The sequence below is a fragment of the Drosophila busckii genome, chromosome 2L (genome assembly GCF_011750605.1).
Source record: "Drosophila busckii strain San Diego stock center, stock number 13000-0081.31 chromosome 2L, ASM1175060v1, whole genome shotgun sequence".
In the NCBI taxonomy this organism is placed as follows: domain Eukaryota; kingdom Metazoa; phylum Arthropoda; class Insecta; order Diptera; family Drosophilidae; genus Drosophila; species Drosophila busckii.
Window position 1 is genome coordinate 4654351 of NC_046604.1, and position 141777 is coordinate 4796127.

General features: G+C 38.4%; 18 protein-coding genes across 26 annotated transcripts in view; 8 read left to right on the top strand and 10 right to left on the bottom strand.

The window, feature by feature from the left end:
- The first annotated feature begins 6608 nt into the window (after positions 1 to 6608).
- On the top strand, positions 6609 to 9598 carry LOC108594532 (lipase 1). Its single transcript, XM_017979735.2, has 3 exons — positions 6609 to 8822; positions 8876 to 9034; positions 9098 to 9598. Exons 1-3 carry the CDS (start codon positions 8367 to 8369, stop codon positions 9479 to 9481), a joined length of 999 nt encoding a protein of 332 aa, XP_017835224.1. The 5' UTR covers positions 6609 to 8366; the 3' UTR covers positions 9482 to 9598.
- Positions 9599 to 12222: 2624 nt separating this feature from the next.
- On the top strand, positions 12223 to 14356 carry LOC108598685. The gene is made up of 2 exons (XM_017985410.2): positions 12223 to 13312; positions 13387 to 14356. The coding sequence occupies exons 1-2, from the start codon at positions 12541 to 12543 to the stop codon at positions 14148 to 14150; spliced, it is 1536 nt and encodes a 511-aa protein (XP_017840899.1). The 5' UTR covers positions 12223 to 12540; the 3' UTR covers positions 14151 to 14356.
- Positions 14357 to 22673: 8317 nt separating this feature from the next.
- On the top strand, positions 22674 to 38207 carry LOC108596470 (mucin-5AC; the record flags this gene model as incomplete). The annotated part of the gene is made up of 8 exons (XM_033294013.1): positions 22674 to 22904; positions 27097 to 27269; positions 27305 to 27671; positions 27740 to 27898; positions 29090 to 29748; positions 31300 to 31403; positions 36513 to 37952; positions 38017 to 38207. Coding segments are annotated over exons 1-8 (3312 nt in total), but the record flags the coding sequence as incomplete, so codon positions are not given.
- A 4405-nt stretch (positions 38208 to 42612) lies between these two features.
- LOC117134899 (spore wall protein 1-like) lies at positions 42613 to 43091 on the bottom strand. Its single transcript, XM_033294286.1, has one exon. It carries the CDS (start codon positions 43064 to 43066, stop codon positions 42722 to 42724), a length of 345 nt encoding a protein of 114 aa, XP_033150177.1. The 5' UTR covers positions 43067 to 43091; the 3' UTR covers positions 42613 to 42721.
- A 1023-nt stretch (positions 43092 to 44114) lies between these two features.
- Positions 44115 to 46064, bottom strand: LOC108607897 (glycine-rich protein DOT1-like). The gene is made up of 2 exons (XM_017999007.2): positions 45632 to 46064; positions 44115 to 44656 (listed from the first exon to the last, which is right to left on the bottom strand). Exons 1-2 carry the CDS (start codon positions 46062 to 46064, stop codon positions 44193 to 44195), a joined length of 897 nt encoding a protein of 298 aa, XP_017854496.1. The 3' UTR covers positions 44115 to 44192.
- A 1474-nt stretch (positions 46065 to 47538) lies between these two features.
- Positions 47539 to 48111, bottom strand: LOC108602188 (protein spalt-accessory-like). The gene is made up of 2 exons (XM_017990236.2): positions 47791 to 48111; positions 47539 to 47547 (listed from the first exon to the last, which is right to left on the bottom strand). The coding sequence occupies exons 1-2, from the start codon at positions 48109 to 48111 to the stop codon at positions 47539 to 47541; spliced, it is 330 nt and encodes a 109-aa protein (XP_017845725.2).
- Positions 48112 to 57851: 9740 nt separating this feature from the next.
- On the bottom strand, positions 57852 to 58411 carry LOC108594609 (C-type lectin lectoxin-Lio3). Its single transcript, XM_017979756.2, has 2 exons — positions 58297 to 58411; positions 57852 to 58237 (listed from the first exon to the last, which is right to left on the bottom strand). Exon 2 carries the CDS (start codon positions 58199 to 58201, stop codon positions 57869 to 57871), a length of 333 nt encoding a protein of 110 aa, XP_017835245.2. The 5' UTR covers positions 58202 to 58237; positions 58297 to 58411; the 3' UTR covers positions 57852 to 57868.
- Positions 58412 to 59077: 666 nt separating this feature from the next.
- On the bottom strand, positions 59078 to 59655 carry LOC108605627 (C-type lectin mannose-binding isoform). Its single transcript, XM_017995414.2, has 2 exons — positions 59531 to 59655; positions 59078 to 59472 (listed from the first exon to the last, which is right to left on the bottom strand). Exons 1-2 carry the CDS (start codon positions 59648 to 59650, stop codon positions 59110 to 59112), a joined length of 483 nt encoding a protein of 160 aa, XP_017850903.1. The 5' UTR covers positions 59651 to 59655; the 3' UTR covers positions 59078 to 59109.
- Positions 59656 to 70186: 10531 nt separating this feature from the next.
- LOC108598432 (glycine-rich cell wall structural protein) lies at positions 70187 to 71792 on the bottom strand. The gene is made up of 2 exons (XM_033294017.1): positions 71126 to 71792; positions 70187 to 70714 (listed from the first exon to the last, which is right to left on the bottom strand). Exons 1-2 carry the CDS (start codon positions 71762 to 71764, stop codon positions 70292 to 70294), a joined length of 1062 nt encoding a protein of 353 aa, XP_033149908.1. The 5' UTR covers positions 71765 to 71792; the 3' UTR covers positions 70187 to 70291.
- A 2278-nt stretch (positions 71793 to 74070) lies between these two features.
- Positions 74071 to 76158, bottom strand: LOC108607905 (lipase 1). Its single transcript, XM_033294021.1, has 5 exons — positions 75967 to 76158; positions 75727 to 75904; positions 75294 to 75649; positions 75103 to 75240; positions 74071 to 74334 (listed from the first exon to the last, which is right to left on the bottom strand). The coding sequence occupies exons 1-5, from the start codon at positions 76156 to 76158 to the stop codon at positions 74071 to 74073; spliced, it is 1128 nt and encodes a 375-aa protein (XP_033149912.1).
- A 1364-nt stretch (positions 76159 to 77522) lies between these two features.
- On the bottom strand, positions 77523 to 82413 carry LOC108607914 (lipase 1). The gene is given in 7 exon segments (XM_017999030.2): positions 77523 to 77933; positions 77999 to 78127; positions 80568 to 80717; positions 81745 to 82004; positions 82063 to 82216; positions 82219 to 82242; positions 82303 to 82413. Coding segments are annotated over 7 exon segments (1239 nt in total).
- On the top strand, positions 79231 to 80562 carry LOC108600370 (aminomethyltransferase, mitochondrial). Its single transcript, XM_017987910.2, has 2 exons — positions 79231 to 79717; positions 79777 to 80562. The coding sequence occupies exons 1-2, from the start codon at positions 79238 to 79240 to the stop codon at positions 80533 to 80535; spliced, it is 1239 nt and encodes a 412-aa protein (XP_017843399.2). The 5' UTR covers positions 79231 to 79237; the 3' UTR covers positions 80536 to 80562.
- A 15842-nt stretch (positions 82414 to 98255) lies between the features above and the next one.
- Positions 98256 to 99281, bottom strand: LOC108596722 (endoplasmic reticulum resident protein 44-like). The gene has a single exon (XM_033294032.1). The coding sequence runs from the start codon at positions 99279 to 99281 to the stop codon at positions 98256 to 98258; it is 1026 nt and encodes a 341-aa protein (XP_033149923.1).
- Positions 99282 to 101463: 2182 nt separating this feature from the next.
- LOC108608336 (cullin-3-A) lies at positions 101464 to 106131 on the top strand. The gene is made up of 9 exons (XM_033294039.1): positions 101464 to 102548; positions 102644 to 103027; positions 103089 to 103439; positions 103686 to 103868; positions 104448 to 104562; positions 104621 to 104763; positions 104829 to 105052; positions 105116 to 105254; positions 105317 to 106131. Exons 1-9 carry the CDS (start codon positions 101730 to 101732, stop codon positions 105467 to 105469), a joined length of 2511 nt encoding a protein of 836 aa, XP_033149930.1. The 5' UTR covers positions 101464 to 101729; the 3' UTR covers positions 105470 to 106131.
- A 1656-nt stretch (positions 106132 to 107787) lies between these two features.
- Positions 107788 to 114864, top strand: LOC108596866 (coiled-coil domain-containing protein 186). 4 transcript variants are annotated; one of them, XM_033293339.1, is made up of 11 exons: positions 107799 to 108367; positions 108430 to 108771; positions 109016 to 109174; positions 109307 to 109582; positions 109636 to 109876; positions 109932 to 110032; positions 110085 to 110216; positions 113273 to 113635; positions 113693 to 113961; positions 114041 to 114332; positions 114410 to 114864. In XM_033293339.1, exons 1-11 carry the CDS (start codon positions 107939 to 107941, stop codon positions 114632 to 114634), a joined length of 2829 nt encoding a protein of 942 aa, XP_033149230.1. In that variant the 5' UTR covers positions 107799 to 107938; the 3' UTR covers positions 114635 to 114864. The 4 variants fall into 4 exon arrangements, with proteins under 4 accessions (XP_033149237.1, XP_033149233.1, XP_033149230.1 ...); XM_033293340.1 differs by having other exon boundaries at positions 107800 to 108367; positions 114413 to 114864; XM_033293342.1 differs by lacking the exon at positions 114410 to 114864 and having other exon boundaries at positions 107796 to 108367; positions 114022 to 114219.
- Positions 114865 to 114905: 41 nt separating this feature from the next.
- Positions 114906 to 115452, bottom strand: LOC108596807. The gene has a single exon (XM_017982920.2). It carries the CDS (start codon positions 115382 to 115384, stop codon positions 114926 to 114928), a length of 459 nt encoding a protein of 152 aa, XP_017838409.2. The 5' UTR covers positions 115385 to 115452; the 3' UTR covers positions 114906 to 114925.
- Positions 115453 to 116415: 963 nt separating this feature from the next.
- On the top strand, positions 116416 to 117032 carry LOC108604484. The gene is made up of 2 exons (XM_017993978.2): positions 116416 to 116485; positions 116539 to 117032. Exon 2 carries the CDS (start codon positions 116548 to 116550, stop codon positions 116815 to 116817), a length of 270 nt encoding a protein of 89 aa, XP_017849467.1. The 5' UTR covers positions 116416 to 116485; positions 116539 to 116547; the 3' UTR covers positions 116818 to 117032.
- Positions 117033 to 126566: 9534 nt separating this feature from the next.
- The window catches only part of LOC108596929 (protein spire), a 44314-nt gene continuing 29103 nt past the window's right edge, over positions 126567 to 141777 (top strand). For 2 of the 6 annotated variants that reach the window (XM_033294134.1, XM_033294148.1), the window contains exons 1-2: positions 126567 to 127575; positions 139281 to 139348. In XM_033294134.1, the coding sequence (XP_033150025.1) occupies positions 126831 to 127575; positions 139281 to 139348 (813 nt within the window). In that variant the 5' untranslated portion in view covers positions 126567 to 126830. The remainder of the gene's footprint in view (positions 127576 to 139280; positions 139349 to 141777) is intronic. The other 4 variants (XM_033294167.1, XM_033294174.1, XM_033294141.1 and 1 more) reach the window with 3 other exon arrangements.

The window sequence follows — 141777 nt, forward strand, 5'->3', positions numbered from 1 at the left end:
TTGAGCAACAATAATGTATCAACTAACGACAGTAGCCAAAGATTTTAAACTTTTTAAGCACAAAAAACAAATTGCAACAAATTTTCTAAAATATTAAAACAGATTTATAAAATTATTTATATTATATGAATATAATATATATTTAATATAAATTATTAAAATTAAATTTCGGCTGTGTGCAGTTATAAACTAAAAATGAAAAGTAAATTTCTAGAACTTAGACGATTAAAACAAAAAAAATATTATTGTATAATTCAAAGCCTGCTAGACCTCATTGCAAATCTAACAGAAATTCATGTAAGCAATATTCTTACTTATTCAAAAAAAAATCTAAAAAATTCTTATAAATATATATAAAAAAAAACTTACAAATCATTGATATCAAATTAACTTCGATTTGCAATTCTTATCTCTCATCTATAACATTTTGATATTCAGCTCTGACAACATTTTTATGCACTTTGACATTTTTGTATCATGAATCTGTGCAAATGTATGTAACAATGAGAAGGAGGCGTGGCAACCCCATAAAGTATATATATTCTTGATCAGCAAAGGACAAACTGGTCGATATAGCCGATGTCCGTCTGTTGATTGCGTGTTTCTCAGCGACTATAAGAGCTAGAGTAACCAAATCGTAGCGCCCAACTTTAATTTGTCCACTTGTTTATTTCTTATGTTGTAATTTGAGCTTTGCATGTTCCATACTCAACTTGCCCCATTTGTATTGCATAATTGTGGCAAAGAGTGTAACTTGAAACCGCTAAATTGGCTCATAATGTCGATTGGAGCTGGTCTTTATGCTAAGCCCAGCATATGGGGTTATGGCTTAGAGTAAATGTCAGCATGTGCCAGCGCCGGCGTCATCATTAGCATTTTCATTTTCATTTTCATGACAGACAGGCAAACGTCTTTATGACTTTCTTGCAATATGATAAGAAAACTTTTGCCACCCAGCCAACCCACATAAGAAGCTGTTCCTGTCAAAGCATATGGCATATTGCCCAGGCAAAACATTTAATGGTCTGCAAAATGGCCAGTGTCAATGGCAGCAGCACAAGAGAGTGAACAGAGAGAGAGAGAGAGAGAGAGAGAGAGAGAGCGAAAGAGGACATTAAAAGTTGCTTAACCTTCATTAGGCGCTGTATGCCAACTGGCAGTGAAATGAAATTTAATATGTGTCAGGACTTTAGCAGACAGCTTACGTTGCCAGTACTATATACAAAGTTTTCCATTGCGCAATAAGCGTGTGACTGTAACTGTGTATATCTGTATGTGTGTGTGTGTGTTTAATATGCCATTTAGAGCTGCATTAGTACTGTACTCTAATGATATGCTCGAGCGCAAAAAATTACAAATCACCGCAAAAGTTGGCAAACAAAGCGTAAAACGGCAGCGTCAGGCTTTAATCAGCAAGTATGCAGACAGGCAGCGGCAGTGGCAGCGGCTGAGGCAGCAGCAAACTCAATTTCGCAGCTTGTTTCACGCGCCACCGCAGCTCTTGGCTTGGCTAGACAAACTTGGCCCACGCCCTCAAACTGTTGCAACTACAACAACTACAACGACTGCTGGCCAATGTGCTAATGCGGCAACATGACATTATCCTGGCTGCGCTTGTTAATCGAATTTGCGCTAAACAAGCGCTTCAGGGCACAAGCCAAAAGCATAATATAGCGACAAGCAATTAATATGCACAGTCTGTCTTAAAGCTATGCGCTTGCTCTCAAGAATGTCTTTCTTTAAAATATTATTCAACTAATATTTTTACTGTAGTAAGTTAAACTCTGCACTTTTATTTCAGCGCCTACATCAATTGAATCCACCTGCAGCGCAGTCGCACTTGACGCTCATCAAGCAATTAAAAGCTCTTGGCAAAAAGAGACAAGCAAATCCAAAACTAACAGAAGCACGTGCAAAGCAAAAATTGAGAACGAACAGCCCAAAATTGAGCTTGAAACTGCCAGCAAGTAAAGAGATAAGAAAGCGCCGTTATGTCAGAGCGCGCTTAGCCTCGAGAATGGCAGAGAAACAGAAAGGAGAGCGCGCTTATCAAAGATAATATGACAACACGCAGAGTGTGGCTTGAATTTAGTTTAAGAGAAGGTGCTTAAGAGTGCACTTACCGCTCATGCACATGATTTTATTGTACTCTTCCCATATTTGATTACTTTAGCTGAGCAAAAAACTAAAAACAAAAAAAAAAAACAATAATTGAAAGAGCAGAGAGAGAGAGAAGAGTTTGAGAACGCATGCTCTTACTACCGGCTAAGCCATCACCAACCGCAGCGATCAGCATGCGTTTCGCCTTCTTGACGTCTGCCTTGCATAACTTAACACATTGCGTGTGAAATTTCCGCCGCACCATAACCATGTATGCTTCTGCCCTCACCTACACCCCCCCTTCCATTCACCCTTCACTAACACCTCTCCGCTCCCCCTCCTTCCAACCATGCATCCCTTCTCTCCTCATTCCCTGCAACCTTCTCCATCTCCACTTCACACTCCCGCTCCTCTCGCCCCGTCCTCGGCTCCAAGCTCCTCACCTCCCACTCTCGTCCTCCCACCCCCCCCCCCCCTAGAGTATTATTCCTCTTCATCTACCCAATTCACTCACTTAACCCAAAACCTTACTGCTACATATGTTTCTAATGTTTAAAACTTACCAAATGCCACATTTGGAAAATAGCACCGGCAATTAATATTATTTAATTGTTGTGTCTTTTGTTTTCGTCTCTTGTTCTTTAATTCAACGCTTAACACTTGCAATTTGTAGTGCAATCTTACATTCACTTATGAAGCATGCACACCCGCGAACTTAGGCCCGCACCCCCCAATGACAGCTGCCAAAGCCTTCACCCCCCATGCGCTTAACAGTGGTCCTCCACACCAGTTGTTGGTCCTGGCGCTGTCCTTAGGTCCTCTCATCCCGCTTTGTCCCTTGCCCTTGCCCTTCTTCACACTTTACGCGTCCCGCTCTCTTCTTCTACCCCATACTCACATGCTTTCCTGTCCTCAGTACCAATATCTCTAAATTAAACAACAACATATAAACAACTGGCGTACTCGTCGAGGGTCCAGCTTAGCTTATACATACAGCCTTTGATCGAATGAGCCCTGTTTGACCTCTTCCATTCTTTCTGCTTATCAGAGTCACGCACCCTCCGTGCCGTGCGTTCTCGCATTAATATTCCGCGTTTCTCGCTGGCAAGCCTTAATGAGATTCGTTCTGCATATTTTTTGTGCAAGCGCATCTTAGCCCACCGTTCACCTTGCAGTATCCCAGTGCTCCCAGTCAGCGTTTAGTCTTTTCGTATAATAGATTAGCGTTGGTGATATTCTGAGACAAAGTGGCATAAATAGCTAAATAAATTTATGAACATATGAGCCATCGTGCCTTGTCATGATCAACTATTTGGCGGCTACTCGTGGGTGATTGCAGGTTTACGCATCATTTTGGGATGGTGTCACCGCTCCAAGCTTTTCTAATTTCCTCGCGCGCTGAGTCACACCCAGGCTCTTCTCATCCCCTGTCCTTCCACTACACTTTGCACTTTCACTTGAACCCAGTAGCCCGTCACCGCGACTCGCGCCTCATCATACCGTCCCTCCAATGCGGCAGGCCGGAATAACGGCTTCTGTATCTCAACGCTCGCCTGCATGTCCCGCGGAGAGCCCTTTGTAATCCTTTAGCACATCCTCGAGGCGTCTGGTGATAACACGTCCTCTCGCTTCAATGGCCATGAATGTGGCTTGGGCCAGCTGCAGATTCTTGTCCAGCTCCTCGCCAATGTTGAGCAGCTGCTGCTGATCCCACAGCACAGCCATGGTCTTGTGAATGCCCGCGCCCTCATAGATCTGCTGATAGAAGTACTTGTAATAGCGCAAAGTCTCCAACAGATCCGTGCTAAACTTAACCCAGTCGAGCGCATCGTAGCTGTAATTGAGCGACAACACATCAAGGTAGACCGGATCGGGCAGTTCGCAGCGCTTGAAGAAGTCGGCCATGGACCATTTGAACAAATTATGCGGCACTTCGTTCTCGCTCATGCTGCCGTAGTCCAATGCAATGCTGTGCATGATACGCAAGCGATTTATAATACGCGAAAATACATAGTAGACCGATGAGTGCTGGATGGACTCGAGCAGATCTTGGTATTGCGCATCGCTTTGACCCAGCATAGTGTTGAGTCTAGTGTTGTCCATCTGAATGTCATGTATGCTCATTCTATCGACCACACGACTTGTCTTGACTATGCGCGATGCACGTCTAATGAAACTGCCGACAGATAATCTGCTACGCATTTTATACTCTGATAGCGAAAATCTGGACGCCTTTGCGTTTCGCTAAACCGCGAAGCCATCGGACTCTATCACGTTCCATCATCCGACCAGTTCAACTCGGCGAATACTTGACGCAGAAACGCATCGCGACACAGCGCAGGATCATAGTCTGGGTCCAGTGGCATAATGCTATCGAATCGCTCCTCCATCACCGTCAGACGACGCATGACATTATCCTCATCCGAAATGGTGTTAACTTCTTTGAATCTTGACATGACTAGGCCGCAAACAGTGAATAACAAAAGAAATCAAAACAAATAATGAAAATAAAAGTTGCTTTTATTTTTTTGTGGAAAATGTAAATTTGAAATAAACATCATAGCCTTTCACTCCAAATACGAAAAATTAAGTAGAAATTTAGCGTTATGAAATTTTGGTATTTTTTTCTTTCACTCACGAGCTTACCTACTGCTTAGCCCAAGTATCATCTATAACCATAAGGTTTTACTAGCTAAGCAGCTGACTACACTCACTTGGCTCACTATCTATAAAGCCTACTGCCTGTGCCCTGTTCGTTGCTGTCAATTCTCCCACGCGCAAACGTGCACCGTTCCTGGTGATAATGTGTCTTGCTCCATCTTATTGTCCCCCACTTTGGCGGCTATAGCACTTGGTCTGATTGCATCAGCCAACGCTCAAGTTGAAACCTAACCAAATAATAAGGATTATACTATTTTCTGAACTAGATGAATATTAATGCCAAAAAAATATATTGATACATGTACTAGCTGCATAATGAACCGATAATATGTATTGAATTAACTAGTCTTTTTTATTAGAATAACTTAAGAATAAATAGATGCGAGCAACACGCTACTGAGTATGCAAGTTTTCAAGGCATTATGGCATTTATGCAATTGCCTGAAAGGTGCAGCGTATATAATACAATTAACCCTGTGTTAAATCTTATTAGCCATAGAGCGATCACTAATTTGCTTAATAGTTGTCACCAAATGTCATACTGAACAGTTTTATGCGATTCTCAACCCGGAAGTCTTTTTTGTTATACAACTTTATTATAGATGCTTTTTTAATAATAGATGCTATTAGCTATGGTGTATTGGCTTCACACAAGCAGCCGCCATTTCTATTTGCTGTTGCTGGCTAAATGAATTGCTTAATTTACGGCATATTAAGGAATGATTGCTATATAAGGCACTGGCTTCGCTGAAGCTGTTCAGCCCATAAGCAACATTTAGATGGGCAGCTTGTACGGTGTGGCGCTCTTGGCCGCTTTGCGGGCTCGCCCGGACCGACGCCTTTTCGCTGGGCGACTCACTTTACTGCAGATCCCAAGTGAGGAGATATAATAGGGAATATAAAGAAGTATACACACTATATAACAGATATAGACAGCGATATGAGGCGATCACCAAAACTTGCCAAAACATTGAAATTCCAAGCCCGTACAATATAACTGGCCTACAACAAACCGGGACAACTGCGCAACCATCAGTGTCCTTATTACCACAGGAGCCAACAGCATCAACAAATATTGATAGTGCTGCATACCAGCCAACGCCACCAGTTCACCAGGGTGGGCAAACTCGCCCACCTTGCGAGCTAGTGTGGCGCCCCGGTCTAGGATCCCCTTGCCCAAATGGTGGGTGGGTTGTCACAGATCAAGGAGACCCAGGGCAAGCCTCACTTTCAGGCTCTTGGCAATCTACAACTCCATCAAGCTCAGTTGGTGGGTTGGGAACTAACCCACGTTGCGAGCTAGTGTGGCGCCCCGGTCTAGGATCCCCTTGCCCAAATGGTGGGTGGGCTGTCACAGATCAAGGAGACCCAGGGCAAACCTCACTTTCAGGCTCTTGGCAATCCACAACTCCATCAGGATCAGTTGGTGGGTTGGGAACTAACCCACGTTGCGAGCCAGTGTGGCGCCCCGGTCTAGGATCCCCTTGCCCAAATGGTGGGTGGGCTGTCACAGATCAAGGAGACCCAGGGCAAACCTCACTTTCAGGCTCTTGGCAATCCACAACTCCATCAGGATCAGTTGGTGGGTTGGGAACTAACCCACGTTGCGAGCCAGTGTGGCGCCCCGGTCTAGGACCCCCTTGCCCAAATGGTGGGTGGGCTGTCACAGATCAAGGAGACCCAGGGCAAGCCTCACTTTCAGGCTCTTGGCAATCTACAACTCCATCAAGCTCAGTTGGTGGGTTGGGAACTAAACCCACGTTGCGAGCTAGTGTGGCGCCCCGGTCTAGGACCCCCTTGCCCAAATGGTGGGTGGGCTGTCACTGATCAAGGAGACCCAGGGCAAGCCCTCACTTTCAGGCTCTTGGCAATCCACAACTCCATCAGGCTCAGTTGTTGGGTTGGGAACTAACCCACGTTGCGAGCCAGTGTGGCGCCCCGGTCTAGGACTCCCTTGCCCAAATGGTGGGTGGGCTGTCACAGATCAAGGAGACCCAGGGCAAGCCTCACTTTCAGGCTCTTGGCAATCTACAACTCCATCAAGCTCAGTTGGTGGGTTGGGAACTACCCCACGTTGCGAGCTAGTGTGGCGCCCCGGTCTAGGACCCCTTTGCCCAAATGGTGGGTGGGCTGTCACTGATCAAGGAGACCCAGGGCAAGCCTCACTTTCAGGCTCTTGGCAATCCACAACTCCATCAGGCTCAGTTGTTGGGTTGGGAACTAACCCACGTTGCGAGCCAGTGTGGCGCCCCGGTCTAGGACCCCCTTGCCCAAATGGTGGGTGGGCTGTCACAGATCAAGGAGACCCAGGGCAAGCCTCACTTTCAGGCTCTTGGCAATCTACAACTCCATCAAGCTCAGTTGGTGGGTTGGGAACTAACCCACGTTGCGAGCTAGTGTGGCGCCCCGGTCTAGGACCCCTTTGCCCAAATGGTGGGTGGGCTGTCACTGATCAAGGAGACCCAGGGCAAGCCTCACTTTCAGGCTCTTGGCAATCCACAACTCCATCAGGCTCAGTTGTTGGGTTGGGAACTAACCCACGTTGCGAGCCAGTGTGGCGCCCCGGTCTAGGACCCCCTTGCCCAAATGGTGGGTGGGCTGCCACAGATCAAGGAGGTCCAGGGCAAGCCTCAGCTTCAGACTTGAATAGTAATAGACCTCCAAGTTCAGGCTGGGGAGATAATACTGGATTAGCTTGGCCACCTATTAATCCAACTGTGTCAAGTATTGATGGTAATAATCCTCCAAGTCCAGGCTGGGGAGATAATACTGGATTAACTTGGCCACCTATTAATGCAACTGTGTCAAGTCTTGACGGTAATAGACCTCCAAGTTCAGGCTGGGGAGATAATACTGGATTAACTTGGCCACCTATTAATGCAACTGTGTCAAGTATTGATGGTAATAATCCTCCAAGTCCAGGCTGGGGAGATAATACTGGATTAACTTGGCCACCTATTAATCCAACTCAGTCAGGTATTGATGGTAATAGACCTCCAAGTTCCGGCTGGGGAGATAATACTGGATTAACTTGGCCACCTATTAATGCAACTGTGTCAAGTATTGATGGTAATAATCCTCCAAGTCCAGGCTGGGGAGATAATACTGGATTAAATTGGCCACCTATTAATCCAACTCAGTCAGGTATTGATGGTAATAGACCTCCAAGTCCAGGCGTGGGAACCGGAACTGATATAACTTGGCCACCTATTAATCCAACTTGGACAAATGCCCGTGATGACAGATTTGGAACTCCAAGCTGGGGTACTGGATCTTATAATCCATCTGAAGTAACTTGGCCTTCTGGGGCTTCTGACCCATCTTGGCCAACACAACCTGGTTGGGATATAGCTACCCAACCACCTTGGCCAACAACATCCGTGTATGATCCTCATATTTCAACTTTGAGACCTCGTTGCCCAGGTGGTGCCTGCAATGGTGGTGCCTGGATACGAAATGAGACGCTTATTGGTGAATGGGGCTCACTGGTCAACGTTATAGCCGACGCGAAGCTGAGAACGACAGAGTTGATAATTAAATATGGTTATCCTGTGGAGACGCATTTCGTCACCACCAAGGATGGCTACGTGCTGTGTCTACATCGCATGCCACGTCTAGGTGGATATCCCATACTGCTGGTCCATGGCTTTATGGCCAGCACGGCTACTTGGGTCCAGATGGGTCCCAACAATGGTCTGGCGTACATACTATTCGAGCAGGGTTACGATGTCTGGATGCTAAACACGCGTGGCAATTTGTATTCAAAGGCGCACAAAAATCCCAACATCAATCAGAAGGATTACTGGAAATTCTCTTTTCATGAAATAGGCATCTACGATCTGCCCGGGGCCGTTGATCTAATTCTGAGCGTCACCAAACAGCCCAAGATGCAATACATTGGACACTCACAGGGCAGCACAGCCTTCTTTGTGCTCTGCAGCGAGGTGCCTGGTTATGCCGAGAAATTTGATCTCATGCAGGCTCTATCCCCAACGGTCTACATGCAAAATAGCGAGAGTCCCGTGTTGCGTTTCCTCTCCGTCTTCAGTGGTTCATATCAAGTAAGTTAAGCTTCAACTGCAACTGCCACGTTTAATTCATTTTCATTTTGCAGGTGCTTGTTAATCTTTTGGGAGGTTTTGAAATCGCCAAGTCAAACACCTTGATAACGCAGTTCCGTGATCATATTTGCTCTGTCACTGTGGCGAACAGTGAGATTTGTGCCATGTTTGACTTTGTCACCTGCGGCTTTGGCTGGAGTCAACTGAACTCTGTAAGCAGACACACCGAAATCACGTACAAAATACCCTTCCTCAGTCATAACTTCTGCTTCTAGACACTCACGCCTCTGGTGGTGGGACATGCCTCGCAGGGCGCCTCCAGCATGCAGATCTATCATTACGCTCAGCAAATCAAAACCAGCGGTTTCCATCGCTTCGATCAAGGCAGAATGGTGAACCAAATTGTCTACCAGAACCCGCAGGCACCGCAATACAATCTGTCCCGAGTCACCTGTAAGGTCGCCCTGCAGCACAGCCAACACGATTGGATGGCAACGAGGAACGATGTGGAGAATCTACGACTACGCCTGCCACGCGTTATCGACACGCACATGATCGAACATCGCGACTTCAGCCATTATGATTTCACTATATCAAAGAATGTTCGAAAATTGGTCTACAGGCGTATCGTAAAGCTCACGACGCAAAGAATAGTATGAGGCTAAAAGGCGAATTACTAACTGGTGGTGGGTAAATTAGCATATTTTGAAATGTAAACTTGTATAACATATTTAAAGCGGTTATGGGTATATTTTAAAAAAACTAAATGCATATTTTAATAAAACTACTTACAGAAATTTCATTGTCTGAAAAACATCTGTCTTAAAAGAGAAATGAAAACAAGGAAAAATTAAAACAGAAAATTTTACAACCTAACAACTAACTTGTTGAAATGTTCAGATTACACTGCACTACAATAAAAATGTTATGGACTCAAAAGTAGCTGATATAAAATCGTATATAAAAATTAAAAGAAAATTCTGTATAGTCACAGTTTTCAGTTTGGATACAATTTATTTTTTGATGTCTGTACACTTGCCCACAGTTAAGGTATAAAAGTTATTTTAATTGCAGTTCAGTTAGATGAATTTGAATATAGGTCGGGGCTTGTGCTTAAATTTACCTGATTACCTATAGGCTCTCCTCTTTTTTTTATTAGAGTAAACTAAGATCAGACAAACTTTTGTTTCATCGCTTTGCGTTTATAATTTTATTTCTGTTTCAATGAACAATAAAACAAAAATATATCTTTAAAGCTATAGCTATTTACTTTAGGTAGGCAAATTATTTAATTTATATTTTATAAAGGTAAGGCTTGCCATACATTTTGCTTCATTTTCATATGTTATTAGTTAAGCTTGCGACTCATTTGCTTCGATGCCTTGTGGCAATCAATGTGCGAACATTTGCATATGTATGTGTGTGTGTGTGTTTTATAAATTTGAAGGTAGTTGCTGCCGCAAGACGTTGCGCTTTAATTAAGTTTACAATTGGAAATGTTGCAAGGATGTTGGATGGCTGACTTTAAATTGCTCACGTGTGTGACACAATTTGAGGCTCGAGGCGCACACATGGCGAATCAAAAGACAATGGCGGAAGCGGAAACACGGAAAATGTGAAAAATGCGCCATGCTAACAAAACTGAAAGCTGAATTTGAAGCAAGGTGGCGCTTAACAGCTGGCACGTACGCACCTGCCACGCCCACGCATACATAGCCGAGTCCGCAGGGCAAACATTTTGGCAGTCAGTGAGTGTGTGTGTGTGTGGGGCTATCAACGTCACGCGCTTCTCGTAGCATAAGCCTCAAAATGCTTGGCGTACGTGTGTTATTTAATGCTTATCTTTATCCTTTTCCCATTAGTGTTATTGATGTTGCTAGCCCCCCACACACCTCCACACCCTGTTAGAGCGCACCTGTGTGCCTCGATAAACTTGGCCGGCAGCTAAGCGCTGACAATTGATGCCAAAAGATGCCTCAAGCACAAACTGTCGCCCCCAAAATCACGCGCTAAACATTATTTTAATGCTGCAGTCAGTTCTCTTACATATACACTTACATATGTGTGTGTGTGTGTGTGTGTGTGTGTGTGTGTGTGTACACACACTCATGCTGTATAAAGCAGTTTGTTGCTGGCGCTTCAAGCTTTGCCTCATTGCTGTATTTCCGCTATGCTTAGTCCTCCAGGGGCTGCGACACATTTGCCTTGGCTTGACATTTATAAATGTTGTGTCCTTGAAGGCGCAGTGCTTTACAATTGAAATGCTGCTAAATTATGGCAGCCTGAATAATGAAAGCCGAGCTGTAAACAGCTTTGGATAAATCACAAGACAAAAGCAGCCTGAAATCCTTAAAGAGCCAAATGCTTTGCATTTTAGTTTACAATTTTAAAGCAAGTCTGAATTTTAAAATAAAACAAGCAGCCGATTATTAAGAGAGTTTAAATATATTTATAATAACATTTATATTTAAAAATATTATCTTGCTTGCTTAATATTGTTGCTTTTTAATTGGCTAAATCTAAAATTGGCTGCAGCTCATTAAAACTTTCTTAAATATATAAACATATACATATAAATGTTATAAAATTAAATATCTAGTTTAAATTTCCATGAAAAAGAAGAGTTGTATGAAGCTAACAAATCTTTATATTATATCATTATATATATTACACTTTTAGTAAATGCGGCCCTTGCCTATTCATGAAGTGCTTATTAATAAAAGAGTATACTAATATTAAATAAAATAATAATTTAATAATTCAGAACTAAAATTGCTTTCAAATCAAAGGTATCTCTATGAGTTCTGTAGCATTCTTCATTTAACTGTTTTACAATATTTATCAACATAAAATTGTTTCATTGGGCAAGCGTTTTTTATAAGAGTCTATGTTTTCTTTATAAAAGTATTAAATGCTAATATGACTGTTTAAATGTCTATTGTTATAAAAATATTCTATACAAAAGTCACACTTTTTCAATGTATAATAATTAACACAATTAAATTATAAACAAAACGTAGGTGAAGCAATGACCCACAACTAAATCGTCGAAGTTTTGAGATTATAATAATTATATATAATTAATTATTATAGCCAATTTCACAACCATCTGATTAAGCATTTGTTACTTATAAATATTGATATTGATTGATTGTTGCTCATTTCTATCATTGAAACTAGCAGAAGCTATCGCTAGTATATACTTTGGTCATCAATTGTGCGCATCAATTAATTATACCACTCCGTAGTTCTGTATGATATATTTTATTTTATTTTATTTATTATTCTACGATTGCATTTAGTGTTAGTTTGCTATCGATGCTATCGATGTTTGCTTCGTGCTGCAGCTGTCAAGTTTGCTTTTTGCGTTCGGAGTGCTGTGATTTTAGTTTAGTTTAGTGGAGACTGAGATAGCTTTGAGAAAACTATACTCAGTTGTGTTTTATTATGTATTTTTCGATTGGTGGATAAACTTTTCACACATTTTAAACACCAAGTCCAACAAATTCAAATGTATTGTTAAATGTTAAGCGGTCGAAGAATTCTCACGCGGCCCAAGAGTGTATGAAAAACTAGCCCGATAAGACGACAACAAACCAAGTGCTCTATTTTCTATGTAAGGCGTGAACAACTTGCCCTCCCCCCCCCAGATAAAAACATAACCTACGCCAAGGTAGAACCAGCCAACAAGAGAAGCAAACAAGAATCGTTAGTCAGGATGTTAGCACGCCACTTGCCAATGAATCAACGCGGCGCGCCTTCCGTGCATGAGCGAATCGCGCTGCAGTGTGCCCGGAACATAAGTCAGCTGGCCATTGCGCTGCCCAAGCCACGCACCCAGACGGGTCATCTGCCTGTGCTGGTCGAGGTGCGGCGTCCCGACGAGGACATTGTCTATCGCTATCAGGTGAATCTGTGGCCCAGCGCACAGGATCGCAACAATCAGCAGCAAATCCATGCAGACGAGGCGCGTGCGCTTAGCCAATTTTTGAACTTGCCCTGTCTGCTGCATCACGAGCCACTTGCTCCAGCTGCGGAGCTGCCACAGTTGGTTATGATGCAGGAGTCGCTGCACTTTGTGCACCATCGTCAGTCCCAGCAGGAGGCTATTACCACATTAAATTACATGCCGTCTGCCATTGCCGCCAAAAAGGCAACGCGGGATCACTTTATGGCAGTGCTGCATCAACAGCAGCCCAGTCCGCTGGCCCACCAGGTGCTCTGGGCCAACAGCAAGCCAGCCACAAGACACAAAAGACAAGCGAGCACGCAGCAGGCGGCAGTTGGGCCACCACGCATCAGCTTGAAGCAGTCAGCGGAGCAGCAGCTAATGGTGGCGGCGCACAGAGAGCGGCTAAGCAATTGGCAAGCGCATCTGCCACAAGTGGCAGACTATAGTGAATACTTGCTGCTGCAGCGTGAGCTCGCCCAGCGGCAACAGCAGCAGGCCCAACAGCTGGAGCAGCAGAAATACGAACGCATTCTTAAAGGTGAGTCGCCGTCGCTCGCTCGCTCGCTCTGTCTTTCGCTCTGTCTCTTTCGCTTTAACAGCTTTGCCTTGCAGAATCGTTGGACTCGACGCAGCTGCCACTGGAGCTGCAGGCGCTGTTTGCCTGGGAGTCTTGCTCCCTTTGCCACACCACGATGCGCACCATGCGTAATGCTTTGGATCATTATTTGTCGCGTGCGCATCTGCGGCGTGTGGACAGCTGGCTCATCCGCTGCAGCTTCGTCAAGGACCAATTGTCGGATAAGATGATGCGGCATTTGCGCAGCACTGGGCCCGCTGTGCTCCACTGTGATCTGTGCGATCTGAAGCTCACCTCGGTGGTGCATGCGCGTCAGCATTTCTGCGGACGACGCCATCGGCTGGTGGAGCGGCAAGTCATACAGCCCAATGGTGAGGGCTACTACGATCGCAGTGGCCGCTGGGTGCGCACCAATGACAAGTGGCTGATGTGCCAGCTGTGCGACGTTATTGTCACCTCGGAGTCGCAGCTGTCGCTGCATAGGGCGGGCCTGCGGCATCGCAAGCGTGAGCGCTCCGCTTTGCCGCATACGCCGTGTGGTCCCTACGATGGCAGCTATGTATATCGCGTTACGTCGCACGGCTTGCTGGAGCCGCTGAATCCGGCGGGTTACTATTTGGGCGCTGTGGCGGCCACGCAGGATGTGCGCAGGCTTAGCGATCTGAATGCCGCCTTCTATTGCGAGGTGTGCAACATAACGTTGAATCATTTGAAGTCGGTGAAACAACACGAGGCGGGGCGCGTGCACAATAAGCGACTGGGGCGTCTCACACAACAGGCGGCGGGGTATATGTCGTGAAGTCGCTCAGGTCTCCCACCAAGTCTCGCTCCAGTTCCTCCAGTCCCCAGTACGGGCCGTGTGCTGCGCCGTATTATTAGCAATTTATTTTTGAACCAGTCCAGCATGTAACGTTTTCTTTTTCATATATGTTTTATAATAGTCATAGTCTTCAGAGTATAGCTATGTGTATTCTATATTATATATAAATATACGTATTGTGTCTAATCAACAAAGATTAGATGCACAGCAAAAAAACAAAACAGCATTAAACATAAAAGTTAAAGAGACACAGTCGCTTTAAGTATTAATAATCTAGAAAAACAACATTTTTTTTTTATAATTGATAAATAATATAATAATAGTTTAAGTATTGGCTTCAAATTAAGCCGAATAAATACACAAACACAAAATGCATTGCATACGCTAAGGCTGCAGCACAAACTTGCAGCAACAAATGTTGCTAAGCACATGTTGCCAACTACAATGTTGATACACTTGGAAATACTCAAGTGATACCCAATTGGTGCAGCTTTTTTATTTAAGCTTATTCTTTTTGAATGTTTTTTGGAATTATATATATAAATTTTAATTTAATAATTATATTTAGCAACTTGCTAAGCTAATGTTGCCAGCATGTTGCTTGTAATTGAAAACCGTAAACTTGATTACACCGCTGTTTAAATTTTGATTAAAACTGCAATATAATGAGTTTGCTAACGCCAGGTGGTGGTGGTGGTGAGCCACTCAAACACTTTGGGTTTAATTAATGATGCGGCGGCGCTTGTAGCAGAGCAGACAAGGCTATGCATGTTCTCAGCTCTTTGTTTTTAATTGCCCAACTGCTTATGCAGAGACACGTTGCGCCAGAGAAACTGAAACCGACACTGGCGTCTGCCATTTGCCATTTAACATTTGCAATTTGCGCATTTGCCCGCCAGCCAGCCAGCCAGCCCAGACGGGAATCGCATAAAATCTGCGCAGGATTCGTCGCCAGGCAGACAATACAAATGCACCATAAAAAAGGAGTTATCGCTGGGCAAATATCAGTAGTCAGTAGACAACCCCCGCTCGCTCACATTAGTGTGGCCCAATGTCAGTCAGGCGGTGTCTAGACAAAACATGAGCATTAAATAAATAAATAAATCGTAGTAACAACAGCCAGCAGGACAAGCCACAAAAAGCGGAAGCAACTGCAGCAATTTATGGCGAGTGTGAAGAAAAAAAAATCGACTCTGCTGCTTGTTGTTGTTATTGAAGGTCAATAGCGTTAGCTGAGCGTGTGAAATTGTGGGCGTGACGACCAGCCTATTCCAGCTGCTGCTGCTGTAGCTGCATTGAATTGCATTGCAGCGAGTCCTGCCTGCATCTGTGTGTATGTGTGTGTTATCTTTGACCGTGTCTGGTTGTCGCTTCTGTTCGGGGCGAAAGCTCAAAACATGTTTTCGCATAAATTAAACTTCTTATCTGCTGTAAAACATTTGACGCCATTGTTGTTGCTCTGTTATGCAGCCAGGAAATGTATAAACAGGCAACAACAACAACAGCAGCAGCAATAACAATAAAGGAGCACTGTCAGTAAAAAGTAAAATGTCGCAATATAAATATAAATAGCCAGAGAAATGGCATTTTATCATTGATATAGTTAATGATATGCTCATTGTCGGATATCAACGCATGTGACCAGCATAATGTTCACTCAATGCAGGCATCAGTCAAAAGAGCTTAAGACACAGACATAAAAGTATATAAAAATATTCAATTTTATTTTATTTTTGGGCAATTTATTTGAAATGCTTTATTTTTTTATACATTTGTGCTAGTCAATATGAGCGTTTATTTAAATTCATTCATGTCTTTAATCCACAGTCATTTCATTAGCGCATTTAACTTATAGACATTTCGCCTCAAAGCTCTTTTCAATTAACTTTGTTAAATAATACAACGAATAATTGAAAAATTAAATCTAGAATTTCTTATTTGAATAATAATTTAATTGTAGAGCTTTTGAATAGTTTGATAACCATGTCTGACTCTTAGATTGCTTATAATTTTACATTACAAGCTGTTAATAAAAATATAAAAATTTTTTAAATAAAGTTAATTCTTATTAGCGATTGTTTATATTGCCTATGAAAGTCCTGACTTAATTTTCAATATATGAAACAAATTTTATTTTCTGCCATTCAGATTTTTTTATCAACATGAATTATGTGAAAGCTGCCGAATATTTTAAATATATTTATATTAAATCAACACAAAAATAAGTGTAAATTAATTATGATAAATATTTAACATTAAATGCTTTAAAAAATAAAAGAAAGAAGAGCGTTATGCAGACTTAACATTTGCTGCAGAATGGAGAAAACCCAAAGCTCTAAGCTGGATTAATGTTAGTTATTTTATGATATAGATTCAAAGCCGAGAATACAGAATAAATTCTGTTGTAACTGCCATGCTTCTAATTATATAGCTATAAATAAATAAAATAAATACTAGTGTGCAGCCTTAAACGAAAATAGTTTAACAAAAGTTTTAATAGCTTTGCCTATTTATTTAAATTAAACCAGTTTCAAATGAATATATGACTTATTCTCCTTTTAGCTGTATCCCTGCCGCAGACCGCATTTAAAGCTAATGTTACTTTGACTCTCCACCCTTGAACATCAAAATGTTCATATTAATTTATTAAATTAGCAAGTTGTCTTCCCACCACATCAAACTGCGTTGAGTTGTTTTACAATGTGTAACCAAATTAATTATCAACTTTGGTGTGTTTGGGTGTTGTGTGTGTGTGTGTGTGGCAGCCACGCCCACAGCTAAATTGCCCACGCCTTCTCGCACATAGAGCAATTCCCTTGATATGTGGCACTTGTATGGCATTTTGGCAAAATGGTCGCTTGACGCGCGCTCAGGCATAAGAAAATTTATGCGTGGCAAGCCAAAACCAAAACAGAAACCCAAACCGAAACCGAAACCATAACACATCCTCCAGTCACAAATTTGCATCGCTCGCAGCTACAGCTACAGCTATATATGGTATATATATTACTGTTTATAGTCGCAGTTACATTATACTGAGAGCGCTTTGGCAAATTGCAGCCTGCACTCGTATAATTAACATAATTTTGGCACAACATTCACTCAGCCATAATTTTCAGAGAGCAGCAGAAAAATCTGTTGCTGTTTTGTTAGAGCTACTGCCAAATATATGCGCACAAAAATAAAGTTGTTTATTGTTTTTATATGCATGCAAAGTATACAGTTTATTATTTTAACGTTGGGTTATGCGATATGCCCGCGCTGGCTGTCAAAACTTGTCTAATAAACATTTCACTTATTACGAACAACGCTTGTCAATTATAACTATATAATATATATACATATATGTAATGCATATAGTTTAGACAGTTAAGGTGTGTTTGGCACCCCAAAGGTGCCAAGCGTGTGAATTGTTTTCAAAATATAAATATAATATGTTATTATATAAAATGCTTTTAGCGCTTTTAATTGTTACGTGTTACGCTTTGTTTTTTGTTTAGTTTTTTGACAAACGTGTTTGGACTGTCAAGTGCCCCAGACATACATATAATTATTTATTTAAATTATGAGCATATGCCGCATAATTAATTATAATTTTAGGCAAGCTCGTGGCAGTCATTTCAAATTAATTTACTAATTAGAATACAGCGCACTGAATTAATAAATATATAAAAAGTAAATATATAATGCGTGTTAAACTTACAGCCTGTGGCTGCAAAGCTAATTGTTAATTTTTTTATGCACAAAGTTCACACAAACAATTGAATTTGCTTTGCCATTCAGTTGTAACAAATATAAATAAAACATAGTTAAACAAAATGCTATTTCGGTTTATATGTCAAATCGAGCGAAACTGGTTGCATACAAAATAATAACAAAACAATGTATTTTATGTTTTGCTTATACTGCCACAAATGTAAACAGGAACAGAGCAGCCGCAACAACAAAAAACATGCAACGCCTTCATGACACATTTACCAACATTTTGTTGTTGCTGCTGCTTGCTTTGAATGACAAATCTTGTGCCGCATTTTGTTGTTGCTGTTGCTGTTGCATAGAAAACCAAACACATAAACCAAGCCACTCAGCCAGCTTAGCTCAGCTCAGCTCCTGTCTCTTGTCTGCAGCAGCAACAACAGCAGCATTCAACAATTTTTGCCATTAAAAAAAAAGTTGTTAATATTAAAACAAAGCCAAGGCAAATACACTATACAAAGTATTATATATACTTATATCTTAAATTTAATGCCAAATTTTTGTTGTTTTAGCCAGCGCGTCTTTAAGCTTTTATGTGCTTGGCCCAACTGCATTTGCTAGTGATGATGCCCGGTCTATAAAATGGCAACAAAACCACTTTCGTTGTCGCCTAGTGAACCATTAGCAGATTTTTCTTTGGCTTGGCTATGAAAAACATTTGCGGTTGAATCACAAAACGAAAAATGTGATGCCGGCTAGGCTGGTAGCTTATATAATCTGAAACTAGTGAGAGAGCTGAGCTGAGCAGACTAAGAGCGCGAGCGAGAGCGCGTTTTTATGTTTGCATTGCAAGTGGCATTAAATTGGCATGCGCCTGGAATTTGTTACCAAATATTGATGCCGCTCTGTGCAGTAGTAGCCAAGTATCTAGCAAGTTTCTAAAAAAATATTTCCTTTACATAAGCAGCGATTGCTCAAAACGTCGCCTAATCAACGTAGCTCGAGCTACCGCATTACGCAGACGACGCCCATGCGCAATTGTTGCAGCCACTTTGATGATAGAGTGTAGCCAGTGTAGGCGCCGCATGTGGCAAGCACACAGTGCGGCAATTAAAAGGCGCTTTAAGAGCTTAACAAACGCCTCAACTGCCATTGCATATTATTATATTATTGTATGAAATGTTTGCCTACAACAAACACTTGCATGCAAATCGAGTTATACAACAAAATGTGTGTCAGCAAATGAACTCGCCGCATCATCCTGTCAAGGTTGCCCCAGCTGCGTGTCAAGAGATGCTTACTAAACAAAAAAGCAGAAAAAAATAAGTCAACTGACTGCTCTCGTCGCAGCTGCGCCCCTGCGCTTTCCCCCCCGCTCTCACTCTCACAACAAATTTCAGTGTCACGCTCAGCGCTCAAGCTTCAAAATAAGCAAAAAGAAAACAAGTTGCCTTACAGCTACAACAAAAATTACAAATAAATTGCGCCTTCTGACCTTGAGCTGTGGCATTAAATTGCCACAGTTTTGGCTTTACCCAAAAATACGAAAAAAAAATAAAACAAAAGCAACCACAACAAAAGTTGGATTAGCCGGCATTTTTTTTGGTTATTGTTGTTTTGGCGCTGCTGCGTAAAATGTTGCAAGAATTTTTGGCTAACATTATAAGCAACTTAAGTTAAACGCTACCCTGTAAAAATTTACTACTATTAAAATGTTTATAAACAACCTTCATTTTGCATATTAAAACAGTTGCTCCAAGCTATTTAATTGTTAACACAATGCAGGGCATTGTGGCTTTCAGTTCAGACTCGAAGTTAATTGCAGCAAGTGCAATTTGTAGCTGCAACAATTACGGCCAATTGCAAAAGGTGTTGCCAAGCCTGGCACAGTGGTTGACCCTGTCCGTGGCCAATAAATGAACGCAGCACGTGCTTCTCACTCAATCGATGGCAAATGCAAGACTTTAAACATTCTGTAATTAACTGTTTTATATTATTTTGTTTCTTTGTTGCAACTCATGCTGTTTTAACTGCAATGAAGCTTTGATAATTACCCAAGCAACTAACAGGTAATATACAAATTCTAAGAAAAAATATAAATGATCATCATTATATTTTCTTATAATCTAAAATATATTAAAATTTTAAAATAAGTTGCATTTGGGACTAATGCAATGCATGGGCGTAGAAGAGTTTGAAGATTTTACAATTCTTAGTTAAATTATTATCAAATAGAGATCATGGACATTTCTATGTCCATATATTTGTTCAACTTAGACATTTTAAAACATTAATGTCTTAATTATTAAAATATTTAAGAAATTCGCATTTCAAATATTAATAAATAGAATCTAATTTAGTCGCAATTCAAAATAGTTTAAAGCAAAAAATGCAACAAATTTATAAATCGTCAGTTTGGGATTTTGGTCGTTGATCTTTTAGCTTAAATAGATTTTGAATCTACATATAATATATATACATATTTTTGAATTGGTAATTTTTAAAATTGCAGTTATCATGGAATTGTAAAAAGAAATTATATAAAACTGTCAGAAATTTTTGATTCAACAATTTGAACGATTATTTTGAGTCTGAGCACTTGGCTGCGACTTAATTTCGCCAAGCTATGCGCAATTTTCGCAGCTTGGATGTTGTAAGAATGCATGTAAAAATGGTTATTGAATTTATGATTAATGCTTACACGGCTTGTCATTGAGCGAGACACAGACTCCGGCTACGGCCCTGACAAATTGGCCTGGCCAAGGCCAGCAGCAGCAGCAGCGGCAACAACAATAACAATGTAACCGGGAAATCGTCAGAGGCAGCCGCAGTCGCAGCCGCGTGTGTTGCAAGCTTCGCTTTGTGCAATGATAGCTGTTGCAAGTCTGTGGACGTGCCGACTGATAACTGAATCAACAAAATGAGCTGCAATCATAACAAATGTACAATTGAGTGAATCAACGAAGAGCAACAAATGGCATTTGTTTTATTTTTTTTGCTTGTATTTTGGTATTTTGCTCGCATTTTTTTATATTTTTTTCCGTAACGTAACCAGCTGTAGTCTGAAATCCCAAATGAAAATAAAAGCAGCAAAACTGTTGCTGAATCCCAATGCGCTGGGGGGGAGGCAGTCAGTCAGTCAGTCAGTCAGTGGTAGGTAACCAGGCATTTCGACAGACGGTGCCAAGGGGGTGCCATGCTTGAAGAGGTTTGTGCAAATGCAATTACCTTGGCAGCAAACGTAAGCGTAACACCAAAAACTAAAAATCGAGTCAGTAAGACAGCCAGACGGGCATAACCAACGATCAATATGAGTATCAACGACTGACGGGGCACGAGCAAACAACAAACAGCAAACGGCACACGAAGCACGCGCTGGGGAGTGAGAAAAGCAGGCGCTGTGCCAAAACGAAAGACTTAGGCAAAAAACTTGCTTGGCACGCGCTGCACAATGAAAATAAAATCTCAGCGATTATAATCGCAGTAACTTAAAAAACAACAGCAGCACTTGTGCTCAAACTTCACGTTGCGAGCAGACAAAACAAACGCGCAAGTTGATAATATAATAGATTGCTATATAGTTTGCAGACAGAGAGAGAGAGAGAGAGAGAGCGTAACATTAAGAGAGTGAGAGCGCTTATTGAGAGCAGGTTGCATGTGGGCGTCAAACAAGTTGCGAGCTGCAATCAAACTGCATTGATCGCAGTTTAGTGTTAGATGTTGCTGCAGTAGCTAATATATAAAAATTTTTATATAAATGTATAATATTAAAATATAGAAAATAATTGAAAATATAATTTATAATGCAGTATTTGTGAAAAAATGAATTATGATAGTTAAGCCAAGCGTTGAAGCAGAAAGAAACGGTCGATTCAAATTACAATCAAATAACTGAGTAAACTATAAAAATGACTTTAAGATCTGACTTAACTACTAAATAATAATTAAGTTTTTAGTTTATTTATACTATTTGATAAGCTTAGTTAATTAGGTGGGTTTATATAAAACTTTTTAAGCAATTAAAGAAATATCTTAGCCTCCGCTGTAGGTTAGTTCAGAAATGAGAGCAGGTTCACTTGATTTAATATTGCCCATAATATACGAAATAGTTGGTCGAGAGTGCTCTTGCAGCTTGTATTAATAATAACTTATTTACCTCTAGCAGTTATATAGTCTATAAATGGGTTCAAATTTGATCCCCAGGGCGTGGAATGCTTCAAGGATCTGCTGATGACTCTCCAGTTTATATTAGTTTTAATTATTAATAAAAACGGCAATATTTTTGATTCATCATTAGCATCTATTACCTGTGTGACTGCAGCAAGTTGAACTGCAGGCTGGCAAGAAGTTCGAGCCGAAGCTCGAGCCGATCAGCTGAGCAACGAAGCGGCTGCAACAAGATTGACGGCAGGTTGGCAACAAGTTCGATGCAACTCAAGCCGAACAGCCGCTTGCTTGGCTTCAGCACAGGCGAGATCAGCTGAGCAACGAAGCGGCTGCAACAGGTTTGACTGCAGTTTGGATGCAACTCAAGCCGAACGGCCGCTAGCTTAGAGCCCTGCGCTCAAGCACAGCCGAGATCAGTTGAGTGACGAAGCTTCAACAGAGTGGTTGGCAGTTGTTAAAGTGGCTACGAGCGTAGAAAACGCGTGCGCGTGTGTGCCAAGACAGCGAACGTCATAAGCGATTGAAAGCAATCGCAAATCTCAAGTCGAGCGAAGGCGCAGATGCCTGGCAAGTCAAGTTGTGGCTCAATCAGATAATTCAATATATAGTAGAAAGCTGTTCTGTGTGTGTTGTCTATTAGTGATATAAAAAATGTTTTCAAACTATCGCTTAGCGCTGCTGCTGCACTGCCTGGTGGCATTGCTGGTCTGCGGCAGCGTCGACGCCTTCACCATATTGTCGCCCTTTAGCTACAGTTCGCTGAGCTTTAAGAATCTGCTCAATAGCGTCCTATTGTCCAGCAATGCCAATTTGGCTGGCGGCGGACGCAATCTCAAGTCCGATGTGCTTGAAGATGCCTCACTGATAACGGTAAGTGTTGCCCCAAGTTGCCCATAAGTTGACCCAAAACAAACTTGTGGAATATTCATTCATGCTACGCTTGCTGCGGTTGACCAAACAATGCAAGCCAAAGTTGTTAGCATTGACATTTGTTATTATTACAGTTTTAAGCTGTTATTGTTGTTAACGTTGTTGTTGCTGTTGCTGTTGCTTACCGTTTCAGTTTTTTCTACTGTGCGCTTTGAAGTTTTTTATGATTTTAGTTCCACACAGTGCTGTGTATTTTTTTCTTTCTATGTTAAATAAATTTACACATTTTGTTGCCTGACTTTTGTTAAAAGAAAGTTTCTGTACAATCTTTTTACTTGTATTTTAAGCTATTGCAGTTCAGTGACTTTCAGCGCAGTTTCTACAAATTTATGAGAACTTATTAGACTTGAAGCAAAGCAAAAGAAAACTACAAATGCCATAAATTCTTCCAACAAAATGAATATGCTTGAGAACTAGACTAGTCAACTATTGGCCTTAGCTGCGTTTATTCATGCCTATTAAAATTTAATTTACGTTCATATAATTATTGCAAATGCATATACCAGCAGCTAATAGCAAAGGTCACAACAGCAATGCAATGAAAAATGGAAAACATTGAAAATATCACACACACAACACACAATAATTTTGGCAGTCAAATATTAAAGAGCAAACAAACATTGAGAATTACCACACTACTGGCTGAGGAGGTGCAGCTAAACACTTGTTAATAGCCAAAGCCAATAAACTCAATTGACAAATTAACAAACAGCAGAAGAAGCAGAAGTTTCATAGCAAAGGCAAAGCCATAACGTAATAACGTAATGTGAATTATGCGTATTACGTGAGGCTTAAATAAAAGCTAAGCAGTAACTGTTTGGCTTATGCAAAGTCATGGGCTAGGCTGACAAACGTGTGCGTAGAAAATATAAAAAATATATAACTCTTCAACAATTTCTGCACGTTGCCAATTGCATAAGCGTGGCCAAAAGGGAGAGATAAATGCGAGCAAGAGACAGAGACAGAGAGACACCTTTAATGACAGCAGTAACAAATTGGAATTGTCAACTAACAGACACACACACAACAGACGAAATAATCAACATGCAATTAGGCTAACCTGTCGACTGGCTGACTGACTTTGAAATATGGGTTAGCAGCCCTCGTTTTGCATGCAGCCCTCCCCCCACCCAAGCCGCTGCTGTTGGCAATTTTCGAATCCCCTCTTTGTTGAGCTCTCTTCGCGTCTTTTGTTGTTTGTCGCACAAAGAAAGCAAAACAACAACAATAAGGAAATAGCCGATTGCAATAGTTTAGTTTTTTTTATTTTTTTTTATTTTGTTTTAAAGTTTACTTTTGCTTTTGGGCATTTGATTTGAGTTTATATTTGGTCCGCTCTTTGTTTTGGCGCTCTAATTTGAATTCAAAGCGCTTCCGCATTGTTTTTTTTGTATAATTTTTGCATGCAACAAAAGATTTGTCAATTGTTGTCATCGGGCTGTGATTACATAGTCCAGAGTCAGCTTGACAAATGACTGAGCAAAAGGTCGATGAAATTAGCCTAGGAGCAGTGCGAAGTGCGCAATCATTTAATATTTAATTCTGAAAGTGTTAATAACAGTTGAAAGCTTAATTATACTTAAGTTAATGGCAGCTATATAAAAAAATAATTAATACAATTTAATTCGTCAAACTGTGCTACAGCAGAACTAAGAGTTAGTGGCATTGAAGCTTGGCTTGGATTAATAGTTATAGCTTTTGCTTTAAGCCGCTGATTCGTCTTCGATTCGTGTGCCAATTCCTCAAGCAGATCGATTTGGCTCGCTTTGGAGTTCAAATGTGATTAACCTTTGCGTTTTGATGTCATTAAATTGATGTCAGACTCAATAAAAAGTTAGCATATATATGCGCATATTTATGCGCAGCACTGTTCGAAGTACACAAGTCAATATCAAGGTCAGTTACAAAATCTCTGAGACGGCGGCAGCTGATGAAAACCAAAAGTGGTTGTTTGGCTTTCCTTGTAGCAAACCAATCGAATAACAACAAAAGTGTTTTATGCTAATGAGCGGCCCATAAAAACAATACACAGCACAATCGAAATCAAACAAGCGTTGACATTAAACAACAACAAAAGCGACGGCAGTGGCTAAATTTGCATTGAAATTACAACAAAAGTGCAAACAAAGCAAAATACACACACACAATCGATTAGCCGAGACACAAACCACGCACACACACACACACACACACACACACACACTCACATGCATTTAGTGGGTCATGATGCGAAGCTGTGTGCATGTGAATTTTGGTTGAAGGTGCTAATAAAACTTTTTGCAGTTAGCACAACGGTAACTAAAACTAAATCATAAACTAAAGCAAAGCTGAAAAATAATTTGCAGCTTGTCATGCAAAACAAATGTGTAATATTTAATTTAATTTAATTAAATTTTTGGCAATTTATGGCGCTTGCTTTTTGATTTATTTACACAGCTCTACATAGTATATTTATTTTATATTTGCCAGCATAAATATTAGTTTGAATTTTAGCATTGGCAGCTTGCAGAAAAAAGTTTTGTTTTGCAGGCGAGCTAAATAATTGCAAATATTCTACATGAAACGCGTTCTATAAATATTTCCTAGCGCAGCGCAATTTTCAGCAGCGCAAATAAATTGATTTTACTTATATAACCAAATTTTATTAAATTTTAATCTAAATCAGGCAAAGGAAATACAAAATAAAATGAGTTGGCTGCGAGTTTTTGATTGCGCAAAACGTTTGCACTTTGCTTGCAATTGCAACACCTAGTAAAATTTCACAATGCAGCAAGCAGTAAGTGGTAAGAGGGGTAGAAGAAGAAGCAGTTGGCAGCTGGCCGCCTCCTGCTGCTGCAGCTGCTGCTGCTGCTGAGGCGCTTAGGCAAATATTGTCTGTGCCATTTCGTTAAGCCAGCGCCAGCGCCGTCGCAACTGTGTGTCAAGCGGCTATTTGGGCAAGAAAAACACGAGCTGACAGCTGTTGAAATATGTACGCATAGAATATTAAGTGGGAAAACTTTGGGCAAAAGAGCACAAAGAAAATTGCATAACAAAGCGAGTAAGGAAATTGGCCAAAAATCATCAAAACAAAACAAAGCAACTGAACAACTGAACAACTGAAACTGAAATTAATAAAATATATGTCTATATAGTATCAAGTAAACATTGCAGGCGTACGTACCACTTCCTCATGTTGGCCAACCAGCCGGCAAAGTAAGTTGGCCATTGCAATTGTTTACTCCCCACACACAGTACTTGTGCTTATTAAAATAAGACTTGGCCAAGCTGCTGCTGCTGTTGGTAGCTGCTGACTGCCAAGGTTAATTAAAATGCCAAACAGCTTTATGCATGTTTGTTAACTGCTGCTCCTGGTGCTTTTTGCTTTTGAATTTGTGTAATCGCGTGTTGCTATTGTTAAATAAGCCAACAACAATTATTTCGGCACCCCCTTTTAAGGCGCTTATATAACGCTGGCAAGCTTATCAAGCGCACATCACAACGAACCTACGAACGAGGCAGCAAGTGCGGAAAAAGCAGCATAAACTAGCAACGCACACTGCGTATGCGTAATATATACGTGACTAGCCTGCCTAGAAATTCTTTACGAGCCGCCGCCGAGCCGGCGAGCTCATAATTTTGTATATCATAAAAATAATTTGAATTTCATGCAGGTGATAAAAAATAAATAAAAAAGCAGCAATTAAAAAATGTGACATAAAATTTCAATTTCATTTAATAGATGAAAGTTCAGGCCAAAGTTAATAAAGTGTTCAAGTCAATTATGAAATAAATCTGAGCACAAATTGTTATCTACGCTCACTGCTGTAGCTTAACAATTTACTTACTTAGCTTGCTGCACCGCAACGTCTGCAGCAGCTTGTTTAACTTGTTGATGCCACAAATTAAAATTCATTAGCCCCAAATTGCTGTGGTAAAGCCAGAGTCGTGTCGTTGGTTCCTCTCACCTCAACGGGTTTGCAATATTTCGCACAGGCAAAAAATATGTGTGTGTGGGTGTGTCTTGTGCAAGGGCTGGCAACTCAATTTCACACTGTCATGATTTGCACTTCTGCCATTCTAATGAAAGTTTTTTTCATTTGCAACTCTTTTACTCTCTTGATTTTTATTTGTCGGTTTTGCTGACTGGCAGCCGAAATTAATACGCAAATACGGTTATCCATCAGAGACGCATACGGTGGTAACCAAGGACGGTTATATACTCGAAATGCATCGCATACCAAAGAAGGGCGCGCAGCCAGTGCTGCTAATGCATGGGATACTGGATACCTCGGCCACGTGGGTGCTGATGGGTCCCAAGTCGGGACTGCTCATGCTATAATAAATTAATGTTATAATATATTAGGCTATATGCTGTCTGATCTGGGCTATGACGTCTGGATGGGCAACTCGCGTGGCAATCGCTATTCGAAAAATCACACGAGTCTCAACAGCGACTATCAGGAGTTCTGGGACTTCACTTTCCATGAAATGGGCAAGTACGATCTGCCTGCGAACATCGACTATATTTTAAGCAAAACCGGCTATGAGCAGCTGCACTACATTGGCCACTCCCAGGGCACGGCCATCTTCTGGGTGCTCTGCTCCGAGCAGCCCGCGTATTCGCAAAAAATCACATCGATGCATGCGCTGGCGCCCATTGCCTATATACACGACATGAAGAGTCCGCTCTTTCGCACGCTGGTGCTTTTCCTCGATTTTCTAACGGTCAGTGCTGCATTTAGCCAAAACACACAGAACATTTCATTTTCGTTTCGTTTCGTTTGTGTTCGCAGGCAGCGACGCGTATGTTGCGCATCACGGAATTTATGCCAAACACTAAATTCCTGGTGGACCACAGCCAGGTTGTCTGCCACGACAATGCCATGACGCAGGATGTCTGCTCGAATATTCTATTCCTGGTTGCTGGCTACAATTCGGAGCAGCTCAACAAGGTATGGCAACGGCATGTTTGTGGCCAATTGCTAGGCTCATTCTCATTGTGTTTGAGTGTGTGTGTGTGTGTGAAATCAATTGAGTTAAGCGTCTAAATGAAGTTGGCACTCAATTAAGTTAGCAAATTTAGTAGTGCATGTGCGCAAAGTTAATGATAGTTTGCCAATTGAAATGTTTATGCGGTGCACCAATGCGTATGCGCAATAATTAGCTAGCAAATTTATTTATTTAATTCAATTGCAAATATTTGGCTGTAAGCTGCAAGTTTTAACACAGTGCGTATACGCAATAATTAGTTAGAGAACTTTATGTATTTATTTCTTTTACTCATTTGCTAACAAATTTGCATTTATTAACTTACCCTGTCGCTCAGTTTACTGCGTATACTTAATAATTACACAGTGAGCTTTTTGATTTATTTGTATTTCTATAAGTTGACAATATTTGCAATCTTCATTGAAATTCAACTCTTAGCTTAACACAACAACGAGTCCTATGCACACTGCGTATACGCAATAATAAGATAAGTTAAATAACTTTACAATCTTTAATTAAGTTCGAGCCTCAGTTATGGGACTAATCAGCTAAGTTATCCACAGTCAGCTGCAAATACGCAGCGTATACGTAATTACAACTTACAGCTGCTCAAGAGTCTATTGATCTGCTTCAACTGAATCCCGCACTTTCTCAATTTCACACTTTGTTAATCCATAAACAGCGAGTTAATCGATTTGCATTTCCAATTATTGTCAATTAATGCAAAGAGTCAGTGCATTGTTTGCCCGTCGGCAGACAACAGACCGCACATTTGCAAGTTATGCCTGTCGTTGCAGCTTAAATTACATGCTCAACACACAGAGCAGCAGGTGTAGGGGCTATTATCTATAATGTCATTGCTTGTTATCGGCTTAGGGAGCAGGCAAATGAGCATAATTAACCGGCAGAGGCGACAGCGCCCAACAGCAAGCGACAATGCATGCAAATTAGGCTCACTGCTGACCTAATATGAACCAACAGCAGCGACAGCGACAGCGACTGTGGCAGTGGCAACAGCAGTTGACGGTTATTAGCTTAGAGGGCTGAGAGTGCAAGTCTGGGGGGCAACAGTGCGTATGGTTGATTATTAAGTTAATGCAGCGTGTGTCTTTAAATATTTAATATATTTTAATGCGTATTTTTCTGAACTGCAGACTATGCTGCCTGTAATGCTTAGCCACACCCCGTCGGGCGCTTCGATTAAGCAGCTGGAGCACTTTGGTCAGCTAATGAAGTCGGGACACTTTCGCAAATTCGATCGCGGCTATTTGAGAAATCAACTCGAATACAATCGCATGACGCCGCCGGATTACGACTTGTCGCGGGTGAAGGTGCCCGTGGCGCTTTACTACTCGGTCAACGATCTGCTGGTGTCCACCACGGGCGTCGATAGACTGGCGCGCGAGCTGCCCAATGTTATCGACAAGTATCTGGTGCCAATGGAGCGTTTCAATCATTTGGATTTCCTTTGGGCCATCGATGTCAAGCCGCTGGTCTACAATCGCCTCGTGCGCAATATCAGACGCGTTGAGAATCATCGTGCCAAGCTTACAGCCAATCTGGCCAGCTATCTGGCTATGCAGCTGCAGCGGCAGCAGCAGTTGCAGCAACAAATGCAAATGCAGGCTCTGCGCAGCTCAGCTTTGCCCCCCAATGTGCATTTACCACACGAGCAGGGCTTACTAACAACAACAACAACCACACAAGCTACGGCCACCACAACAGATGAGACGCAAACAGAGGCAGAGCTGGCTGCTGCTGCTGCTGTTGAAACCACAACCACAGCGGCAACCATTGCTGAAATAACCGCCGCGTGACTTGTCCAACCTGCAAGTTCTCATCTTGTGTAATTCCATTTTTGACTGTGATGACAATTTTTTTTAAACAACGACAACAACAACTTCGAACTCAGGCACGCCAGCAACCATTCGAAGAAAAAATTACATTTTCGCAACACTCGAGCCCAACTTTAACGCAAACTACACTCGTCGTATCTGCAACATGTTCACATGTGTTTACTATAAACTAACTGTTTTGTATGGGGCAATGCTTTCAACAATTTCCATTTATTTATGTTTATGTACAAATTTATGAATAACTTGTAATGTTTACGTATGTTTAATAAATATATATATATTTTAAGTTAACTGACAAGTTTGTTACTTTGTTGATGTTGATGTAAGCAAATTTATGTTACATATTTATTGGGTCCTTTAGCTTTTGCAGTGCTATATAGGATTGGATTATTGAAAAGTCTCAACTGCTCGAGTTAAGTGTAAGCTTGAATATATTTTTGAACTTAGTAAAATTAAGGCTAAGGAATGGATCTGTTTTTTATTCCGCTTTACATTTTAACTAAAGGTAGCTTTACCTCAGAGTATCATTTATTTTCATAAATTGCAATAACCATTGCGAAAAGTAATTCTTGTAGCTCAATATGCAAATTTCCGACAGTTACTTTTGATATAAAAGTTATTTTTTGCCACTTTCCGCATATTAGTTTTTATACTAATGTTGCAATATAAAATTTAATTGAGCGCAAGCTGAGGCCTGCTTAACTATCATTGCAATATGTATTTTATATTATCATGAGAAATAAATTAAATTAATGATAGAACACAACTTGACGACGACGAAGATGATGATGATGTGATTTACTTTCGCTCCAGCTGAGGCCTTAGCAATGTTGTTGGACTGCTGCTATATCTACCATTGCTGGTAACACTTCACTTAGTCCTAGCTGCGAATGGAATAGCTTAGAAGCACTTGCGGTTTACATTGGATGTGTCGGGCTCGTCGTATTCCTGCTTGGAGATCCACATTTACTGGAAGCTCGACATGTTAAAATGAATGAAATTAATAATTCTATGGTCAAAATTTAAAGCGTTTCAAAAACTAGTTAAAAATATATATTATAAATATTATTCAAAATTTTTTTGAATTCATTTTCATCTTTAGGAGGCTCACATCAACAAAATTAAAAACAGAGTTCATAAGCCTTTTTGTTTTTGCCAAGTGTTAATAATATATTTAACGTTGTAGTACCTACTATATATTTAGATTTATAATCTGATTGGTAAACTTATTTTTACCCGTTCATGTCGTTATATACTTTGTGGCACACAGCTTTCGAATTTATACAAGAGTAACATTTTCTTAAAGCCCAGGCAAAAGTATGCAACAGATATTGCAAGCGATTTGCGGAACAGCCGCAAGTTGGGCTTAACTCAAAATCTTGCGCTGCTTAATTGCAACTTAAATTGCAGCTCGTTTTCGTAAGAAAAACCTTCTGCTGTCGTCAGTCCTTGTATCCAGATATTTGGATGGCCCTCATCATCCTCATTCACGGCATTGTGCATTTCAGCGAGCAGCTTAAGCCGCTTGGCAAATTGATTGCCTTCATTTCGCGTTGCACTATTGACACTGGCACAGAAATGTGGCAAAAGGCAAGCGAGTCCAACGGCACAGGTAAGCAAACTTGCGGCACGCACTGTTGCTAAATAAACACTCGAGACAAATAGCAGCGCGTTTGTGGCTTGAATAAAGTTAAATTGCGGCTGCAGATTCAACTGCGGGCTGAGCAAACAAACTGCAGCAGCAGCAGCAGTCGCTACGATATGAAAAATGTTGACTTCATGTTGATGTTGACAACTAAACAGTGCAACTTGCAATGCGCCACAAATTGTTTCCGTTGAGCAAAGCTGAAGAACAAATTTCGCGAATTGTATGTTGGGTATATTAAAAACAGAGATCTAAAGCGAAGCGTTTGAGGCAAATATAAATAATGAAAGAATTTATTGTTGATAGCAAAAACTTCAATTGAAGTCGGTATGAAAATCTTTTAAAATAATGTTTAAGTTTTTATAGAAAAAATCAACATAATAAGGGAATAAAATAAAAATGAGTTTTTAACTTTTATTGTTGATTTCTGTTATGCAAAATAAATGTAAAAAACTGTGAACAAAATGTAAAGCTTTATTAATTGAACTGCGCGATTAATTTGTGAACGGATTAAGGCTATGAAAGCTATGATGAGATGCTGAGGATGAGACGACAGAGAGAGAAAACCATAAGAAACTGTCAACTGAATTGTTTCGTCTTTTAAGTTGGCTTAAATTAAAGGTAAGTAACAAAAATCGTTTTCACTTCTATAATAAATAGCAAGGCATTAAACTAAATGACATATAGCTAATCAAAAAACATTTAATGCAGCTAAATGTTTATTAAATTGTTGCAACTTAAGAGCTTAAATTTGTCAGATGGATATATGTACATGTTGGTCTGTTGTCTTGTTGTTTGTCTTTACTTTGGTTGCATGACAACTGCAAGGATAACAAACAAGCAAAGGACAGGCGCCGTTGCAGTACGCACAACTGACACAAATTCAAGTTTAATTATAGTTTGAGCTAGCCACCCACACACACACGCACACGCACACACACTCGCGTATAGTCTCTAACTAACTTTTGTAGTCAGCAAATTCTACACAAGTGACTTCGATTGGCTGCTGCCACGCCCATGACGCCATCTTGTCGCACAGCTCGCCTAACTAACGCGTTGCCAGCTCTGCCCTCTCTCTCTCTCTTTATCTCTCTCTTTGCTCTTTCGCTATCGCTGCTGTGTAAACAAGGCATTAAGTACAACAAAATAATTAAAGTCAATTAGTGTTGCTTGCTGTTGCGAGTCCTTTGCTAGTTAAAGTTCTTCTACTGGCCTAGCCTGTCCTGGCCTGTCCCGGCCTGGCTTGTTGTTGATTTAGTTAGGCATATACTTATATATAATGCCCTGCCACTGCTGTGTGGCAGCTGCGCTGAGCTCTTGTCATTAGTGGCATGCACGCTGCTCTTATGTCTGCCACATAGCGAATTGTAATTAACTACTTTAATATCAGTAGCAGCAGCAGCAGCAGCAGAATTTTTGTTGTTGTAAATTCATTTTTACTTTATGGTAAGCTGCTGTAAATACTTTGATCGCCCTGATGCGCTTAACAATTGGCTATACGTTAACTGTAAATGGCATTTTAATCAACGCCGCATATATATTTACATTAATATATATCCATGTATATCAGCAGCTCAAGCAGCCAGCGCATTGCTGCTGATTCAATTACACAACAAAGACTATAGCACAATATATATTTTAAACAATAATTCCCGCTCTCTTTCGCTCTTTTGTTGCTGTTGTTGTTGTTGTTGCTTGTATTGTTGTTGACTTTTGTTGGAGTCGAGCAGAACTTTTACAAGTGGCAAGTGAATTGCAATTTTAGAAACAGTTGCAAGTTTCAAGTTGTTTTGGGCAACATTTCGCCGTAACCCAAAAGTGCACTTCAAATAAACAATGTAGCCCTGGTCATGGTCAGGCCAATTGTTTTTCAATGAATTAAGCTGATTTGCCAAGTGCTCTTGTTACAATCAGTCAAGTGCAACTGTTTGCTTTGTTTTAATTTTAAGCAAATCGATTTCGTAGCTTTTAAATATTTATAAGCCATAAATTTTGTCCATTGACAAGCTTAAAAATAAGCTCTTATCGTTAAGCCTAAAAACAAGTTTAGCCTTTAATAAATGGTTTGGCTAAAACTTAAATCTGATAAAGAATTTTAAAGAGCTTAAGCTTGTCGATTCAAAATTCACATATTTGTAAAATAGAAATTTCGCTTGAAGCGTGAAGCGCAGAAACTTTGGCTAGTAATTAGCTGTTATCTAAACGCAAAATTGACCAAAAACACAGTTGCCACTAAAAGTTTAGCAACAACATAAATATTATTGAGCGCGGCAAACCGAAAGCCAAAAAAAAATAATTCTGTCAACTCAACAGAAATAGAAAATGCTGCGCTTATGGCCAAAGCTAATAATAACAACTAAAACAACAATAACAGACCAAAGTATGGCTATAATAATAATGTAGCAAACGCAAACTATTGCAGGCGGGAGAGAGTGAAAGAGAGGGGGGAGGGGGGAAGGGCAGTGAGCACTTTCGATTGCTGGTGCTTTTTTGTGTTGAGCTCAGCGCAAAATTTGCAACAAAAACGCAAAAGTTCAGCTGTGTGGGAAATGTTTGTGGTCAGTGGGCGTGCGTGTGTGTGGGCGTGGTCAGTGCACATTATGCGTTATGATTTACACAATGAGCCACCGAACCGTCGAACCGCCGTCGAAACAGTTGAACTTTGGCTGTTTGGCTCGTTGAGTTTTACGATTTTGCACGATAAGACTAACGAGCAAAGTTCGGGGCCAAAAGGAATAAGGATGCTAATGTAAAGTGCCGGCAACTACTTCAGCAGCAGCCGCAGCCGCATAACAATGGCAGTAGCTCAGCAAATTGGCCATCAGTCAGGTAAACAGCAAAGCCGTCAACACCTCTTAGTCAACGTACCAAGAAAACTTCAATAACATCATTAAAATGTTGAGACAGCGCCAAGGGGACGGGCACTCACTTAAATTGAGCAGCAGCAGCAGCAGCAGCAGTGCCGGCTGGCAGGATACTCACTCATAAATGGGCACTTGGCAGGCGGCCAACATAAATATGACTTCTAAAATGTCCAAAGGACTTTGGCAAGCAAATTAGTTTGTTAAACTGCAGCGCAGTCAACGTCGCCCGGCCCGGATGCTATCAAGGATACTTTTGCGCATAATTTAAAATATTCATGCCAAAAATTTTGCCAGCCATTGTTGGCAATGATGAATTGTTTACCCAGGAAAAAAATGGCTACGACGACAGGCAGGCAGGCAGCCGCCATTAAGTGTAAACAAATTATTAATCATACGCAGCGTGCGCCACTGCGCATAGCTTCAACTTCAGCTCATTAGCAGCCCAAGCACAAGGCATTTGGCAATTTCATCCAAGCCAAATGTAATTTAAATACAAATTTTGTTTTCTTTCGCTCTTGCCTGCGGCACTGAATTTTCATTCTCATTTTCGTTTTCATTTACATTTACATTTTCATGAAATGGCATTTTGAAGTGTGCAATTGTCGATTGCGGAGACTGCGGAGGATTGAGAGTTCGGTTTAAGTTTTAATGCTTTAGAAAATCATTAGACCAGGCATAGGCATTTCGTATGCAAATTTGCTTTTCGCACAAATTGTAATTTCGAAGAAGTCAATATGCCAATAGGCGTTGCTTTGAAGTGTCGCCCATGGGCGTGGCACAGTTTATTGCTTAACGATTTACGTTCGCCTCATTGGCAAATTGCTTCTGAAGCGGAAATGTAATTTGTGTTCTCTCTCTCTCTCTCTTTCTATAGTTTAGAGCTGAGAATTTGCAGCAAGCAAGCGAAAGTTTCTATAAAATATTTATATACAATTAGCTTTAAAGCTGCTGGCCTTAAGGCTAGCCTATTAAATCGACGATGCGAATATATGTAAGTGCACTTGAGCAGGCATTGAGTAACCGACAGCGACAGCGATGAGTAAGTTGAGCGAACTTACCATTTAAAAAGCCGGTTTATGTTCAGGTAATCGATGAGCAGGTGCCAAATATTTATGCTGAAAGTGAAATTGAACGGGAAACGCGGCTATTAAAAAATGCTTTTGGCTCGCTTATAAAGTGGGCCAAGTGTGCAGCCACACACTTCGTCAACTACTTACAGCTAAAAACGATTGAAATTCAATCAAGTTCAATCAGAGCGTTTAAAAAATTTACAACTCATTGCGCCAAGGCGAATTATTTGATACTCTTTGCAAAATTTGCGGGTATATAATTAAAAATGATGGATTATTATCTTGTTTATCAACTTAATCTTATCTTATTCGGAAATTGGTCTGCTCCAAGTATTTGCAATTACTTACTTTTTTAGGAAATGCTTAGCTGAATTAATTTTTAAATACTCAATTGTAATAATTTACTTTTACTCTCAACTGATTATAGTCGAAAGCTAAAATAATGCTTATGAACTTCTTCGCACTTTAAGCAAAGATTCAGATTGTTGCCAAAAATATTTCATAACTAATTGAAATTTGACTTTTAGCTTAGCTGCCACAAGAGTCAAGAGCTTCATTTAAAGACATTTTTAAATGAATGATAAACTTTCTAAGTCAACGCAATTAAATATTTCAGAATATGCCTAAAGTCTCAAGGCATTTTAAAATTGTGTAAAGATTTCCAATATTGTTTGCTTTCTTGAATGTCTCGGCTTTCAGGAAATTCAATCCGTTACAAACAAGCCAAGAAATCAGCTAAGCCCTTGAGCAAATCTGATCAAATTCACAGCTGGCAACGCAGACACACTGAGAGTTGAGTTGCCAAAACCCGTAACCGTTTCGATAAACACTGCAAATATGTTTGTTGTTGTTGTTGTTGTCTCGGTTGTTTTATAAGCGCAAGTTGAAGCTGCAAACGGTTTAGTTCCTCGCCGTAAACATAACTAGTCACAACAGAGCGCGCTACAAGAAACAGAGCGGAAGCTGTCAGTTAACCAGTTGAGAGAAACAGCGAGACAGATACAGAGAGAGAGAGAGAGAGAGAGAGCGTGAAACAGGAGCAACTTGCTGTTGATATAAACAAAAGGCCAGCCAAGCCAAAGTGAACGTGTCGCGACTTGTTTCTTGTTGTTGTTGCTTATAAACCTAATTCATTGTCACAGTTGCCCTCGCATTCCAAACCAAAATGCCGCGCATGCCAATGAACGCAGCAACGTCGCTGCCGCTGCTGCTGTTGCTGCTGCTGCTGCTAACAGCACAAGCCTTCAGCGCTGCTGTTAAGCCCACCACGACAACAGCAGCTGCAGTGCTGGATGAGGAGGCGGCGAGCAGCTCTATGGGCACTGTGGAATCGGAAACGTTTACAGTTGAAATCGATGCAGATGTGATACTAACCACTGAAGATGGCGTTGAGCCATTTACGGGGCTGCAAGAGAATCAGTTCAGCAGCACCGAGGAGCCGCTGCCCGAGTCAGTGCTGCAGCAGCTGGCCAAGGAACGCGCCGAGCGGCAGCAGCAGCAGCAGCTGAGCTTGCCACTTGCCACACTCAACGAGACAGCAGAGCAAAGCAAAAGTGTGATAACAACTACGCCAGCGAGTGTGATAACCACTCAACGCTATGCTGAGGCCAAGCTGTATAGCGTTAATAGCTTGCAAGACATGGATATGGACATGGCCGCAATGCAGCAGCAGCCAGAGTTAGAGACAACCACCTACATGTCGCCCTTGGAGGAAACTGCTTCGCCCTTGACCAATCTGGGCAACTACTACAACACCTTCGAGCCACAAGCTGCCAATGGTGAGGAGCAGTCCACACACATTTCGCAGCTGGCGTCGCAGCACGATACGAACACCTTTGAAATGCCCTACGAGGAGCAGCTTATAGCCACCACAGATATGGCCATGCCTGAAATTTCTGTAGCCAGAACTATGGCCAGCACTGCGCCTGCGCTGGCAGAGACTACAACTGAGGCTGCTGCTGCTGCTGCTGCTGCTGTGGCGGAGACAACGCCAGAGCCAACAGAGTTGAAAGATTTGATGCTAGAAATGGAACGTCAGCTGGCCAAGGCTTCAATGTACAATGACAACGAGCGGGATGAGCTTGTGGCCAGCATTGAGGGCGACACTGAGCTGCCTTTGCTAGCTGTGGACACCAACATTGAGCCACAAAGCACAGATGCAACGCCCCAACAGACGCAGCTTGATGCCACCAGCAACACGGAGATCGCAGTCAATACAACAAATGTGGCTGAAACCACCACAAGTCCGCCTGAAACCACCGAAAGTGCTCCTCAAACCACAACAAATGCGCCGGCAACCACCACAAGTGCTCCTCAAACCACAACAAATGCGCCGGCAACCACCACAAGTGCTCCTCAAACCACAACAAATGCGCCTGAAACCACCGAAAGTTCTCCTATCACAAGTAGTAGCAGCAGCACCACCGAAGTTTACTTCACAACCACAGCTGAAACCACTACAAGTGAAGCAAGCACCACTAGCATGCCTCATCTATTAGCAGATTATCAAACCACACTTAGCCCCATGACAATCGTAGAATATATAAGCACCACCAGCATGCCAGCCACAACAACCGCCGCTAGTACCACCGCACCACCGAGTATGCCAACAACTATTGAAATTATTTCTGAAACAACAACGATGAGCTACTGAAACAAGCAGCAGCACCACAGAAATGTCTACAACAAGCTCACCAACAACTACACCAACAACTACAACAACTTCACCAACAACTACAACAACAGAGCTAAGCCTGTCTGAAACAACGATAGCTACTGAAACAGCATCCACATTATGTCTTACAAACAAGCTCAACACCAACTACAACAACAACAACTGCTATACCAACAACAATTCCAATTGCAACTCGAGCAACGAGAGCGCCGCGCATTGAGCGCATCTTCAATTCGGATGGCGTGGAGGTGCTTTATGGTTATTCATCGGTGGTGCGCACGAACCGCTCTTGAGCTTCAGCCACATGCTCAAATTACCAAATATGACCTAGTCAAGGTCAGCTTGCCATAAAAATTAACAGCGACAACTTAATACTTAAACAAAACACATCGAAAAAGAAATAAATGTTAGTTTTTCATTTGAGCGTATTTCAAATTCTTAGCATTGTGATAAAATCAAAAAATATAACGAAACGCGAGGCGACAAATTATTGTGCAAAAATAGTTTGTGTGCATGGGCAAACGAAATGAATGAAAATAAAAGTGAAACGATTTTATAATTTATAAATAAAACATGAATTACCATACACCCCAAGTCTGTTTACTTTTACACAAGCGAACTTTAGCTATTGGTATTTTAATAAATGGTTTTAACTATGCAACCATAAAACAAAGATACCATACACACATGTGTGTGTGTGTGTGTGTCGTAATATGGAAGCCTAAGCTAGAGCTAGTCAGAAAAACAAATTATGTAAAATAAGTTATATATTGCCATTGGGGATTGGCAACCAGTTTACGAAATACTTAAAGTAATCCAATGAACCTACAAATTGAAAAAATACTAGTCAACTAACTAGTTTGCTGCCAATTGAAAAGAAAACGCCTTGGCAAATATGTCTTTAGTATATTCTAATGCTTTTACAATAAATTTCACAAGCATTTGAGTGCATGATTCACTTTGCAGCGCCCCAAGCCACAAATCAGTTTCGATGAGAGCGCTGTGGATGGAGCTGGAGCTGAGCCCGCATGGAGTCTGCCCACCTGCTTTTGAAACCGGCATTAGCCAAAGACTTTGTCATACAATTTTTTGGGCTTTTGGTTATGTTCCGGCATGCGCAGACATTCGGACAGCTGCTGGCATTGTCATGTATTTATTAATCATGGGTCTGGCCCATGCAAACGAAGCTACCGATCTGGTTTGGCGACAAATGCCGAATGCTCAGTTATTTTTATAGAGCACTTAGCATATGGCTGTGGCTCATTCATTGCTTAATATTGATAAGCACGTTTTAAGTTTTCAAGTGTTGTGCTATATACTAATTGCCATCGCTGTGAACTTGACGAGAGGCGCTAAAATGCATGTTAAATTCGGATTGAGTAAACGAGCTTATGAAGGTTTAGCTAGAAACGGGGAATTTTTCCATTAATAAACGTAACTTAGCCACGCGCTGTGCAATTGCATACGATATGCAAAATGTATGCATTAGTCATAAATTGTATATACTGCAAATAAAAGCTTAATCTACAATCGTACGCCAAGCTTTATTCAAAGATTAAATTGACACTTTAGACTGGGAACAGTCTAAAATAGAGGATTACACTCCAAACAGCAACAATTCGCTATTAACTAATGTCTGTTCAGACAGCGTAGATATTTTAGCTTTTAGCTTTACTATTTTGTTGTGATTGAACAGATGAATTGATTGAAAACAGAGCTTTCAAATCACTAATAATATTGTTTCCCCTAAAAGTATGTTACGCATTTATTGTATTTTATTGTAAGCTCGACTTTGACTGACAACCAGTTTTTAATTGCAATACAAATAGCTGCATATGATTGATTGATTCTCTTTAATGCGTCTTGCAGTTGTATATATTACATTAAAAAAATCACCTAAAAAACACTTGTGCATTAATTGAACCTAGAACCTGTTGTAAGATGACGAAAGTCTGAACTCAGCAATAAGTATAAAAGCAGACGACAATTTCCAATGAAAACCATTCTAATTCTCAACTATGAAGTTCATTGTGCTATTCACTTTTTTGTTGCTTGCTCTGGTGGCGGTGCAGGCAACACCAATTCGTCAACGCTATGGCGGAGGCGGACCTAGAGGTGGTGGCGCTAATGCCAATGCTAACGCCAGTGCCTCGGCTCAAGGAAATGGCAGGGCATCCGCCTCAGCAAATGCCTCGGCATCGGCGGGCTCCAATGGTAGAAGACATGGATAGACGACGGTAGTCAAGAATTGTTCAAAAATGCCTTCTGAAATGTAAAAGTTCATTAATTGTTAATTAAATATAAAATTAAAATACAAATATTACACGTTATCAGTAATCAGCGTTTATATTGATTGTTGTGTATACAAAAATAAAAGTTAATGTATCTTATCTAATGCATCTTGGAAAGTATAAATCTGGCAATATTATTGCATTAGCATCATTCTCAATATGAAGTTCTTTGTGCTGTTTCTGTTTCTTCTATTTGCCGTCCTGTCAGCTCAGCCTCAAATAGTAGAAGACTTGAATTGGAGCCACGCATATCGATGAACCAATAAAAAGTTAAAAAAGCAGCTTAGCGTTTCCAAATATAAAAAAATGTTTTTTGCCTCTACTAATATTAAACCTTTTCTTTTGCGAGTTTGCACTGTGCTTTTATATCTTTCATATATCTTTTCGATTAGATGACTCTAATCTCTAACACGCTATGCTCGAAGAAGAAACGCAATAATGAAATAATTATAATTCTGTCTAAACATCTAAAATATGCATCAATTATGTTTTGCTTATGCAAAATAAATTTTGAAAAACCATTTTTTTTTATTATACATATATATATACATATACATATATATGTACTTGGAGTAGTATAAAAGGCACGTTGATATTTGGACTAAAATCATTCCCAAAATGAAGTTCTTTGCGCTGTTTGTGTTTCTTCTATTCGCCCTGCTGTCGGTTCGGGCAGATCCTGCTATAGATGATATTCGTTCTGCTGGCCGAAGGACTGGTCCCAAGAATATTCCACCAGTCCCCAAATAATAGTCGCTGATGGAAAATTAGAAGACATGGATAAACTGGAGCCACGTACAGCAATGAAATCAATAAAATGTTGTAATAATTAAGAGCAAAGAATATATAATGCAAAAAAATTGTTTCTGAACAGTAAAATTTGTTGGTCTACCAAATATAAATATTTTTGGGTTTTTCTTTTACGAGTGCTCAATATCTACCTAAAATGCTTCAATTATGTTTTGCTTATGCAAAATAAGACTTTAGGAAACATTTTATTTTGCTTCTCATGAATATATTAATGATAATATATACTTGGAGCACTCTAAAAGTGACACGCGCCGTCTTTTCTATTCTCCCTGTTGTCAGTTCGGGCAGATCCTGCAGTAGATGAGACTCGCTCTGCTGGCCGCAGGACTGGTTCCAAGAATATCCCACCAGAAGCCAGATTATAGTCTGCATCAGCAGCTGGCACGGTAATAAACTTAAACAATAAAAACAATTAATAAAACTTAGCAACAAATGCACAGCTTACAACTAATAAATATTACTATTTATTGAAATGTCAGTCAATCTTGTTTGAGGAACTGCAACAAATATAATTGTATATTAAAATATGTAAATAAAGGAATCATTTCTCTTACGCAGTTTACTAAATTTTAAAACTTACGCAAGTCAGCATATGCAAAATTCAGATATAAAGAAAGTTAAGAGTACACTCAATTCATCAACAACGATTCCTTTTTGTATAATTAAAAAAGTTTACTGTTATGTCTAGTGATGATAAAATAAAAGTGGTGCAAACTTTCGAAACACTTTAAAAGCTTTTAGAAATGTAAAACAATATGTATTCTGCATTGAAGATACATCAGGCCAACTGACTAATGCTTAGTTAGCAGAATATTAATTTGTTTAAGCTAAAGCAAATATCGAAAACAAAACACAAAATCGAACACAAACATCATTTGCATAGCTGGGCAAACAGACGTGGTGTCCAAACCTGTTTACATAATGCCCAAATTTATTGTTTAGATTCGTTTATGAGATTTGCATTAATAGAACAACTAATTAATAGGCACGTTAAACACCATAATAAACATTTAGATTTCAAAGCAAAAAGTATAACAACTTTCACAACAAGATTCAGGCAAATTTCATGCAGACCCATGGCAATAAATATTTAAATTAACTATATAATATTTAAAAAAAATTATGTATTTTGTTGCACAGTGTAATTGTGGCTGGAAGCTGTAGACAAAACAAAACTTTCAATTTATTAAACCAAGCAAAATGATCAGGAACCTGTTTTGATAAAAATCAAAATAAACACAACATGATTTTGTGTTTGCAATTGCTAAGAACGCAAATCTTCTTTTGTCTGTTATCGTTTATTAACGGCTTAGCTTGGAATATATGTTAGGCAAATGAAATCATTGTTTGAACGCCCCTGATCTCTGGCTGTGAAGTCCCCCGAACAGAAATCTTCAGTTGCGAAAATTCACACACATTTGCTAATTCAATCAGCAACTGAAATGTTTAGTTAAGACAAAATATATGTAAACTATTCAAAAACATTTATTTCTTTTTAAATTTATAAGTTATCCAAAATTAAAACTCTAACGGGAACCATCGCAAGCGATTGACTAAAATCTCGACGAACTTGGACTTAACCGCGCAAGCGGCCTCCAGCTTGGGAATTTGCACCAGCATTAGCACTACCACTAGCCACTCCATTGCCAGTGGTTTGGGAAGAAGATTGAGCGTTGGCCTCAGCAACACCACCACGTCCTCCTGAGCTGGAGCTTGAAGATGAGCTTGCGCTAGAGCTGCTGCTGCTGCCACCACCGAAACCGCCGAGGCCGCCGCCGCCACGTCTGTTTCCAAAATTGTTTCCAGCTCCTTGAGCAGAAGATTGTGCGCCAGCCTGTGCATTTGCGTTACCGCCACCGCCACCGAATTGTGGTGCAGCTGCTGCCACAGCCAGGATGCAGAGAACGATTACGACCTTCATGATGTTGAATGTATAAAGTTGCTGAACAGACTCAATGATCAAGCGGCTTGGGGCTGAGCTTTTATAGTCGCCAAACCTAAGGCGAATCCAATTCCAACAAAAAAGACAATAAATAAATAGCCAAAACGATACTCGACGCCAGCAATTAGCATATAGATGCGTATAAATAATAATCAGGAATTAGACAAAACACTGATGAGCTAAGTTAAAGCTTGGCATTATCCAAAACCACAAAAACTGGTAGTCAAATTGATTTAATCCACACAGCTTTAAGAGGAAAGTGCGCTAACTGGCTTAAACCTTTTCTCCCACACACAAGCCCACTCTCTCTCTCTCTCTCTCTCTCTCTCTCGCACACTCTCTTTCTCTGTCTCTTATGAAGTGTTAACCAACGTGTAATTGCAAAGCTAGACAAATATTCTATCATACAATGATTGACACATTTTGGTTTAATGTTTAAGCCGTTACACGAGCCGTTTTTGTTTGTAATAAAAACATTATAATTAATGTATATTTATGCATGCAAGCCCTTCCGTCATTTTAACGCATATATGGTTATATGAGCATTGATATATTCAAATAAAAAACATTTGCCAGCTTTGCATTTATTTACATTTAAATTATTGAATATTTAATAATCCGACGTCAGATTTTTCTGAATCGACAAAACTTTTGGATATGATTAGAAAACTAAATCAGTTTAAAAAATTATAAATTTACAAAAATGTATATAATTAAAATACATAGTTTATGGACAGCATTTAAAAGCAATATACTTTATTAAATATCTTTTCTGAGATCCAGCAACTCAATTTGTTTTTCTTATTTCTTACCCTCTCATCATATTTAAGTCAATCAATATATATTTAGTTAATAATTATAACTATTTGTTCTTATTTCATTTCTGTCACGCGTTCACGCCTTGAGCTTTTATTAAGAAGAAGACGAATACATCATAGAGCTCTTTAGAAGTTAACTATCCTTCAAGTTTGTAATATAAAAGAACCACCTATAATCGCCTTAAAATGAATGAGAAAAACATCAGAAATATTTTTGCCTTTAACATAAACATTTATTTGAATTCATAATCGTTGTCCAGTTCAGTTCGGAATGTGTCGCTTTTTATTTATTTGCCGTAGGTTCCTGCATTGGCAGACGCCTGAGCTGTAGCCACCGAACCACCGAAACCGGGTCCGAAATTGCCATGACCTCCGTGAAGACCTCCATGATGACCTCCGTGTCCACCACCATGTCCGAATCCGCGTCCTCCGAGGCCACCATGTGCGAAGCCGCCATGGCCGCCATGGCCGCCATGAAGGCCACCACCGAGTCCACCACCATGTGCGAAGCCGCCATGGCCTCCAAGACCAGCACCGAGTCCTCCATGACCATATCCTGGGCCAAAGTTGACACCGCCCGATTCAGCTGATGCGGATGCCACCGCATTCGCTTGCGAATGTCCACCATATTGAGCCGAGGCAACGGCCACCAGGACGGAGAGCACAATAAACAGTTTCATTGTTGAGAGCTTGAGATGTATTTTTACACTTAATTGAACAAGTGCCAAGCGCTGCCTTTTATTCAATTCAGCTCCCAGAAATTTGGCACATAAAACAATCATCGGCTACTAATAAGGAGATCAAGCTGGAAAGAGAGGCACGTCTTTATCGTATATGTGTCTGTGTGTGTGACTTCTGGCCTTAATATGCAGCCGTGGAAACAAAAAACAAAGTAGCAAAAAATTAATAAACTCAATTAGTTTGGCCCATAAACAAACTTGAGTACTCCAGTCCGATCAGTTAATGTAACCGGTAAGCAAAAACTTAACGCGCCTCCAAGCTTGTTTATATAATTTGCGGTTTATGCATTTCAATTTTGTTTTGGTTTCTTAACAAGTTCTAAGCCATAGTATTGCCTTTTGCCTGAATTAAGTTGTTTACCTATCAGTTTTTTTTTGCCAATTTGTGTTTTGTTCGATCATATCAAACATGTTTCTAATCATAAGCTCTGTTTAAGACAGTAATAAAAGAGTTATGAATATACATGACTCTCAGAAAATTCCCCTAAAACTCTACGCAGGCATAACAATAGATCGAGCGATGCACTCTTTATTTGAAGTTTATGTTTCAGCTGATAAATGTTGCCAGATCAAGGATCAATTTAAAAATCAGCTGAGTTAGCAAAATATACAAAAATAATGTTATTCGTCTATCTGGTTGTCAAAATTTAAGGCAAGGACTTTTTTGTCGAATTTCGGTTTACCAAGTTTCAGAAGCTGACATTTCATCTTTGAGTTTGGGTAGTAGACTAAATTTCCTATTAAACTCAGAACTGATAATTACTGAGCATCCGCTATTGATCTAAGGATCAATGGGATCAATAATGTTGTTGAGGCTTTGCATATTTCATACTATTCTAAACACACACACGCCCAATTGGTTTTTATAATATTTTTTAATTTAATATATTTTTGGTAAAATTGTCAAAAGTTAAACAGATTTCAAGTTGAATTGTTGAAGGAAACGCATGCGTTTGAATAAAATATTTTGCTGATAACCTCTTAACCTCTAAAGTTATTGGTATTAGAATTAGCATTAGCGTTAGCGTTAGCGTTTGAATTGCTGCCGCCGAGGCCACCACCGAATCCACCGCTTGAAGATGAAGCGCTGGAAGATGCGCTCGCGCTTGAGCTCGAGCCGCCACCACGGTTGCCACCGAATCCGCCAGGACCACCACCGAATCCACCACCGCCAGGACGACCACCGAATCCACCACCGCCAAATCCACCGCCAGGACCACCGCCGAATCCACCGCCAGGACGACCACCGAATCCACCGCTAGGACCACCGCCGAATCCACCAGGACGACCACCAAATCCACTAGACCCACTTTGAGCGTTTGCATTAGCATTTGCATTAGCGCCACTATTACCACCAAAGCCAAATTGTGGTGAAGCTGCGGCCACAGCCAGGATGCACAGAGCGATGAAGATCTTCATGATGTTGAATGTATAAAGTTGTTTACAGACTCAATGATCAAACGTCTCAGCGCAGAGCTTTTATAGTCGAATCCAGCTCATAGTTTGGCCAAATGTCCACATTTGGCCATTCACACATTTAGTTTATGGGCCAAGCCGTATACCAGTTTTCGTTCAAAACCAAAGCATAAATATTTATGAACATTTCTGCACGCCTGTTTATGACAAACCCTTCCGTAGACTTAGACTTGGACGCCTTTATGTTTTATAGCGTAGTTATGGATTCTCATATGCAAATGGTAATAATTTTTAAAGTTGAGTAACTTGTTTGGCCGCGTATCGTAAATATAAACAAACAGTTCTGAAACTAATTTGGTCTGAAACGCTGCTGGGAACATTTCAAATCAGATGTAATATTATGCGTATAAATATGTTCATATCTTCTATATCAATAACTGAAGAAAAACAAAAAGTCAAAACCAAATGGTTATAGTTATTGAGCATCTACTGTATGGTAGATAAATCTAACAATAACGCTATATATCTTTCCTTAGCTATGGAATCTTTACTTTTTGCGATTCATTAATATTATGGAAAGTAATTTTAGATGCGCCAAAATATATGCAGTAGAAACTTGGCAAAAATAATTTGTAAGCAAATTATCTGCTTATCATAAGTAAAATACAATATTTGTGTGCGAAATTTAAATTCAAAATTAGCCACAAATATTTATTTTTGTTTAATGGAGCTAACTCTCAATAATTTGTAATGCTTATTCAATATTCAATAAGCAGCATTAACTCAATAGGTAAAATACAATATTAATGAAGAACACAAACAAGATCGCAAGTTTTCCTTTATTACGGAAATCTAGCAACTGATGTGGACTCATAATATAAGCTATTGAAAAATGTATAGTAACTTTTTGCATATATTAAACATTTTTTAAATAGGATCAAGTGTAAATTATATTTACTTTATATATTTATTAGAACATCAATGCTATCTTTTGATAGAAAAATATGTAAGTATGATATCGTATATTAGAAACATAAACATAATTTTAATAATATGTTATTTTGTCTTATCTGAGACTTAGAAATGTTTTTTTTTTTTTCAAAAATAATAAAAATATAAAGCATATATACTTAAATTATTATATTTATGTTATGTGTGTTTTCTCAAACTCTATTTTTTGAGATAGAATATTAAGTTGCAAGCCCTTTAATTTGTAATGAAAACAAGTATCTTATACAAATAATCATATAGAACTGAGATCGTAATAGACCTAAATATATTAGTAAGAGGCAAGCATAAATAACTAAGAAAGAGAAATGAAAATGATGCTGCCTTTAAGAGTTGGGCTATCAGCTATAAAAAGCTAATTAAAGTGCGGGGCTTGGTATTGGCTCAATTCAATTCCCCATCATCTCATTCATATATCTTCTCTTTTGTGTCTTTTGTGGACATTTGCTAAAGTAAAGAAATCATTCGCTCAAATCAGCTGCACACAAATAGTTTGCATTAATATTTAATGTGTTTTAGTCAAATAACATGCCATGAAATAGATTTTTTAATTTATTTATTTTTTATTTTCTGACTTATTTTATAAAACTTATACGAATTGGATAATCTCTTTAGAAAATGCACCAGGCATTCCCATTAACAGTTTAACCGCGGAAGCCGCCGCCGCCGCCGCCAGATGACGACGCTGAGGCAGATGCTGATGCTGAGGAAGCGCCACCACCGCGACCGCCACCACCAGATGAAGCAGCAGAGGATGCAGCTGCAGATGAGGAGCTGCCGCCACCGCCAAAGCCGCCGCCTCCACGGTTGAATCCAGGGCCACCGCCAAAGCCGCCGCCATAAGGACTAAAGCCACCACCTCCACGGTTGAATCCAGGCCGCCTCCAAAGCCGGGTCTGCCGCCAAAGCCGCCGCCTCCAAAGCCGGGTCTGCCGCCAAAGCCACCGCCGCCAAAGCCACCGCCGCCATATGGTGAGAAGCCAAATTGAGGCAGCGCCGACGCTGCGGCAATCACCAGAGCCAAGACAATCAAAATCTTCATATTTTATAGAATAGTGTGCTGTGTACGCTTTGCAGCTACAAGTTCAACTGATGATCCCATAACAGACCCGATGTGCTATTTATACTTGGCCAAGATGCGTAGCAAATGCCCGTGAAACGTTCGGACTGTGAAATATGGGAGACGAGTCGAGCTGAGTTCGTTAGTTTCCAAAAAAAACCGTTTACCGGTTTTCTTTGCTTTTATTTCTAATTATCGACTTCATCAGCATCAGCATCAGCATCATGAGCATCATTATTGATTTGAATAATATGTTGATCATTTACATATGCGACAGACAGTCGCTTGAGCGGGTGAATCCCCAAATGCTTTTAATGCTTTCGATTGCATTATCATAGAAGTTGAAAGATAACTCTTAATTGCAAGTGTCTTGGCATATGACGCACCTTAATGAAGATCAGTCTGTCTATTCTGATCAACTGACAAGTTCATCTTGAAGAGTTTATTCACCGTCTGTTTGTTTGTTTGTTTATTTGGGTATTTTTTTTTTTGAACTAGCAAAGCGGTTTCAATGGCGACGTTACAAAACAAACAAAGGCGAGCAAAAACTAGAAAACTAGCATAAATTTTATGCTTAAGCTTTTAGCAGGAATAACAAGATATTAATAGAAACTAATTAAAATAATATGCTTGCAGTTTATTCAAACGCTTTGAAAGTTGTTTACAAAATGAGTTTCTTCTCTATCTGCATAAAGTGGAGTCAATTGTGCTTAAGAACTTTCCAACAACAGCTGAGTTGTTGTATATAGAGTTGAGAATCAGGTGCTAATTGTAGCTATGAAAGAAAGCATTTAATTTATGTCAGTGATTTCAGTTTTTGAACATTTTCAAACACAAAGAATCATATTGAACTTTTATACTTTGTTAATCTTTTCGCGTGTGCAACACAAAGCGAACGAAACTTTTTTCAAATATAATTGCTAATTAACCAAAGTCTAGCTCCAGCTCCCATACACTTCAATTGGTTAACAGAAAGCCGGCAAAACCAGTTTCTGTGTCGTCATAACAAAACAGAAAAGAAAGAAAAATTACAAGTAAATAAGCCGAAGCCCAAGCCCAAGCCCAAGCTTGAGTTCTGTCTACAAGCAAAATACTCAAATACTTAGCTGGGGCTTTCGCACTAAGCTGCTGTGAAAATAGTGAGCTGCAAAATAATATAAAATTTGTGATTTTTATTTTTAACAAGTTTTGGCCACTTGTCGTATACTTAATTAGCACTCAAGTGACGGGGAACTACGCTGGCGCTTATAAAACATTTGTTTTGCTTGTTTTTTTATTGTAATTTTAATTTTAATATTGGATTCGTTATGTTTGTAGGCTTACGAACAAATTGTGCAATGTGGAAAGGTTTCAAATCGAAATTAAAGCAAAATTTCTCTGCTACATAAGTAGGCAAGTTTGTCTATTTATACAAAGAGACGGGCAAACACAAATAAAATTGAGAGCGCACAAACCGGTTGGCTAACCAATATTTTGCATTATTGATTTTGCCAAATTAATTTGTTGTTGACTCTTTTTTTTTTTCTCAATTTATTTTTTGTTATTTTTTGTGCTCTTTTGTTTATATAAGCTGCAGGCAAACTTAAAGCCATTTCATTATTGTTATTGACATGTTTGTTCTAGAAAATTGTTTATCGGCTCGTTGGCATAAATTAAAATAGGCTTCATTTAAATAATTAAACAAGCCACAGTTGCAATATTTAAAAACAACTTTATTAAGCAAATATTTAACAGGTTAATGACCAAAATCTAACATTATGTTCCAATGTAAAAAAGATTTGTTTGGCGTTCCATTTGCAGTTTAACCGCGGAAACGTCTATCGAAGGGGTTGCCGCCGCGACCGCCACTGCCGCCGCCGGCAGCTGATGAAGCTGCGGCAGATGCTGCAGAGCTGGCGCCACCACCACGACCGCCAGCGGCTGAAGATGCGGCGGCTGCCGCAGAAGATGAGGAGCCTCCTCGCTGAGGCAGCGCCGAAACTGCAGCGATGACGGCAATCACCAGAACCAAGAAAGCGAAGATCTTCATGTTTTTTAGAATATTGTGCTGTGTACGCTAAGCAGCTTAGAGTGCAACTGATGATTCCCTAACAGATCGCCTGGACTATTTATATTTAATCCAGGTGCGTAAAACGTCATAATCAAAAAAACATTTACCGGTTTACTTTGTTTTAATTTCTAATAATCAGGTTGATCAGCATTAACAGCATTATTATTAAAGCTCGTAAATAGCAGCCGACTAAATTCTAAATATATAAACGCCCCTTCACTCATTTCTTACGAAAAATGCAATAGGTTGAAGTGTTACTTCCACAGCAGCTTCCAGCCCCAGCTGGTGAAATGATTTATTCCCAGTCCATTGCTTGATCATGTTAATGGCCATTACAAAAACCAAGCCGTTCAAGTCGTTGACTTCTTTGCTTCTTGAGCTGTTGTTGTTCCTGTTGCTGCTGCTGTAGTCACAAAAGGAAATTTGGCTGGAACTGCTGTTGCCATTTCATAAATTTATGACTAGACGTCAAGCATAAGTTGTATTTTCTTTTGATTTCGATAACTGTAGCTGCGCTTGAGCATCATGTAGGCAGGTCCATTGAGGACAGGCATTAGATAGAGTCCCCTGTAATCTGTGAAGCGCCCATTGATCATCAAAGGTCTACACCAGCCCTTTAAGCTTGTCGCATGATTTCCTCCAGAGTGTATACAGATAGGATGTTGCTCCGCATTGTTTTGTGAGATGAGATTTGCCACATCGAGCACAATGGATATGTCGACGGCAGATCTTAGCTGCGTGGCCATATTCTTGAGCACTCTTCGATATTGACTCGTTGACAGTTTTGTGATAACATAAATAACATTAATTATAGCGCATGGCTTAATGTTATTGAAAAATGTGTTCAGTTGCTCATCTCGGTTAGTCATCGATCTTGGGCTATGTACCTGAATTTAATTTGTTAATGTGCTATGATGAAGTCTGTTTGGTCATGCAAGTCCAATAAATTTGACTCTCAGCTACAAACAGCTGATCTAGTCTAAGCTCGCACTTTGGCTCAAGCGCTCTCTTCTTTGCGCTTGTAATTACGCGCTCTCTTCTTTGTGCGTGCATTTGGCACTGCACTAATAAAAGCTCTTCTCGCTATCACTAATCTTCTATGATTTTCACTATCGCTAAGAATTATGAGGTTGAGCCTATAATTCTCTATTGACACTTACATTCGATCGTCGCAACTAACAAGTTGAAATTACTCGCTCTAGACTCTCGTAACAGACACATAAGTCTTTAGTTGTTCTCGTAAGCCGGCCGTGCCGCATAATCTCAATTACATATATTCGAAACATTGTAAATTTAACTAAACTGAACACACATAAACCTGCAGATGGCAGTAATAAATCTACATATTATAAAGAAATTCTCGTCGTTTTATAATATAAATTTCGGGCGTTAAATCGCGATTCGCAACATTACAGCTAGCGACAAGTCGTTAGGTCAACAAAGTCCTTTAACTACTATTCTGTGAAGCTTCCTATTTCCATTTTATCAAAGTGGTCAACAATAGCTCCATACGTTGTACAGCCTTTGGAATAGATTTCTGATATTTCTCCTTAACTACTACGTTATTAAATGAGAGCTGAAATAGATCGTTAAGCTTAGTAATGCTTTCAGCTATTTGTGGGGGCTTTTAAGTATAGCGTGGATGATTATTATCATTAGAAGAGCTAGTAGGGTCTTAATTTGTATAAATGTCTACGGCGATGTCCACAATGGAAAACCTGTTTGCCTTCAAAACATATGTACTCTGTTCACCTTCATAGAGCTAGTGGGTGCAGTTGCTTTGTTCCTCTTCTTCATTAGGTTGTTTTGAACATCTGTCAGTCTTTTTGCAGCAATACTGAGTGGAGAGGACGATATTGAGGCAGTTCCATGGTATATTGGAGAGCATTGCCTGAGACAGACACAAGCTGCTGATCTTCGGAGTAGTTATAATGCATGTGGGATAATATCTCTGACGACGGTGCTTTACCTAGGCATGACTTTTTTTATACTTATTCTCAATTCTCTTTGTGTCTTCATTGTTTTAGTTTTATTATTCAGATCGAGGCTAGCCAACGTCATAGCCGAAGCCGGCTAAGAGTATCATAAATGTTTATCGGCTCTTTAGCCAAAATTAAAATAGATTACATTTAAATAATTAAACAAGCCGCCATTGCAGTATTTAAAAACAACTTTATTAAGTTAATTGCAATTATTTAACAGGTTCAATGATGTCAACTGATGGCCAAAATTGTACATTATGTTCAATTGTAAAAGCACTCAACAAAAGTTTTGGAAAACTCAAGTTCCATTAGCAGTTTAACCGGCAGCGGAGAGAATCGCAGAGCGACTGATACCCCCGGAAGATGATCTAGATCCGGCCGATGCTGAAGAGCTGGAGTCACCATCGTGACCGCCAGCACTTGATGCAGCTTCGGCGGCTGCACGGGCAACGGCAGGTGAGACGCCGCCGGTACCACCATATCTGCTTTGAGCCAGCGCCGAAACGAAGGCGATCACCAGAACCAAGAAAAATAAAATCTTCATATTTTATAGAATATCGTGCTGTGTACTCTAAGCAGCTTAGAATGCAACTGATGATTCCCTAATATACCACTTTATTTATATATTTATTTTATATATTTATATTTGCTCCAGATGCGTCATATTCATAGTCAAAAAAACATTTACCGGTTTTCTTTGTTTTAATTTCTAATTATTAGTAGATTATTAAATAGTCAGGTTTATCAGCATTAACAGCGTTATTATTAAAGCACGTAAATAACTAGCAACAAAATTCTAAATATATAAACGCCCCTTCACTCACTTCTTACTTGGCACTTTCACCCAGCAGGCCTTTATTATTGGCCGTATTGCATATTGCAGTCTACAACGGCTGCCAATGTCGTTTATGGTCTAAAATTAAATTACCCGCTTATTTGGCAAACGACACAAGCTTTTCAATTATGTGGCCGTCGGCTAATGAACAGAGCGACATACAGCGATACGCTTTGAATTATTTAATATTAATTAAAATTCTGAAATATTTCATTGGTAGCTGACTAGAAACAATTGCATATTTTCAGGCGATGGCCGCATATAAATTGCGTTTGGCATGCGTTCCCGTTTACAAAATCAATGCAAAACGGTTTAGACAAGAAAACCCACATGAATGGGCATGCAAAAATCTAACTAAGTAAAGTTTTTAATACTTATCACAAGCGCTCAGCCAACTCATAAATACACTTTCCACTTACTGCAAATATTAGTTTACAAACTAATAAAATGCTCAAAATAAAATAAAAAAAAGGAAAAGCAATTAATCATTTTTTAATAAAATCAAGACAAATTTCACTGCTATCGGTTTTATTTTTTTATTACGTTCATATGTCTGAGTAAAGTGCAATTAATAAATTGTCTGAAACTGACCCAAGACCAAATATAGACCTAGAAAATAGACTTAGAATCTATTGATATTAAAAATCGACTAATGCCTCAACACTTGTTATGCGGTTTGGGCTGTTTATGAGAGAGTTTTGCAAAAAATAAACTGTTTATCTCATGCTTATCAAGAAGAGTGATATCAAAATAATGAGCATTTGTATTCCCATTATTGAAAGCCCAATGAACAAAACAATCCTATTCACTGATCAGTATAGCAATTGATAGATCTATGCAAAAGAGCCAGAACAATATACATAAGTAAATAGAGTTCAAAAGAGTGAAATGTATTGGCATAAGTTCTTTCGTATTAGCATTTATTTTATTGCCTGGCATAAATTGCTGCAAGCAAACGCGCGCAATATTGTCAAGTCGACAAGGATAGCCGAGACCAAATGGCAATGGCAATGGCAACAGGGCCAGACAAATAGCAACAGCAACAGCAGTCGACACTGTGTGGCAAACCGCCAGCAAGAGCAAGTGTTTTTAGTAGTTCGTCCGTCCGCCCATCCGTCTGTGTGTCTGTCTATTTAAGGCTGCAACCTCACCTTACTTGCTCCACATGCAACTACTGTCGCTTTATATTGCAAAAGTGCACCACAGGGGTTCATTGTCCTTGTGCAAATTGGTTTGAGTTTATTGCCAATGGCTGTAAGCAGCGGGCCAAGCAGCTGCTCCAAGTTATTCCTCTCTCGCTCTCTGCATGACCATAAAACTGCACTTTGAAGCTGCAGAAAGTTTGCTTAAGATTTCAATTTGTAGCAATAGTGCAATTGCCTTGCAACGTGGCAGCGTGGCAAGCAACTTAGCTACTAATGATAAATGCTTGCCGAATGCCACAAAACTGCAATTGAGTCGTCGCTAGCGCCATTTAAGAGATTTATAACACCAACTCTGTTATCAATGTCTTTAAACTCCCAAGCAACTGCAACTGTAATAAAACTGTTTATTGCTAAAGTCCTAGTCCTATTAAGGATAACATATGCAAGACAAGAAATCTCTACAGGTGCGGCAGCTGCTGTCTTCAAAGCCATGATTACTTTAATGCCACAATAAAATGCAAGTTAGTAGATTTTATGTGCTGCATGCAAACCGGATCTATTAACCATATGCATTAGCCATGACGGCTGCCGCTTGGCAATGCAAATTAATTGATAATTAGATAACATGAGTTGAGTATTCTGTTAATCTACCAAGCATTTGCAAGATTTATTTTAGTAGTAATATAAGTGATAGTGCTAGTAATAATAATTAACTATAGTCTGGCTGATAATAAAAATTGTGAGATTTGTTGCGCAGCCGAAGATTAAGCTTCAAATTCTAAGCTTCAAATTTTTATCTAGCTCAGACTATTGAAATACGTAATTGTGTGTACTTTAGTTATTATCAATATTCTACTTTCAGCTATATTATTTCCAATAAATTCAAAGATTATAGAGCATACAAAATATGTATTGCAAACAAAGTTAAAAGTTGTTCGTTGGTAGATTTATGATATTTATACTATACTATATATTATCTGGAATTTAGCATATATGCTTATTTTTGTGTGTTTAAAATACGCAAGTTCTGATGACACCCAAGTTCGTTTCATTAAAAATAGATTTGAAAAACGATACACATTATTAAAGCCATTTAGATATTGAAAACGCATTGATCTTTTGATTAGAGAGAAGTAAATATCTAAATTGAACAGTAAAGTAACCAACTATCAATAATTCGTAAGACACATTATGTCAAAGTACATCTAAGTGCTATATCTTTAGTACATTATGTTTTTAAATCGACAATTTTCACAATGAAGAACCACCAACTCGTTATCCTGTCAAACTGACTTGTTCTTTAAAATGAATTGTTTATATTGTCAAAATATATTAAATAAATACTTAGCAAATTTTATATACATAAACGAGCTGTCGCCCTGTAATTGTTTATAAGAAGATTATTTTTGAATATATTTAAAAAAATGTTTATTTTGGACAAACATTGTTTTAGTGGAGCGCATTACTTGAATTGCAGTTGTGTCAAAACTAAAAAGGCTTCCGGTCCATTCATTCTAGAATAGCCTGGGACAGGACTTGCCTTAGCAGCATATGCGATAGCTTCTATGAAGAGACCGAACAATGAATAAGTGCGTAGCAAGCAGAAGGCAACGCCCATCCTTTAATTACAGGTTACCCAGTCTATTAGCGCTTGATTTATACAAGTTAATTAACACGTTCAACATGCACTCGCTCTCTCTTACTCTTTTGCTTTGTTTCTCTCTCTCACCCTGGCCGACTACCTATGTCAACAGGCAGACAAAAAGCACAATTAAACCCTTTGAAAAGGCACAGACAAAGGCAAACAATATACACAAGCCTACAACAAATGTCAAATGGGGTTGGGAGAAGGGCTGCTGCACATCCTGGTGAGAGTGTTGTGAAGGTCAAGCCACAACAAAAAGCGAGCGAGCAAACCCCTCTTAGCCTTGAGCTTAACTCTAGATTTATTGGATATTGTCGCATAGATTTTGAGGCAACATTTTATCGCCAGACGCCCAAGATAAACGCCATAAACAATTGTCTGCTAGTAAATTGCAGCCAATAAAGACAAGTTGTTTGACAGCAGCAGCAACAGCAAAAGCAACAGCAAGCGAGTGAGAGTGAGTGCTGCAAACATATTTAGACTTTACTTAAGTAAATTATTGCAAAAATCGACGACGGAAGCGCAAATGGGCGCAAAAATGTCATTAAGCCAGCCAACGACAGGATAACAGGCAAAGGATGCGACTTGCCCTGAGCCTTGAGCATTGACAGTGCGGGCAAGTTGTTGTTTCCGCTTCCGTTATGCTGAGGTCCTTTTGAAATGTCGACGACGACGACGGCAGCCAAGACTGCCAACTCATCCTTCGGCAACAAGTGCTCAGCTCATTTGCGACAAATATTTGTTTAGCCCTTTTTGCACCCAGGCAACGATTACGAACAGCAGTCTGAGTTTTGTTTATTTTTCAGCGACTTTGTAGACTGATATTGGATTGGGGGAGTGTTGGCTGTTTGTCTGTCTGTCTGCTTGCTAATTTCCATAAAGCATTTTCCACAGCCAACAAATGCATTGAAGCAATTGGCAATTGGCAATAATGCAACTATGACGCTCTGAGAAACATTTAAAAGTCAATGCAGCCAACTCAGCAGCACACAATGCTTGTCAGCGCTTTGGCTGCCTCCAAGCTCATAATTCTTCAGCGGATTGAAATTTCTGCAATGAATGCGAAATTCTTTTGATGATAAATGACGCTCAACGCTCAAACGATTTGTTGCCCTCCCCTCCCCCACGCGCGCAATAAGACAGAAATTTATGCGAATTTGTAATGCAATTCATAAGCCGCAATTGCAGTCAGCTTCAGTTGACAATTTATGGCCAGCAGATAAACGGCCAACCTAATAAAAATTGGCTAAAATAACTTAGCCTGCTTATTAGCGCATTTAAGTAGTAGCCCGTTGAATATTTTATAAGAAAATCAGTTTCATTAACATTTATATAGAGCGATTTATAAACTGATTCAAATTGTGCGATAAAGATTTTACGCAAATTAATAATTTCAAAGCGCAGCTGCGCGCATCGCGGATAAGCCCGAACTTTCAAGTGGTCAGATCATTAATTACGTGCCCAAACGAAGTTAAAGGTATATTCTATAAAATGATATAAAATTTGATATATTAATAATAAATATTCTTATTATTATATTAATGTGAACTAATACATGTTTTATGTCTATATTGTGAACGTATTTTTTATGTTTAGCTGAAGTTTTAGTTCTGACACCGTAAAATGCCACAATTGACCAAAGTGTTTGTCTGGCTTTAAAGGTTATTTACTTATTGTGCTGTTGCTCTGTCTTCGTGTGTCGTGTTAAACTTTCCAAAACTATTTGTTAATTTATTAATAGTTTTTATTTTGTATAATATTCCCTTGCATTACATTTTAAAAGGGTGTTTTTTTACGTTCTTATGTCTTAAAATTATTGTGCGGCGAAAAGGGAAGCGCATTAGAAAAACAAAAAAATTTATTGAAAGGCTAGAAGCGAGCATCATAAAACTGAGTGAGCTAGCAAAGCGAATTGGAGCATATGTAAAAGGATTATAACGTTTTGGTTAAAATACAATCGCACGCTATTGTCAATTGTGCAACATCACTCTGATTATGCGCTTATTTCGATAGGAGAGTTTTCTGAAAAAGCTGCCGAATCCAAAAATAAAGAGTACTAGAAAAATGATTTTACTTTAATATTTAATAGTATTTAAACCTTGTTTGGCAGACATATTGATGAGCAGTTGCACAGGAATCATCGTTAAAACCATAACCATTGACGTCACAATACGTCACACACTCTTCAATGCTGTAACCATTATCGTTATTGGGTTCGCCTGGAATCCATTTCTCAAAGGGTACAGCTGAACCATCGTGGGATGCCACAAACTTTCGGTTGTTGCCAACGCAGTTGATGCCCATCCAAACACCACCAACATAATTATCAGCAAAAGATATGCCTATTTCTTTCATATAATTCGTGCTAATTTCACGATCATTTTCATCATCAAATATCATTAGGGACGCATGCATAGCTCGACATCTGCGATCAGCCTCAAACCAATTAACCTGCAAATAAATTTATTTTTAAAATATTTTGTAGTTATAAAAGCCATAAGACAGATTACCTTCTCCAAGGACCCATTATAGCACTTTTCGCCAACTTTCTTGAAGCCTGGTGGACAGCCCCACGCCTGCAGTCCTACAATAAGACTTAGAACAACAAATATACAATATTGCCTCTGCATGTTTCCAACTGATGGCTCCATATAACGACAGGCGTATTTATACCAATCAAACAATGGGAGTTAATCTACATAATTTTTACGGGCTATCTTATCTTATTATATTGTATTATTCTTATATAAAGCATCAGAATTTTTCGCAAGAAATATATTTTATATTTATCTATTCATATAGTTTTTTTTTTAATATAGCAAGATTCTTAATTATTAATTCGTAAAAAACAATTCAACTTTCTCTATTTGTAGGTCAACAATTTTTTCACCTTTTTGCTGCGACTTATATTACATTTGATTGCAATTTTATCATTATCAATTTAAATTACATATCTTTTAGCTCTATGCTATATGTTTTTGTAAGATACATTCACATTGTTTTAATGCTTACAAACCAGAATTGAAGTACAATAAGAATTAACCAAGTCGGATAAAATTAATTACACTAGACTGCAATTTATATCACAACTTAATTATGCAGTATAATTTGTTATCTTGACTCGAGTTCGTTAGTAAAGCTTCAGTTGACAATTTATGACCAGTAGATAAGCGGCCAACCAAATATAAATCACATCAAATAACTTGGGCTGCCCATTTACTTATAAGTTCGTAAGAAACAAATTATTAATATTTATATTAAAGAATTTAAAAATTAGTTGAAATTTTTTTAGCAAAATATATAATTTGATTATACTCAAATATTTAATAGAACTTAAATCTTGTTTGGCAGACATATTGATGAACTTTTGTACAGGAATGATCGTTTAAACCATAACCTTTGACGTCAGAATACGCTACACACTCTTCATTCCCTTTATCGTTATTGGGTTCGCCTGGAATCCATTTCTCAAAGGGTATAGCTGAACCATCGTGGGATGCCACGAACTGTCGGTTGTTGCCAAAGCAGTTGATGCCTATCCAAGCACCCCCATTGTAATAATCAGCAAAAGATATGCCCATGTCTTTCAAATAATTCGTGCTACTTTCGCGATCATTTTCATCATCAAATATCATGAGGGAGGAATGCATAGCTCGACATCTGCGATCGGCCTCAAACCAATTAACCTGCAAATAAATATATTTTTAAAATTTGTTGTACTTATAAAAGTTTAAGCCAGATTACCTTTTCCAAGAACACCTTATAGCACTTTTCACCAACTTTCGTAAAGTCTGATGGACAACCCCACGCCTGCAGTCCTACAATAAGACTTAGTACTACAATTATACAATATTGTCTCTGCATGTTTCCAACTGATGACTCTATACAACGCCAGGCGCATTTATACTAAGCAAACGATAGCACTTAATCTATTTCAGGAGATACAACATGTTTGCAGGCTATCTTATCTAAACAAAAGCTTCAATTCTTTTTATTTTTTACAATAAATCACTCAACAGTCAGTAGATAGTTTTAAATTACTTAAAATAACTTATGCTGCTTATTTTCTCAATGATTTATTGGTTCGTACAAAACAAATTATTAATATTTATATCAAGGAATTTAAACATTATTTGTTTTTCCTTGGTAATTAAGATTTTAACATAATTAATAATTTGATTTTAGCTCCAATAACTATTTATATGAACTATTTAAAAGTATTTCCATCTTGTTTGGCAGACATATGGATATGGCCTTTCGACACAGACGCCATCGTTAAAACCAAAATACTCTACATAAGAGTACACTAAACACTCTTCTATGTCTCTGGAATTATCGGGTTGGCCTGGAAGCCATTTCTCAAACGGTAGAGCTGAACCATCGTGGGATAGCACAAAGTTTCGGTTGTTGCCTAAGCAATTCATGCCCATCCAAACACCACCTCTAAACCCGTTATCAAAACTTATACCCAAGTCGTTGAGATATTTCGTACTGGCGATACGATCTGCTTCATCATCAAATGTCATTAGGGACGCATGCATAGCTCGACATCTGCGATCAGCCTCAAACCAATTAACCTGCAGATAAATATATTTTTTATAATAATTTTTCGTACTTATAAAAACCATAAGCCAGATTACTGTTTCCAATGACCCACTATAGCACTTTTCTCCAACCAGCGTGAAGCCTGATGGACAGCCCCACGCCTGCAGTCCTACAATAAGACTTAGTACAACAAATATACAATATTGTCTCTGCATATTTCCAACTGATAGTTCCATGCAGTTGCAGTCGTATTTATACCTAGCAAGCCCTGATACTCAATTTTATTTCAAGAGGAGCAATATATGCCTAGCTTGTCTTAGTATACACTTACATATGTCTAAGTACTTATTGGAAAAAAAACTTATATATAATTATAAATTATATATATAAAAATGCAATCTCTTTCCTAAACACTTTTAAACAATTAATCAACAAGACTTAAATCGAAAAGCCCTTGCTTGCTTGCAATTGATAAGAATCAATAGTTGGCTCAATTAGTTCCGATACTCAAATGCTACAATTTACATAACTTATATAATTTATTCTCTTTTCTATAAAAGTTTTTATGGTGGCTGATCCACAGCATCATTATTGAAATGGAAGCCCCTTTAATGGCGCATTATTTGCGATCAATTGACTTATATATAAAGTGTTAAAATATATACCTCAACGAAATAAATATTGATAAGCCAATGTTTTGTCAATCAAAAGCAACTACACCGTTACTTTTTGCGACTCAAGACAGTAAAAGTTGAAAGCAGCTATCTTATCATTCAATGCCCGCGCGTTTATTTTGTTTCGCTTTTAATAATCAATTACTCATAAAGAATACTTGATAATCTTGCTTAAAGGTTAACAACACTGCCTAGGTTAACAAATTTAATTATTGTCGTTTCTCCCCAGGGATCCTGCCACTAAAACGAAATGAATGAAATTCAATTTTCTCTTTTTTGTTTAACAATTGAGCGCTTTGTGCTTTGGTTGAAATCAATTGCTTGAGCCCGAAATCACTTTCATTACTTATGCAGTTTCCAATCAATTCTCAATTTGCCAACTTTGTAAAGAATATTGGCTTGAAGACTCAAATCTAATCAAAGCAGTCCATAAATTCCAAAAGCGTTTGCCAAACTCTGCTGTGCACTTGCACTTGGCTTGGTCCAGCGACTGCTGCTGCTGCTGCCCCCATCAACTTTACTAATTAATTGTGCACTTGAGAATTTTTAAGTAAACTGCATAAAGGACTAAAACTTGCCAAAGGACTAAACAGCAAACAAGTGCAGTAAAGTGTGTGTGTGCTTTTAGTAAGGTATGAGCGCTGGCAAAGTTGATGCGCAAATAAACTAACAATTTTCCCCTACTTAATTAACAAAATTGTTTTAAGTGAGGCAATGTTACCAGCATTAACATTGTTGCTAGATTCATCATTATTGTGAGCATTGACAGACTAAGCAAACAACAGTGAAGTGTCCACAGGATCCCAGGGGAGCACAATAATTTAATTTGTTAACCTAGGCAGTGCTGTTAGTTTTAAAGCGAGATTATTTTCTTTTGCAATTGACTATGAAAAACGGAACAAAATAAACGCTAGGGTATTTGCTTGAATGATAAGATAGCTGCTGTAGTTATTGTCGAAAATATTTGTGGTAGGCATAATTATATTTTTATGATGATTATTGCGCACTCTAGTGTAATAAACTTGTTGTAATTCAAACAGTCCCTTACAAAAAATGAATTTTAGTTGCAATAAGTACTGAGATATATTTAGTATGTGTGTATCCTATGATAAGAAGATATATAATAATAGTAAAGATGTGGTCTTCAATAAAGATTAGGTGCCACGGCTTGTTAGGTATAAATTAGGCTGCAGCTGCATGGAACCAGCAGTTGGAAACATGCAGAGACAATTCTGTATAATTGTTGTTCTAAGTCTTATTGTAGGGCTCCAAGCCTGGACCTGTCCATCAGGCTTCACGCTTGTTCGTAACAAGTGCTATAGTGGATCCTTGGAAAAGGTAATCTTGTTTATCGTTTTTAACAGTACAACAAATTTAAAACAAATATTTGTTTGAAGGTTAATTGGTTTGAGGCTGATCGCAGATGTCGTGCTATGGATGCCTCCCTAATGACATTTGATAATGAATATGATCGAATCATTAGCACGAATTATATGAAAACCATAGGCATATCTTTTGATTACAAATTTTTTGGTGGTGTTTGGATGGGCATCAACTGCCTTGGCAAGTCCCGACAGTTTGTGGCATCTCACGATGGTGGACGTGTGCCCTTTGTGAAATGGCTTCCATTACAACCCGATAATGCTAACGGTAGAAGCACTGAAGAGTGTGTAGCGTATTCTGACGTCAATGGTTACGGCTTTAACGATGATTCCTGTGCAACTGCTCATCAATATGTGCCAACTAAGGTTTTAGTACTAGTTAAATATTTAAAGTCAGAAGCGCGCATTAATCGTGGTGAACGCAGCTCCGTAGCCCATAGCACATAATACTATTAAGCTTACATTTAAATATAATATTTGTTTTGTGTATATGAATAAACAATTTTAAGTTAGCGCGCCAGCTGCGTGAATTCACTCTAAAAGTGGCGGTGTACGCTTATCTACTGGTCATAAATTGTCAACTGAAGTCGAGATAACAAATTATACTGCACAATTAAGTTGTGATGTATATTGCAGTCTAGTCTAATTAACTTTATCCGACTTGGCTAATTCTAATTTTTCTTCAATTCTGATTTGTAAACCTTAAAACAATGTGAATGTATCTTACAAAAACATATAGCATAGAACTAAAAGATATGTAGTAGGCATAGATTTATTTTGATGATGATAAAATTGCAATCAAGTGTGAAGTTGTTGATCAGTATTTGTTTTTTTTCGCTCGATTTAAAACTCATTTTAACGTGCACCCCGTTTTCTATATTGAAAATTGAAATGTAAATAATTGTTAAGTTACAATCGGCCGAAAACATGACTAGGCAATTGTGTCATTTTTTTCAGATTTTTAAAGATTTTTGTAATGCCCTATATCGTTTTTTCGATTTTTGGTGGAGGGGGGAGGAAATTAAAAAACAAAAATAAAAGCGTAGTGTCCTGGATATAGGAGCACCCATATACCAAATTTGGTTGCTCTAGTCCTTACAGACGGACATACGTCACTCATGACAGACGGACGACAGATGGGCATGGCTATATCAACGAGCTCGTAGAGCTGATCAAGAATATATATAGCTTATGGATTTCTGTCACGCCTCCTTCTCCCTGTTACATACATTTGCACAACCTAATAATACCCTTTTCCATTTTTTACAAAAATGTCAAAGAGTATAAAAATAGGGGAGTAGTTGCTTTTGATTGAAAAAACCATTGGCTTATCAATATTGATTTCGCTGAGGTATATATTGTAACTCTTTATATATAAGTCAATTGATCGCAAATAATGTGCCATTAAAGGGGCTTGCATTTCAATAATGATGCTGTGGATCAGCCACCATAAAAACTTTTATAGAAAAGAGAATAAATTATATAAGTTATGTAAATTGTAGCATTTGAGTATCGGAACTAATTGAGCCAACTATTGATTCTTATCAATTGCAAGCAAGCAAGGGCTTTTCGATTTAAGTCTTGTTGATTAATTGTTTAAAAGTGTTCTGTAAGAGAACGTTTTTATAATTATATATTTAAGTTAGTGCTAGTTATAGTCACAACCTCTTCGACATATGTAAGTGTATACTAAGACAAGCTAGGCATATATTGCTCCTCTTGAAATAAAATTGAGTATCAGGGCTTGCTAGGTATAAATACGACTGCAACTGCATGGAACTATCAGTTGGAAATATGCAGAGACAATATTGTATATTTGTTGTACTAAGTCTTATTGTAGGACTGCAGGCGTGGGGCTGTCCATCAGGCTTCACGCTGGTTGGAGAAAAGTGCTTAATGTGGGTCCTTGGATAAAGGTAACTGGCTTAGTGTTTTCTTATAAGTACGACAAATTAGTTAATAAAAACATATGTATCCCTGCATTTAAATTGGTTTGAGGCTGATCGCAGATGTCGAGCTATGCATGCCTCCCTAATGATATTTGATGATGAAAATGATCGTAAAATTAGCACGAATTATATGAAAGACATAGGCATATCTTTTGCTGATAATTATAATGGGGGTGTTTGGATAGGCATCAACTGCTTTGGCAACGACCGACAGTTTGTGGCATCCCACGATGGTTCAGCTGTACCCTTTGAGAAATGGATTCCAACACAACCCGATAATAATGGCAATGAAGAGTGTATAGCGTATTCTGATGTCAAAGATTATGGTTTTAACGATCTTACATGTACACATAAACATCAATTTGTGTGCCAAACAAGATTTAAATACTATTAAATATTTAAATAAAATCAAATATTATTAAAATCTTATTCACGCTACAGCATAAACAAATCCAATTAATTTTAAATTCTTTAATAGTGTGAATATTAGTAGAAATTTGATTCTTTCGCATTAACAATCAATGAGCTAATAAGCAACCCAAGTTTTTTTTTAGTAAATAAAAAGAATTATTTTGGTCGTTTATTTGCTACCCATAAATAGTCAACTAAAGCTTTACTAAGATTTTGAGTCCAGTTAACAAATTACACTGCAGCATTTAGTTGTGCTATGTATTGCAGTCTAGTGTAATTAACTTTATCCGTCGAGGCTAATTCTAATTGTACATCAATTCTGACTTGTAAGCATAAAAACAATGTGAATGTATCTTAAAAAAAACAAATAGCATATAACTAAAAGATATGTAGTTTATTTTGATAGTGATATAAAGCTGAAAAAATTGTTCACCTAAAAACAGAGAAAGTTGCATTGTTTTTTACGAATTAATAATTAAGAATCATGCTAATAAATGATTTGCAAACAGCAGAAGCAATAATAAAAAAATATATATATAAAATATAATATTGTTTATAAAATATATTTCTTGCGAAAAGTACAGACGCTTAATACAAGCATAATACAATATTATAAGACAAGATAGCCCGTAAAAATGAAGTTGTAGATTAACTCCCATTGTTTGATTGGTATAAATACGCCTGTCGTTTTATGGAGCCATCAGTTGGAAACATGCAGACACAATATTGTATATTTGTTGTTCTAAGTCTTATTACAGGACTGCAGGCGTCGGGCTGCTCATCAGACTTCACGAAAGTTGGTGAAAAGTGCTATAAGGCGTTGTTGGAAAAGGTAATCTGTCTTATGGTTTTTATAAGTATAACAAATTTTAAAAATATATTTATTTGCAGGTTAATTGGTTTGAGGCCGATCGCAGATGTCGAGCTATGCACGCCTCCCTAATGATATTTGATGATGAAAATGATCGTGAAATTAGCACGAACTATATGAAAGACATGGGCATATCTTTTGCTGATAATTATAATAATTGTGTTTGGATGGGCATCAACTGCTTTGGCAACAACCGACAGTTTGTGGCATCCCACGATGGTTCAGCTTTGCCCTTTGAGAAATGGCTTCCAGGCGAGCCCAATAACGAAAAAGGCAATGAAGAGTGTGTAGCGTATTCTTACGTCAATGGTTATGGTTTTAACGATCATTTCTGTGCATCTTCTGCTCATCAATATGTCTGCCAAACAAGGTTTAAATACTATTAAACAAGGCTTAAATATTATTAAATATTTAAGTAGAATCAAATTATTACTTTTTTTTTAAATTTACCCCAGCTAAAAAAATTTCAACTAATTTTAAAATTCTTTGATATAAATATTAATAATTTGTTTCTCATGGACTAATAAATCAATGAGTTAATAAGCAGCCTACGGTATTTTAAGTAATTTTTATTAGGTTGGACGCTTATCTACTATCCATAAATTGTTAACTGAAGATTTACTAACGAACTCAAGTCAAGATAACAAATTATACTGCATAATTAAGTTGTGATATATATTGCAGTCTAAAGTAATTAGCTTTATCCGACTTGGCTCATTCTAATTGTACTTCAATTTTGTTTTGAAAGCGTTAATGCAATGTAGGGGAGGGGGGGGGTGGAAGGAAGGGGAACATATAGTATAGAAGATAATCTATCAGTGGAGGTAGGGATGGTAAATTAAGGAGGCAGAAGTTAGTGGTTTGGATGGGAGGTGTGTGAAATGCAGTGCGAAGCGGGTCATAATGAGTCGAGAAGAGGGAGGGGAAGATGTTGTATGGCGTCTATAGAAGGCAGAAAGAACTGCATTGTTTTTTAAGAATTATCAAATCCACATCTTGTTTACAAATTTGCAAAAAACAGGGGCAGACATTTGTACTAAAAATTTAATTTTTTTAAGAGCGCCCATGTCGGCAACTCTTAATTTATATACTATATCGTTTGAGTATACTGTAGGTCTTTATGATTTATACATTTGAGCTAAGAGAGATGTTGTTTCAGAGTCATAAAAAGAAAACAAATTGCTAAGTTTTTTTAAATTCCAAAACAAAGCCCAAATGCACAATGGAAAAAGGTCTACAAATCTTAGGTGTAGTTGCAAAGATTAAAATTAATTACAAAAATGTAGAAAATTTCTAATTCCTCTGATAATTTTAAACTGATAAGATCAATAAATAAAGAGAATGGGCTCGATTAATTGGTTGGACAGCCGCATGATAAAAAGGTTTTGTGATTATTTTATTTATATATTATTTTTACAATAAATCAATCACTTATACTTAGTTACATACAACAAAGATAGCAAATAGAAACCTGTGCGCGAAAACAATAAAAATCATAGCTAATCACAGATAATAATTATTAAAGATTTATAGAAAATAACTCAAAAATAATAATTATCGCTGTTGAAAATCAAAGCAATCAATAATTAGTATTTTGATATTTTTAAAATAAAGCTTATAATGATTAAAATCGACGCTTTTTGCCAATAAGTTTAATAATAATTCTGGAACTAATGCAATTTATTCTATTTTTTATATAACGAGCTTTTACTTCTTTTGTGCGAGTTTATTGTTTCTAGACTGTATTAAAAATAAATTTGAATACATGTACAATTAGTATTAGAGACATATGTTATTTAAAGGGTGAATTCCAAAACAATGTCGAAATGCCCACATTTGAAATGTTTAGTGATAAACTTGCGCTCTGCTCAGCTTTAGAGCTTTAAAGGATTCAATTAAATTACAACAAAGTAGAAAATTTCTAATTCCTCTGATAATTCCAACCTGATAAGATCAATAACAAAAGTATATAAAGCAAGAATAGACTCGATACATTTTAGTAAGCGAATGGTGGACAGTCGCATGATGTATAAGTTTTGTATTCTTGTGATTTTGCTGCAATTGTGGCACTCAACTGTGTCTTTGAACTCGCTTGAAACTTTAAATCAAAGCGGTAAGTAAAAAATCTATTCCTTATGATTTTAGTATGATAAAAACATATTATTCTAGTTTCCGTGACATCACGTGCAGCTGAGTGTCAAACAAGCTTTCCCATTCAAATTGGTAGCAAGTATTATCGCGTTGAGACGGAAAAGAAAGCTAATTGGTTCCAGGCGGCTAACAACTGCCGCAAGTTGGGCGGTTATCTGCTTAACATTGAGAGCAGTGAAGAAATGGATAAGCTTCTATCTATAATACCGGACATTCAATATTGGACATCTTCAAATTGTTTGGCTGTTTTTTCGGACTTTGTGTCGATTGCAACTGGAGCGCCCATGCCTTATATGAGATGGACTCCCGGTGAGCCAAACAATCAAGGTGGGAATGAGCGGTGCGTTGAAATAACAAAGCAGCGTTTGAATGATAAAGTATGTGAGACGGAACTTAATTACATATGTCAAGCTAAATTTGTTTGAAAGATATTAGAAATACAAAAGAATATCACAATTAAATCAAATGAAATCAAAAAATAAAATATTCTGTATTATTATGCATTAACTTAAACTAAAAAAAACTTTGTTTATTCAGTTTATCAAGCAAACTACCAAACTTTAAACATATTGGTAAATTGCTTGAAAATTTAATTCTTATATCACAGCGTGCTTGATATATTTATATGCAAGTTCCTCTATATTAGCTCTTCACCGGACTCTATGCTGCGCTGTCTGTTGTGGCCTTTCCTGGGAGTTCCATTCAAGTGCCATTCTTACTATTCCCAACTAGCCAAGGTAGTACTTAAGCATATCTAAGATTTCTTAAAGAGTTAATTTAAAACTAAAATCAAAGTGCTCACTTTACAAAAGTTTAGTTAACCGTTTCCGCTCTGCACATCTTAAGTGCAGTTACGAAGATTAAATTAGAGTACACAAACGTGGAAAATTTCTAATTCCTCTTACAATTTCTACCTGATAAGATCAAATTCAAAAGTATAAATAGAGAGAATTTGCTTCATAAATTTTAGTAAGTGATTAATTTCAGTCGCATGATGTATAAGTTTTGTATGTTAGTAATTTCGCTGCAATTGTGGAACTCTGCTGTGGGTTTGAACTCTATTGAGCCACTCAATAGTTCAAATCAAACCGGTAAGGTCCACCTTAAGTATAATTGCAGTATATTTTAAACATATTATTTTAGTTTCTTTGACATCAAGTGCAGCTGAGTGTCAAACAAGCTTTCCCATTCAAATTGGTAACAAATATTATCGCGTTGAGACGGAAAAGAAAGCTAATTGGTTCCAGGCGGCTAATAACTGCCGCAAGTTGGGCGGTTATCTGCTTAACATTGAGAGCAGTGAAGAAATGGATAAGCTTCTATCTATAATACCGGACATTCAATATTGGACATCTTCAAATTGTTTGGCTGTTTTTTCGGACTTTGTGTCGATTGCAACTGGAGCGCCCATGCCTTATATGAGATGGACTCCCGGTGAGCCAAACAATCAAGGTGGGAATGAGCGGTGCGTAGAAATAAGAAATAAGCGTTTGAATGATTGGAATTGCCCGCGTGAACTTAATTACATTTGTCAAGCTAAATTTGTATAAAAATGTTAGAAATACAGTTTTTTTGATTCTGTCAAACCAATAATAAAATAATCTGTATTATTATGCATTGAATCAATATTTAAGTTTATTTAGAATATCAAAATACCTTTATGAAATAACAATAACATACTATTCAACAAAAATAATAAAATCCAAATATTATGAAATTTAATAACACAAACTTATATATGCACTTATAGTATATACTTACATGGTATTTACTTAATGGTATTTGTATATATCGAAGTTTGTACAAGTACAAAGAGCAAGGTGCTTAATATGTTTATCAAAAGAAAGCGAAATTCTTTTATAATAAAGAAATTGAACAGTCGAGTCAGAACAGCATATATTTTGATAAATTGGCTTAAAATTAGAATATTATAACAGATTGCATGGTTGATATATTTGTTTATAAGGGCCTCGACAAGAGCTCTCCACCACTCTAAACTTTGTTGCTGGTTATTGGTTCGTCGCCATGTGGCCTTTTCCCTTCCTTCCCCAATATAATGTCTGGCTTCTTTCTAAGAGCGCGCCCAATGCACGTCCACTTTGTTTTCTTGATCATTAAATGCATTAAATATTCTGTTTGTATATACTATATAATACTATAGTATGCATTCTATTCCAAATTAATGATTGCCAGAAGCCGGCAACTGGTAGGCCGTGGACTCATATATACATATATAAACTCTATAAATATAAAGTAAATCAATAGTCATGTAATTTAGATATAATTCGATATATAATTAAAGCAATTATAACGCTGTATCGGATCTATTGTGGCTATGATATGTGGCCACGTGTGTTTAAGAAATTCAAACAGTTTTACTTAATTGAATGAGCGCCGTTAGTAATAATTTAAATTCCTTTTATTTTATAAAAAATCTTGTTTTATTGCAAAAAATTAAATACAAATTTTGTTTTTGAATTTCGAAATACTCTTACGTTGGGCAGTCGAATCTTTTAGCTTAATTAACGACCATAGCCGCCGGCTGAGGAGCTAGCTGACGCTGTTGCGGATGCCGAGGAACTGGCGCCAGCACTGCCGTATCCACCTCCTGGCTTGCCGTAACCGCCGCCTCCATGTCCGCCACCACCATGACCGCCGCCTCCATGGCCGCCGCCTCCGAGACCGCCACCGAATGGGCCACCTCCATGACCGCCTCCCAGGCCTCCACTTCCGTAACCGCCTTTGTGACCGCCACCGAATCCGCCGCCGCCTCCGCCTCCAAGTGACAAGCCACCGCCGAGACCTCCTCCTAGGCCCAGACCCAGTCCACCGCCATGTCCGCCTCCCAGACCGCCACCCAATCCGCCGCCATGCCCTCCTCCTAGACCACCTCCCAGTCCGCCGCCGTGTCCTCCTCCTAGGCCTCCGCCGCCGTGTCCGCCTCTCTAGAGGCCTGGGGCCACTCGTCCGTATCCGCACGTTGGGCCAGCTAAGACCCCCCGCCGGTCACTTTTGGGGTTTGTGCATACTGCGGACACCGGTGTTACTTGAGCGTCGTTGGGGAGCCGGCGGCATGGTTTTCTTGTCGTGCGAGTTGTGCGTTGTGCTCAATCCACTGTGGGACTCTGCCTCCAAATGACGACCTTCCGCGCCGTTTGGTCGGTACCGAGGCTTACTCATGCCGCAGAGCAAGGCCTGCCGCCATGACGACCGCTCTCAACCACCTGTACCGGCTGGGCGTGTCGCTGCTTGAAAATACCGCGTCTCTCAGCTGGCCAGAATCTAGCATGGCGCCTGCATAATTCCTCCGCTTTGTTCACCTCTCATTATGCCGCGCCGCTTGCAAGATGAGTCACGATGGCCGTGTTCCTGGCGTCTCGCCAAGTACCAGTTGCTGACTGCGTGTAGTACGCTGCGCCGCCGAGAGGACGGGTCATAACCGGCTGTGGGTCGCCGCCGTGGCCGCCACCTCCAAATCCACCAGCTCCGGCGCCACCAGCAGAAGAGGCTGCTCCAGAGCTAGCACTGCCGCCACCTAAGCCATGACCTGCGCCGCCAAGACCACCTGCATATCCGCCACCGCCAAGTGCGTCTCCGCCGCCGTGGCCGCCACCTAATCCACCAGCATGAGAGCCACCGAAAGCGCCGCCTTTGTGGCCACCGCCTCCTCCGGCACCACCAGCGTAGCCGCCACCTAAGCCGCCGCCGCCAACTGATGAAGATGCGCCTGCATTCGCACTACCCAAATCCAGTCCGCCGCCAAGGCCTAAGCCGCCTCCCAGGCCAAGATCCAAGCCACCGCCGCCGCCACCGCCGTGGCCGCCTCCATGTTTGCCGCCGCCCCCAAAGGGTCCGCCATGGGCACCGCCGCTACTTAGGCCAGCTCCACTGCTTGCAGTAGCAGACGCGGAGGCCGACGAACTGGCTCCAGCATTGCCGCCGTAGCCTGCCGAGGCAAGCGCCACACAAGCACTCAATACAATTAACAATCTCATCGGAACTTTTGACTCCCGACAACTAACTGCGCCGCCTAGAGAACGCTTCGCTTTTATAAGATGCCGCTGCCGCTTACGAAAAGATTAAAACAAAATGCAAAAATAATAAAAAAAAAGGAACTAAAAAAAAATTACAATATAAGCAAAGTGGGAATAGAATCTTGCAGGTAAATACGAATTGCGAGTCACGTTTTAGAAGCCGGGATCGATGCCGGGTCAGACGAACACACAAGTTTGATAATTAACCCATGGCGAGGCAGCAACAACAATAAAAAATAACAACAAACTACCGACGGGCTATAAACAATAGACATTTATCATCATTTGAATATTGCGCACAGCAAGAACAACAATTCAAGTAAATTATACTCTCAATAAAAAAATACAAATGTTGAATAATTTCATGCTGGACAAACCCAAATGGCGGGTGGGTGTATAAACATTAGATGCTACACTCAAATGTATTTTTTAAGTAATCACTTTTTTGTTTTGTTGCTCAGCGATAATTAATTGTTTATGGAGAGCATGCGAAATTCGTTGCGCCTCGGCATTAACTAATGTAAATTGTTTATGTAAAGCAAGTCTGTGACGTCACGTCAACGGAAATAGCAACAACAAAAAAAGAACACTATATATTTAAATAGTAGGTATATTAAATAAATATGAACTGGCTGCTTATGGAAGCGTTTAACAGCTAATAGTTTGTTGATTGGCCATAGCGTATATTGATTTAGAGATAATAATAATTACGTTAAGTTTCGTAGGAAACATTGAAATCAGAACTGTAGATAGTAAATATTTGATTAGCAATACGTATTGGGGGCCTTATGAATTTCCCATGAATCTGCTTCAAACTAAATAAAAGTGTTGCACTCATGCCTATTGTAATCCATTTGAAGGTAATCCTTAATATTATATAATGCTTAATCGCTATTATATTGATATAATAATAATTAAATAGTTCAAATTGGTCGCAGTCGACTTTTTGATACACTTCGATTAGGAAATCTTAGAAGGACGCACTCATGCCTTTTGCACATTATATATGAAGGGCTAAAAGTTGGTATTCACCAATAGATGAATGAATAATTAAAGGTATTTTAAGAAATGTTCGTCGCAGCCAATCTTTTGATTGAGGTGTGAGTAGGCTTTTGATTACCGAGGAAACGGCCGCCAAGTATGAAGGAATGATACTTATGCATTTTTAAAAGTTCAGATGAGGAGAGAGCCTTATAGTTTGATATAACTTTGAATCTTAGACTCTGGCAAACTAATATTTATCTGGGCGGCTAGATCTATGCATGCAACCTTGGAATCGTCCTGCCTCTCCATCTATATACCACTTTCAGCTATATGAGAAACCGTAAATATACAAAATAATATAACAATTGCAAAAATAAAACATTAAGGGAACTTTAACGTCTGTAAGTTCCTTCATAGTCCGTAACTATAAAGTATAGCAACAGAATAGTGATTGGTTATTTGAGATCTGCCAACATTTTTTAAATGTCTGTTTGTTAGCCTGTTATGTTTTTCTTCTAATTGGGACTTTTACGTGGCCTGTTAAGCTCCAAACATACCTTGCAGCTGTCAAATTTTCCACGCCTTGTTAGTCAAGTACGGACAGTTTCACCTTAGTTGGTCGGGGCCAAAGCTGAAATGCAAATGTCAAGAAAAGTGTGGCCCGAAAGCATAAGCCAGGCCAACAGCCCATTCACAGGAAGTCAGTGCGAAACAACAAGAGAGAGCACAAGAGCAACAACGAGCAACAGCAGCAGCTGTTGAGAAAATGGCATGTGCATAAGAAAATAGAAAATGTTCCTTAAGGAAATCTGCTTACAAATGCATGTTGTATAAGCCACTGCTGCTGCTGTTGCTGCTTGGGAAATCTGTTACAGTTTTCTGGGCCAGAAGACATTGTCTGCTTGGAGAAAAACGTAGCAGCAAACACTCGACTTCCGTTTCCGCCTCTGTGTTTCATTCGCTTTTGCAGCATTTTATGCAAATATCTATTTCATATTTAAAGCTAGTGCACAAAGTCAAATAAATAAATAAATATTAAATATTGAGGCCAAGCGCTCTGCCTCGGCCACGACGCAGCAGTGCCTCATCCTGCTGCAGCTGCTCCTGCTGCTCCTCCTCCTCCTCCTCGACTGACTCTGCCTTGGGCTGCGGCGGCGGCAGCTTGCCCAACACTTGCAACATTCGATGTAAGCGGTGGCGGGACGCACATGCCTCTGCCGCCCCAAGAGATGAAATGCCAGTGTGATTGAATTCCGTTCAGTAGCACCAAATACTTTCCGGTGTTATATGGCCAATTCCTCGCACATGCTCTCCACATCGTGCGGATGACACAGCAAATCGTTGCTGGAGTAATAGACAAACGTGGGCACAGTGACCAGACTGAGATTATAGCGCGGCGGCAAGTGCTCCCTATACAATTGCATATTCTTATTCGAGCTATAGCTATAGGGCGCGAATCGGCCGCTCTTGATGATTTGTATAAAGTGCTTGACCTGCTTGGCAGCCACACCAGCCGGATAATGTCCAAGCACAACGGGAAACATTTTCTGTAATGAAAGCGCAGTTAGTTTTAATTTGTGCAGAAAGAGTGAAAAGTTTAAAATTTTGGCAGAACCTCTAAGCCTAGCTAGAGAGCTGAAATTTAACACATTTGTTAATAAGATCAATATGTAATTTGGTTTTTGACCAGCGCTTCAACCGATCTCAATACAAATAGACAAAAGCTCGAATCTTCATTTTAAAAACACATGTTAACAGAATTGTTATAGAATTTTGATTAACACATGTTAACAGAATTGTTATAGAATTTTGATTTGAACAAGTAGAAAAATATGTTTTTTTTGTGAAAAATATTGTTGATTGTATACAATATTAAAAATGTTTATTCCTCAACAGGTTTGCAACTCTTTGAGCAATTACAAATTTTTCTGGATTTTTGCTCTTCATGTTGCTCCGATGTGTGTGAATTTTCTCGTTTATGGGCAACAATGGATAAAAAGCCTTATTACCATTTGATTCTATAAGAATTTATTATAAACATTTCATCTAAGCGTAGCTGATTTGTTTTGCTATACAAAAGTAATATAATATTCACAGAAGTTCCCACTTGCTAGTGTACAACTAAAAATACACACGAGCAACAGATTGAATAAATTAAAAACAACACTTAAATATAAGAAACAAGTACCTCCAATTAATTTACATACCCTGAGCTACATTTTTTATATTTACACTTTTAGTAAATGTTTGGCTTTGAGCTAATATTCATTTTCAAATTACATTTTGGCCAAAGTATACGACTCGCCTTAGCTTACCCGATTGAACTCGTTCCAATTGCGTCCCACAATGCCAAAGACAGCTTCAATGCAAAGACGTTCAGTCTCCTCTGTCATGCGGCACAGAAAGCGAAACTCGCCATTAAACATTTCGGTGATGGAGCTGCCCACAAGGCTCTAAGATAAACTCTAAGTATGGAAACTTTCAACTTTAAGCTTCAAGTACTTACATTGAAATACAAACTAATGGCGCGTATGTAGGGATGATCTTCAGTCTCTTTGGCATAGACAGCTGGCGCCATGGCGTGCATGGAGCTGACTTTCTCATTGTAGGCGGGACGCATGGAGCACATGACAAAGAACGCGGTGCAGCCTTGGGAGTGACCAGCATATTGCAGCTGCTTGTAGCCCGTCGCTTTGAGCACATAATCGATCATGGCCGGCAGATCGTACATGCCAATCTCATGCCAGCTAAAGTCCCAGAACTTGCTCGAGTCCGGATCCAGGCTGGTGTGATTTCTTGAGTAACGATTGCCACGCGCATTGCCCAGCCACACATCGTAGTTGTGCTCAGCCAGCAAATAGCCTTTGGATTGGGTTGGAGTGAAGTTGCTAATCACTTGCACGTACATTAATCACAAAAGCGGGGGGGGGGACACTCACCCAGACTCACATTGGGACCCATGACAACAAAGCCCGCCGAGCTGTCCACAAGACCGTGTTGCAGCAAAAAGGGCTCGGCGCCCTGCTGGCGTATGCGATGCATTGTGAGTATGTAGCCATCCTCGGTTGTTACATGATGCACTTCCGCCTGGTAGCCATATTTGGCAATTAATTTATCCTGTTGATGAAATGTTTTGTAAGTTGCAGTTGCTGAAGCCTTGGGGCCATTAATCTTGGTACCACTGTTAGATTGGAGTCCTGTTTGATGTTTTTGCGCTGAAATTTCTCTTCGGGCGTTTCATCCTCTACGCTCTCTTCCTCCTCCTCCTCCTCCTCTTCGTCCTCCTCATCCTCGTCGCCACCTATAAGCTGCGCCTGCGTTCGTCCAATCAACAAGCACAGACCCAGCACCAACAGCCAACGACGCTGCATTGTCATTTGTTTATAAATATAACGCGTAAGGTTATTTAATTTTTGTCAAGCACACACATGCAAATGAAATCGTTAAACATGAAAGTGAAATTTGTTGGTTTTCTTTTTAACTTTACTCTCGACCACTCAATTTTTGGTCAACTTGAGCGTTACGCGTTGAAATCGAAACTGAAACTTAAACCAAAATCAAAACCAAAACGCTGACGCCTTTCGAACTTCCGCGCTTACAAAGAATAACGAAAACTTTCGATTGAGCAGCGGCAACAACAACAATAAGATATAAACAATATTGTTTTGTTGTCATTTTGTTGCTGTAATGCTTAACCTATAATTATGGCTAAAAGAGCAATTTGTTTCTCACTTTTTAAACTATTGACTAATTATATATTAAGTAAAATAATTATTATGTAAAAAAGAGCAAGCTTCAAAACTATAATTTTTATTGGTTAATATACTATATTTGTTTTTATTATTTATTTTATTATTCATTTAAAAGCTCTTAAAACTAATGTCAGCATTCTACTTTAATATTGAGCAATTATATATATTTAAACAATTAGTTAATCAAATTATTTTAGTTACAATTTAATTTACAGGCTATCTGCTAGTCGACTACTTTATTTAATCGCTTTGTTTTGTGTCTCAACTAATTAAAAAGCTCGCCACTGAAAGAGATAACAAGTGAAGGTAAAAAGAAAAAGAAAGAAAAATTAAGATGCGTGGGTCGCATACAAATAAAGCCCTATGTACAGTGAAGCAACGCTAAGTGCAACTTTCTTTTAGCTGTGCCAGTTTCCATGTAGGTCAAAGTGAACTGATTACTTGACTTGACAACTTGATAAGCATTGAAAATGAAGAAATTTTTGATTAGAGAGTGAAATGTAACAGAAACTTGTTTACCCGAATTAAATGTCAAACTGAAATGAGTTTATTTGAAACATGTTCTAAATTAACAGTTAACTGAAGCTGCTTAGTATGTATACTAATTCATTTTAATTGCTATTAGTTTATTAACCTGCCGCTGCTTTTATGGGCCAAGCTTATTGTTATTAATTTTTTTTATTGTGTTGGGCGCAATCAAAAGAAAGTAAAAGTGTTGACCAGACGGCCGTTTGTCACATTTTATTTTACACTTGAGCTTTTAGTATTCAATTCTTTTTATGTTTCTTCGCCTTTGCTTTGGCCACACAGACATATTACATAATTGCCAGTTGGCCATTTAGCCATTTGGCCCGTTGCCAAGACAAATAAGACATTTCGTTAAGCGCGCGCTTTTTAATGAGACTCAATGCTCGTCTTTGATGACAAGGCATTATCCAAGCCACTCCAGCTCCAGCTCTACTACTACTACAACTAGAGCTACTTTATTCAATTACATATGATAATTTGCCAGCGAGAAATTGTTCCATTAGCTCAATGAGCTTGTCGTTAACCAGCGTTTTAACCTCGCTGGCAATGAGAAAATCGAAATGATTAAATTTTCGAGCCCCAATGCGACGCACACTGCGCACCGAGTTGAGCATTCGGGCATAGATGCTATGTACGCCCTCGGGCGTGGCAATGGCATCAGTCTCACCAAAGTAAAGTATTATGGGCACTGTTATGTGACTTAGATTATAGCCCATGGCCTCGATGCTCTGATACACTTGCAAGTTCTCAATGGGCCCATAGTCGTAAGCTATGAAATCTCCCGATTTCCAAAGCTGCTGCAAATGTTGAAGCTCACGCGCTGATCCGCCTTGCAATAGATAATCATAGTTGAAAATCTCGAGTAGCTGCCGAGGGTTGTAAGCAGAGTTCTTTAAACGGAAATGTGCTTAGCCATGAGTAGTGAGCTTACCTTTTTGTTATTGAGCGCACTTCCCGCTAAAGTCTTGGCATAAAATTCACATTGCTCCCTCTTCTTATTGCACATGCGACGCATTTCGCCAACTGGAAAGAGTTCAAACCTTTTGGCCTTTTGTCGTGTCTGCGAATAAGAATATTTAAAGCATTAAATATACATGTAACACTAATATTAAATAAAATAGATTATGTTATTTATTTAGTGTCGATTGTATGGGCCAAGTCAAGTCAAGTCTAACAATAAGCTCTTAGATTGAATAGCTTGAGAGATGCCTATGTTGATAGATCTTTTAAATGATTATATCAATAAACATGAAATATTTATATGCTGAAATGCATAACTTTCAAACAATCCTCAAGCTATTCCGAATAGCAATTAATTGTATTTCACTTGGGAAAAACAAGCAATAGTTCCAACATGAATTGCTTAAACGCGATTTTAACATTATAACTTTTAAGCTTTAAGTTCTTACAATATTATTTGATTCTGACAAAATCAACAACATTTCAACATCCACAGAATCCTCAAAACATATTTTTTCGTTCATATATTCGATGTACACTAATGTTTGTATATATTATATTAGAGTTAGCCTCTTTTAGGACAAAGCCTTAGGACTCTCTTATTTTCTTCTAATTGTGCTTCAGACATAAAAATTATTTTATAAAATTGCTAGTTGGCTTAACCCGTGCTAATAAATCTACAAAGTTTTCCATTTTTTTATACTAGACGACATAATGTAATCTAAAATTTAGTATTTTTCCTTTGCTAAGTTCGACAATAAGCGTGAGTCTGTATTGTAAAAAGAATATGTAGAAATTAATGAAAGTGAAGTTGAAAAGGTGAAAAAGAAATGCATTAAAAATATTAAGCAAAGCTAGTGAAAGAAGCGTGAGGGAGAGAGACAGGCTGAGAGTCAGCTGATTACATATGCAGTTACTTTTAGGGCCACGCGTTGAGTCAAACTTTTGAGTGGGAGAGTAAGAACTCAGCTCCCATTTCGCTTTGTTCTCTCGCTTATTACTGATAAGCTTATGTAAAGAGCATTAGCTTAGTCTTCACTTTTGCTTGCAGACTCTCTCTCTCTCTCACTAAAGCGAGTGCTGTTTGTCTATTTATGGACCTGTGAACATCTGAGCGCACACTCCATGGGGGGTTATCAATTATTTGTGAACCTCGGCGGCGATTAGAGGCTTAAACACTGTTTGTTGTCGCCAAGTCAGCCGCTTATCGATGGTTAGTCTCATCAAAATGTTGAAGCTAAGCAGCCGTTTGCAGCAGCACTCGCTGAGATTGGCGCGCGCCTACGCCAGCAGCGCCGGAGAGGGTGAACGCACCGCACTTTATGATTTCCATGTGCGCCAAGGCGGAAAGATTGTCAACTTTGGTGGCTACGCGCTGCCCGTGCAGTATGCAGACCAAAGCATAATTGCCTCGCATCTGTACACACGCAGCGTGGGCAGCATATTCGATGTGTCGCATATGCTGCAGACCTATGTGCGTGGCAAGGATGCGGCTGCCTGCATGGAAAGCATTTGCACGGCGGATATATTGGACATGCCGGCGGGCAGTGGCAGCTTGACGGTGTTCACCAATGCACAGGCGGGCATATTGGATGATTTGATAGTGAACAAGGTGAGCGAGAAGGAGCTCTATGTGGTCTCCAATGCAGCGATGAAGCAACAGGATATGCAGCTAATGAGCGCTGCTGTGGTAAGTAAGCCGAACTTTGGCCTTTGGCTTTGTTTATAATTGAACTTTTTGTCGCGCAGTCGCAATTCAAGTCGCAGGGCAAGGATGTGGCCATTGAGTTTCTAGCGCCAGCTGATCAATCTTTGATTGCTGTGCAGGGACCGCAGGTGGCTCAAACGCTTGGCAAGCTGCTCAGCAAGCCCGCAGCCTTGTCGGAACTCTACTTTATGCGCTCGGGACTCTTCGAGCTGGCGGGCATACCCAATGTGCGTATCACGCGTTGCGGCTATACGGGCGAGGATGGTGTGGAGATTTCAGTGCCCTCCAGCCAGGCCGTCAATCTTACAGAAGCGCTGCTGGCAGGCGCTGAGCTGAAGCTTGCTGGTCTGGGCGCCCGAGATTCACTGCGTCTGGAGGCTGGCTTGTGTCTCTATGGCAGCGATATTGATGCCAAGACCACGCCCGTGGAGGCTGCGCTGGCCTGGCTGGTGGCCAAGCGTCGTCGCAGCACTGCAGACTTTCCAGGCGCTCAACAGCTGCTGCAGCAGCTCAAGCAGGGCGTGCAGCGTCGCCGCATTGGCCTGCAGATGCTTGGAGCGAAGGCGCCGCCAGCACGCGCTGGCGTTGCCATTTACAGCGCTGGCCAGCAGGTGGGTCAGCTCACCAGCGGCTGTCCCAGCCCCAGCAAGGGCTGCAACATTGCCATGGGCTACATAGCGGAGCAGCTAAAGGCGCCAGGCACGCGTGTGGAGCTCAAAGTGCGCGATAAGTTCTACGAGGCTGAAGTGACGCGAATGCCCTTCGTCAAGGCCAACTACTACAACAAGCCCAAGCAATAAATTATCCCACAAATACATTTTTCGTTAATTACCTTGACAAACTTCATAATGTTGCGCACCTGTCGTGCATCAAAGCGCACCTGCTCATGTAGCTGGGACAGCGGTGCGAGCGCCTGCATCAGCGCTATATGCTGCTGGTATCGCGGCTGCAATGCGCAGAGCACCAGAAATGCATTGAATGCCTAAAAGTAGAACATGACAGAATATGTTAGAAGTACACTGCAAGAAATTTGCTTATATCCTGCAATTGATTTCAAAGTCGTAGGCGTTGTCATTGTTTCTATTGTCTTTCGGCTATTAAAAGCTGCTTGCTTTAAAACTTCACAGCTATCAGCTTGCGACTGTTACGCTGCTCAAAAGCTGATTGATGTGAGAGTCAAAGCTATTAGCTTTCAACTATTGCGTCAGCTGTTATTACTTGTAAACGTTTTCAACTAATCTAAAGCTTAAATGGCTTGCTCGTACTTAGTCAGCAACAAGTAAATTATTAATATTAATAATATTTTTGCTGATTTTCTAAATCGGATAATTAGCTGAATTTCTTTAAATTTTGTTAATGACTGCTAAAAATTGTTGTTAAAGTAAAGTTACTTATTGTTGTTGTTTTAAAAGAGTTACATATCTAAATTTTTTATTATGATATATGCAAATAGTTTGCAGCTGAGATATTAAATTTGTTGAAGGCATTTTTAATTTTGTTTGAAGGCCGCAATAGTTTTATATACGGAAAACCTTTTTATCGCAAGCAAAACAGACTTGAATAATTTATATTATAAATGGCAATATTCTAATAGACTTTGTCTATTGTCTAAATGCCGTAGCTATACTACTGTTAAAAAAAAGTTAATAACTAGCTATTGTGCTACTTTGTTATTTTCATTAGTATTTTGAAAGGTTACAGTTATGCAAATCATTTAAGTAAATTACAAAATATTTAGACGGGCAATAAAAAACCAGAATAGAAATTCAATTGCCAAAGAAACATAATCTGCCTTAAAGAGTTTTCTTAACATTGTATTTTGTTTGTGTTGCCATAATCTAAGACATAAAAAAAACAGAGCAGACTTGCATTGTTTGATATTACATATACATATATCGAATATATATTTTGTCTAGTGGTGAAGCTCTTCATAAATCAAATAGTTGCTGCTTGTTTAAAGCTATGCCTACACCTATAAATTCTGTTACAGTTCAGAGCTTTTGTCTCACCTGCGAGTGTCCAATTAGCAGTATTTGCTGTGTTTCCAGCTCCTGCTGCGGCAGCTGCTCTGCTGAGCCTGAGCCACGTTTTGTATGCTCCACAATGTGGTCAATTATGGCTGGCAAATCGTAGGCGCCATGCTCGTGAAAGCTATAGCGCCAAAATTCCAACATGACATCGGTCAGCTCCAGATGATGCCTGCCATGCGGCGCTGAGCCGCGCAGATTCGCCAGCCACACATCATAGTGGCGTCGATGCAGCTGAAAGCCTGTGCGACACATTGACTCCAACTCCATACGCCACACACTCAATTATTTGTCGCTTACCCAAACTCTTCTCGGCACCCAGACACAGCCAGGAGAGCGCGCTGCCCAACAGACCGTGCAGCAGGAGCACGGGTCGTGCTCCGACTCGCGGCAATCGCTGCAGCTGCAGTTGATAGCCATCGGCTGTGGTCACATTATGCAGCTCATGACTGTATAGTTAGATTGTTGCAACCAGTTCAGCTGCAAGCACACACCTCAGCAATTGTTGCTGTTGCTCACTGGGGAGGGGGAAACACTTACCGCCGTCCACTTGTAACGCGCCTCCTTCTCTGCCGTATGACAGCACCTCAGGCTAATTAGTATGATGCCGAGCCCAATGAGGTACTGCGTCCATTTGCCTAATTCGCGCATTTTGGCGACCACACTTGACGCGCTACTGAACGCGCTTTTGTCATATTTAGTAGCTGCTTAATTGCTTTTTAGCTAATAATTACTTGCCGCTTGAATAAGTACACTGTGCGAAAAGCAGCAGTCAATCAGCATATCAATTACACTATTTTACAAACTCGAAATTAAATGTTCGTTAAATTTGTTGTGCTATGAAAACGAAAACTTTGATTAAATGCATCGAGCGTAGAGTATGAAATTTGCTATAATCAAGCGTACTAGACTGTTAGCAACCTGGAAGCCAAGATTAGATATACATAAGTTATACAATGCACAGGTGTTATATATATCGACGCTATATATATCGCTGCTTTTGCTGACTGCGTTTAGTAGAAAACTAAATACAAAATGGGCATTTTATACCATTTGGCGCTTATAGCGCTTGGATTGATTGCATTGGTCAATGCTCAATTGATTGACAACTGCGCGAGACAGCAAAATAAACTTAAACAGCTTCAAAATGAAATCATGCCAATATATAGACAATATGGAATTGAAGTTCAACGAGCCCAAGCAAGATGTGAAGCATTCCACTTGAATTTGCCGCAAATATTTATTGAGGTTTGTATATTAAAAAAAAAATGGTTTGAACATATTTTTTGTACAATTTCCTTATGCAGCGTGTCACACCTTTGTATGCAATGCTAAGGAAGCCACCTCCCGGAGTTTATCAGGAGGCAGAGATGCCACCAATTGACCGACTATTTTTTTAATGGTAAATGAATATACGATTTCAATATGTGCATCCAATTATTGTCCAGTATATTGATGCATGTACTTTTGTCATTTATAAAATGATAATGTGTATTAAAGTAAACAAGCATTTTTATTAGAATACGGTGTGAATAGTGACGAAGAACTTGGGACTATGCCAAATTTAGTAACGCTAGCACTTATAGTCTATTAGTTCTTGAACAGACACATGGACTTAGTACGCATAAACTTTAAGCGACCACGCCCCCTACTGCCACTTTCACATATTTCCACATTTTCATGATACCCTCTTCCGTTTATAATGCGGTTAGCCCTGTGTCAAATATTATTTGTTATTTTGCTGTAACTAGTTTGCTTAATTTGCTTCACTAAATATGACAACATTTGCTTAAGCAAAACTTTGGTTTTAAAATAACATTTAACTCACTTTATTAAAGCTATAGCATTTATTTGGATTACATCAAAGAATGAATCGCAGTTGCATTTGTAAAAAATACTCCATGCTCTGCTTTCCACTTCAATGAAAGCAACTGAGCTTTGGCTCCATAAATTTTTATAATTTATTTCATAAAATATTCTGCTTTTCGTTTTTTACCGCGTTTCCCTTGTATACCTGACCGCAATGAAATTAATTTCGCATTTCGTTTTGTTTTTTGCGCTTGTCGCAGCAAATGCAACAAGAGTAAATTGTTTAATTGCAGCTTTATTAAATTTAATAAAAAAAAAAAGCAAATGCATATGCCAGCATAGCTGACACGCCCACACAGCAGGGCGGACTTGCACGGTCACTGTTGCTGGCAAAAAGGACTCGACTCGACTCGACTCGGCGCTGCTTTCCGTTAATCGACTGCACTTTTGCATCCTGTTGACTGCACAGGGCGACAGGCAACAGGCAACAGTTCCAACTCTCGCACTCCCCTTGGAGCCTTTGGAGCATATGCCACGGCAAGAAGCGCTTTGTGCGATGGCCAGCCATGTCGATGGGCGCCAACAGTGTGTCCTTTGTTGCCACAGTCAGGCCAGCAACCAGACAAGCTCACCCACGCCCGCTCCCTCCCACCCTCCTCACACACACGCATTTTCATTTAATTTGGCGTTTGCTTTTGGCGCACAGCAGCTTCCTTTACAAAAAATATATATTTTCATATGTATTTTGAACATTTTTATTTTTTTTGCATTTCATAATAATTTTAATAAAGTTCGCTGCGATTTCGCTTCTCAGTCCAAGTGCAGTCAATTGTTATCTCGCCGGCGATAAGTAAATATGCAATTGCAATTTCCAACTGCCGCCGAGTGTGTGGCATGTTTGTATTTGTGTTGCATGTTGTGTGTGTGTTTTCATTCTTGCCCGCTTTTTATTTTATTTGTTTTTTACGACTGAGAACAGACTGTAGAGTTTTACTTTATGAATATAACAGCGCGTGGCATGATAGGCGAAAGGTTTTTAATTGTGCAATGTTGCCGTAGGCATTCTGTGGCTACTGCAACATAATTTAATCTATTTTATTTTAAGCTTTTTGTGAGCGAGCTTTATTTAATTGCCTGGTCATTGAGCAGTGATTGCAATTATTAAGGATATGCAAAAAGTGCGTGTGTGGGCTTGTGAATATTTTTTGTTGAATTTCAATTGCAGAGGCTTTTAATAAATTTATAGAGCATCAAAGCTGCGGAGACAAATTTCATTATTTCTATAAAATTTATACTGGGGTGCCACAGACATCAAATCGGCCTGAAAACTACGGAAAATTAGATTCGAGTTGGCTTAGGACACAGAAATTTCTATTTTAGCGGCAGAAGATGAAATCTCTTTGATTTAAGCAATCGTACAATTTGGATTAAGATAGTTCAGACCACTGGTGCCATATTCTAACCAAAAATTGGTAAAGTCGCTTAAAATTATATAAAAAATCAGAAAAAATGCAAATTCACAGATGGCTTTGGTGCAATCAATTTCAGATTTAAAAAAGGCAAAAACTTTTCCACATTTCTACTGCAGCTTGTTCCTTTCTCCGAGTTAGCCTTTTTTACCCTTCCTTCCTGCCAGAAACAGCCTATTTCCATAATCAAAAGTTGGCAGCACTGCTGGCAGCGCTACAGCCAATGCAATTTGACACGCCGCCATTTTGGTTTTACGCCCTCAGCAGTCGAAACGCTCTGAGCGAATTAAAGTATGGATGGCAGCAGAATCGCAGGCGACTTTGGCAGCAAGAAAGATAGAGATAACTATCTGCTGATAGCTGCTTATCTGCTTTTACACATGCGCACAGACAAAAAACAAAGAGGCCGCCAATCTAAATTAGGCCAGCGCCGCCATCTTGCTTTCGCTCTCAGGAGTCAAAGCGCTCTTAGTGGATAAACGTATGGATGGAAGCAGCGCAACCGACTTTAGCAAGCAAGCAAGACAGAGAAATCAATAGCTGAGTAGGTTCAGCTGTTTATCTGCTCTTACACATGCGCACATACAAAAGTCAAAGAAGCCGCCAATGTAATATAAGGCACCGCCGCCATCTTGGTTTTACTCTCTCAGCAGTCGATGCGCTCTGAGCGCATAAAAATATGGAGGCAGCGCAGTCGACTTTGGCAAGCAAAACAAAGACAGCAAGAGCTGCATAAGCTCAGCTGCTTATCTGCTTTTACACATGCGCAGATAAAAATGTCTAGGAGTCCGCCAATGCAATTTGACATCGCCGCCATTTGGTTTTACGCTCTCAGCAGTCGAAGCGCTCTGAGCGAAATAAAGCAGCAGAATTAATTTGATTTGAGGACCAAAAAAACTTATTTTGCAATAAATTTGAAAGAGCTATAAAAAAGCAACTATGCACGTTATATTTAAAAATAGTTTGTTTACAGAGCTGTTAAAGAATGATTAGTAATAATCGTTAGTTTGGATTAATTTACTCAAACCAATTTGCTTATTGATTACAAAAACTTAGAAAACGAAAATTGGACATTATTTTGAATTATTTGAAATAAAATTAAGACATTCCAATTTTCGTTTTATTTTGAAATGTTATATAATTCTAATCAATCACTTATATTTTTTCCATAAAAAACAACCGGTTGGCAATCGTAATTGCAAATTCACTTTATAAACAACAATTATTAAAGACAGCTTGGTTAAACAAATTAGCTCTCAACTTGCCGTCATTCGACTATCGATAGTACTGTACTTGTTATGTGACAACAATTTGCATAAATAGGTTTCAACTTAATATACAGAAATATGCTTTAGATATTTGGCTTAGAAACAATTATTTGGCAAGTGGAAGCATAAACGAAATAAAATCATTAAGCGTCGCTTACTGTCAACAAATGGCACGCAAACGTTTCAAAAGCAATCAGCGCAGAGCCAAAAGGAAATAATAAAAAAAATCATATAGGCTGAAAGCCAACAAAAAAAAAACAAACTGGATGGGGCTGTGGGGTGGGTACTCCTAACCTCGACAAGTTGCCGACGACTTGGCGTGCAATTGAGTTGAAAGACAAACAAAGCGTAAGCTTTGCATGACTACCTGACAGAGTTGTAACTGTCTGTGTGTCAGCGTGTGTATGTGTGGCCACAATAATAAACACAGCGCTGCCTTCATTCATTCATTCAAACTTCGAGTCAGTTTGTCAATTACATTGATTTCGTGCATTTGTTGTCGCGGTTTGTTTGCATTTTTGTTATTGTTCTTGTTTTTTTTTTTTTTGTTCGTTTTGTACTGTGTCAAGTTTGATTTTATTTATCTACCGTTATGTCTTTTGTGTTGCTGAGGAGAGCTGAGGAAACGGAAATGCCGCTGTTGCCATTGTCAGCGTGACGGCTTCTGATTTTGCTGTCTCTTTCGCATTTAATAACACAAAGTGTCGTGAGCTTTTTGTATGTTTATTCTGCTCGATACTTGTATTCATTGAACGTTTTATTATTTTCAACTGTTTTCCGCACACACACACACACAATAATGTTGCTGATTGACTTTAGCTTTTCGCCATTTTCATTATTTTCATACTCACTATCTCTCTCTCTCTCTCTCTCTTTTGTGAGAATTTTATGCGCCTTGACGTCTTGTTGTTGCTATCAACAGCTTAGCATCAACATCGCTTGTTGTTGTTGTTCTTGTCGTTACACCTTTGTGCTTACAACAAAAAAGTGAATAAAATGTCACCAAAAAAAAGTTTTTTATTGCTTTGGGTTTTATGAAGCGTAAAAAATGTCATTAGAGTTCAACGAAATAGATAAATGCTTATGTAGGCTTCAATGTTATAATGTACTTACTAATGTAGTGATGAGCTTAGATAGAAATGAATAATATTGTATATCAGAAAAGAGTTATAAAAACAAAAAGCAAAGAAATGTAAGCTTTATTTTGTTTATTAAATCTTCTGCTTTAATGTGAGATTAACAATAAGTATTGAAGTCAGAGTTTCTAATACTTAACTACAGACAATATGTTTATTCTGTGCCGTAGTCGTGATTTGACGATGGTCAGGATTAGCGCTCTAGCCAAGTTGATAGTATGACTCGCCGATTATGCTTTATAGTTTTCCTATTGAGTCGTTTGACCTAAGCCTCTTGTTGTATTCTAAGCGAAGGACTGAGCGAGGATTAATGAGCCAGTGTAGGTTGTTGGCTATGATTCTATTCTAGGCTTTGATGTGCTTTCTCCAAGTCAGACGTCTGTCTAGATAGACGCCTAAGTTGCCAAAGATACAAAGTTAATTTACTAAATACTAGATTGGAGTCTAAATATCTACGATAAGCGCAGTTTTATATATTGCTCAACAATTTTTAAATATTTTATTCTACAAAGTTTAGCAAGCTCTGCTAATTTGTTGACAGCATCATTACTTAAAATACTCTTAGCCCAAAGCGCTCACTGTCGATCTCTAGCTGCGCAGCCTAAAGAATTCTTGTGCCTTAAATAAACACAAGTGCTGCAGCTAAATTTCAGTTAAACTTTAAGTTTGCTTAAGTAGAAATTCAAAGCGCTTGCCCAAAGGACAAAGTTTTCGCATTTTTGTTTAACATTTTCAAAATGTTGTTCTTGTTCTTACATTTTTTGCATAATGGAATTAGTTAAATTCGCATTTCGCTTTGCAGGCAAACTGAGAAAAAAAAGAAAGAGAAACAAAGCAGAAGTAAAAACTTTCGCTGAACTTGCGCCAAAAACTTTGCTGTTATTTTGCACGTTGCACGTTTTACTTTTATTTTGCGTTGTCTTTAGAATGTTATGCGTTTCTGATGACGCTCTAGATACATTTCCGTATTGCCGTTAATGGAAAGTCTTGCAACTTTGTCAAAGACAGAGCCAACTTTCGTAGGTGGCAACAATGTCGAACGACTTCAATTAAAATATTTATGAATTGGTCTGTCGTATGAAAAGATAATACAAGCTGATGAGTCAACAGTCTGCGTTCAGTCAATAGACAATTCACAGCTGGGCATTGTGTTTAGCTATTGAATTTCTAATTAAAAAGCCGCACGCTGCCAAGAGTCGTAAGAATAACAAGTAACTGCAAGTAATAACATTTTTAATTATACATTATACACACTTGACTGGTGTGAGAATTTTTTCGGGCTTTATCTGATCTGATGTGGGCTGCCTTACAATTGTGCAAAACGTGCTCAATGTGCAGATGCCTAAGCAAAAGAATTGCTGGGTTTTTATTAAAGTCTAAGCACAAAACAAAATAAAAAACATTAAATTTGCATATTCCGAGCTAAGCAATTAATTGCAATTTAAACTTGATTGGCTTTATAGCTGATTGCCAATCCGGCTTGACTTTGTTTTGCAATAAGCTTAAAGTACTTTTTGCACATTGTTTTGCAGCTCAACATATTTGCCAAATTAAAACTTAAGTGCAGCATATTGAACCCTTTACACACACACACACACAGACACAGTCACATGCGCTTTTACTGCTTGAAGTAGCGCACAGTTGGCTGCTTTATGTCTTTTCATTATTGATGACTTAATTCCAGTTGATTTATTGAGGCCACAAACAACCGGTCAGAGCCAGAGACCGAACCAGCTGCCTCCAAGTGCTGCTGGCTACGCCATTTTGTATGCAAACGTACACACACACACATATACTTTGTATATAGAAGTAAATGTTGAGAGCAGCAGGAGCAATGTTCACGTGTTTAATAAATAAGCCAAGTTAATGTTGTGTACAACATGACAGCACAAGGCTAATCGAAGCAACCAGCACTCAGCACAACATTTGCTAACATTAACAACAACAATTACAAAAAGAGAACTTTGGGGTCATTTGTTAGGCTCGCCAAAGCAGCAGCAGGTTAGCTTAGGCTCGAGAGTGCTCTTAATAAACAGCGAGCAAATGAGCAGCAGTTGAGGCAGGCTTTGAGAAAAATAATTATTTACATTGCCACTTTGGGCTACTGAGCCGAGTTTTTGCCATAAGGTGCAATATGTTATCAAAACATATATAGGAATTTATTTTCATGTTGATTAAATTATTAACAGAAACTGTTGGCATGCAATTAGTTAATTAGATAATTGTAAATTACAGGTACGAATTTATAGGAAATGATAAAGGCGCGTACCAACTAAAAAAATAAAATATTAAAAAGTTCTAGATTAATTTTAAAAACATATATGAATTATATGCAGACTATAGCTTTTAAAATGCAATTAATTTAGTACTGTACAGTAAAGGAAATGTCGAATTTCAAACCTGAAAAAAATTATAAGTTTACATTAATTATTATTATTAGCATATATTATCATTCAGCTGTCTAGCATTAAATTTAGATTTATGCCACAAAAATTGTGAAACACGCCCATTGTGCATTGGCTAAATGAGTGTATAGATATTTCAGTCAAAAAATTGCTTATACGCAAGAAACTTTATAAGGCTAAGCTTTAATTAATGCAGACTTACGATATTGAGCTTGATAAGGAGTAAATTAAAATCTCTTTAACCGCTTGAAATGTATAGTGCAAATTACGATATTCATTTCTACAAAATATAGTGCATTAATTTATTACTATTTTATCGCTCAAACGATTACAAAATATCCTTAAAATATTTATTTCACGCTATGGAATGAGAACATATTTACAATATGCCACCAAATTTACGATATACAGAACAGACAACAATCAGATCGTATTTTGACTCAGCAGCTGCTTGCCGCACAAATTTGATTTAACTTTCGTATAGAACGTGCCTACCAAATTAATGGGGAATGCATTTAAAACTCGCTCCATAAGCTTTGGCTTTGCTTAAGAATGCTATGAACACCTTGAGGCTCACTTAAGTTGCTTAAGTTTTCTGTCAAGTTTACAATTATGCAGAAACTTTATAATTACGAAATGCAGGCGGGCGGCATTCCGAAACTGAAAGTCAAATTGTGAGGCAGGAGTCGACAAACTATTTGCAGCTACTACTAGTTGGGCAAAGTTAATTAAAGGTAGTAGCAACGAGAAATATGTTGAAACTAAAATTGATTTTATTAGATGCTGTAGGCATATTACGAATATGGAAATTTCCAATTAATTGCGCATCATTAACACAAAGCCAAAAGTGCAGCCAGATAGTAAAACCACAGACACAAACAAAATTACGTCGTCGGCTTAAATGTCCTGGCAACCTGGCCGCCCGGAATGCACAGCTAAACCAAACAAATGTCTGACATTTATGCACACTCATAGCCATTCGAATGCATTCGAATGTGTGTGGCATTAACGCACACACACGCAATAAAACACACACACACACATCCATTCAGACGAACATAAAAAGTGCCTGCGGCGCTTGAAAGTATGCAACAAAAGTGTGCAAAGTGTGCAATGCATTTGGTCAAGCTTAGTTACGTTATCGTTGCTGCCACGCCCACAAAACTCATCACTCATGGAGCAGCATCGCTTTGCATCGCTTGCTGCAACTGTTTTGTGTCTCTGAATACTAATGTCCAATGATTAAATTTTAATTACCATGCACAAATCGAATTTGAGTCTCTCCCTCTAGTCTGACTTAAACGTTGCTCCTGCTGCTGCTGCTGCTGCTACATTTTTGCAGTTGTTGTCATTTTGTTGCACAACTTGTAACTGCCCCATTCATGTGGCACGCCCTTTGGCTGCTCGTTTGTGCTATTGATCACAGTTGGCTACCCATTTAACCCTTTTGCTTTGCCATTCCTTGCTTTGGCTAACTTCATTAACAGTTTCAATATTATTGCTACGCTCAATTCAGTGCAGCTTTGGCGACGTTAACGAGCAGCTGCATATGTGTGTCTGAATGCTAAAAAACTTAAACTGTTCAACTTGCACGAAAAGAAGTCAGTTATTTTGTAGTTATTTTAAAAACTAGTAAGTAATGCCTGTTCAATACTGTTAATGGGTTAATATTAGCAATAATTTGAATTCTATTTTCAAGATTGATTCAATTAAATAACAATTAGATTATTCAAAATATTCGGAAGATTATTTTTAATACCATCAATATTCCAATTATTTTCAACAAATCAATCTAACATGTTTTTAAACAATTTATATTGATTCCAAGTAGTAAATATATATTGTCATAAATAAGTTTTATTTATTTTAATTGTAGCAAATAATTAATTTAGAAATGTAGTGAAAGCAACTAAGGCCTTTAGGTTGATATTTGTATTTGTTTCGTAGAAAAACAATAAAAGTTACTTCAATAAGCAAATAATAATTGACAATGAAATAATAATATATAATCGTACTCTCAAATAATTCGGAAATGTGGAAATTATTTCAACTGAGCGTTATATATTGATTATGCTAATTTTTCAAATATAATTCAATTGATTAGTAAACTGAAATTTAACAGACACCAGATTCCAAGCAACTCATATATGCTTCTATTGTAAGGAATAGAATCTGTAAACTTTTTGCCACAACTTTGCCCTAGACCTTGTCCAATTCTCTACTTCAATTGTGTTGTGCTTTTATTGAGCAACAAGCTAATCTAACAGAGATATCAAACAATTGAACTCCTCTTTGGCTATTGTTGCTCAAATACTGCAGCAGGCAATTAACTTTTAAACATGTGCCCTGTCGTTCTTGTTGTTGTTGTGTAATGTCAGTTGATTAATTGGAAATTGCGGTTAATGGAGAGCATCAGTAACATATCCATGTGGCACACACACACACACACACACAAAACTTGCAGCTGTGTCTAGACTTTTAATTAGAATAGGCACAACGTTTATTTATAGGCAGTGTGACATATGCAAAAGTTGCGTCGAGTTTGCAAAAAGTTTGTCGCTTGTTATTGAATTTTTTTAGTACATTTTGCTGCTGACAAAGTTGACAGATTTGCAGCGGAAAATTAACAAGTTCCGTGCTGCAAAAATTTACCAAAAAAAAAAAAACACGCGTAATACGAAACTTTATCCTGCTGCAAATCGAGTTAAGAAGTCGTAAAGTATGCAATGGCTAAAAATGTGCTAAAAACTATGTACACAAGCTGAGAGCGAGAGAGAGAGAGGGCGCGGGAGGGGGTCAAGCTGTGCTGCCGGAAGTGGCAGCAGCAAAACTTAAAAAGTTCTAGACGTTGTCGACATTTTTATGCCTTTTTTTTTGGGGGGGTTTGGGGGCAAACACAAATTCCTGCTGTTCCTGTTCCTGTTTGCTGGCGTAGACATACATATGCCAGGACAATTTGCTGTGAAATTTTCTGTTGAAATTAAGTTCCCAATGAGCACTTCCAGTTGTTTGCACAGCAGACGCATATATACTAAACTATATTTGAAGCGTGTAATTATGTTTATAAAATGCCGTATACGTGTGTTTTTAATTAAAGTTAAATGGCCGGCAGTGAATTGAAAATTTATAGCAAACAATTTAAAGCGTGCCACTATTTTTTAGAATTTTCATTTCAATTTCCATATACATTTGTTGCTGTTGCTTTTATGGCGTGTCTGAGTGCCACTTGAGTTGAGGCTCAGTCTCAATGGACTAATCAAGCGATTTGAATTCAATGCATGAAGCTGAAAGTCACAGCTGCCTGTTCGGGCTCTGGCCAATTATCAGTTCTGATTTTGCAAAAGCCGCAACAGCGCAGCTAAAATATTTATAAAATGCCACGCCCCTACAACACCTTACAGCAGCAACTTGACCCCAATAAATTCTAGGCGCTTTGCTCGGGTTAAGGCAGCCAGGCAGGCCTGTTGATTTATTCAAAGGGATTGTGGTCGGCAGCAGCTTTAGTTATATTTGATCTGGCATTATTATGGCTACAGCCAAGACAAACGAGCTAATTTTTTGAAGGCAAAAGGATAAACGTCTGCGTAGCATAATAAATTGCATGCCACGCATATAGAGAGAGCAAGTTTTATAAAATTTATATGCATTTTTATGCAGACAGAAGCGCAAACAAGCGAAATGTGACTCTCAATAGCATTTACCATAAATCTATGAAAACGCGCATTATTACACATACGCCGTGTGGCCGTGCGAGCGGCTAATATATCAAAGCATTAAGTTGACAGCATTGTTTTGATATTTTATTTATGCGCAAAAGATGCAAGTTTAAGTGTAATTTGTATAGTTGGCAAGCTTAATTAATAGCATATTAAAGCAGCTTAGACAGCAGTCTGGCTCATTGCTTGTAATTGAATTGAAAGATGACAGCGGCATGTCTACAAAGCCCCAACCCTGCGCCACACTCAAAACACAAAGCTCAACTTGTGGCTGCTGCTGTTGTTTACCTGCCGTGGCACGCATAGACATGGCCTACAACTTGCCACACACTCACACATGTGATGTGATGTGCCGAGCTCGAGGCTAATTTAAAGTTTGTTGCGCTATACTTGAAGTCAAAGCTTCATACTCCCACTTGCTGCGCTGCCTGCTGTTGCTGTTGTAGCTGCTTGGCAGCGACTCTTGTGTGTTGTGTAGCGTGACTTGGAATTTATGAACTCCATTTCGCATGTACGCCATTGTAAAGATTAATTGCCACAGCTTTCTTTCTTTCTCACTCACTCGAGCGAGTGCAGCGCATGTTTTTCAATGCGGCTAGAGCTGTTATCATTCAACTACAGGCCAGGCCAACAGGCTGCTTCGTTAGCGAGCCCCATACAAAGAGCAAAGGAAGCAGAGCGAAAGGATTGCGCCAATGCAATGACATCGACATGCCGCAGAGTTATGAGCTCAACGCACGCTAAGCTTAAAGCAACTTCGCCAAATATAGAACAGCTCAAATCCAATTAAAGATTTATTATTAGGCCACTGATCAGTGCGGCTAGCGTCCATACAAAGCATTGGACGCAATTAGCATAAGAATGTCATAGTAGCCAAACTAAAAAATTTTGCATTAACAATGAACAGCAACTCAGCAACAACCTGGAATTCCAATGTTAAAACTTAGTGGCGATGCATTACTTAAGCCATAACTCTAAATCAAAATACTTAAAGTCATGCATATGCTTATTTTATTTAATAATTAACAAATGACTTGTTAATTGACTAACGACTTTGAACAGTTGACAGTCAAGGAAAATGATCACAAATTTTGGAAAGTATTTAAAATTGATTAAAACTTATTTGTAGCAATCCCATGACCCTATTCCCCGAACATTTAATACATTGGTAAGGGTTACTTAAATGAGTTGAGGTGAGCAGTGATTTCATCAGCTATAAAATAGGTGAAGTCAAGTTCTACTAGATCCAGTGCAGAGAGGATGTCGAAAGTATATAGTGGAAGATATACAGTTAAGAGAGCGATACTCGCATCAACAGCTCATAAAACCAAAGCACAGATTTCAATACTCAGCTGCTGCTTGATGAGTATTAAATTATTATTCAAATTGAACGTCTGCTTGCAGCACTTGAGGCTGCCGCTTGTTATGCAACTAAATTAAATGAACCGTAATCCTTGACCAGCAGCTGTAGCATAAGCCATTGATTACTCTACTTAAACTTTGAGCTTGCAGCTTTGCAGCATTTCAATTGGCATTTTATTGATTTGCAGTGGCCCAGAGCTACTCTCAAGACTCAAAAGGCTCGACGGTTAAATGCGGTCTGCTGCATGCGGCAAGAACTGTGCCAACTTTATCAGTTTATGCAACATGGTCTCGAGTCAATGAACTTGCATTTGTTTTGTTTTAATTTAATGGCTTTTGTTTTGAAAGTTTCAAAGTTCATTGCCCGTCAATATAAAAAAAATAATATGTATGCCAACTGCAGTCAGCAGTCAGTAAATATTAAATATGAATTTATGCCAGACTAAATTCATGGCTTATCTTGGGCCAACCTATGCACAAGTCCATAAAAAAAAAACATGTTGACATTGAGCAATGCATAGAGACGCCAAAAGAGAGAGAGAGAGAGAAAGAGAGCGAGAGACCATAAGTCATAAATTGGAATTTATGGCATTTATCACAGAGCATTCCAAACTGTGTCTGGAGCTGCAAAAAAATAAAGCTGCAGGCTTTAAGGCGCTTAAGCATAAATGAAACAAATACAAATTGTTTTGTGACTTGGCGACTTATTTTGCTTTTTTGTCAACGTAATGTAAAATTCATTTAGAAAAATTGCCAACGCTGACCAATAAGTAAGCGACTAACACCTGTGTCAACACACACAGACACAGACACGTGTCGCCAAGCCCCCAAAGCAGCTACCAGGGCTGCAGTAATTGAAGATGACAGTCTGATAAGAGAGAGAGCGAAGAGAGAGGCGCCGCTCGCTCATCAATCATGTGGCTTAGCTACGATTTCAATCTAAATGCTAAATGCAGGCGCCGCCTTTTGATAAATCTATTGCCAGGGCGTGGTGAACATTTAGTTAGTTTATTGCATTTACACACACACACACACGCGCATATGCATGCAACTGATGTACAAATTAATGAAGTGCGCTTAATTAATAAAATGGCTGCATCAGAATAAAACTTGCGACTATGCAAATAATTTAATGCGTTTAATTAAAACACAGTGCGCTGCAAACGCAAAAGCACAAAAATTGAAAATTGTTTATAAGCACACACACACAGACACACACGCATACGCATACAAATTGCGTGCTAATTAAATTAAAAAGCAAGTAAAATAGTTCTGCACTTGCTTCAAAAGTCAGCCAAAGCAGCAAAGACAAGCGCTACAAAGAGCTAAAGCTGCAAGGACTCGAAGTGTGGGCAAAGCTCGCGCAACTTCTTGAAGACGCAGCATTTTAAACTTTGCCTTTATTAGTGTGTGTGTGGGTGTGTGTGTGTGTTGTGTGTGTATGAGCTTGTCGGCTTTGCTGTTTACTTTGCTTGCGTGTAAATGAGCTCAAATTTGTTGTACAAATAGCGCGAGCAACACAAGTGTGCAGCCAAGACATGTTAAGAAGCTGCATTGGAATTTAAGCTTACATGAGCTAAAGCTAAACTATGCTAATTATAAATTACACTAAACAAGCAATTTTTGATGAAAATTGCACTTACACACTTTTAGCCATTAAAATGCATTATCATTTGTAATTAGAATATTTTTATTTGGATGCTCTACTTAAGATTGAATTTGAATTTGCTTATTACTTATAAAAAATAATTGTAAATTATTTCAAATCCAGCTGGAAAATACTCAGAAAGAATTATTTTAATTTGTTGTATTATTTTGATTGGTATTAAAGTCTTGGTTTTAATTTATAAATCACATTGTTTATATAAAGGCTATAAATATTAAAACAAGTATTCTGTTGGCTTATTATAATTTATTTTGTCATTAGCGAACTTTAAAGCTGAAATTGAGAATAAATTTGCTCTTACTAAATTACTAATTATACATAAACGTAAATATTTTAATATTCAACAGACAATGTTTTGATTTACAAATCGAGTTGTTTATCAAAAAGACATTAAATATTAAAATGAATTTACGTTATTAAGCTGCTTGCTGCGTATTTTTGGTGCAGTACATGCTGAGCTTCGAAAAAGAATTGCGAATTAAACATGCGCATATGTTTGTTTAAAAAATCATGCAACATGCGGCAGAGTGTAACCGAAAAAAGTGCACTCCATGTTAGTGCAACAGCCACTGCAACAGCTAAGGCTATCAAGAGAATGGAGACCACAGCGCCGGAGTGATTGCAAACAAGGCGCAAATGCAGCGCATAAAACTAAAACCAACAAACTCGTTTGAGACTCGAAGCTGCTGTTGCAGTCCCAGCCGGAAACGGATGTGGCAGGCAGCGCAAGAACAAGAACAAGAACAAGCAGAAGACAAGCCTCAAGCTTAGTCAGCTGGAGTGTGGGGTCGCGCCATAGCTGTAAAGTGGCTGGAGCTAATGCTGCTGTTGCAGCAGGCAAAGCCTCAAGCATGCTTAAGATGCAAAGTAAATGCAAAACCACAGCAAATTATGTTGAGTGGGCGGTAGCCTGGCGTTACCAGTTACCAGTTGGAGTTAGCACGATAAGAGTGGCAAACGGTGAGCCAGCTACGGCTCTGGCTCTGGCACTGGCACTGGCACTGGCTCCGGCTCAAGTGATTTTCCTTGAGAGCGCCCTGAGCAGGTGTCTGTTTAACCATTATGTTTAGTTGCAGGCAATTTGTTTTTACCATGTTCACTGGCAAACGATTCATTTTAAAGGCGCTGCAAAATGCATGAGCCAAGACGCTCCCAGTGATTACACTGCAGAGCAAACTAAAGTAATTTGAACTAAATATTAATAAAAAATGCAGAATTGGGCTTAGCAAAAGTTACAAGTAATTTACAATAGAGCCACAGTCAAAAATTAAAAAGTATTTGCTCTGCTCTGCTTGAAGTTTGGTCATTTCTAAAACTTAAGCAATAACAATAGCAAATAGGCAGCAATAAAATAAACTGAGAGCGTAATGAGAGTAGAGCAAATAGTTTACTTAAGGTCTCAATTTTATTCACGTGAACTAGACTGATTAAAATTTAATCAGAGTTAATGTATTTATTTAAAGCCTCTTGCTATCGACAATTCAAGTTTATTTGAAGACTAGTTTTAATACATAAGTTTTTATTATAGAATATAATTTCTATATGAATTTAAATAAAATAAATTTTGCTTTTTGTAGCATAGTGTATCCAAAAATAAAAGTACAGCCTGATTAAGTTGCAGGCAACAAAAAGCGCTTTATTAACAGCAACATGCACAACAACTCACAGCTCATCATGGCGCTCCACTAGCGTGTAGCGATGCCTGGATGGGCCCAGCTCCTTGAAGGTGGACGAAGGCGGCGTCAGCTGTGGCAGCTGCTCGGTCGATTGCTGTACAATTTTAAGTTTCAGCTGCTTGCGATGCTCGCTCAAGTGCTTTATGAACTGCTTGAGATGACCCGGTATATAAATATCCTTGAATTTGGGATATGGAAACGTAAACTGCAGCGTATCTATGGCAATGATGGGCAGATCCTGCTCCGTCTTGCCCATGTGTGCCACAGAGTGCTTGAACTTTAGTCCATCGACAGTGACAAAGTTATAGCTGCCGCAATCCTTGCAGTCAGCCAGCTGCATTTCCACAATGGACTTGAAATCCTTGACCGCATTCAAATCGTTGGGCATATGAAACAGAACTACCAATGGCAGCCGCTGCTCAATGATCTCCTCCACATTGCTAAAGTCCACCTGGCGCACCAGTGGCAAGCATTTCTTGTATAGCCAGCTTTCCAGTTGCAGCACATTGTTCACATTGCCAGCATACAGCTCATCCTGCGCATGTGTGCGCTCCACATCAGGTCGATAGACTAATGTAGGCATGAGTTGCGTATACGATATGTTGGCCAACTTGTCACCAAAACGCACATAGAAATCGCAGTCGTTCTTCAGGCGTTCCATAAGCAGCTCAAAGCTGACAAAAGCTGGCTGCGTTCTATTCTCAAAGAAAGCCAAAACTGCACGCCTTGTCGGATTTAGCGAGTCCAACTGCTCGAGCTGCTGAAATTCACTAAACGGTTGACGAAACTGTTTTTGCACAAAGTCCACCAAAGCCTGGACAGAGCGTTGTCCACGAAACTCACGACGCAGCGGATGTCCACGATGGTAAAGACGCAGCGTGGGAAATTTGTTAATGTACATGGCTTGCGACAACTGCGCCTCGGCTACGCAATCCACGCGTGCCAGGCACACTTTGTCTGGCTGCACTTGCCACTTGGCCAGCTCATGGGCCGCCTGTTCAAAAATCGGCATAAGCTTCTGTGCTGAAATGTACACCAGTCTGCATAAAAATGTACGAAAACCACCTCATAGCTAAACAAGGTGTCATTGAAGTTGGCCAGCCCAAGCTGCAGCACACTCGACACCGGCCTAGAGAACTTTCGGATCGCTGGTTTAGCCTGTTTAAGATGTTGCGCCAACAATGGGAATGGCCACGAGCACAGCAATAGCAACAGCAGTGCAGCGGATAACATTTTACTCAAAGAAATTTGTAATTAACTTGTATGAACTGACAGTTGCCAAACTGAGTTTAAATAATCTTGAAAATAAATGAATTTACGTCAAAACATCTATTGATCATATGTAACTCTCTCTCTTAATTCAGCAAAATAAATATTGCTACCAACAATTATTTTTTTTCGAAATTTAAGTAATTGGTAAACAAGTAATAATATAATATTAATTAGATAACCTTCAATCCTCTTCAGGAATTCGTTGACAATACGTAAGACAGCTGAAAATTGTGGTGAATAAGCGGTATTCCCCGAAAATATAAATGATATGTATGTATGTACATGTGTATAAGTAATGTAAGCATATCCAATCTATTACCAGGAAGCAAACATCGATTACTGGTTGCTGGTTCCTGCCGCTGTGCACAATGTGATATTAAACATTACCTTTAGCCAAACTGTTAAACAATAATTTATATTGCTTTTGTTGTTGCTTGCTGTATGTATTATATTTCATGAAATGAATGAACAAGAGAATATTGATTATAGACAAAGGGTTTATTGCGTATTAAACATTTAAGTGCCTACAACTTATAAGGCAATTGTAATAGTTAAAGTCTAATGTAATTGCTGTAATGTACATAGATATAATAAAATATTTATTTTGATCTTTCAGTTAAATGCAGTTTCCTGACTTTTGCGCTTATTCCTGCCATCTTATCGGCATTCATTTATTTATTAATCTATTGTACAAGTTAGATTCAAAGATAGCGCGCATACAAATTTGTATCATACGCTTAGGCATTTAAGTTATCTTTCCAGGCGAATGTGTAGGCATGTCGATAGCAAGCAACGCGCAATGATTTTGAAAATATTCACTCTAATCGATATTTAAGTCGTTAAGAAAAATTTATATTCTTTGCCATATCGTTAGTAACAACATAAAATTAATTAAAATTAAATTCATATTACTTAATGGATCAAGATTTGCTTTACATTTTCCGATTGAAAACATTTCTGTGCGGCATATGTTTTTCGCTCAACACAGTGTCATCCGATAACAGCAACCTAAACGAAGCAACAACAACAACTAAGCTACAACAACAACAAAGGCACACGCACACACACAGGCACTTGGTCTCTTTGGCCATCTATGAAAAAGTGAAACAGCAAAAAAACTACGTAAATAATCTAATGAAATTTGTGCTAAATACAACAAGAATTTGAATGCAGCTATTGCGGTGTGCTTAATTTGGTGATGCGGTGCGTGCTTGTGATGGAATTTCGATTAATTGTTGTGCAAAAATTTGTTAATTGCATTTCAGCTGCCCGCACACAAGAGCCATACAAAACATTAATGTGTTGTATGTACATATGTGCTTACGTGTGTATGTGTATGTGTGCGTAGGCGTAATGCAACAATTTCTTAAAAGACCAACAAGGAGACTCTGCGAGAGACAAAGAAATTCGCGAATAATAAACAAACTATTTTTAAGTCAAAGCCACGCAACTCTAATTCTAATTCTCTTTATGCTTTGCAGAAAACTACACACGGGCAGCAGGCAGCAGCAACCCAACAATAATTAACCAAACAGACAACGACGAACGACGACGACGTTAATATTTGTTTACACACACGGTAGCAAGAGAGCCGCTTTCGCTGTTTAGCTTAAAAATCGTGTGTGACTAAGGAGTGAATCTAGGCTGAGCGCCAAGGCGCTGCTGCGGCGACTGCAGGAGGAGTGAGAGCAACAAGAACGCGCTGGAAATAAAGTGGAGGAGCAGCAGTGCCGACAACGCTTACAAAACATGAATGTACGCGGCAATCCTCCCAAGAAGGAGGGCAAAATGCGCATACGCGCCTTTCCGGTAAGTTAATCCCCACAGCAAGCTCCAAGCTCAGCAGGCGGCACACACAGTGTTTTCCTTTCGGTTTGAAAACGACAAACAAACAAAAAACCAACAAAAAAAAAAGCAAATTTTCTGTTTTGTCAGGGATTGTAATTGATGGAAACGGCATCAAGATATTTTAGTTTTTAAGTTACTTTTCAAATCTCAACTTAGTTTCGACAAATTGTCGTTGTTTTCCAACAAACACCCACACTCCCACACTCAAACGCAGTGAACAGAGGACGCCAAGACGTATTTGATGACGGAGCCCATAAGCAACGCACCCAACGTCGTCGTCACTGGCACAATTGTGGGACGCTAAAGCACGCCGAGCACTCTCTCACACTTTCTGTGGCGGATGTCAATAAGGCCAAACGGCGGCAGCCGCTCGCGCACAGCTCCAGCGGGCCAGCGCCAACAACAACATCAGCAGCAGCAGCAGCAGCAACAACTACAGCAACAACAACAACAACAACCACAACTGTTGCCACCACAAAGTCCGCAGCAATACGCTAGATATCAAGCGGAGCAAGAGGCAGAGCAGCTGCTAGCCACATCGCAGTCCTATTACATTTTCGGAGAGCAACGTCACGGTTTTGAGCGTACGCTTGGTTCCCACAGTGGAGCCGGCGGCACGCGTTACCCTCAACCAATGTACAGTAACGATCCGCGCATTGCCCTCTTTGGTGCCACAGCAAGCAGCATCAACAGCAACAACATCAACAACAACAACAATCAGCAGCTAAACAATCTAAATAATCCAGCTCAGCACCTACAGCATTATCAAGCTGCAAACACGCGCATACTGGCCGGCGCGAATAATTCAAATCAACAGCCACAGCATCATCATCATCCACAACAACAACAGCATCATCATCATCGCACGCGACATCATTACCGCAACGCCTTGGGTCAGCAACAAGCCCGCCATGTTGTGCCGCTCAATGTGGTGGCAGCAACGCAGCAGCAGCCACTGTTGCCACAATTGCAACAGCCGCGCAACATAACGCAGCGCAGCTTGCCCAGCGGCTCAGTCCATGTCAATGCTACCACCGGCAATGTGCCGCCGCATAGTGAGCACTCTGTTAAAGTGAGCGCCTGCTGCTCAGCGCAAATGCGTGAGATTGGTCGCAAGTATCCGCTGTGGCTGCCGGAGTACAAGCGTCGTGCCTTCAATGTTAGCCTCCCATAAATCCATCATACAATTCTAATTTTTTAACTTATTTTATTATTTATTATTACAATAATTGCTCTTTTTTGTTTGCTCTGCAGGCTGTCATGGATGAGAAGTATGTGGAGGACTCTTGGAACACCATGAAGAACGCCATACAGGAGATCCTCAAGAAGAACAACTCGGGCCTCTCCTTTGAGCTGCTCTATCGCAATGGCTACAACATGGTACTCCATAAGCATGGCAATCGCTTGTACTATGGCCTGCGTGATGTTGTCTCCGAGCATTTGGAGTACAAAGTGCGCGTCGAGGTGCTGGAGAGCCTGCACAGCAATTTCTTGCCCAAGCTGAATGAGGCATGGACCGATCATCAGACCTGCATGGTCATGATACGCGATATACTCATGTACATGGATCGTGTTTATGTGCAGCAGCGCGGTGTCGATAACGTTTACAATTTGGGCTTAATATTCTTCCGGGATCAGGTAAGTTGGCCGGCCCAACTATTTGGTTCAATGCAGTTTTAATTTACAATTCGTTTTGCAGGTTGTTCGCCACTCTGAAATACAAAAGGCGCTGCGTGAGAAGCTGCTGGGCATGGTCATGGAGGAGCGACATGGCGAGGCGATTAATCATTTGGCCATTAAGAACGCCTGCACCATGCTCATCACACTCGGCATTGATTCGCGCATTGTCTATGAGGAGGACTTTGAGAAGCCATTCCTAGCACAGTCGGCAGCCTTTTACAAATTCGAATCGCAAAACTTTCTTGCGGAGAATAACGCTGGCGTTTATATCAAGAAAGTGGAGGCACGCATTACAGAGGAATCATCGCGTGCGGCGCTTTATCTGGACAAGGAAACAGAGCCACGCATCGTTCGCGTCGTTGAGGAGCTATAAAATATATGCTCACCATGAATATGTTGAGCTGGCGCAAGCATCTTTTAATCAAACTGGCCTAAGCTCAGCTGATCTCATCGACTGCAGCAGCTGTTTACCATTTTTCCTTTATATACTATTTGTTTGCTTGCTCTTTTGTATTTTACGTTGCTTTTTAGTGTTTGTGTAAACAATCAGTTTGACTACCTGCTGCGATTTGCAATGATTATTTTGAGCAGTTATTGCTTTTAAATGTTATTTATTGTACCCATAACATTTGTCCAAAATCTGCTCGATCTCAAGGATCGCTTCGATCAGTTTCTCTTGCACTCATTCAGCAATGATCGGCTCTTCAAGAATGTTATCTCGGCGGACTTTGAGCACTTCCTCAATTTAAATAACAAATCGCCCGAATATCTATCGCTCTTCATAGATGATAAGCTGTATTATACTGGAATAGCGCGATTTGGAAGATTCTAAACAGATATAATTATTTAAAAATAATTGTTTGTTATTGCTGATGATGCGAGCTAGATGATAGTTGAGAACTCATTTGACAGACTCATGTGCTGTTCCGTTTCTGCTTGAGAATAGATTGTCTTCGAGCGATACAATAACCATCATTGGTCTCAAAATATGCTTCTAAATCTAATCAGTTCTCTCTATGACTTTGTAAAAAACATATATCCATAATCTAAAGCGGCTTACGCTTTTACTGAATTATGTGCAACATTGTATTAATTTATTATTAGATCTTAATTGTGGTCTTCATTTATTCTATTTCAATATTCTTTTTATGTATGTTCTATGTCTATAGTTTATTACTGGCAATCCACTATATTGTATGAGTTTCAATGTGGTTATGTAGTATATTAATATATAATTTCGAATTATTAGCGGTCGTCGTATTTTTATCATTTTCTCTATTATAACCTATCTTGCTGGTCTCGACGACTTAGTTGGTGTGTTGATTGTTGTGTGAAACAAATCAAAAAAGTATTTATTAATAAACTATTATTTTAATAGACTGCCACGCCCAATTGTAACATACCTTTAGCGCCGCGCGAAGCCTTTGAGGTGTTTAAGAAGTTCTATTTGGATAAGCACTCGGGTCGCCAACTAACGTTACAGCCACAAATGGGTAATGTATTAAATATAAAACAAATGCAAAATAAAATACTAATTGATACTCTAAACAGGCACCGCTTACATAAATGCCGTCTTCTATGGCCGCAAAGCGAATGACAGCGACAAGGACAAAGATGGGCCAAGCTCAAGTTCCAGTGGCTGCGCAGTGCCCACAACAACACGCAAACATATACTCCAGGTGTCTACCTATCAGGTGCGCATAGACTGCAAGGATTTATTTGAAACTCAATACTAAGCCTTTTGCCTCTTTGAATTTAGATGTGCGTGCTGTTGTTATTCAACAATAGGGATGTGCTCACCTATGATGATATACATCAGGAGACGGATATACCGGAGCGTGAGCTAGTGCGTGCACTGCAGTCCTTATCCATGGGCAAGCCAGCGCAGCGATTGCTAGTGCGCAACTCTAAAACGAAAACAAAAGACATTGAGCCCTCGGATGAGTTTTATGTGAACGATGCGTTTGTCTCCAAGTTCCATAGGTGCGTGCAATTTGTATTAATGATAAAAAGAACTTTGGTTTAAATGCCTTATAACTATTGCAGGGTGAAGATACAAACGGTTGCCGCTAAGGGAGAATCGGAGCCGGAGCGCAAGGAGACGCGCGGCAAAGTGGATGAGGACCGCAAACATGAAATTGAAGCGGCCATAGTGCGCATTATGAAATCGCGCAAGCGCATGGCGGTAAGCCCAGCGGCTTAAACAAGTCTTATACACATGCTCAGCTTTTCTATTTCTATTTACAGCATAATCTACTCGTCTCCGACGTAACGTCACAGTTAAAATCACGTTTCTTGCCCTCGCCTGTGTTCATTAAGAAGCGCATTGAAGGACTTATTGAGCGCGAGTATCTGGCGCGAACGCCGGAGGATCGCAAAGTGTACATCTATTTGGCCTAAAGCTCTCCAACACACACACACACACACACACACACATCTGCAGCAGCAAACTCATTTCCCAATACATTGGCATCTACGCACACACTCGAGCCGAGCACACATGCATACACCCACACACGCATATATATACTCATCCTGAAGACCCGAAGCAGCCTCCTCAAGCGCAACTCGTTATTAAAATCCGCAAATACAAATATCCAGCAACAATTCTGCCATGCCAAACATCCAGCCAACATCCCCCATATCCACGATGCAGCAATCATATTTTTGACCAAGATGTTAAATAGAGTTTATATCATTCAATAGACAAGTGCGAAATTTTGTAAGCCTGACACTCAAAATTGAACAGTTATTGCCACGATTGGCGTATCTATCTTTATTATTAACCTTTTTTCCTTTCTCTCTCATGCCATTTGCTATCCACAATATATTATTTCGACTATCCTCTAAATTCTGTGCTATTTAATTGTTTACACAGGCAGCAACAGCAGCAGCAACTATTTTACCAACTATTATTTTTTTACACTCATTTGAGCTTCAAACTGTATAGCATTAAGTTATCCTCCTTCCCCCAACTATTGATGGAGTTGCAGTTATAAGAAATAATGCATTATGCGAACAATAATTTTAAGCAGCAGTATAAATATAGCTAAATAATAAAAACAAAAACAAAACAAAAACTTTATTTAATATGAATAATATAAAAATAATAAGCGTTTAATGTACATTTTTACGTATCTAATGCTCCTATATATGCACACCACACACACAGACACAATACACATATCAAATACCATCCTTAAAGCGCAACATTTTTAAGGGGTATTTATATAGATATATATACATATATATTAACAAATTATATGTTCATAATGCACATTTGCGTGCATGCTTATATTAGAAACAAAAAGAAAATTTACTAATGAGCAAAACTAAACTGAATTAATATTTTTCGTCTAATTAAGTTTAAACTGAAATCGAAAATGTATGCATTGATTCAATTTGTTTAACTCGGATTCAAACTAGTGATTAACAAATTCTAGATACAAAGAACTATGTGAAAGTTGAAGGGAGAACAAGTGAGTCCATTTATTATGCTTTAGGCGTATGTGTGTAAAAGAAATGCAAAGAACAAAAAATATACAGTTTGTGTACATAATTTTTTGTTCTTATGTATGGTAAATAATATAAATAAAACGTTTATGACGTTCAACAAAAAAGAAATATATAGATCTGGTGTACGTGTTATTTGTGGAATTTTGTTTATTATAATAAGGGCTAATAAACAATTTTTTTCAAAGTGCTATTTGAAATATTTTGGGAAGTGCGCAAAAAATAATTTGTGCGAGGAAATTATAATTTCCCATGAAAGGGATATTTTTGGTTGCTGCCAAGCCTCAGTATTTACAATAATGTAAATAAAGCAGTTATCTCAATGGCAAATAGACAAGCCAAATATATGAATTTAATTATCTTTCCAATAAGCATGACTATGCAAATAATAGAAATAATAATTTGCTTATGTGAAGCGCTAAATACTCGGACAAATACAGACATTTGATTTCGTTTAGAGATTTTGTGACAAGCCTAAATGATCTGACGCACTGATAAGAGCTAGCGCCAAGCTCAAGCGAGAGAACGAGAGAGCGTGCTCGGTCGACTGCGGCAGAGAGCCCCCACACACTTGCACACGCACTGGCGGCGGCGACGCTGATATTGCGAATGCGCTCACGCTCAGTTGTCATCTGGTCTTCAAGCGTGGCGGAACGACTTTGCGGCTTAGCGACAAATGTGAATGTGAATTTAAATTCGAAAAAAAACAACGTTTTGTGAAACGAAACTGTAACTCTAGACTCTATTAGCAGACGCAGAAAAATAAAAAAAAAAACGAAAACAACTCATATGTAGATACATATATACAAATTGTATATACAAAACTACGTCAGAGCAATACAAACAAAAGATATGAACACGACGCCGCTGTTGCTTTTGCTGTTGCTGCTGACGTCTGCGTCGCTGCCAAGGTTCGCCTGAAAACAACAATAACAAATAATAATAATTATTTTTGTTCGATTTAATTTTTGCAATTTGTGTGTGTGTGTGTGTGTTTTTAACGGTTGCGTGTGTAAAGTTAGTGACCTTAGCTGCAAGCGTGTTTTTTGCGAAGCCAAAGTGGGAGTAGAGCAAGCGAGACAGCAAACTGCATTTGAATGCAAACCAAAATAAAAAATAAAAAAAACATACATATATATATAAATAAAAGCACACATCAACGCATGCCTTGAGGCAGTCAGCATTCACTTTATTTTTCAACTTGTTTAAAAAAAAAAATAAACTACACTTGGCAGAAATACACAAGTGCTCCTAGGCTTAAACTTTCAACTAAAAATTACAAACGTTTTGATAAATTTTAACATTTTGCTAGCACATTAAAAGAAATAGACTGAAATAGTTTTTGTTGCATTTGAAATGAGCCAAAGACGCACAGGTTTCCTAGTGGATGCTAAATCAATGGGTTTGGCAACTTCCAAATCAAACAAACAGCCAGCAGCTTGCCCAGCTGCCAATCAACAGATGGAGCAGCAACAATCTATGGAGGAGCGCTTCAGTGCCTCGGCGCTATTTACGCCGCACAATGAGCTGCATCTACGCAGTCCGACAGCAGCGTCAGCGAGCGGCGCAGCGGGAGCAGCGGAAACAGTGCGCACTTGCCATTCACAGTGTAAGCAACAGTGTAGCAAGGATCCCCTGCCCACAGATTACTATCGAGCGCAGCTTAAAAAGCTGCGCGAAACCGCTGGCGATGCAGCCGCCATGAACTATGAGCTCAATAGCATTTTCATAAAGCGGCTCGAGGAGCTGGATAGCCTGGATGAGCAATGCGGCGGCGACGCATCGGTAAATCGGTGGCCTATAATGACAAATATAAGATTACTAATAATTTATAATTTATTTAACAGAATCAAACACCACAAATGCGTCTGATAACCTTTCAGGAGTGGGTGGATTTGCTGCTGCATGTGAATCACGTCATCTTTGGCAACGTTACCTCCATGGAGAAGGAGTCCTGTGAGCTTATCATGAACTGTTTTCAATCTGTGCGCGGCGAGCAGCAACAAGTGCTCGAGGAGAATCGTAAACTGCGCAAGGACATGTGCGCCATCATCAAATTAGTGCAGGAGGCGTTTCATCACAATGCCTGGAACACGGATAACATTTGCCTGGAGACGCTGTCCGTGAATCAGCTGCTGGGCATACAAACGGACGCTGCGCAGTGTCGTCCTCAAAGCGAAAGCGAAAAGGTAAGTGCGCCTTAAGCTTAGCAGCTAATTGGGTTGTGTATCCATTGTATTCTTCTAGAGAAATAGGCCATGCGGTAAAGATGTTCGCAGCAAACGTTGCGTTAATACAATAAGATTCAAATCCTCATCTGACACTTGTTAATCAACTGAATTACATTTTATATATTTTATAACAATTGCTGTTTGGCACGTTTATAATAAATGTTCGTTCAAGTTTAAAGCTGTTCTTCATTTTATTTTGCAGGTAACCGAACGCATTAAGTCGCTGGCCAATGAAGTGGCCGCCAAGCACGACGAGGTTTGCCATATGCAGAATCAAATCTGTGCACTCGATGAAGTGGTCCAAACGGCGCGCCAAAAGATTATACTGAAGGACAAGTGCATAGCACAACTGAATCAACAGGTGAGCTGAGCTGAGCTGAGCTAAGCAATTTGTCATTGCTTTCATTATCAATTTGTTTGCTTTGAGAGCTGTAACAAAATTTTAGATTATTAATTTTATTTTAATTTTAAATTTTATTTTTCCAATTTTTAGCTAACGCATTTGCAGGACGCGCTATCGAAAATGGCTGAGCCGGGACTAAGCAAGGAGTTGCCAACAGAAAGTGGCAAGGAGTGTGAAACGAGTCTGAGCAAAGTCGACATAAGCAGCAGCATGTTCGATGATCTAAACGAAAAGGATCAGCATTCCAACGAGCTGCTGCGGCTGCTCAACAATGAGTTTATGGAATATATAGAGTTGATTAGCAAAAAGGATGAGCAGACCGTCGATTGTCGCAAGAAGTTTGTCGAATGCTTCTTCGAAAGATTCGTAAGTCAGGACAATAGTTCAAAAATTCAAGTCTAAACTTGTATATTTTGTAGAAAGCTGATTGCTCGAATACTGTACAAAAGTTGGCTTATATACGCGCACAGCTGGAAAGACTGCATGCTGATGCCAATACTGATTGCTGGACGGACACGCCCATAGCCACCTGCGATACGCTGAGCGAGCATGATCCGGAATATAGACTCATTGAATCGTTGCGTCGTCGCATGTTTGCGCTCAATGAATGCAACAAGAAGCTCAACGATCAATGCCAAAGGCGCGAAGCGGAGCTTAAAAGTAAACTTGCAGCTATATATGTTATATATATTTTAATTATATATTTAATTTGCAGTGAGTGCTTTGCATTCGGATAGCAGATACCAAGCTGAGCGTGCAATCAATGAAAAGACTAGCAATGCGTTAAAGCAAATTGCTGAGCTACTAACAAGATTGGTTAGTTATAAACTTCTATATTATACACATATTTATATTATATTTTAAACAGCGCTGCTCAGACTTATCCTATGCCGATTACTTGACCGATTCGAGTGCGGAGAATCCTTTTTGTGTTGCCATAAGCGAAATATTTGACAAGGTGGAGCAGCTCGAACTCGATCTTGATAAAGAAAGACAAGCTGTAAGTTATATATAAAAACTAGAAAACACTTAACCTATGTAGCTCTTATCAAACTCTCTGATAACTGCAGCGCGACAGCCAAACAAGCAACACAGCAATAACCACAACAACAACGCAACTTGAACAACTCTAGAGACTTGAGTTGAGTTGACTTAACTCACTTGTTGACCCAGCTACAGCCGCTACTACTTAATTTAAATTTAGTCTAGCTTAGTTTACACTTGCTCCACAAAAGTTTCGCAAACTTTAGCTTAACTCTATCTATAGATCTAAGTAAACTTACGGCGCAAGTACCAAGTCAACAGTCCCGCCAAAATGTTAAGACAAAAGTTGTGCCTATATATATATATAAATTTTATATAGTAAGTAACTATTTATATTTGCTGCATACATGCAAAATGCAGGAGCTGCGAGGGTGGGCATGTTTGTTGTTAAAATGTTAACTAAGCTCAAAATGCATATAAAAAATTAGCTTAAAAAATGTTTCACATTTTATGTCTTAAAATAGTTTTAGGTGTTAATTCCACATTATGTAAATATTGAATTCAAATTAGCTTTGTTTTGTTTGAAACAAAACCATTGCAAATTGTTTATTTTTTTTCAAATATTTCTCAAATATTTTTAAGCAACTTTTTAAATACTTTACTTATTTGGTTTGTTAAATTAGCTTATTTTGTTGTATTGTAAATATAACTTTATAGCCCACCCTCGCTGAGTGCGACTGCTTTTTTATGTATTCAAAAATTGTTACAAATTGCATTTCCAGAGGGTTAAAGTCATTGTTGTTATGCACCTATATAAATCATTCAACTGTCTGATTTATTTACACAAATATTTCAATGCAAAAACGAAAACGAGAACTAAAATAAGCGAAAGAGAATAAAAATAAATGGCAAATCCAGAACCTGTCGAAGCTAAAGACTACAGACAAATCGCAGTTAACTTTCGAGTTCAACTGCAATTGTGTTGAACTCTGTTTGCAGTTAACCCCCCACCCACCCAGGCCCTTAGGCTTAGCCCTTAGCATCTGCAACTAGAAGCGGAAATAGGTTTCGTGTTATTTATTTACCCACAATCGACACGCGAGCTGCGAGCACTGATATGCATATCGATGAGCAGGCAGCACAGCCAGGACGAAGGGTCTGAAGAGTCGTAAGCGAAGCTAGCAGCGCTTACAGGGTGTAAGCTCTAGAAAGCAACGTTGTTATTTATTCGTGTGAAGCAAATGAAGCCGCGCGTCGGCAAAAGCGGAAAACTCCAACGCAAAATATTAACAAAAAAGACCGAGCTAATTTATTAATAATAATAATAAACAGCAACGGCGTCAAGGCAAACAGTTTGACTTACTCTAATTAGAGCTGCGAGTTGCCAAGTGTCGCCAAGTTCAGAATTTACGAGAAGCTCTGTAGCAATTAAGCAAAGTTTATCCTTTGCTTGGGCTGCAAATTGTTTTCAAGCGCGTTTACCAAAAAGGCAAAGAGACAACAAGCAAAGCTGTAAATGTGCAAATTAAGTTGCCAAAAAGTCTGCACGAAATCAACTTGAGCGACTGACAAGCGATGAAGTGTTTAAATTAGCGCGCGTAATGTTTTTCGTATAAGTATAAGTGTGTGTATAAGTATAAGAGTATAAGTGTGAAGCTTTGTGGGCGAGCACGCGTCAGTTTCAATGAGTTAATTAAACTGAATTATTAAGCAAATGAAGCACAACACGTGCTAGTTTATTACGTCTAGCTTAAAATGCACTTTAATAAATTAGAAAGTGCCTTGACATAAATCAATATTGTTTACAATAATAAACATATCAAGACACCCCCAAGTCTATCTTAAAGGTGTCTTAAGTACACGCAGCCACGCTTGCTGCGTTCCCATTTACCAGTCCCAGTACCCAACTCAACCCCAATCCAAGGATAATACCTTCAACGTTATAATTTCAATGCACAAACGTCGCAAAATGTTGATTTTCTAATTCGTGTCAAACAGTCAGCGGCAACATTGGAACATATCTATAAAAACTATATAGCAGCCAGACTAACGACCTATACATACACACACACACACACACACACACACACACACACACACGAAGCAAGTGTCAATAGCTAGTGTGGGGTTTGGGTTATTGGAAACTTTGTTTACCACCTTTGTTTTAGTTTCATTGCTTCGAGTAACTCAGTCCACCCACAAAGTACTGAATTCGATTTACTTCTTATTTTCGTGACAAAGTTTTAATAGCGATATTATTGAAATGAAATGTAACGGTAATCAAGGTAAAATACGCTGCTGGTTATAATTAATATTTTTGCAATCTCGATATCTCATCGAGAAGCTCTCTGCGCTCGAGATAGATTATTTGGCCAACCAAGTGGAATCAGTTTAAAAAAATATAACAATAGAGTATTGCCGAAATATAGGTTTGTACAGGTCCAAATACTATAAATAAGACCGATGAACGACAGAGATCAGCTACAAAGGTATAGATCGCTTGGCTGTGGTGTGCCCGAGTGAGCGATGTCTTGACAACCCGGACAATCCTAGGCACTGTTGTGGCATGTCATAGAGTAGAGATACAATTGTGAGCTACAAGAACACATCACCTCCCGAATGGACGTGGTATTTTGTGAGCCCACACGTCTTGTCCTCTCTCAAGAACAAGTCTTGAATATTGCCAATGGGGCGACGCGGAATCTCACTTGATATTCACTCTTCAGCATTATTGTGGACTTTCAGCGGGATTTAGAGGAGCTCACAGAGCAGGTGGAGCAACAGCAGCAGCAACAAGAGCAACAGGAGAAACTGCTGTCCACTGAAGCGGAACAACATGAAGGCGAAATTTCACCCTGCGTTGGAGCAACAGAGTTGGAACTACAAGTCAGCAAGAATTTTTATGAAATTAATCTGGATTAATTATCTATTTTAATGAAACATAGAACAAACATTATTGATTGAAATTTTTAAGCACAACACAATTCAAAATCGTTACAATTGTTGTTTGTAGTTTTTAATTGGAACTAAGATGAAATTTAAAATTATTCAAACATTTTTTTGTATTTTCAGAAAGAACGCTTGATATGCCAGGTACACAGCCTACAGTCCGCTCTCAAGGATCGCGAGCAGCAGATCACGCAGCTGAACTCGATGGTGAATAATTATGTGTCCGTGGTGGAGGCCAAGAAGCTGCAGGAGGAGATCTTCAAGCTGAAGCAAAAGAACAGTGAACAATCGCAGAGAATAAGAGAAATTGCTGCGCTGTTGAAGGCGCAAGAGGATGAGCGCGAAAAGCTTTGCAACAAGCACGAGAGTCTAATGAACACCTCAGAGGATCAGTTCAAGGAGCTGAGGCGAGCCAACAAAGAGGTGCAGAGCCTACAGCAGCGCCTAAGTCAGGTGGAGAAGCGCCAGGAGGAGCTCAAAATGGAGGTGATTAAAAAGTATGCGAACTATAATTTAATAATAAAATTTTATTTCGATCCTTAGCGCAATTTGTTGCGTGATGAAGTGCTGGCATTGAAAGAGAAGGATGCCAAGCAAACAGGACGCGATCGAGCAACTTGCGATCAGCTGAAGCTGCGCCAGCAGGAGCTGGACAAGTCACAATGCCTGGTGCATGACATGCAAGCGAAACTGGACCAAGAGCAGCGCCAGCATAGGGAGACCGTCGACAGATTATGTCAAGCCAATGAGGCCATACGGATGAACATGCGGAGCGTGAGCTACGAGTGCAAGCAGATGCAGCTGAAACTAAAGTATGTATTAGCTGACGCTGGTGACGCTAACGCTGTCTATGGCTAAAATCTCTAAAACAGTTCCCAAATTCAACGGCAGGCAGCAGACGGACGTGAACGAGCAGCAGCAGCAAATCATTCAGTCGTTCCGCAAGTGGAAGGATGCGCAGATTCGATCCGATGAGGCGGTGCGGCAGTGCACCAAGCGCGCCGAGGAGCACATCAACATGCTGCTCGAGGAGAATAATAGGCTCTGCGAGGAGTATCGACGCATCTACAGCGACTATTGCTTGCTTGAAGTGGAAATGCGACGTGTCAAGAAGGCAGTCAATGATACGGGTCTACCCATCAGCGATAGCATGCAGAGCCAGCAGATACAGCCCAGCGATGATGTGAGTGCCAGTTAACTTGGCCACAGCCACATGTGTTCAGCTAATCCAACTCCTCCTCCTCCTCCTACTTCAATCAGCAGATGCTCAGGCGTTTGCGCAGCACCAGACAGCGCATTACGAATCAGTGCAAGTCGTTGAACAATGACAGTTCCATATTGCCGCCGCAGCCATCGGCGCGAGAGCTCTGCCCACCGCCACCACCACCATCACCACCGATGTCCAGTGCACAGCGACGCGCTGCTGGCGGACAGACCAAGAACTGGCCGCTGCAAGCTGCGCTCTCCTCCAATAGTTTGCTGTAGTGTGACCTCAAACTCAATTTTATCCATTCCTCAATCTGTGTCCCTTTTCCCTGCTTTGACTCGTCGAATGTCAATACTTCCCCATTTCCAATTTCAGATTTCATTTGTATGCACACATAAACATGAATACATTAACACACACTCACACAACCAGACATCGGCCAATATTTGTAAATCAAAAGTTGTAAATTTTTAGATAATAAATGCTACATGTGCTTGTGCAACTCAAAGTTTTTATAATAGTTTTAATATCTAATCTTACGCGTACCCACCCAGAGCCTTGTCCTCAACTCAATTCCCAGCTATTTGCTGCTGCAGCAGCTTTTCCCTTTCGCTTATTGCTATCAGCGCCATTTTGATCTCGGCACGCTTCTTTACGCTCTCCTCACGCACAACATCCGCCTGCTTGTTCAGTATCTTAATGCGTACTTCGCTAAAGCGTATTGCCTCCATCATGCTCATTTCCATGTATAGCTCCTTGCCCACGTTAACCAGTATCTTGTCCATTTGTTTAACACGCGCCTGCATAAATATGTTGCTGCCTATGTTCAGTTGTGTCTTGTAGCCACCCGGCATGTGTTCATCAAATGCTTGCAGCGTATTTTTTAGCTGCACGTACTCCATTATCTCCTCGTTATAGTGGCCGAGCCATAGCTCCATCTGGCGCAGCTCCTCCTTCAGCACATAATTTATAAAATCTTCAATTTGCGCAATTTTTGCTTGATGTGCTTCCATGTTTTGTGATTTCATTTTGCACGAGTTGTTTACATTTGTTGTCGTCTTCAACAGATGATTGTGAATAGAGACGGGAAACCATCGATAGTTCGCACCACTTTTAGTAAGCGATAGTCTTGGCCCATGCATCGATAGCTATCGATAGCGTTAGCTTTGTTTATTAAGATAAAAAGCAAATGCAAATGCAAATTTCTATTGTGTAGTTGATGTAATTAATTAATTCTTCAATAATATAGAGCGAGCAACGTATCTGCAATAGGTGCGAGAGAGAAGTCCGCAGCTTTAAGTTGTGCACTTCACATTTATGTTATGCGACTTTAACAGCTTCAGTCGCTGTTATTTATTTAAAAATAATGTAACGGATGTCAAATTTTTAATGAAAATAAAAAAAATATGCATTAATAAATAGATATTTAAAGAAAACAAATAAATTTTTAAATAAATCTAAAATGAAAGCAAACGCTAGTTATATATATTTTGGATATATGCCAGATCACTTTGAAGTGAAATTATTTACAATTTACTTGAGTTGCGTTATTATGGAAGTTTCAAAAGCCTACAGATGTACTTAGGCATAGGAAGACTGAACTAATCTGTCTAATCCCAGAGGCAGCGGATTTTAGCAACTGCAATTACAGATGCGGTTTTTATGTTTTATGTAATCTTCATCTCGTGCCAAGTGTCGCAAGTCAATTGTTTGGGCACGCAATGCCAAATTGTAATAATTTTTCACATTGTGTCTCATCATTTGGTGTGTGTGTGGATATTTCATTTTTACTGTTTACTTTGTTTTCTTATTTGCAACATTGCGGGGAGCAAAAATCAAAATTAAATAAAGAAAGCAAAAGTCACAGCCCACGAGAGCCCAAAGCATTTTCATTAGCATTTGTAATGCTTATTTAACCTTTGCACATGGATCCATGTGAATCTGGCGAAGGCTGTGGACTTCCTGTTTTGTTTTTGCAGCTGCAGTTGGATGACGAATAATAAAAAAAAATGTATGTAAAAAATGTTATTTTTAATGGCAGCAGTCCTTGAAGTTTTGATTTTAGTTTCAATTTTGAGAGCTGCTAAAATTTTAGTTCAGTTCTTTCAACACAGCAGTTAGGAGCTCAAGTAAGCATAAATATTTTAAAATTTTTACTTTAATTAGTTTATTTATTTTGTAGTATTTTGAAATGAGTTTGGCATTAAAGCATAAACTTTTGCGAAAGCCATTGGATGCGGCCAGCGGCTGGTTGCAGCTGCAACAAGTGCGACATCATGCGCCCATTTGTGGTCCGCCGCGATTTCCCTTGTCCACAGGACAGCGTCTCATCATGGGCGTTGGTGGTTTGGTGTTAATGATGATATTACCCGTCTGGATGATCTATCAGACCCCGCGCTGGTCGGCGCTGCACAACAATCGACCATATCGTGATGATGAGCCGCCACCAGCGGACGAATAATTCAAGATTCAAATCCAAATCACACTTGTGTTAACGGCGGTGACTTCTCCAAGATACTTTTACTGGCATTCTAAGTTTTGTTTCTTTGTTTTTGCACGTACAACAAACAACAAACACACATACATACAGAGACTTAAGCAACAAACTTGCAACAGCGTGGCACAGCGAAGAAAGTAGTGCACAATAAAAACCAATTAAAGTGCGCCAGCAGTAAAGCAAAGCCTTTTATTTAGCCAATTAGCTTTTGGCACAAACACCTTTTAGTCAAGTCGAAACTCCTTTTGGCCCAAAACGAAGACACAGCTCGCTTGGCTCTAAGGCATTTTCCTTGTCATTTTCCATGTCGCCTGCCACAAATCAAAAAAACTAAAAACTAAACGAGCAAAAAAAAACCCCAAAAAGCAAAGTGCCAACTTTCATTAAAAGTATTTTTCGCTCATTGCAAATGCAACTTGCATTCAATTGTGTTTGCTTTTTGGGTTTGTTAGCCTTAGAGGCAAAACACTGCGAGAAATATAAATTAAATAATATTTTATATGCATTGGGTGTAGAGAAATTTTATTAAATAAATGCGTATTACATATACGCACCTTAACTAACAGTCAACTAACTAACTAACTTTATAGCTTTATTGACTTCAGTGTATTTATCTGGCAGCCAGTTAACGTTTTTTTTTTACCAGTCGAAGCGCCTTGTCTACTAGTCTAGTCTTTGTTGGCCACGGCATCCTCCATGATCTGCAACAACGTGACCTTCTTTGCCTTTTGCAACACACACACACACAAAGTGCATATATATGTGTGTGGCAAGTTAAGCCTCGGATGCTGGTCAAAGGAAAGTGAATTTCTTTCCATAAGCAAATCAACTGGCCACGCCGCCTGCCACATGCAGCACTTGCCTGCTGAGCTTGTTGCGGCTCAAGCTGTGGCAGCCACCACCCCCACCTTGGCACCTTGGCTAGCTGTAGTTACGCGGATTTTTGTTGCTGTTGTTGCATTTTTTGGTGAAATTTCATGCGCCATTAAACTGGTTCTGTCAAGAGTGTGTGGCACGCTGGCAGCGTGTGAATGTGGCATGCAACGGGCAGCAACGAGAGCCAAGCGAGGCAGGCAAATGTCCACAGAGCACACACATATGCCATAAACATGCTTAATTTTCATTTATGCCAAAGTTATTGCCACTTTTTCTCGACAGGAAGCTGCCACAGCGAACAGCCGAACACAGCGCTGGGCTCGTGGGCGTCCCACTGTGGCACTTGTTGCACGTTGCGTCAGTTTAGTGTGTCAGAAGCAGCAGAAACAAGAAGAAAGTTGCCAGCCCGCCAACCAATTGATGATCCGGTTTAGTATATATATTTCGATATACAGTTTGTCAGTTGGGGACTGGGGACAGGTTCGTTGTTCCTTTGGCGCACATTTTACTTTCTGCGACGGCTGCTCAAATTGTTGTCCACTTTCGGTCGCAATTAATTATGCGACGGCACTGAAAATGAAAGTGCGCGCAACGAAATTTCCAATATGCAACGTGCCACAAAACTAAATGAAAAAACAAACCAAACAGATTCTGGCCGCGTGTGGTCTGCTTACTATTTCCCATCATTAGAGCTTCAAGGCTGGGGCTGGGCTTGCGTCTTCATTATCATCAAACGCGTCTTGCCGGCCTCACGCTCCTGGCTGAGATCATCATCAACATTGTCAGGCGTCTCATAAAGATTTTGCTTTATGCCTGCGCCGACCGCAGCAAAACAGTTTCCAACCAGTTGACCAGCCTTTCCATAGCGCTCTGGTCAACTGCCTTAGTTTATGGACTTGCAAAAACAAAAACAAAAAGAAAAGGCAACGCCAACCGCAGCTGATTTGTTCTTTCAATGTTCTGGCTAAGTCGCTGTTAAGTCGTGAGATAAAAAAAGTGTCATCAACTTGTTGCAAGGCACGTTGCAAGTTTGCCGGCAATCTTCGGTGTCACTTTAACATGAAATGTGCTTCTTACTTTTGCTTAACCTTAAGTTAAGCTGCGGTTTCATTTCAAGTGCTGCGAAGAAAGTAAAAATAACTTTTTAAAGCATAAGCTTTTAATCTTATTAAATGCGTACTTGCGTATAAAAAGTAAAATATACTGCTGGAAGTTTCTGCTTTAGTTGAGGTTAGAGTGAGTCTAAGGTTGAGACTAAGTTTGAATAAAGTAAAATAACTAATGAAGTTGTAATTGAACTCAATTAAAAATCAATAGATTATTAATTAAAAAACTATTTTAATTTAGTTTAATTTAATTTATTTAAGCTGTCAGAACTTCAACCAAAAATTCAGAGCGACTCTTGAGACTTTAATCGAGATTTGCAGCTTTCAATTTTTATTAAAATACAAAAACTCAATGGCTTGAAATATAAATGACAATTTGTTAATTTCTTTTTACTATTTCTTTATTCAATTTCTCGCTATCGAGTGCTTACTGTACTATTCTATCAGTTGCAACAATTATTCCCAGACTTTTCACCCAAAAACAGAAAATTGCTTAAGGCTTGAGCGGCCTACACTTAATAAACTTCAAATGTTTTATTGACGGCTCTAGCCCATTTCAGCAAGTACCGTTATTAATGTGATTTATGTGGCAACACCGCAGGGCCACTTGTTGCGCCATTTGTTGGCATAAAGCGAACAATTCGATTGCCAAGGCAATAAAAATAAAGCGACATTCTGTAAAAAGCAAATAAAAGAAGCAAGATCACGCCCACGAAACAATTGGTGCTGATTAGCGGATGCTATTTGATCCGAAATTGGGCATAGGGAAGACAATGCTGCGATATGAAAGCTTGTGGCATGTGGCATGTTGACTTAACATTTGGGCGTTCGTTTGGCTGCAATGCAACTAGCCCAAGGGCTGGGAAAATAAAGGAATTGCCGCCGTTTAGCAGCAGCAGCAACAGCAGCAAACTCTATGGGGCAACTGATTTTTAGTTGAGAGTGCTACAAAATCCCGACACAAATTATATTAATGGGCCTTTTGTTGTGGCTGGCTGGCTGGCTGACTTCATGGTGGAGGCTCCACTGGCATTTTGTCTTTGCACGAATCACGTTTTAGAAATTGCATTGCCGACTGCGACTGCGACTGCGACTCCTGAATGATCCACGTCGTCAGGCCATAACTGCAAATGTGGCCCAAGTCTCGAGCCACTGCCGCTCCGCTCACTCGCTCAGCGCAGCTTTTGCGCAAGTTCTCAAAGTTTTGGGCAATCTTAAGTGGCACTTACTTTTAATATGTTGCCGTTGCCATTGCCCTACCGCCCAATAGCAAAAGCTACTCCAACTGAATGTGAGCGGATCGCAGAGCAGCGGTTAACAAATCGCTGCCGAGTTACCTGAAATAATTACATGCACAGCCAAATTAGAGCGCTGTGTCATGGTATAGGAATCATTCTCTTGGATTTGCTATGCACTCTAACCAAAAGGTTTTCCGAAATTCGAACCAGTCTTGTCACGATTTGCATATTGAAGTTGAAATAAGTTTTCAATTTGCTGCAGCATTACATTGAATTTGTTTTCAAATTTATTAAGATAGATTCAAAAGTATTTTTCGAATTGGAATTTAACTCAATTTGCTTCGTTTGAAAGTTTGTCCAATAATTTTAATTTCAATTTTATTTTGAGTTGTGGTTTGAGCCAAAAATATACAATTTTATTTATAATTTTAATACATGATGATGATATTTAAGTACTATAAGAAGCTTTAGCTTCAGCTCTGAAAACTCTAATATAACTTTTGGAAACTCAAATGTGACCTGTGAATTTTTGAACTGTCATTAACAATTTATTTATTATTTGAGATCGTTTTAGCTCAAAATAGGTGCCGAAAAGAATAAGTTATGAATGTAATTTTGAACTAAATTAAAAATGTGAACGAGATATGAAAATAATCCCATTTTCCCATAATTAATAGAACTTCTTATATATTTATTGATTGGTTTTTATTTGAAGTTATACTTGACAACTAAAATTGAAGCTACAAATTTTTGAATTAACAATTTATTTATTATTTTGAGATCATTTTAGTTCAAATAAAGGATCAGATATATGATGTATGAATGAAAATTTTAACGAAATAAGTCAAATTGAACGAAATCAATTAAATACTATACATAAATTCATTCAACTGCCAACAATTTGTATTTATTGACATTGTTTTGTTATTTCAAGTTCGTTAGATTATTGAAAGCGTATTCAAATTTGATCTTGCTACAAATAAGTGTAAACAATTTCTCGCTTGTAACTGCTGCAACAATGAATGAAGCATCTGCTTGATAATTTCCATCTCAAGCTCCAAGCTCCAACTCAGAGCTGATTACGTTCTGCTTTCACTGGTCATGGCAAATCACATTGCAAGCAAGCGGAGCAACTGAAGCGAGGGGAGAGTTCTGGAGCAAAATAAAAGATATATGTGTGTACTTCTTGTGGAGTTCGCGTTCTCGCTCTCTACGCTCTAGAGTCGTATCTATGTCTATGTCAAGTGTCTGAATTGTCTGTCACGTTCAGTTGAGCGCACAGACTACGACGCCTGCAATTTAATAAATGGCAACGCTACGTTAAAGCCGCTAAAAAATGATACAAAAGCAAATTGTAATGTTTCCGTAATGAAAATAGAAAAATTGTATTGGCCAGCACCAACAAAAAAAAAATGTCTAAAGCTTTTTGTTTATGCGCCTATCTAGGTTAGCTGTCTGGTATTTGGCACTTTGGGCCATAATTCGTGGGTTCAATGTGCGACAAACTGTGCTGAGTGTCGAATGTTGTTGCCTTAAGCTCATATCATGGGTGGTCCCAATTGCCATTGATTGCAAGTGGAGCAAGCTCGGCTTAGAATATTACTTATAGCCCAAGCACTCTAATTAGCCATGTCGCACTATTATTATTTATTTATTTGTGCATTTTCTCAGGCAACTGATGTTTAGCATATGTAAAAACTTCTCACAATCAAAATAATCAGACAAGTGTTCAGTGTAAAAGAAAAAACATTGATTACCAAGCTTAAGAAAAGGAACACGTACGTTGCTCATTATTTGCGCACAACCCTTGGCAACACACACACACATACACTCATATATGTAAATATTTCTGTGAGATCTCAAATGGCTAATTGCATCACGTTTTTAGAGCAACTTGGGCTTAAACTTTGCCGACAGAATTATTACACAATTGCATACAGAGCAACAATGCGGCGCAGCTAAATAGAAGCAGTTAGTTAAATTATACAGAATTTACAGCTTTTATTATATAAAGCAATTATTTAAAGCAGGCATCGCAATTTAGAATTATGAGTCTTAATATATTAAATATGAATGAAATTACTTCAAAGTTTAAGAAAAATTTTGCTATCATATTTTTTATATTCTCTAATAGCTGCTGTAGCCTGTTAAAGTATAAGCTCGTATTTAGTATTGTTTTTTTAATAAATTAATTTAAACACTTATGTTTTAACTTTAATTAAACAATTAATTGGATTATAATTAAAATCAGCAAATAACTCTGGGAGTTGACAGTTTTATTTTTCTTTCTTTTTCATATCTCTAGGAGCTTTAGCCTAAACTTTCTCAAAGCAAATCGTAGCAGCCTTAGAACTTATATTGTTTATATTTTTTATATTATTTATTTAATGCAAGCATTTAATCTGTTGTTGTTGCTTTCGCTAATGTTTAATTAGTTTAGAAAGCTGGTTCAATTTAAAGCTACGAAATTAAAAACGTAAAATATTTAAATTCATGTTGCTAGTGTTAATAAAAAGAGTCAATAAATTGTTTGCTTAATAATATAAAATTAATACAGCTCGTAGCTGATTTTCTGTTGAGTTGAAATTGCTTTGAAATTTTTGTGGTTTTTTTATTTTAGTCTTTCAAATAAATAATATATATCAGTTTCGATTATTGAAGAAGAGTTTTTCAGCCATGCTTTGCGTTTCTGTTGCTATTTAACTGCCCAGTACTGTATGCAAGTGTAGCAGCTGAACGCAGCTATGGACTCCATGTGAATGGATGGCAAACAAAAGCTAAAGCTAAGGCTATGGTAAGGAAGGAACGATAATAATGCACATTAAGTTCAATGGGCTTACACGTGAGCAGCAGGCGCAGCAAATTGTCGGAACGACTGTTGGTTGGCTAATAAGTTCTCAATGAACTCGCAGGCTTAGCAATTGCATTTTGCTTGAATTCAATTAATTTCAACTTAAAATACAAACTAATGCTTGGCATTTTTCTTTTGCAATGCGAATGTTGCAAGTGTCAAGCGGCAGGCAGCGATGCGTTGCAAGCAATCTAACGACTCCAACTCCAGCCCCAGCTCTCGAGGCTTTAGTGCGACCAAATTTGGTCATTGCCTGGCTTCACTTCGCTTGCGTTTGACACAGAAACGCTTTAGAGTATTTCGCCAACTCCAAAAGCACAAAAAAAAAAAAAAAAAAATCAATTTAAAGCTAAAGCTACTAAACAAAATGTTTGCTGTTTCACATTTAGTTGCAGCATTCTAAGAGCGGATGCGCATTTCCGTTGCGCCGAGCGTTGCATGACAACAATGAACATAACATATATATACTATATACGATGGCCATATGCCACGCCTACAATTGACCAGTTAAAGCTTAACGGCCCAGAGCCGCGCGACAAATCTAATTGACCAAAAATTCAACGCTCCGTTGCACAACAGAACAAACAACAATAATAACACAACAAACAGCAGCAACATTAACTGCTATTCGAAGAATGATGTTGGGGGAGTTTATAGTTCGAAGTTGAGCTATTACTACGAATATTAAATGCGCTATAGTATCAATGAAAGCGCCAGTTGGCTGAGCTATTCAAACTGAAATTAGCACAAGTCTCATATGAGAAAAGCTAAAGCAACTTGCATTAATTAATAAAAATACTACGATATATTATTTATTGATTTGCTGTGTATTAGTTTATAAGTTTATAATTCTGGATTAACAATTGCAGCCTGTTTCAATATCAATGCTTTAAACGCCATAAATAATTTGGAAATTTTTCTTGAGGAAATACTAGTTCGAAACAAATTTTTGTAAAAATAATTTCGGCCCGCATTGTAAAATAATAAAATAATATAATATATTCTCTTCACTTTGTTTTAATTTCACTCTAACAAAACAACAATTAAATCTTTGATAATTGAAAAAGATAACAAAACATTAAAGATAAAATTGAAATTTGATGAAATTATTTCGAAAATTTGTTTGAAATTTATATTAATGTTGAGCAGAATATCCACAAAAAGTTCAAGACTTATTCAAGACTCAGTTATCAGTATATATATATATATTATTAGTATATATATACATATATGCTCAAGACTTATATATATCCTCAGCATAAAAGTCTTTTCGTTATTAAGCTTAATACTGCCAACAGATGCATTTATCTATATCTTTTTATGTACCCATTTATGCATTCGTTACAAAATACACTCCTGTCTGTATATGCTTTCATTGTAGGGTATTAGCTGCAACTATGACCCATTCTCATGTAGCGTGCCTCATTTGTTTTGTTTTTGGCGTTTGCATATTTTCGTCTTGGCTTCGGCTGGTTGAATTTGATTTTGTGCATTTTATGTGTGCATGTGTGGCATGATTCATGATTCATGCAACGACTCTCGACTCGACGCGGCTTCGAAAAGTGCCACTTACTGTTTAGGCCAGAGAGAACAAAGGCGTCTACTACTTGTCACTAGTGTGGGCTGTAGTTTCGCCCGCCGGCGTCTGTTGAACTCGACAGCAATTGATTGTTAACTGTTTGACATTGGCTGTGTGCTTAGTGTGCGATTGTGTGTATTTGTTGATATAAGCAACGGCAATTGAATTCATTAATTAACTCATTAGCGATTGGCCAAATTGATAAGCCAATTCCAACAATGCGGCTTGCAGCTGTTGCACCGACCTAGGCTGAAGACATGATTTTTTTTATGGCCAGGCTGAGGCTGATTACGTGGGCAGCTGCTGGCAATTGTAGCCAATTAATAAAAGAAAAGAAGCAAAAAATAAAAACTGCGTATGGTTTAAAGACATTTTATTTAAAGTCGTTAAAAGTTGCGCAGTCCCCAGGCAGATGCTGTAATAATATTGTATGCAAATCTTTCAGCTACTGCAACAGCCACAACAACAAACGGCATTGATATAAAGTTTCAATTTACGACTCATATATCATAACTTGGCCAGCAGGCGTGTGTACTTATGGCTTATTAAATCGTAAAATTTCCAACTGTCAAATCCTTCTTCAGAGCTCTTGCTGCTTATTATTTTGGCTTGTTGCAGTCAGTTAAAATAAAAAATAAAACATTTGCCAAATGTGGGAGCAACAGCCTTGCCTTGCTTGCTATGTTTATTATATTAGACATTTAATTAAAAGTTTAATATTTATGTTTCCGCCTAAATTTCAGTTTCTCAGCAGTTGCTACCAATTCGCATAGCTTGACCAAGCAGCAACTCGACACGATTTGACCTTAACATAATTGCTTCAAATTGCAATTGAAGTTCAACAGGTAGGCATGTGAAATTAGCACAAGAAAAAAATAAATAAATAAATGTGCAAACTCAACATTAAACCGGAATAATAACAAAAAGTCTACAAAGCGTAAACATTTTTCAGAATTTGTGAGTTAGTGACTTATAAATTTTGCACAATTATTAATTAGCGTTATTATACTATATGTTACGCACAATTAGCAACAAAAACAAGTCAAAATAAAATGTTTATTGTATTTTGAAGCTTGGCGCTGGCAACAATGCAATATGTTCAAATAAAATGAAAAGCGCTTTAAATTGATAATATAATATGCAGTCAGTTTTTAAATACGTGTGACGATTGTTAAATATATTTTGCACACATTTATTGTTTTGTTTATTTAATTTTCACAAGAACATGCCAGTTAGCCAGTTTTTAGCCAGTACTCGAACCCAACAAGTTCGAATCAAACACTGGTTCGAATGCTCACGTTCCAGTGAGCAGCTCAGTTTCCAGAGAGAAACTGGAAATCAGACGTTTAAAGTTTGAATTTTTTTATTTTCTTATCAAACGCCGACTGAAGCGGACGTGCCGCGTTGCCGCTGTCTCGTATTGTTTACAAATTGTTTACAAAAAATTTACAAATATAATTTTGCAAGTGCAATTGCAGTAAACATTTAATTTCATTTATGTGATTGATTTAATGTGCGTTTAACGTAACTGTAACCCGTTTAATAAATATAAATAAAATAATTTTAATAAAAGCAATTGATCGCTGATAATGTGTATAAACCATTTGTGTGACGTCAAAGTGTGTGTGAATTTAATTTGATTTGTCTATGGCAACTAGCATTTGTCTAATCAGAGCGCGCGCGTGATTTTGTTTAGCAACCTGACCAAACCGCCTACATAGAGAAGAAGCCGAAGGGCAAAGAGTGAACCAATCCCCCTGCTCACTCACCCCTCTCCCATCTTAAGCAACTGGGCAGCCAGCAAGTGTTGTGAAATGCACGCGTAGCTTAGAAACAAACGCGGAGGAGAGGAGCAAAGCCAAAAGCAATAGCAAACATAACGGCAAAGAAGCGACAAGTGCATAAAACGTGACGACCGAAAATAAGCAACAAAACGCAAAAATAAAGAAAAGCAGGCGGCAGAAAGATTCTCTGCTTATATTTTTCGCTGCCCTGCTGTGAGTGTTCGAAAAAGAAAAATAATTTTGGCACATTGTTTTGTGTTTAATGTTAGAATTAAAAAATCAATTTGTGTGCAGCAACAAAACGTACAAAATACACTACAATATATTCTTTGCTAAACAAACAAACCCAAACCCAAAGTACAACAATTTAAGAGAAACAGTGCAAGTGACAACAACATCAAAAATTAAAAGTTTATACAACACCAAAAAAAAAACTAAATACATAATAAACATAAAAACTAATTTATTTTATATGTTGAGACGCGGAGCAGCGGTTAATTGGCTAGTTGTTGTTGTTGTTGTTGCAACAGAACAGCAACAACAATGATGATGATGACGGAATCGCAAATGGACAACAGCCTGCAAGGCGGTGACGATACCACAAACGCCACAAACGTCAAGGCCATGGCCAATATACTAGCAACCAATACAAAAACCATAACAACAACAACAACCAGCAACACAAGCAGCACACCCAAGGCCACGGGCAAACGCCGTCAGCTGGGCTCAGCAACTGGCGCCGGGGATGGCGATGTAGATGCCGAGGAAGGTTTTCTCTCCACTTCACCCGACAGCGCCAATGGGGATGCACACGCACACGCACACGCACACACACTGAAGCATGCAAACGAATTGGCCAAGAGCAGCAAGAGCCACAGCCACAAGAGCTCGGAGCCGAAGCTTCGGGTGCGTCAGCTGTTGTTGCAGGCATTTCATCAATGCGCCTGTGCCGAACAGTGCGTCACCCTGAACAACATACTGGACTCCTTCAAGGCGCCGCTCTCTGAGGATCAGGCGTGGGCGCTCATCTATCAGTTCAGCTCGCTGTACCATAAGCTGGCGCTCCAGGCGCATCTCTGCCAGAGCGATGAGTACGAGGCACAGCTGCCCACGCGCTTCCAGTTGCACGTGCATCGCGACGGCAGTGTTCACTTCTCCGGCAAGGAGCGACTGCAGCCGGAGCAGCAGCAGCAACAACAACAGCAACAGTTGGAGCAGGAGCAAGCGCCCACGTTGGATGACAGCGCCAGCAGCAGCAGCGGCGACAGCAGCGTCGTTATTAATCGTGGTAAGTGCTTTAAATAATTTAAACTATTTATTTTCGGGCATACACAACAATAAATTAAATATTTCTTAGGAAATTAACTGCAGTTAATCGCGCTTAATTTTATTAAGAAAATTATTTGAATCTTTTAACTTGAATTTGTTTGGATAGCTCTTTAAAATTAAAGAATTATATAAAGTAGTTTATTATATTTTGAAGTCTTTATTTAATTTTTAAAGGCTTTTCAAAATTATTACTTGTTTAATATATAGGCTGCGTTTTAAGTATTCAAAATAAATTTAATTTTGTTTTGAAAAGAAATATTTACAATTTAATGTTTATTAACGGCACAGTAATTAATTCCAACTAAAGCTTTAATTTCATTTAAATTCTTAGCTTTCTTTATTAACAAATTAAAATTCCTTTTAATATTTTTTTGATTCTCTTTCTACTACATAAGCTGTTTTAAAAAAAATATATATATATTATTTTAGTTTTCTGTTAAACATGTTTTAATGTTTTTTATATTAAGTACAGATAACTTTAAATTTTTTTTAAAATTTTTAGATTTCTAATTTCAAATTATAAAAATTTTAAATTGAAAATTCTTTATCAAAAGTCTTTAAAATTTATTTTCTACTATCATCTGTTCTTGAATTCTTTTAAATTAGAATTTTTTATAGCTTTTATATTAAATGCTTTATCAACTGTTTGAAATTCGTTTTTTTGTTGACTTTATAAACTGCCTTTTAAATTAGAAAACAAACTTTGTTGTTGTTTTCGCACGCTCGAAGTTGTTGTTGGTTGCATGTTTTCTGGTATTTCATGCGAGTTAAAGCCGATTAGAGGTTCATTAAGAATACCAACTTCATATAATTACCACATATTCTATTATAAGTATCGTTGTTGTTGGAGATCACAAACCTGCAACTGTTTTGTTTGCACTATGAAAATGAGCTGTGCTTTTATTTGTTGTGGACTATTGTTGTTATTTGTATCTTTGGACATACCAAAAAGTTGAACCGGAAAACCGGTTGAGTTTCAACGAGGGTCGCTCTCTGTTTGAGTTTTCGGCAAACGCTTTCATTTTCACTTAATAAGCGACAGTTAACTTCTTTGGCTTTGACTTGGACTCGGAGACTCGGACTTGGACTTGGACAAAATGCTTGATGTGCGTTTCCAGTCCAAGCATTCGACGATTCATCTCTGCCTAGCAACGAACACTTTCCCAAACAAAAAACCCAAACACCAAGCAAGAGGAAGAGGCAGAGAGAGAGACCAAGCAGAGACCAGTGCCAACCCACACAGTGGATGACCTACGGCGTTTTAAGTTATGCATTGAAGCAGCCATTGATTGGAGGTTTTTCATCTTCTCTGCTGATTGCGTGTGTTGCTTTTGCTGTTGGGAAAGTGTAAACTGCGTGTGCCCCATTGAGAGGCATACCAGCTACACTGCAACAAAATTCGCAGTGCCAAGCTAGCATAGAAAATAGAATTTTGTTCTCTTCGATTTCACAATCAAAATATTTTACAACTTTATTATTTGTTGAAACTCAAATGGTCTTAATTGTTTGTATATTTAGCTATTTAATTATTTTATTTATTTTAAAATGCTTGAAATTTTGTTATAAATATTATAATTTATTTAATTAACTTTTCAATAATGTTTGAAATTCAAAAAACTTACTCCAACTATATTTAAATATTTTTGTAAACTGCTTATGTCTCAAAACAGCTACACTGCAACAAAAATATTGCATACAATAATGAGTTAATTTATTGATTTAATTTAAATGCTTTAATTTATATTGATTGCCTACAATACAATTCAAGAATTGTAAGCAAGCTTTATATTTTTTCGCGCAGTGCACATTAAATTATAATGCATATAAGCGCGCCTAGCAACTCTATTTTTCACTTTCTTTCTGTTGTGGTCTGCTGCTTATCTCAGGCTCTCAGTTATTGATGAGGGTCGCCTTTGTCGTCCCCAGATCTTTAGATCTCTTTTATTTATTTTGTAGCTTCATTCCAAAGAACGTGTCTGCTAATTATTTAATCATTCCTAGAGCTGTCAAAATACAGGTTATTGTAATCTATAGGCTTTTAGATCTGTTGCGTTAATTGGAAAAAAGGTTTCTGTTCCCAGTGCTGGTTCTGGGTGGCAGATCTCTGGCCATAATTTAAACTATGGTATGCACTTCATGCCAAGTGCTGTGTTTCCGCTGAAGAGTTCGCTTTATATGGCCAAAAGGCTATGTCTATGTTTAGGGCCAGCCAGCTGATAAGATTGGCATAATTAGCTGCTTAATTGCAAAGGCAATTAATTATGCTTTGTTTGGGCATCTCAAGTAGTGCAGCAGTTGTTATGCTATAAACAAAAGGCAATTTGATTATTAAAATAATACTGTAATTATGCCTAGGCAGGTATTTCCGCCTTGGCCCGTACAATGGGAATGAATTTGAATCAAATTTTACTGCTAATTAATTTTGTAAGGTGCACAAGAACCTTGACTAGCTTATAAAGCTGATTACATTTTTATCATATGGTTACTATGCACTGAAAAAAAAGCACATCAGGAGTGAAGACAAAGATGAAATCAAACTATAATTGTTAGTAAACATTTTTATATTAGAATTTGATATTTTGTATTTTATTATAATTTATTTAATTAAAGCTGCTTAAGATTTTACAATTTAAATTCATGAAATATTAATTTTATATTTGAAATATTTGTTAATAATATTATACTTAAAATTTTGCATTCTCTCATACAAATATTATTAATAAATATTCTATAAAATTATATAATTAACATTAAGTAAATTTTTTTAATTTACTATTTTTTCTAAAATTGAAATTCAATAAAAGTCTTACCCAACTTTGATTTATGTATTCTATGCAACTGCATTATTTATTTTTATTTTTATAATGCTTGCAGTTAAACAAAGTTTTTCTTCGAATATATTTATGCTCTGTGGTATTTAAAATTTTTAATTGGCTGTACAACTTCATTAGAACTTAATCAAATTCCAAACTTATCTATTCTTATTTTTAGCTTGTGCTTTTGATTTTGTTACCTCAACGACCTTCTAAAAATAAGCAAAACTTTCTTTGACGGCGTAGACCTTGTAACACTTTAATTAACACTAATGCTCCCCCCCGGAGCCCTCATGGGAGTTATCGAGAGCGTTTCGACTGTCTTTTTGTTTTCTTTAGCTTGATCCCATGTTTGATTGTTAACAGTCGAAAGCAATTAGTGTGCTAACTTAATGTTTGTCTGCTCTTAGCAGCTTCTAATGTTTATTACGTTTTTTGTTTTAATGCTTAGCTTCGTCTTGGCCTTTTGTTGTTATTTTGTCGATGGCGAGTTCAACGCCATTTATGTGTGAAAATCAATGTTGAAACGGGGCGGGCTTTACTTCATTGCTTTTGAACTTGCCGCCAATTGCGGAAAAGCGTTGAGCGTTGTGTGTGTGTGTGGGGAAAATTGAAAATTTGTGTTGTTGTGTGGCGAAAATTCGCATCATTTGCAGCTTCTAACAGTTTCTGACAACCGCATCGCGTGGCGCAACGAATCATTGATTGTGTTGAATGTCGCTATTGAAGCAATGGTCTGGCCTGGCCTGGCCATATAAAATGGCATATGAGTGCTAGTGCTTGTGGCCTCCACATTGCTGGGCCCGTGACCAAGTGCATCATCTTCGGATTGGTGGGGGCGTGATTGTTGACGTCGACGGCGCCGTCAAGTCGCCGCGCACGCTGGCGCCTCGATTAGGCGCGCAGCGAATTTCGCTGGCCCAGCAGCCACTTGTGGCAGCACTTGGGGCAGCAAATCAAAAGTTAACGAACATTTTGGCGCCCGAATGTGTCAACACACAAACTCGCCATTACGGTTTTTAACAGGCGCTCAGCAAACGGAGAGCGCAGAGAGCCGAGAGCGACTTAATCAATATGCAACATGTTGAGTGAAAGTTTATGCCCCAAACTAGGGGGTGGCAAGGTCATGGTGCATGCGCAGCAAGTTTCAACCCCTTTGGCAATACAATTTTGTTGTCGTAGGTTCTCCAGACAGGCTGTCTCTGTCACTCTAAGCATGTTGCTATCTCTTTCTTTAAGCTGTCAGCTGTTTGGACTTTCGTTGAGTTCAGCTTCCGCCTTAGATAGTGCTTTTCCGCTTTCTTAAAAGCTAAAAATGCTGAGAAAGTCCAAGTTACTAATTATGTTTATTAAAATTTGATTTTATGAGTGAAAACAATTCGAATTTTAAATTTGCAGTTACAAATTCAGTGCTAATTTTAGAACCATGGGAAATGATCTGCGCACTTTCCGTAGATTTCGATTTTTCTATTCCATTTTAATTCATTATCAATATCATATAAGTTTAATAATTTTTTACTACGCTTTGCCTAACCCAAATTCATTTATGCAATGAGTAATATTTTAAATATTATTGAATTAAAATCAACTATATTAAAAGTTCAATTTTTATTAGCCCCAGCCAAACTCATTGATACAACTTCCGCTTTGAATCTTTTAAAACTTCAAAAATTACCTTTGCATTCTAACAAATTGGATTGAAGTTTCACTTTAAACAGTTCACAATAGCACAAAAGCCGTTTACATTGGCTGCAACTAGCGCTGAAATCTCTTACTCATTATTTGTTATTTTGGTTGGCTACAAAATTAGAAAAATTACAACTACAATAACAATACTTGTACTTGGGACAGTGCTGGGTCTAATCGCTCAGCTGGGAGATGATATTTCATTTTCATTTCCCCCCAGTGACTTTCTTGTTTTCACTGGGAATTATAGAAAAAGTTTCTGAGCAAGCCTCAACTCGTTTAATGTGTAAATAATTACACAAAGAAAAAATCTACAACAAATATAAAAAACTTGCTGTAGAGTTGCCCTTAATAGAAGTCTGGCAGAATGCTTATTAAAAGAGTTCAAACAGGTTAGAAGTTAGGCTCATTAATTGGCTTAATTCATATTGAAGCCAATTAGCTTAACTGTTGAGTTGTTAAAATACAAAAAAAATATCTTAAGTAGTTTGGGAAGTGCAGTGTGATTAATGAAGCAAAGTTAGTTGGCTTATTATGAAATGATTAAGGGGAAGAGTTAGCTTTATCCTTTATTACGACTGTAAACAGCTTTACGACATAAATTAAATCACATTGATTAACTGTGCGCATTTCATAACCCAAAAGTTGTTGCAACTGTTGTCAGCTGTCTGGCTTTAGTTTTTCCGGGAATTATACGTAGTCCATTAAGCCAAAATATATGGCCCGGCCCACATTGAATGCATTTATTATGAACTTGTTGTAATAATTTATTGTTGCTCAGCTTAGGCTTAGACCTCACCTGAAGCTGCATTTGACACGTGATAGAGCCCAAAATAATGCGAGCGAGCCTCAAATTAATATAATAACAATATTTTTAACGTTTTTTTTGTTTGTTGTTGTTTGTTGTTGATGACATAAGCGCAACGCATGACGACGACAAAGCAACTGAACCTGAACCAAATTCAACGCTCAAATGCTCCACATACGAAAAAGAAAAAGAAAAAACTTGTCCACCTGCATTTAAAGCTTTTCCCTGCAAATTAAAACTGGAATTTGTTTTCGCTTTTCATTTGCATTTTCATTATGTGAATTTTGAAAGTGCGTCGCACATAAATCAAATGTTAATCCAAATATTGTTTGCTATTGGAATTTGTTTATTGATGACACTTGTTGCACGAATTGCGGCGGCTCAAGTGGCAGCTGCTTTTGACCTCGTGCTGTGTTGTTCATAGGCAACAAGCCAAGGCTTTTACGCAATAAATTATAAATAAATTTTGATGCAATTAAATACGAAAATAATGAAAATGGCAAACAATTGTGAGTTGAATGGATGGCGCAATAAGTCGAGCCTATCTTATCGTTTTTAAATATGTATACTAGGTTAATAAGCATTTTTTATTAAGTGCGTTTGCGGTCTGGGGGACAGAGAGAGAGAGGGAGCACTCGAAATTTTAATACAATGGCTTTATAGGTAAAGGCGCTGCAGCTTGCTATCTTTTATTTAAACTCGTCATATTTGTCTATTTTATAGCTAGATCAATATCATTTATATTTTATGTATTTATTTATATACAGCTAGAGCTCTGATTTAGATATTGAAGCTATGGAGCTATTGCAATAATTTTTATTTTTATATATAAATTTATATGCAGTTAAGGCAATACTTCAGATATCGTAGACATAGCTATTTTATATATTTTTATTTTTAGCTAGAGCAACATTACATATATTAAAGCTATAGCTATACTTTTAATTTTTTTTTATTATTTTAATAATATATATTTAAATATAGTTAGAGACATACTTCAGACATACCATTAAGATTTATTATTTATTTTAAATATAGTATTAAATACTAAACTTGACTATAGCTAAATGCGCTTGTAATTCAAGAGATATTTTAGATATATCTGTAATATTAATTTATATATTTTATTTTTTATATATTTATAGATTCAGATAATAAAGCTATAGCTATATCATTAATATTTATTATTTATTTTAACATATTAAATCTAGTATGAAAAACTAAACGTAAACTAAAAGTAATATAACTAAATGAGCTTGTAGTTCAACAGATATTAGAGCTATAGCTATTAATTTTAATTTTTATTTGTTATTTTATCACATTAAATTTAGTATTAGTTAAAGCTGCTCGCACATACGAATATTAAATTATATTATTTACCATTAATTTACTGTTAGCCACACACACACTGTGGTAATAATTTCCCCCACAATCTTTTGAACTTTAGCAACCGCAGTTACCATTTTCCAGCTTCAGCTCTATTAGATTTGGAATGCTGGTTACCTAATTTCAATAATCTCCATTCATATTATGACATGTGACCACAAGAGCGGGCACAATAATTTTCCCAAATTGCTGGGGCCCTAACACACAATTTGCTTTATATAGAGACTTCAATCAATAGAAAAAAAAAATAAAGGTAATGCCCACTTGTTCAATTCCAAATTCAGTCTAGACGTTGCATAATCTTGGCTGTATTTGATTTTTATGGCCAACAAAAGAGCTCAAACTGCTAAATGTCACTTTTGCTTTCATCTATTGTTTATAGCAAAGAAAATCTATAAAAATTGTTATATATATGGGCAATGGGTAGGTCCGCTGCTAAATTAAATGCGACAAATAGATAAAGCTAGACAAAAGCCAATATGCCAAGCTCAAACAAATTTGCTAAACAAATTAAAATATTTTTAAAAACAGCAGCAGCAGCAGCAGCAGCAGCAACAGGTTGTTGCTATTGTTGTTGTTGTTGTTTTGCAGTTGCTCGCGCGCTTGGCTTTGAGAAATGTGAAAGATGAAAGCGTAAATGCTGATTAAAGATTGTTTCTGTATATATATGCACACTAATCGCTATATATATATATATATTGTTATTTATGTATGCATGTAATTTCATCGCCAGCATATGCAAAGTGAAAGAGGCATTGAAGCTTTAGAGCTGTTTACTCGGTCGTTTAGTCAGTAGACCAAGCTCTAGCCAACTCTGATAACAGTTTGCCGCCGCCTCAGCCACCCGCAGCCACCCGCAACACTCACTCCAACAACAACAACAACATCTAATTTCACAGTCATCAAGTCAACAACGCATTCATCTTTCATCGTTGACTCTCTTCGCTCTTCGCTCCTCGCTCTTCAGTAGAAAGCGAGAGTCTCAGTTACAATTTAGTGCTGCTGTTGTTTTGTTTTATGGCGCCTTGGCGGCTAACTGATTTGCAACGCCCCCCTAGCCACGCCTTGCTGCGCTGGTAATTGTGTCAAAATCATAAAAACAAAAGCAACACATTTTATACTTTAAACAAGAAAGTCAAAGTCATGTAAAAGTTGCACTGAGCTTTTTAAAAATGCAGCAGCAAGAAAGTTTTTATTTAAATTGTTGTATTGCTTATTAATTTATACGTTGCGTTTAATATTTTTATTGCTTACACAACTTGTATCAATTTTTTGAAATTGTTTTTAAACGTTGCTCTACAAATACACACCCATAATTAGCTTAATTGTTAAACAATCTATCATTTCCTCATGATTAGCGCAGCCAACTTGGCTTGCCATCATTAAAGTTTATTAATTAATTTATAATTGAAACTAAACGCCGGCATGCAGCTAATTGCAACTCAAATAGTTACAGGCCCAACTCTTTGATTAATCGCAGCGGCTCGGCTGTTGCAATGCAAATTGTTATTAATTATTAAACAACAATTGCACAAATGTCTATAGGGTTTGGCCTACAGCAAACAAAGATTGTTTATAATCTTTTTAAGGTGTTGACGCTTTAGCGACTCATTAGTCTTTGTTTGTCTGGCCAAAAGCAAAAGTTAAGTTAACAAAAATATTTGTATACGTATTTTTTATCAATTTTCTTTTAGTCAACAGCAGCGTGGGTAAAAAGTTTAGTCATTAAATAAAATAAACTTTTTTGCACTTGCAATTTCAGCAATATTATAAAGCATAAAGAAAATATATATATATAGTTGACTTGCACATGACTTTCATGACATTAGAAAGTAAATTGCCATGAGGCCACTTGGTCAAACGGCAGCAACAACAACTAAAAAATAAACTCGCTAAAAAAAGCGTCAGATAAGCATGAACATAATTTATTTTTTTATTATTGAACTATCAATGCTGACGGCGGGGGCGCCTTGGAGGCCGCAATTGAAAGTCAAGAGACGCATAAAGAAAATGTTAACTACTTATAATAACAACTATTAGCAACTTGCAATTCGAAAGCCAAATGCATTTGCTTTAACTAAAATTGCGCCTTTTGTTTTTTAATCTAATCTTATCATAAAGTTTATTAATTTCTACTGATACTACTATTTTTAACAAAGTGTGGCATAAAGTTAAAGGAAATGCAACGCAACTGGATAAAAAAATATAAAAATTAAATATAACAAAACTGCTGCTTGGCAAACTGTTGATAGAATATAAAAATTTGTAAAACCTTTGGCACTTTTTTCTGTTTGTTGCTTATCGCGCACTTGAAAGTCAATTAGGCATTAATTATAAAAATATTGACGCATCGATGAGTCAGCAGCGATAAGAATTTTTCTAAGCCACAAAATTGTTGCAAGGAAGTTGCAAATTTGCTTAGATTTATATCCAAGCTAACAACAGAATTGTAAACTTATCTAATAGAGCATCTGTTAAATATCTCAATTATATAATAGCTGAACCAGCTGTAGCTTTAGCCATGGCTAATACATCAAACGTTAAAAGTTGTTGCCGAAAATAATTTCAACGGCTCGTTAAATTTCTACTTCACACATTCAACTAATTCAAATTGAACTTTCAAATTCTAACGTTCGACATTCTTTTCAAAGACAACATCTGTTCCCATGCTCATAAATCAAGCCACACATTATTTCAATTTAAAAGAAATAACATTTGAGCATGCGCATGCTTTTTGTTAAATGTCAATTAATTATTAAATGGCAGCCATGCTCGCTTGAAAAATTTATTATTTAATTAACAAGTCGCGGCATGTAGCAGCATCTAAGCTTATGTGCCACACAACTCTGATTCTGACCCTGCGTACACCTTATATAGTATATATAGTATATATATATTTATTTTTTTGTTGGCTCATTTCCTGCGAAAGTGATGGACAAGCGAAGAGAACAACGCCATGATATCATGCTGTGTCTTTTGTCTTATTATTTTGCCTTTTCAGGCCTGATCTCATCATTTTTTGTTTTTTATGCCTATGTTATCTTTATCTTTTGGCTTGTAAGTCGGCAAAGTTTTATGCGCAAGCCACACACAGGCAGCAAAAAGGGTCTAGGGCACATTTAATGGCAACATGATTATCGTTGTAAATCACTTTTCTTCACGGCTAACTAACAACATGTCAACTCTTTTATGAGTTGCATTCTTCTTGAAGACAAGAACTTCCTCTTGTGCAAACAAGTTGTAAAAAAATGTTGTTAAACAAATATTATGTAAGTTGTAAGTTATCTTAGGCGTAAAATTAGCATAAGCATTACAAGAATTTACAGCATAATTTTATACATATTTAGCTTATTTATTAAAGCTTATTATTGTTTATAATATATGTTAATATTATGTTGCTTAGATTTAAATATAACATTTTTAATTGCATATGAATTATAGCAGCTGAAAGAAATTAAAATACAGCTTATAGAAAATGTATTATTATTATTTATCAACATTTTGTAGCAAAGCAATCAAAATAAATTGTTACAATTTTTTTTTTTCAAAGCAGTTAAAGTAAATCTTTATTATTTTTCTACATTTTATACTATAACTTGTTTTTTTTTTTTTTATATTTTAAATTTATTTAAGTTACTATACAATGTTAAGAAAATTTGTTTTTTGTAAAGATTTCTTGATAATTTTTTTCCAATGTTTTTCCAATTGTAAAATAATCTATTCCAAAATTAGCACATTTTATTTTCTGTAATTTTTGTATTTTTTTTTTGTTTTTATATATATTATATTATTAAGTGAAGAAGCAGTACTTCAATTTCTTCAATTTAAAATTCTTCTATAAGTAAATATTATTCCTATTTGATTAATAATTCAATATTTTTGGTATTCAAATTTGTATTCAAATATTTTAAATAGTACACAATTTTTTATCTATAACACGAACTTCCATTATTTTATTATTTATTATTATACATGCATATTTTTTTCATTAATAATTTAACTTTTGAAAAATCGACATCAAGTCCTTGCAGCTGATCATTAAATTTGCGCGTATTTGATTTCGAATCGCTTATGCGGCATAAATTCAGCCAATTGTCTGATTTTAAAACGCTGATAAGCAAACATCAGATAAACTATAAAAAAATCTTATACAATGTACAAAAGTAAAACTAGTTTTATTTATTGCAATGTGTTTGTTGTTTGTGTTTTTTTGGGCGCAGCAATTACGAGTACAACAAAACACAAAAATGTAAAAAAAAAATTAACAGTCACAAATGTCAGTCACGCTTAATAAACTTTTAAATGAATTTGGCGAGCCATGTACTTCGGTCTGGTCTGTGGTCAGTCTGTGGCTTTGTTGTCGCACTTTGTAATCAAAAGCCGGCCGGCCACAAATACTTGCAACAAACTGTAGCCAAGCGTTAAAGCTGAGTCAACGCAAATGAAAAATTGCATTTAATTGTTTAAAAGTTATGTATATAGCAAGATATAGCCAAATACACAACATACAATTGAAAATTGACGCTGCTTGGCTCATTGACAATATTTTTTTTCCATTGAACTCATGTCAGGTGCGCCCCACCACGCCCCCCTTCTCAATATAAAGTGCAGTTTGCTCAACATGTTTATGATTGCTGAACTCGTTTCGAGTTTGCGTTTTTATTTACTTGTGTATGTCTGTTATTTTTGTTACAATTTATTTTTGCTTTCTGGGTTTGGTCAGCAAACTGCGGAAGTGTAAAAAAACAGGTGCTGGCAACTCAAGAGGGGGGGGGCAGTGGGGGGCTCTTGCATATATTATTGTAATTGGCAAGCTAAACAAATTTTGTTTGTGCAGAGCGCTATATTTAATTGTTAACTTGCTTACACTTTAATTTATTACTGCAGGCGCTAATGTCTTTATAACTGTACAAACAATTTTATATGCAATTTTCGTATCAATTTCCTAACTCTCTATCTATTTATTTACAGCCTTTGACAATAATAATCATCATCATCATCATCATCCGCATACGCCGCTGGTCGTCTCGCATAGAAAGGTGAGTGCTTAAACTTAAACTTTTATTAGCCTCTCTATATATTTATTTATTTGTTGCTTTGTTTTTATGAGCCTCTCGTTAGCAGTTTGATATCTTTCACGTGTGTCCATCAGCAGAGTCTGAAAAGTGCGCTCAGTGCCCACAGATTATAGATTAGAATTATATAGCGCTCGTTAACTCGCACTCAAACTCATTTACATGAAGTATTTTGAGCTACGTGTGGGCAGCTTATGGTTCCGCTTCAGTTATTTAATTAACTTTATTTTTTATATACAATAAATGACAGTTGAACATGTGCGCTAATAGAATTTGCCATATTAGCAACAATCTGCCTATGAGATAATGGCCAGACAGCTGCTTGTAGGCATAAGTAGCAGATTAGGCAGATTTTTTGGCAATATATAAATTCAATTAAAAAATGCCCCTTTAAAATATATATACTATATATTAGGTAGAATTAATTTTAGAGTGAGCAAAAAGTTAAGCGTCTACTAAATTTTAAATCTATAAATTTATTCTAAGCATCACTCATCTTAATGAGCTATGGGCTTAAAATCAAGTTCAAGCCATCGCTAAGAAAGTTCTCAAGTTTATATATTTTTTTATAGTCTGCTTGATATATTGAATAACATTTTAAATTCGTATAATTTTGTCGTCAATTTGATAATAAGAATTTTTTTACAAGCCAAGCAATAAAGATAATTAGATAAGCTTATAGAGCTGTAAACATTATGCCAAAGTTAGAGCTAGTGAATGCCCGAATATATGTATTAAAAAATATATATTAAAGATAAAAATAATTTAATAGATTTTTGAATGTGTCAAAAAGCTTTTCATGAATTTGTTTTCGCTCACAAAAGTTTTCAAATCAATTGTGCGGCGCCCGTTAACTGACAATGCATACTGTACTTGGCTAGTTGAAATTATTGCGACGTCGCAGCGGCTTTAAAATGCCCTGCTTAATATATTATAAACATTTAAAAATCGTTTTCTTTAGCGTCAATTTGATTATAATAATTATTTGTTTGCAAGTCAAAATAGAAAGATAATTAGTTAAGATTATAGAGCTGCAAACATTATTCAAATATATTATACAAATGTATAATGTATATATAAAATAAATATATTATTTGATAAAAATATCTAAAGTTTAACTTTATATATTTATTGACATTCAAGAATTGGTTTATATGCAACTTGCTTGCCACTTTCAGTTAAATGGCTTAGAGCATAACAAGCTAAAGCTAAAAAATTAATTCTTAGCTTAACAGCCTCATTTTATTTTCTTCGTAAGCATATTATTAATAATTTTTCCAAAGAATTTTCTCAATAATTAAAATAATAACGCAATTCTATATAAATAACAGCCCCCCTATTTAATTTTTTTTATTAGAATTTTATGCTATGAAACTAAAGTTTTATGCACACCCATTGACCTCTGCTTAAATTATAAGAATTTTATTTTATAGTAACCGCTGGCAAGTTTCTTATTCACATGATGCAAGACAATGGAATTGGTTTATGTTGAGCAGTAACTAGCAAAGAATAACGAACGACCTGCATTGACTAGCTGCATATAAATTTTCACACGCACGCATACACGCTCATTACAGCAACAGCAACACTTAATTGAAAACGGCAGCAGCAGCAGCAGCAACAGCAGCAGCAACAAGCGCTGAGCTAACTAAAAGATACATTAAAATCAAGGCGTAGAGAAACTTGCGCTTCCATGTTACGAACTCTGGAAGGCAAGCAAAGAGCTTTGCCTGCCTTTTGTCTGCGGCTAAATGCAACAAGCGATGTTGTTGTTGTTGTTGTTGCAGTTTTAATTACCAAACCAATTCATGGCTGCCCCAAAAGCAGCCAAGGCATCTTACTAACGATCATCATGTGAATTCTCTGCACACAACGCCCCTCACTACACCCCCCCAAGCACTAAAGCTAGCAGCCAATTGGCTTTTTTTTTATTTTTTGGTGGGAACCATCAACCCAAATGCATTTCAAACTGAAAACACTTTCGCACTTGTGCCGCCGTCTAAGCCTAAAAGGGAGTTGTGGCATAGTTCAGTCAGTCGGCTATAGCATCTGTGGAAATTACCGTAAAATTACCAAGCTTGCAACAACAACAACAACAACTTTCACACATTATGCACTAACATTGCTGCTTGGCTGTTGTTGTTGTTGTTGTTACTCATTTTGTTTTATTGCCTGCTAAAATATTTTGTGCCGCTTTTTGAAAATTTTCTACTGCTTTGTCATGCTCTAAGCAATTTAACTGGCAATGCAAAGCAAGTTGAACATATAAACAAAATTCTTGAATGTCAATAAATATATAAAACTTTTACTTAATTTTAAATGCTAATGAAATTTATTGAGCTTTGCCTATCATTTGCATATAAACAAATTCTTGACTGTTAACAAACTTATAA

Bases quoted from the DNA above. Each gene is read 5' to 3' on its own strand.
- LOC108602188 (XM_017990236.2), bottom strand. From the start codon at position 48,111: ATGAAGATTTTGATTGTCTTGGCTCTGGTGATTGCCGCAGCGTCGGCG.
- LOC108596722 (XM_033294032.1), bottom strand. From the start codon at position 99,281: ATGCCGATTTTTGAACAGGCGGCCCATGAGCTGGCCAAGTGGCAAGTG.
- LOC108598685 (XM_017985410.2), top strand. From the start codon at position 12,541: ATGTTAGCACGCCACTTGCCAATGAATCAACGCGGCGCGCCTTCCGTG. The intron at 13,313-13,386 runs GTGAGTCGCCGT...TTTGCCTTGCAG, and splicing joins ATACGAACGCATTCTTAAAG to AATCGTTGGACTCGACGCAG.
- LOC108594609 (XM_017979756.2), bottom strand. From the start codon at position 58,201: ATGCATGCGTCCCTAATGATATTTGATGATGAAAATGATCGTGAAATT.
- LOC108607897 (XM_017999007.2), bottom strand. From the start codon at position 46,064: ATGAAGATCTTCATCGCTCTGTGCATCCTGGCTGTGGCCGCAGCTTCA. The intron at 44,657-45,631 runs GTTAAGAGGTTA...AATTTCTGGGAG, and splicing joins TAATACCAATAACTTTAGAG to CTGAATTGAATAAAAGGCAG.
- LOC108596807 (XM_017982920.2), bottom strand. From the start codon at position 115,384: ATGAAATCACAAAACATGGAAGCACATCAAGCAAAAATTGCGCAAATT.
- LOC108608336 (XM_033294039.1), top strand. From the start codon at position 101,730: ATGTCAATAAGGCCAAACGGCGGCAGCCGCTCGCGCACAGCTCCAGCG. The intron at 103,869-104,447 runs TATACTGGAATA...TTATTTTAATAG, and splicing joins TCATAGATGATAAGCTGTAT to ACTGCCACGCCCAATTGTAA. The intron at 105,255-105,316 runs GTAAGCCCAGCG...TTCTATTTACAG, and splicing joins AATCGCGCAAGCGCATGGCG to CATAATCTACTCGTCTCCGA.
- LOC108604484 (XM_017993978.2), top strand. From the start codon at position 116,548: ATGAGTTTGGCATTAAAGCATAAACTTTTGCGAAAGCCATTGGATGCG.
- LOC117134899 (XM_033294286.1), bottom strand. From the start codon at position 43,066: ATGAAGGTCGTAATCGTTCTCTGCATCCTGGCTGTGGCAGCAGCTGCA.
- LOC108594532 (XM_017979735.2), top strand. From the start codon at position 8,367: ATGCCACGTCTAGGTGGATATCCCATACTGCTGGTCCATGGCTTTATG. The intron at 8,823-8,875 runs GTAAGTTAAGCT...TTCATTTTGCAG, and splicing joins TCTTCAGTGGTTCATATCAA to GTGCTTGTTAATCTTTTGGG. The intron at 9,035-9,097 runs GTAAGCAGACAC...TTCTGCTTCTAG, and splicing joins GCTGGAGTCAACTGAACTCT to ACACTCACGCCTCTGGTGGT.
- LOC108607905 (XM_033294021.1), bottom strand. From the start codon at position 76,158: ATGCAGCGTCGTTGGCTGTTGGTGCTGGGTCTGTGCTTGTTGATTGGA. The intron at 75,905-75,966 runs GTACCAAGATTA...TTTCATCAACAG, and splicing joins AGGACTCCAATCTAACAGTG to GATAAATTAATTGCCAAATA. The intron at 75,650-75,726 runs GTGAGTGTCCCC...CCCAATCCAAAG, and splicing joins GGGTCCCAATGTGAGTCTGG to GCTATTTGCTGGCTGAGCAC.
- LOC108600370 (XM_017987910.2), top strand. From the start codon at position 79,238: ATGGTTAGTCTCATCAAAATGTTGAAGCTAAGCAGCCGTTTGCAGCAG. The intron at 79,718-79,776 runs GTAAGTAAGCCG...TTTGTCGCGCAG, and splicing joins AGCTAATGAGCGCTGCTGTG to TCGCAATTCAAGTCGCAGGG.
- LOC108605627 (XM_017995414.2), bottom strand. From the start codon at position 59,650: ATGCAGAGACAATATTGTATAATTGTAGTACTAAGTCTTATTGTAGGA. The intron at 59,473-59,530 runs GTAATCTGGCTT...ATTTATTTGCAG, and splicing joins ATAAGGTGTTCTTGGAAAAG to GTTAATTGGTTTGAGGCCGA.
- LOC108598432 (XM_033294017.1), bottom strand. From the start codon at position 71,764: ATGAGATTGTTAATTGTATTGAGTGCTTGTGTGGCGCTTGCCTCGGCA. The intron at 70,715-71,125 runs GTGACTCATCTT...CCAGGCCTCTAG, and splicing joins ACGCCAGGAACACGGCCATC to AGAGGCGGACACGGCGGCGG.
- LOC108596866 (XM_033293339.1), top strand. From the start codon at position 107,939: ATGAGCCAAAGACGCACAGGTTTCCTAGTGGATGCTAAATCAATGGGT. The intron at 109,877-109,931 runs GTAAACTTGCAG...TTTAATTTGCAG, and splicing joins GCGCGAAGCGGAGCTTAAAA to TGAGTGCTTTGCATTCGGAT. The intron at 110,033-110,084 runs GTTAGTTATAAA...TATTTTAAACAG, and splicing joins CTGAGCTACTAACAAGATTG to CGCTGCTCAGACTTATCCTA.